The sequence below is a fragment of the Tiliqua scincoides genome, chromosome 5 (genome assembly GCF_035046505.1).
Source record: "Tiliqua scincoides isolate rTilSci1 chromosome 5, rTilSci1.hap2, whole genome shotgun sequence".
Classification (NCBI taxonomy): domain Eukaryota; kingdom Metazoa; phylum Chordata; class Lepidosauria; order Squamata; family Scincidae; genus Tiliqua; species Tiliqua scincoides.
In genome coordinates this window covers 93,429,407-93,573,585 of record NC_089825.1, presented here as the reverse complement: position 1 = coordinate 93,573,585, position 144,179 = coordinate 93,429,407, and the positions used below count along the sequence as shown (strand labels likewise).

Below are 144,179 nucleotides of genomic sequence, written 5' to 3'. Positions count from 1 at the left end.
CATAAAAGGAGCCCCGCTGGATTAGGCCAAAGACCCATCTAGTCCATCTTTCTTATACCTCACAGTGGCCTACCAGATGCCTCAGGGAGCACATAAGACAATCAGAGACCTGAATTCTGTTGCCACTCCCTTGTATCTGGCATTCCGAGGTAGCCTAAAACCAGGAGGTTGTCCTCACCCATCATGGCTTGTAACCTGTGATGGACTTCACTTCCAGGAGTCTGTCCAATCCCTTTCTAAAGGCATCCAGGCCAGATGCCATCACCACATCCTGTGGCAAGGTCTTCTACAGACTAATTACACGCTGGGTAATGAAATATTTACCAGAACATGCTCCTGAATCAGTTTTTTCACATAAAAAAGTGCAAAACCCTAACCTCCACCCCCAAACCCCTCCCGGAAATGTCCACCTCAGAGCAGCCATTACCAGAGTGGATGAACATGTGCTTGGTGTAGTTTTTGCGGGAGCTGAATGTTTTCTGGCAATGGCTGCACTGGTAGGAGGGCTCAGAGCAGCGGGAAGGACCAGGCTGTTGGCTCAGCTGCTCCCCGCCATGCAGGCTGCCTGTCACCAGGGCGTTGGGGCTCATTTGCACCATGCTGCTGGAGCCAGCTTCCTGTTGCTGTGGCTGCTGCTGCTGCTGCATGCTGTAAAAGCTCTGGGCCACACCGCCAGGCTGGGGCAGATGGAACTGAAAGATGCTCGTGGTGCTGGTGGCCGTGTTGGCACCGCTGACCTCGGCCTTGAGCTCCCGCTGGATGCCCAGTGAGGAGACAAAGTTTAGACCTCCGCTGCTGCTGGTGCTGCGTGGTGGGAAAGCTGAGGTGGGACCGCCCAAGTCCGGCTTGAACTCGCCAGCCAAGCTTCTCAAGTTGGAGGCCTCCAAACTGCAGTCCGAGTGGAATTTCTCCCGGTCTCGTGCAGCTGAAGCCACGGCTTCTTCACCACTTTCCTCCCCCTGCCAGGATGGGATGAAGGATTCTGAAAACATATCCTGGTTCCCAAAGAAATCTTGGCCCTCTGTGGCACCATAGTCCAGGTGAAGGCTCTCCTTCCTGCTGGCCCCACTGTTGCACCCAGAATCCTTTGCCTCTGCCTCATCGCTGAAGCCCGCAGGGAAGTTTCCACTTGTGCCACACTCTGCAAAACAGCTCAGCTTGGCCTCCCTTTCGGTCACCGTCCCCTCCCTGCCTTCCCCACCACCCTCTTCCTCATCCTTGATGATGACAGGCATTGTTTCTGACAGCTGAAGCCTCACTGGCTGGCGTTGCTTGCGGCTGTGGCAACTGGGTGTGGCCTCGGTGGGATGCAGGTATGGGGTCCCCGTTTCCCCATCACTTATGCCCCCCTCGCAGGTGGCTGCCCGGACTTCCCTGTGCTGGGAGGAAAGCAAATCACGTAGCTTGTAACGCACCTCCGAGGTGCAGAGCAGCTTGGGAGGTTCCAGGTGGGTCGAGTCAAGATCGCCAGGCCGGGAGACACCACTGATGATTTCTTTGGGTGGCTGCTCTTGGGACTTGCCAGGGAGCACCCTGGGAAGGGCGAGGGGCACTGGCGGGGGGGCAGTGGGAGGTTTTGGGCTGCGGCTCTGAGAGATGATCTGGGTACATTCATCAATCACGGTCTTGATCTGGAGGATAGAGGCAGCCGTGAGGATCTGCAGAGCCTCAGACTGGGCGACCACAAGAGAGCCACTGTACATGAACTCCACCAGCTGTCGCACTACCTGGCTGGGCACCACAGGGGGCACCTCGATCTCGGAATAGCCCAACAGCAACTTATCATGGAAGAAGGGGCTGCCGGCAGCCAGCACACACCGGTGGGCACGCAGGGTGGCCTCCTGGATATGCACCGTCACATCACAGAAATGTCCGCCCAGGCGCTGCCCGTTCAGAGTCTCCAGTAAGGACTTGCTAAAGTTTTGCAGGTGGATGTAATGGACAGCTTCCGCCATGCCCAGGGTAGGATGTTCAGCGTCCCAGACCCCTCTAAAGGGCAACGTGCATCACAGTCGAGCGAGAAACTCCCTTGCATGAATCCTGAAATGCAACCGTATATTTCTTTATTAAAATGATGTACTGTATACACACACACGTGATGCTCTATAAGACCAGGTGGCTAGTAATCAAGTGTAATCATAAAAAACAATGAATACCATAAAACAAGAATCATCAGGACTAATATGATTAAAACAGAAGGCAAGATACAAGCATAAGCCAACAAAATAAACCCAATCACACTACCAAATAAACAAGGCATGGAGGAATAGAAAGGTCTTTTCTTGCCAGAGAAATTTGAGCTGTAGCTAAGTTGGGCAGACCCCTGCTTCTCCCATGATGCACTGCAGGAGCAGCCACACTGGAGTTTTCTCAAAGAGCTCTTGCCAGATTGCCATTCTTTCTACAAGTGACTTACAAAGCTTTACCAAAGGGCAATTAAAAAAAAAAAAGTTAAGAAAACCACCCGACAATGTTACCCTAACAGAGCTCTCAAAATCTTCTTCTCTGAAAACACGATGCCACTTTGAATGTATGACGTACAATCCAGTATTATTTCAATGTATACCCTGCCCTATTACAAGGCTCAGAACTATGTATTCCTACCAACACTAGTAGTAGGGCAAACCATCAATAAGACAGGTGATTAGATGGCTTGACCAAGATGCCTGGATGGCAACCAAATTCCAGTTTCCTGCAGAAAACTACTACACAACTGTAAAATGCATAAGGCTAAATCTGAATCTCACCAAAAACATCCAATTGAGAACCAGCCACACTGAAGTCCTAATTTCTCTCGCATGGAAAATACTATAATTTGTTTCTGCAACTATTTACTTAGAAAAATGTAGAAACACAGGACTGTTTTGATCCTGCCAGGAAAAAGAGAGACATCTAACTATTGCACATCCTACTACCAACAGCGTGACAGCAAGGATGGTGAGGAAAATGGACCCAGCAGATTGTAGTCCAATTCAAAAGCCCAGACTTCTTTGTGCATAGAAGGCTCATATCTCTGGCAGATATCTCTGGGCTCTACCATCCTGTTTTACTAATTGCCACTCCTTACAGCAGTGATTTTCAACCACTGTGCCGTGGCACACTGGTGTGCCCCAAATTGTCTGCAAGTGTGCCACGGGAGTTTGGGGGTGGGTCATATATTAGTGGTGCCATGGGGGACGTGAGCCCCTGGCTGGCAGGGCAGTGTACCTTGTCAATGGTAAAAAAACTGATGGTGTGCCTTGACAATTCTAGCATCTCCTCAGTGTGCCATGAGATGAAAAAGGTTGAAAATGACTATCTTACAGCAATAAAATGTCTTTGAACCCAAATGGAACCGAACCTTGTAGTTCTAATACTCATGCAGCAATTAACTCCCAAAAAAGTGAGGTTCTCTCGAGACCAGTGTTTCTCAACCAGTGGTACGGGTGCCACTAGTGATACTAGAGGTGGTGCCTGGTGATACTCACAGGACCCCTGGACACCTGGCATCGAGACCAGGAACATGACTCAACGAAAAGTGGTTGGAGGCTCAGCTTAGTGCGCAGAGCTCCAAAGCATGCTTTTCCATGCTAGAAAAAATCCTCTCATCCACCCTGACAGTCGCATTGCATCTGGCCTCCCAAACCAGAAGTACGGTAATTGGTGATGGCATCATCACGAGCTCCATCCAGCAGTACGTCCGATAGGTGGACCATGCAAAGTGGTACAGCAGAGGACGAACCTTGAGAAACACTGATCCAGACCACACCTTGTGATCAGAAAGGCTTGCTCCCAGGCTGGTGACCACAAAATGTATTCTGCACATGCTCAGAGACAACCTTTTCCATCTGACTGCATCCATTCCAGGGCTGAGCTCTGCCACCCCATTCAAAAACCTCAGTGGTAAACATGGGTCTCTTGTGCACACCAGGAATTCCTCCCTCCCCACCCTCTACAATGTGTCATTTGGGAGTCAAGGGGCGTGGCAAGCACGGGATGGGCGTGGCTTCTGCCCCGGGCTGGGGGCGGGGCCCCGCTCACCTAGTTCCTCGGTCGCCCGTCGGGACTACCCACCATATCCCGCGCACCTCCCTGCGACCTCCTCCTTCCGCACACGTGTCCTCCCTGCTGTCATCTGAAGTCACTTCCGTGCATGGGTGCCAGGTCCCGCTAGACAGCAAAATACTAGAGTGGAGAGCATGCACCACGCCAAGCCTCTGAGCTTTGCCCTACTGTCTCTGCTTTGCACTGATGACTCCTGGTTTGGTCTGGCTCTTTCACAGGTCGCAGTACACGTGTCTGCGCGCAACTGCAATGCAGTGTTTGTTTTGAACGCTTCGGGGTGCTTTTGAGGGAGGTATGGAATCAACAAGTGAACCAAGGCTGCAATTTACCTGAGAGTCATCCCCATTGGCTGCAATGGGATTGACTCCTGAGTAGACATGCACAGGATTGGGATCTAAGAGTGCAATCCTATGCGCATCTAAAACCCTGTTGTATTCTGTGGAACTTACTTGCAGGAAAGTGTAGATGGGGTTGCAGCCTGACATGATTTGCACTGCAATCTGAGGTTAGGCTTATAGAGGGGAATTTAAAACTGGGTTTATTCATGCACGTATTGGAAGACTGCCTGCTAGAAATCCACAACAGCCCCTAGAAGAAAATGACCCGGGGGCTGCTTTCGAAAGCACTGATCTTATTTCCAAAGCACTATTTCACAGTTGTGCAAAAAGATGGGCAGCAGTGCAGTAGATGCTCCTAAGAACATAATAGCACTGGACTACAATGCAAGGTTGTTGTTGTAGACAGCTTTCCACCCAGCAATGTGGGAATAATGGGACTACACTGAAGAGCTACAGCACACGTAAGCACTATGTAACTGTTATGCACAAAGATGGGTGGCAGTGCATTAGATGTTCCTAAGAACATAATAGCACTGGACTACATTGTAAGGTTGTTATTGCAGACAGCTTATGACAGGGGTGCTCAAACTTTCAACTTTAGGGATGCTGGACCTTTAACAAGTGTACAGAAGAGAGAATTGCAGCAGGTGCAACTTGTCATCCCACAGAAGACAAGCTGCACCTGCTGAAATTCTCTCTTCTGTACACTTGTTAAAGGTCCAGCATCCCTAAAGTTGAAAGTTTGAGCACCCCTGGCTTATGACAACAACCCTGCAGTGCAGTCTGTTGTTATCCCAACAGTGCACATGGGATGGGGCTGATGAGAGAGAGAGAGCACTTATGACAGCTTTATAATTCACCCTGCTGCTAATGGTGGAGGTGGAGCTGATGCTGGCTTATGTCATTAGGGTGACATTGCCGGGTTGTTGTTGTAGACAGCTTCCCACCCCTGCAATATTGGAGTGACTACACTGAAGTGTTACAGCACATGTAAGCACTATGTAACTGTTGTGCAAAAAGATGGGTGGTGTTGCCCTTGCAACATAGGAGCAACAAGGGACTACACTACGGAGATGTCACAAGAGATGCTTAAGCCTTATGACATCTCTGCAGTGTAGTCCCTTGTTATACTGCAAGGGCAGGAAGCGGTGTCTACAACAACAACCCTGCAACATAGTCCAGTGCTATTATGTTCTTAGGAACACCTACTGCACCACCACCCATCTTTTGCACAACAGTCACATAGCGCTTACATGTGCTGTGGCTCTTCAGTGTAGTCACTCCTATATCGCAGGGGTGGGAAGCTGTCTACATACAACAACAACCCTGCAATGTAATCCTTATGACATATGCCACCATCAGCTCCATCTCCACTGTGAGCAGCGGGGTGTATTAGAAAGCTGTCACAAGCTCTCGCGCAACATCAGCCCCATTCCATATGCAACGTTGGGATAACAATGGACTACACTGCAGGGTATAGTCCTGGAACAACACAGTCCTGGAACATGCTGGAATCCCTAGCATGTATGCACTGCTGAAACAGAGACGCCTGCATTGGCTCGGTCGTGTCGTGAGAATGGATGATGGCCGGATCCCAAAGGATCTCCTCTATGGAGAACTTGTGCAAGGAAAGCGCCCTACAGGTAGACCACAGCTGCAATACAAGGACATCTGCAAGAGGGATCTGAAGGCCTTAGGAGTGGACCTCAACAAGTGGGAAACCCTGGCCTCTGAGCATCCCGCTTGGAGGCAGGCTGTGCAGCATGGCCTTTCCCAGTTTGAAGAGACACTTGGCCAACAGACTGAGGCAAAGAGGCAAAGAAGGAAGGCCCATAGCCAGGGAGACAGACCAGGGACAAACTGCACTTGCTCCCAGTGTGGAAGGGATTGTCACTCCCGAATTGGCCTTTTCAGCCACACTAGACGCTGTTCCAGAACCACCTTTCAGAGCATGATACCATAGTCATTCAAAACTGAAGGTTGCCAACCACACTGCAGGGTTGTTGTCAGAAGCCACTCTGAGCCCCAAGCCTGCAATGATGGAGAAGATGCACTCTAACTCCCTTGTTGGTGTCTCATCCCCTCTACAGTTCCCCCCACAACAGGACCTGAGTCAGGAATAATGTGAATTGTAGGGAAGAGGCAGTCCAGTCACAGCTGGGATAAAGCCCTGCCCCATCACAACCCCATCACTTGTTTCCAGTGAGCTGCTGAAACTTGAACCCGGCTAACTGTGGCTTCCAATGCCAACAGGTTCTTTCAATGGGAGCACAACCATCCCCTCTAGGAGTTTTCAACTCTATACCCTCGGCCCACGCAGCGGAGGGAGAAAAATAAAACACAGAGAGCAAAACAGAACAGAATGGCCTGTTGAGACTAACCCGGAAGAGGACCATAGAGACAAACCAATTGATTGCTAGATTGGCTGATAATTTCCAAGAGCTAGGAACATAGAGTTCCAATTGAATGGGAGGTTAAGGACTAAGACAAAAATATTCCTATCTACTTGTCATTTACAACACATAAATGTGCATTTAATGATAAATGCACATTTATCTTATGTTGTAAATGAAAGTAGATAGGAATATATGTATATGATCGTATATGTATACGACACATACTTTAATGATAATCATATACATGTACGATCATATACATACATTTGTATGTATGTATCAAAATATATCATATACATACATTTGTCATAAAAGTAACATGCATGAGTGCATCTCCTCATCTTGTCTAGTTTGGCTCAGAATCAGGTTTTAGTCTATTAATATTAATAATGTGAAACTATTAATAATTAGTCCATTAATTTCATATTATTAATTATAGCCAATTAGATAATTCATTAATTAATTCATTAGCTTTTCATATTATTAATTAGTAATATTAATATTCATTTTAAATATTAACAAGTATTAATAAGCTTAATAAATAAATAAGTAAACTATTAATAAATAAATGAATAAATACTCATGACACCAAAGTGAAAACCTTTGAGAGGCCTTACTGTAAACAACATCAGGAACCACATACACCACCTTGAGCTCCTTGGAGCAAGAATATAAATTATTCATTAATAATATGAAAAACAATAATGAAGTAATAATTATTAATATGCAAATATATTAATAATTAATAACATGAAAAAGTGATTTAAAAATTAGTTCTTAGTGTGGTGTCATGGGACTAGGTCCAGGAAGACCTGGGTTCAGCTGTCCATTGGGCCTTGGAACTCACAGGTTGATCTTGGGTTACGACCCAATCCTATTCAACTTTCCAGTGCTGATGCAGCCATGCAGATAGGGCATATACTATATCCTGAGGTGGGGCAGTACTCATGGAGCCCTCCTCAAGATAGGGGAAGATAGTTTGTTCCCTTACCTTGGGGCTGCACAGTGGTTGCACTGGTGCTGGAAAGTTGGATAGGATTGGGCCCTAATGGTCCAATGCAGGATATAGTACAGTGCAGTATATTCCCATACCTTGAGGAGGCCTCTGTGACTGCCTCCCCAACGCAGGAAGCAGTGCATACTCCATTGGCATAGCAGCACCGACACTGGAAAATTGGATAGGATTGGGCCCTTAGTCACTTCCTCTCAGCAGAGCCTACTTTACAGGAGTGTTATCATAGTAAATGGGAGTAGGGCACATATGCCATACATGCTACTCTGATCTCCTTAGGGGAAGGCAAGTTCTAAATGGGAATGAGCACAATACGGTCCTTTATGTCCATATTGTGATTGTGGCTGAGAGAGGGAAGGTTTCAGATAGGTCAGCATTGTAGTGCATGATTAATTCTGCAAATCGTGCAGCACTAACGTGAGGCTGGTTTGGATTAAATCCAAATATAAAACATTCCACAGGGTGTAGCAAAGGTTAATCAGCAGTTCAGTAGTCCCCTTTCAGTCCCAACCCAGTGCTATTGATCGGCATGAGACAGCATTATGTTTAGCCCCTCCTTCTGAATAGTCACTCCCTATAATTTCTTTTAATGGGAGCCAGAGACCATTCAGCAAATAGAAAAATGGCTTTTTTATGCATAAATTAGCACTCAAATGCAGGCTGAATCCATTTTTGTTTTGAAGTAGGAAATAGTGTGTGCATGTGTTTTAATTCTATGGACGGCTTGTTAATTGGAAATCTACAAATGATGAGGATGTCTAATGGGCAGCCCGATCCTAAGCTGTGCTGGAGCCACAAGGTTGCATAGCCTGCACTGCATCCAATGCAGTTTAAGAGGCAGCTGGAGGTCTTGTTGGGGTAAGGGGGTCTATTTCCCCTTAACTTGGGTAAATCACAAGCCATCTTGGATCAGAAGAAATTGGGAAGACTGGTTAACACTGGGTGGGTCAGGAGAGGGGTTAGGATATGGTGAAGGTCTGCTCTGCTGATCCCACCCCATCTGCTGATCTGCGCCCTTTCCACCCTTCCACCCTGTGCAAAGTTACCAGTGCTGCTGGCTCTCGAGTAGTCACAAGCATGCTTTATGGCATGTTTGCAGCACTTGGAGCTGGCACAGGTAGGGCTATACCAGCTCAAAGGAGCGTTAGGATTGTGCTACTAAAGACACAGAGGACAGAGAGGATACAGATTTCCTGTAATGGAAAATATAAGTAAGTTGTAGAACGGAGGTTTCTGAGGACCAGGAGCTGGAAACTGCTGCCCCATCTGCCAATATTCTGCCAAAATTACTCCCCTGCAAGGGAGACCTGCAAACTGGAACTTGCAAACTTACTAAATTAGCCATATCTGTGCTGCAAGATCAAATCAAACAAGTTCCCAGCTCCTATGGAAACGAATTAAGATAACAGTTAAACCTGAAATGCTAGATAGCTCAGATACAAGGTCCTGTGAACAGGTGTTGCTTTACCATCAGACCAAACAAGAGATGTTTAGATTACAGTCCCAAACTGAAGATTGTGAGCTCTTTGGGGGACAGGGAACCATATATTTGGGTATCAGCAAAGCAGTATAAAAATCTTTTAAACAACAAACATTTATTTATTTATTTTATTTTGCAGTGTTAAAAGCCTTCCAACCCAATCCAGCTTTCCAGCCCTGGTGCAGCTGTGCCAACAGGGTGTGTGCTGCATCCTGTGGTGAAGGGGCAGTCACAGATTTAAGTCTCCGCCTTCTGTTCCTTGTTTTTCACCTGTGATTAAACGCAACACATGCATGCATATCTTAGAGTTAATGTTAATATTTGCCTGAATTCAGATTGTATTCCTAATGTGCTAAAAATGTCTTACACTGTGACACTTTAAGAAGGAACTGGTGATTTCAAGCTTCTTTCCTTCCTTCAATGCAATCACAATGCAGCCCTGAGGTAAGGCAACAAACATTCCCTTACCTTGAGGCCTCCAGGAACCTGTGGGGAATTAATTATCTGATTTCCAAAGCACTATTGAACAGTTGTGCAAAAAGATGGGCAGCGGCCCAGTAGATATTCCTAAGAACACAACAGCACTGGACTACATTGCAGGGTTGTTGTTGTAGACACCTTCCTGCCTTTGCAATATAGGAGTAACAGGGGACTACACTAAAGAGCTACAGCACATGTAAGCACTATGTAACTGTTGTGCAAAAAGATGGGCGGCGGTGCAGTAGATGTTCCTAAGAACATAACAGCGCTGGACTACATTGCAGGGTTCAAACGAACCTGACTCAAATCAGGGCAGAGGGCCAATTATCTCAGATTTTAGTTATCAGCTATGGAAATGGGTTGTGATGGAGCTGGACAGGTCTCTGACATTCCTTCTTTAGAAGAAACAGAACAATGGGTGGGATCACCCTTAAAGCATGTCACACTTTTAGAGCCCATTTTTTAACCACACCCTCTCCCTTGTCACATTTTGCTCCACTTTAACCAATACTGAATCCCTCCTTTGTCCCAACTTTGCTGTCCTTCCGCCCCTTATCCAGTGTCATCTTTTATAGATGGTCCGGAGGTTTCATTCCAGGCCATGTCCTGTCTTGAACTCCCAAAGAGCATTCTTTTCTGTCCGGGCCTATTCACACCTCTTGCTCCCTGGGGCAGCTGCTTCCAAGCCCTGTCCATTCTCCAGTTTTGGACAAACAAAGGCCCTCTGAGAGCCTCATTTAACTTTGGCACACATTCCTTCCAGAGCCTTCCGGTCCCTTTGCTGCCAAACTCATTGAAACAAGAAACCTGGCATGTATGCTCTCCAAACACCAAACACCAAAGCATGCTGAAGATATTATGAGGTTGATGGGGGCTCAAGTTACTTATTTATTGGGACACCTTCCTGATCTTTCATTCGGTCTTCTTGCCATTTCCTTGTGGATACAATGCCCTTGCCACTAAGTTACATCTTTCAAAGGCAGAATTTCTTCCCCTTCTTTTAGATCAGGGGTGCTCAGACTTTCAACTTTAGGGATGCTGGACCTTTAACAAGTGTATAGAAGCGAGAATTGCAGCAGGTGCAACTTGTCATCCCACAGATGACAAGCTGCACCTGCTGAAATTCTCTCTTCTGTACACTTGTTAAAGGTCCAGCATCCCTAAAGTTGAAAGTTTGAGCACCCCTGTTTTAGATTCTTCCCCAGTGCTTTTATCCCCACCCTTTTTGGTCTATTTGTTTCCCACATGTGTGCACTGCTTTTCAGCCATAATGGTTGTCAAAGCAGTTCACAATAACAAATTCAGATTTATAAGCAGACAATGTATCCTCTCAGAAGGACAGATTCAGAATACCAGCTTCTTTAAGCAATATTATGCTTTATTAAATTATTAAAGCAATTATTAAAGCAATTATGCTTTAATTATTAAGCAATAACTTCATGTTGATGCTTGCCCTGCAGGGTGGTGGTGAACTGTCTTTAGCTTGTTAGTGAATTTTTTAATTGCAGGTTCTAATGTAAGTCTGTTGTAGGTTTTGATCTTTACCCAATATACTCCACAAGAGCCTTTGAAAGAGGATGCCCAGTCCCCAAAAGTGCAAGAATGTGAGCCAAGATGTAAGCATATACAATATGTATGCATGTATGTGAAGAATCATTTCCGCCTACTTCTCTGTATTCTTTGGAGCTAAATGGTAGCCTAAAAGTTGCACTTCGAAAATCCAGATTCACTTTAGATTTCCTTCACTCTACAGCAGGGTCGGCAAACTTTCAACTTTAGGGATCCTGGACCTTGAACAATTGTACAGAAGAGGAAATTTCAGCAGGTGCAGCTTGTCATCTCACAGCTGGTAAGCTGCACTTGCTGAAATTCTCTCTCATACACAATTGTTAAAGGTCCAGGATCCCTAAAGTTGAAAGTTTGCCCATCCTTGCTCCACAGTATGTGAGGGTGAATGCATGTCACAGTCCAGGGTCTCTCTGACCAATCTTACACACTGATTCATTGGCCAAACAACCCCAGCATTGGCGTACCTGTGAGGGTCAAATACGCTGGGGTGCCATGCCTGTGGGGTCATCTTCCTCACCCCCCAATGCTTTCCTGACCCCTGTCTAGAGGGCCTTTAAACCTCATTTCCTGTTTTCAGCTGAAAATAGGCCCTCAGAAGGCCTTAATGAAGGCCTTCTTCTAAAAACCAGAAGTGAGGTTAAAAGGCCCCCAGATGAAATGGGGGCGGGCACCTCTCCTATGTGGGGAGGACAGCATTCTGCAATCCTGGCCCCAGGTGGCACAGGGGCCAGGATCACCTGTGACCCCCAGTGAGTCAGAAATGCATGTTCTCAATTTGTTCTTGTGTATTCCATTATCTCAAGGGTCTTAACATTCCATGAGAGAGCAGGGTACAGTTCCTAGGCAAAAAAGTCAAACACTGAATATAAGGTCTTGCGCACTTTCACCTGACTGGTCACCAAATAGGTGGACATATGAGTCCTACAGGCTAACTTCTCAGCCCTTGCAAACTCTGGGCTCCCTCAAATTCCAGGGACTCAGGGCCCAATCCTATCCAACTTTCAGGTCCGGTATATACACAGTGTAGCCCCATGGTAAGGGAACACAGGTTCCGGTACCTTGAGAAGGCCCCGGTGGCTGCCCCTCCACCACAGGATGCACTGCACACCCCACTGGGCAAAACTGCACCAGCACCGGAAAATTGGACAGGATTGGGCTCTCAGGCCTCATGGCTCATACCTGCCCTTGTTGAAGCAGACCTTATGGAAATTGGCACTCTCCCGGCCATTTGAAGCTGTATGGTCTTCTGCAAAAACAGGCAGGTGCCAGTTATAAGTATGGTTGGGCAAGTGAGTAAGCTTTTCACCCAGTTTTTAATAAGAGTTAGAAATACTTAGGGTGCTTCTCTCAACCAAGTGACAGTTCCATTTCCCAAACGTGATGTATATCCCCCGGCTTCTTTGGATTGGAGATAGCAGTAGATCAAACAATAACTATTTTTTCCTTGTTAGTTAAGTTTTAATTGTGGGTCCTCACTGAACTCTTTTCTAGACTTTGATCCTAACCCAAGGAGGTACATAGAGGACATGCAAAGAGGACATGCCTTCCCCAAAAGCACAAGGACACAAGTCACGTCTATGTGTGTGCGTGTAAGTGAGGGGATTGCTTTGGCTAACTTATCTCTCTGTCTTTCTCTTCCTTGAAGTTGAATGATTCTCTAGCTCAGTGGTTGTCAAACGTTTTAGCACCAGGACCCACTTTTTAGAATGGCAATCTGTCAGGTCCCACTGGAAGTGATGTCATTAACTTGGAAGTGATGTCATGACCATCAAGCAGGAAAATTTTTAACACGCCGCATGTGACAAAATCAAATCAATCAAGTAAGTAAATTAAAAGTTTACAATAAGTTAAAAAATTTATTTAAAATAAAGACAAACCCTACCTAACCCTCCCAAGCAGTTGCTGATCTGTTTAAAAAAAAATTCCACAAATATCCAAAAGGCTACAATCCTATCCCCACTTACCCGGGGGTAAGTTCCATTGACTATCTTTGTTAAAAGCATATATATCGTAGCCTGTTCGAAGTACAGATCTGTAACATGTCCCCAAATGCAGTCACATCCCATCAAGTCTAAGGCTGCAATACTAACCACACTTTCCTGAGAGTAAGCCCCATTGAACAAAATAGGACTTACTTCTGAGTAGACCTGGTTAGGATTGTGCCCTATTAAAAATAAAATGCCCATTGAAATTCTGACCCACAGTTTGAGAAACGCTGCTCTAGCAGCAAGAAAAAGTACTATCCCCCTCCTTGGTTTTTCTGCTCTTCCTTTCCCCATCAGTTAAGTGCTACCTCTGACCTAGAATCTGTTTTCCCTGGAGAAGTTTCATCCAATAATGTTTATCCATTATTTTTCTGGCTCTTTCACTTACAGTAATTAACAGTGTTTCTCTCCTAGTTAATTGTTTGTAACCAACAGCAACATACTTACCAGCAATATTATAATCATATGCTGTTCCTTCTATTCAGCATATCAGTTTGGATATCTGATCACATTGTTTATAGACTGTACATTAATTTTTCTTAGTTGTTTGGAACAGAGGGGACCCCAGATTACTTTTCATTCTTATGGTGACCATTGGTGTGGCATGTGCATCATGACCAATGACTACAAGATCCCTGGATCGGCATGTTTGGGGTCACGTGTAAATGCACAATGCATGTATCACCAGAGCATGTGTGTTAACAAAGGGCTTTGCTGTGGGGTGGGGCAGATGTTTTTCAGAGCCCTTCTAGTCCAGGATGTGTTCTTACAGCTACCATTGTTGCTCCTCTGGAAATGTGACAGGGATAGGAACATGAGGAGGAAGTAAGTTTTTGCCTGCTAGACCTACTCCTGGCTGGCCATTTCAGTGCTCCATCTTCAGACAAGCACTGAATGCGTGGACACTCAGAAGAGAGAGGCACATTAATGCAGGGGGCATGGCCAACCAGTTTGGTTCTGTTTATCCCCTCCACATGTTAAATGAACATTGGAAGGGTAATTATGGGACACACTAGCTCTTGCAGAGCTCCAGTGTGGGGTAAAGCCGGGAAGGCAGCCATGAGAAGACCTCTGGATCTCAGACATTCTGATGCCCATGGCTCCATTCAAATCTGCATTTGGTGCCCTGGAGCATTTGATGTGTTTCCAAATCCTGACATGAACTTACCAGGGAGATGAGATGTTTATTGGCACACTGGATTTCGCCATTTCCATTTGCAAAACGGGATTGGCCAGGTGATCAACACTAGCTGTGCAGCTCATCCTTGTTTGATCTTACTTTGCTCCTGTAAATACAAGTAACTTAACAATCAATACAAGTGTTTGGAAAGTAATAAGCCAGTATGCGTGTGACAGCTGTGTTTTCTCAGTTGTGTATGAGAGTAGTGGTGTAGTAGTGAATGTTGAAGTGCAGGAGCTTGTAATGACACTCCCCATAGCCACACCCCACTAAGATGATACAACAATAAAATCAGCCTTAAGGTTCTTCATTCTTCATTAGAGAGTTTTTCTTCGCTTGCTTTGTGCTTTGGGCTAAGTGCTGGCACAGTTCCTGCTTTGAAATTAATTGTTCCAGTATTTTTTTCATCAAAGATCAAGTTCTTGAACTGTCTTTACCTTTGTTGAGGAAGAAATACAGACCCACCAAAAAACATGAAGAAAAAAGCTACACATAATTAAGCGTCCTGTGTCTTACAACAGAAAATACAAACACTGAACCTACTTACTTACTTACTTATGGTATTTTTACCCCGCCTTTCTCCCCAAAGAGACCCAAGGTAGCTGGTAACCAGGTAACCACTCTTGAGGCTGAATCTTATTCTCCCCCCCCCACCATTGCAGCCATGCCAAATAGACAAAGGTTGCATTCCATTTGTGGGGGGCGGGGGCTTCAGCAGGGAAAGGGGAATTTAAATTTCCTTACCCTCACGTAAGCCCCCCCAACCCGTAATGTGTCTCCTTGGATGTGCACCAGCAAGTTTGCCACCAACAAGTTTGGGTACCAACAAGTCCAAGGAGAGAAAGGGGTTAGGGAGGCTTCTGCCAGAGGGGTAAGATCTTTCGTGGGCCAACCAAAACAGATCCTCCCCCTCCTGCTGCCTCCCCACCCCTTTTACACCCCTCCCTTCCCGGTTTTGCCCCCTCCCTATCTCCTTTCTGCCCTCCCGCAACCTCCTCCCGCATCTCCTGATGTCTTACCTGCTCTGGTGAGCAGGGACCTCAGTGATGGCATGGGTGGGAAGGCGTAGGTCTTCCTGCCGGCACTCCCGGCAGCATGTGAACTTGCATGCAATCAGCGCTGTTGTAGGAGTCTTGCCGCCATTGGGCAGCAAGGGAAAGATTGAGCTGTTTGTCAGATAATCAAAGGACTTCCTTGGGAGCATATATGACATCCACAAGAACATGGCAGAGGCTGTAGTCTGTTCAGAAGACTACGATAATCTCTGATACAAGTGTTGGTAAAATACCTGGGGCAAAGGCAGCAACATGTTGGCAGTTTGGCATCACAGAGGGACAGCCTACTGACTTCTCTTACCACTCATTCCTATGCTGCCCTTAAACTGGCAGATTTTGTGAAGCCTGGACTGCTGGCACTGCAGCTGCTCTGTCATTCTGTGGCTTGCTACTGACAGCTCAGGAGCTGAGCAGTGGCAGCATCACCAGCAGTGGCAGGCCACAGAACCTCCACTGGTGCAGGTAGGTCAGCAGTGGGGTGGTTTGGGGAAGGACTGGGGCAGATTGGGGTGGGGAGGTCAGGAGGTTCAGGGGAAGAAAGCATGTCAATAGCTTTCTCCTGAGATGCTCCTTTTCTAGGTGCAGGGACATTTTTTTTGAAAGGGGAGTATTCAACCATGAACCCATCCCTGACTCCACAACCTGAAGTGGTCCAGTCCGGCAACATCCTTTGATTCTACTGATGGTATCCACCAGCCCTAATAATGAGAGGCTGAGCTACACACAGTACAAAGATTGGAGGCACTTGTGCCATCCATTCATTCACAGTGTGTACATTCTACTGGCTGCTTGCCTGTAGAAACACTGTTGGAACTCACAATCTCATGGGAAAGGAGTAGCAGTTTGTGCTGTAGGAGGATTATGTAATGATGGCTACTAATTTTCCTGCCCCATTGTTTGCCATATTTCTAATAATGGTTTAACCCAGGGCTGGCCTGCTAATGAGGTGTGGTAGATTGGCAGAGGGAAGCACCAACCACTCCCCTGGCCAATTCACCAGTTACGCCAACTACCATCACCCCTCCCTTACCCTGCAGCTACCTCTTGCTTCACACTCTTCATCACTGACACCCTTCAAATAGTGACCCGCACAAGCCTCTGCCAGCTGCAGCTTGCTCAGCAGAGCCGATCCTGGTTTCTAACCACGGTATCAGGTCATTCTGAGATAACATGGCTCCATTTTTTCAGCATGGCCATTTAACATTGGGACAAGAAGCAATGGATATCAACTGGCATTGAATCAAGGATTCAAGATTTTTCAAGACATTTTGGGTGCTGGGATAGAACTGCTAAGAATATATGAAGATGTGACCATTTCTGCTCAAATCTGTCCCCGTGTAATAACTGACCCAGAGATGGGGGGTGGACTTGATGACCTTGAGAGTACCCTTCAGCTATGTACTCCAAGTAGTCACCTTAGATGCAGCTCTAATTGTTTCAGAGGTGCATCTATTGGCATGGTTCATACCCTGCAAATAGCAGCCCCTTGAGGGATTTTTTTTTTTTAACCCAGAAAGAGTTCCTGCTCTGCATTCCAGTAAAAGGCAAAGATCCTTAATTAGTTCTAGCTGGAAGTACTGTTTGGAAAATCTGGCCTGTTTCCTGCAGTGCCCAGAAGGGAATGCAGTTCTTTTGTCGAAATCTAGGCTTGTGTGCACCTGACTGTGCAATCTCTTTGAAGGTGAAAAGGCCCCTCTCTGGGCTGAACAAGGAATCTAAGCAGCCCTTCCCCTGATAGGACAGACCTCCATTCCCAAACCTTCCAGAGCCAGCATGCAAAATAATTGTAGCCTTTCCAAGAGAAATGATAAACCGCACTCCTTTCCTTTTTTCATTTTGCCATGTGCCTGGCTCCTTCCCATTCAGGACAGACTGCCAGGGGGAGCCAATACAGAAGGTTCTTTGTCTCGTACAGCGTGCCTGACCTACATTTCTAAGGGACAGCTCTGGGTTTCTACAGCTTTATGGCGCTGCAAAATAAAATAGGCTAAGATTCCAGACAAAGAAAGAAAACCTCCAAAGGAATCGTCCAGAACACCGAGATCTCTGAATGGGATTGTGTGGGTGTGTGAAGATAAGCATTGCCGGCTCAGCAATTTCTTCCCAAACAAGTTACATCTTTTCCTTTAGCTCCTCTGGTGCTTCAAGGCACTCAAAACATGTATGTAAACTTCCTGATACCAAATCAGACTATTGGTATTACTCTGTTGCATGTAAGTGTACATAACTGTAACTGAACCCCAAGACAATGCAGCTTTGGAAGATGAATGGAAGACTCTTTCCTACTGGCTGCAACCCACTGCCCCCCCCCCCCTTCATTGCTTTTCCCCCTGTGTGGTTTGAAATGAGAGTTTGTGATAGGAAATTTGTGTTCTCAAACTCCTGGGAGTGGACCTGGCTGGGAAAAGTAGTTGAAGCAGATAAACGTTGGGTGGGGAAACAATTAAGTACCCTCTGTGGAGGGCACCAGGATGCAGGTCTCTTGTTATCTGGTGTGCTCCCTGGGGCATTTGGTGGGCTGCTGTGAGATACAGGAGGCTGGACTAGATGGGCCTATGGCCTGATCCAGTGGGGCTGTTCTTATGTTCTTATGCTGCACCACTCCACCCCTCCCAAAGCTTCATTTCCATAGAAGAAAAGATTTAGCTACATTTATAGCCCAATCCTATCTAACTCCCCCCATCCCCCGCTAATTTACCCAGACCAGCCGGGCACTTTTGGTTCCCAGATGTCTCCTCCAGGTAAGGGAACATTTGTTCTTTCGCCCCAGGGCAAGCCTCCACTGCCCTGATGGGTCTGTGTGAACCTGAGCCAGCTACTTTGCTTGTGCAAGTTCATGTGGACCCAGGTAGGTGGGTCAAGGCCAGGTGGGTCATGTGGACCCAGGTAGGTGGGTCAAGGTGGGTTAAGGTGGGTCAACTTTAGATATAGGCTGATGGGTTCTGAGCTGTCTGTGACAGATCAGGAGAGAGATCTTGGGGTGGTGGTGGACAGGTCAATGAAAGTGTCGACCCAATGTGCGGCGGCAGTGAAGAAGGCCACTGCTTGGGATCATTAGGAAGGGTATTGAGAACAAAGGGCACCAGGATGAAGTCTCTTGTTATCTGGTGTGCTCCCTGGGGCATTTGGTGGGACGCTGTGAGATACAGGAAGCTGGACTAGATGGGCCTACGGCCTGATCCAGTGGGGCTGTTCTTATGTTCTTATGTGGGTCTGTCTTTGTGATCTGAACCATGTGGAGTCAGTTGAACATATCCTTTTGTTCTGTCCCTTGCGTAAGACCCTGCGACAGAAACATCTTATGCCCATCCTAGTGCGCTTCCGGGGATGGGCAGAGGCAGATGTGCTACAAGCACTTTTGTCAGTAGAGAAGGGAGAAACTCTTATCAACATCTCTTGTTTTGTCACCACAGTCATAAGTACGCAGGAAATGAGACTGGAAGCTTATCCCTGTATGAGATCAGCTAATGGGGGCACTATTGACTATTGGATTTTTCCTGTGTGTGACATGCATTTATGGATTATGGAGCCATCTTCTGATCTTATATAAATTTTGAATTTTATTCGTATATTGTTTTGATGTATATATATATATATATATGCCAATAAAGGTTACAACAACAACTATTGGCAGTAGAAAAAGGACAGAGCTCCCTGCTGTACACAGTTGATTTTGGTCTATTACAATTGTGTATCTAAAGCAAGAAAATTGCTTTTGAGAGAGCCAAAGTAATGTCATAGATGTTTTGATGACCATAGTATATACAGTACAGTACACTAATTTATTTTGTTCTGCTGCTATCTCTGATCAAAACTTGTTATTTTTTTTTTTAAGACATTGCCATAGAGAGGAAGAAGAGCAGCTAGAGCTATTTTTAAGAACCATGACTTGGATGAGGAGACACCCCTCCCTGTGTGGCTGTTAACATCTACTGAAGCTGCTTGGCAACAACTTCAGGGGGCCGGGGGGCTAAGTCTGTTGGGAGTTTCAGTCATGTAATTAATGTAATGTAATTGACTGATCATATAATTTGGCACTTACTCTTGGATCTTGCAGGAATATCCCAGTCACATTATATTGCCCACACTTCCTTTAAAACAAAAAAAGAAATGAGCAATTCTCATTGTAGAACTCCCCCATTGCAGCGAAATTGCACGGAGAGAAGCCATGCTTTCACACTCATAATCTGGCTGGTTATTTTAATCTGAAGGCTGGTTTGAGGCTGTAGTAACTATGTTTGGGAAAACTTTGGACATGCTTCTTCTGCACATGCAGCTGAATAGGAAGAAAGACCTCTCTTGGCCTGCTCCTGTCTATCACTCCTTGGTGTCCAACCTTCAGTCTGGAAAGACTATGGTATAAGCCTACAGCACCCGGTATTCCCAGGTGGTCTCCCATCCAAGTACTAACCAGGCCTGACCCTGCTTAGCTTCCGAGATCAAATGGGATCGGGCATGTGCAGGGTAACAGTTGCTGCCTTGATATGCAGAAATCAATAGGAACCTTTTCAGGGCAGGGAGATGTCATTTTAACATCTGCTCAAGTCTGCAGATCAAGCTGCAATTCAATGAACTGGAGATTGCCCAGCAATGCTTCCCAATGTTTCATCTGACTTACCTCATCAGTGGATCAGACCACATGAGCAGGGGTGGCCCAACCATGAGGCAACCTGAGGCCGCTTGCATCAGCGGCGGATTGCAAGGGGAGCCAGAGGGCGGTAGATTCGGGGTGACTTTCTCTCTGCTACCACCTCCCTCCAACTGGCCACAGACTCACCCACCTCCTTACCATGATTCTCATGCAATTTCCTGGAAGTGCAAGATTACTGGTTTTATTTGCAGGGACCATATGAATAAAGGAGCTCCTTGGCATGGTCCCTTTAAATAAAACCAGAAGGCCCAGGTTTCAGAAAATTACATGAGGAGCACCGTAAGGGGTGTTTTTCTCCCTTACAACACACCACAGCAGAGGCATTGGTGGTGTAGGGCAGCATCTGAAGTTGCACCACCCCAGCACATGAGACGTGGGAGATCCATGCTTGGATCTCCCGATGCATTTTCTTCTGTTTATTTATATATTTTGCAGGGCCCACGAGTAGGGGGTGCAGGGTGTAGATTGTATTTGGTCCGGGATCAAAAGGGGGGCCCAGAAATGGAGGGAGGGCCAGAAATTTCCTGAGATTGTACATTTTCCAATCTCACCCCAACTTGCTGCCTGCACTGGATCCCTGTAGCCCTTGCTGCATGGCCTCTGCCATTACTGACACTGTGCCAGCGCAAACCTGGCCTCCTACAAGGCATGCTGGGCACAAAAGATGGAGGCTGGGCTGAGCTGGATGCCAGGTCTACTGGGTGGGTAAGACCTTGGCTCCAGAGACTTTTCCAGCAGATGCCATCCTCCCACTATCCTGTTTTGCCCCTTCCCTGTCCTGTTCCACCCACCCCCACTGCCATCCTCCCCTGTTTCGTCCCCTCCCCTCCCTCTTTGGGAAGAGGCCCCCAAAATACTTTGTACCCCCTGATAAAATTCCTCTAGGAGGCCCTGGTATTTTGTACTTCAAAGTGGCAGGGAGCAAGTGCCCTACCCTGATAGTTAGCTCACCCTCACCCACAACCCTGTTGTGGCATTATGACCTGGAGATTACAAAAAGTCTGCAATCCTGAGCTTGCGTGCTTGCTAGCTCTGTAAAAATCAAGAGGATTTCCTTCAGTGAAGATATGTTTCAGATAGAAACCTTAGTGAGAAATATACATATATTCTTCTTTCAGAAGTCTTAACATGTAGGGCAAAGCTTGCTCCCTGCCTGAGAAATGCATGTCACCCCTTCTGCACTTTCTCCCATTTTTTTTTTCTAGGTGCTACCACCATGCATCTTGTTGCTTATTAACACAAAGAAAGAAAGTATAAAGGGTGTTCGGTGGGCTAGAGTCAATATATAACCAGGAGAGAATTTGGACTTTGTCTGAAAGTCGCTTGTGAGAGCAGAAAGCAGCTTATGTAGGTTTCACCTTTGGCCTCTGCACGTGTAGGGGAAGAATATCTTCCTACCATTTCTTCAGTTACCTTCATTCACCTGCAAGCAAAAACAGGTCTTAGAGAAGAATGTCTGGAGGGCGATTTCAGGGTGTGTCTGCATTTCAATATTGCTTGTACAGTGTATTTCATTTCTGTGTGCCTTATCGCAGGCCAGGCTGGTGCCTATGAAACTCAAATTCCAGTGGTGGTCCTGGCAGTTTTCCCACCAGAAGCCATCCTCTTTAAAGAAAGGGGAGGAGAAGAGGGTGGCCCTCATACTGGTGCAGAACTGTACTGACAGTGGTTGTGTAGCCCAATGTGCAAAAAAACCAATGGCGGAGGGAGTGGGTTGCAGTGCCATACCCCCCCAGCCTGGTGCCTAGGGCATTTACCCTCATTGTCCCCCTCTGGGTACGCCTCCCTTTTTTGGACTTGCATTCTGCCCCATTGCTGCATCCTCCACTGCTGTGGTTTCTAAGTTCTTTAAATACAGGTTTGAGTACAGTATTTGAATCCAGTTAGATGGTAGCATCAGCTAAATGTGTGTTCGACTGTGCAAACCTTTGCAGGTCTATGCAGAATGAAGTCCAATTGAGTTCTGTGGGCAATCAGCCATCATCCAAAGACTCACAGGAACAAGATAGGGGTGTGTCTGGGGTCTAGCCAAAACTCTCACCCTCTGCACAGTTCTGCTCTTTACACAACATGCGATAAGAATGTGAAAGGAGCTGTGGCCAAGGAGGCACCATGGAACAAACATGCCCCAAAGCAATATGCTGTTGCAAACAGGGGCCTCCTGAATGCCAAAGGAAAGATTTGCTGGTGCAAGCAGAATTAGAAGCATTGAGGAAACAGATCAGGGTGCAATGTAATATGGAAGGCAAAGGGGAGTAGGAACAAAGCAAGCCAAGGGAATCCTAAGCAACCCTAACAGTGGTTCTCACACATTTAGCACTGGGACCCACTTTTTAGAATGAGAATGTCAGGACCCACCGGAAGTAATGTCATGACCGGAAGTGACATAATCAAGCAGGGAAATTTTTAACAATCCTAGGCTGCAATCACACCCACACTTACCCTGGACCAATTCCCATTTACTATCATTGTTCATATATACGTATATATATATAGTTAAATGTACAGATCTGTCACATTTCCCCATATGCAGTCATATACCATGGTATCGTCAAGTCTTAATAGATTAAAAACATAATATTGAAGTGAATGGGGACCCATCTGAAATTGGCTCATGACCCACAGTTTGAGAAACACATACAGAAATGTAACACATACAGAAACACATACAGAAAGTATGTTACACTTTCATGTTACATACAGAAAGTATGTTACATACATGTTACATACAGAAAGTATGTTACACAGAAAGTATGTAACACATACAGAAAGTATGTTAGGGTTCTTTTCTCCTTTGCATAGAACATTGTTCTTCAACCTTGGGGCCGGGACCCCAATGGGGTCATGAAACTTCAGTTGTAGGGTTGCGGCAACTTATGGGAATGATAAAGGTTAGACAGAACATCGCCAGGCAGAGGCATTGGGTGTAACCTTTTAGGCAGTGTCCCAGGGAGTGGGATGGGGATGGGAAGAGGGATGGGGAGTGGGTGGCAACAGGGTCAGGGGTGGGTCCCAGGAGGTGGGCAGATTGATGGTGGTTCTGTCTCATACTGTATTTATATATTTACTTATTGGGGTGGTGACATGAAAAAGATTGAAGACCACTGGCTAGGACAGGGGTCGGCAACCTTAACCATTCAAAGAGCCATTTGGACCCGTTTTCCGGAGAAAAGAAAACCTCGGGAGCCACAAAACCCTCTTGACATCTAAAATGAAGATAACACTGCATATATAGTTTTTTTTACCTTTATGCTATGTATAAAAAAACTATAGTGTGTTAAAATCAATGGGATTTCATTTGACTCCAAAGTGGAGTCAGGGGAGGGGGGAAAAAACCAACAGATGCTGCTTTGCGCTGAGTCGAAGCAATGGGAAGACTTATGCAGGCTTACTCAGAAGTAAGCGCCTCTCTGATTTCCATGGGGCTTCCTCCTTAGCCAGTGTGTGTAGTATTAGGATCGCATCCTCCACCCTCAGACTTCTTTTGGGAAGTCTGCCCTGTCGGTTTCAGAGGGACTGACTTCCATGCTCAGGCGCACTGACTAGGAGAGAAATTGCACGAAGGCCAGAGGGGCTGATTCTGAAGTTGGATCCCAATCCTAAGCATGCCTACTCAGAAGTAAGTCCCATTCAGTTCAATGGGGTTTACTCCCAGAAATCTGTGGCTAGGATTGCAGCCTCAGGCTGCTGGAAGGGTGCTTGGATTGCGCAGTGTGCCCAGCCAGGGTGCTTTGGCTGTCTCCACTCCTTGCAGGCGCACTCCAGGGAGCTCCAGGGTCGGTCACACCATCTCTTCTGCAGTGGGGGGGGCAACATTAAGGCAAGGAGGTGCACGCGCACCTCAGGCTGAGCACTCCAAGTTGCGGGGAGGGGTCAGAGGAGGCTTCAGAGCGCAGCTTATCTGCCTCGGAAATGCCTTTGTATTTTTACATAGCAATTAGTTTAGCAAAGGGGATGACAGAGAGGTGCTCTGTCACCCCCTTTGCCACTTTCACCCACTTTCACCCGCCCTTCCCCACTGAGCCCATGTGCCACCAGCTCTCCCTGCCCAGTCACAGGGGTCCCTGCAAAGCACCCCCTCGCCTGCCACCAGCAGCCCTGTCCTGCGGTTCAGCCCCCTGCCCGCTGCAGGGAGAAGGAAGGAAGAGCGCAGGGAAGAGGAGCCCGGCTGCTCCCCCCCGCGCCTGTTCGCAGTGGGGCGCCTGCGGGCGCCTGCTCGCAGTGGGGCGCGGAGAGCAGATGCAGGAAAGCGCCGCTGCCCCTTCCTTTGATGCCCTTCCCTGCTGAGCCCATGCGCCAGCGCTGCCAGCTCTCCCTGCCTGGCCACAGGGGTCCCTGCAAAGCGCCCCCCGAGCCCGCCACCAGCGGCCCTGTCCCACGGTGCCTGCTCGCAGTGGGGCGCGGAGAGCAGGTGCGGGAGAGTGCCGCTGCCCCTGTCTGCCTAAGGAGCTACTGTGGGCGAGGGTGGCACCCCGGCCCTGCACTCACCAGCAACCAGCGCCCGCAGCACATCATGCCGGAGAGAGGCACCCTTGGGGCTGGGAGGGCTGGGCAGCGGAAGGTGCCCCGCTTCCAGCCCCTACTTGGGAGCCACAGCAGATGGCTGAAAGAGCCACATGCGGCTCTAAAAACACAGGTTGCTGACCCCAGGGCTAGGAAAACAAATATGCTTGCCTACACATGTATTAAACAAGCTGCCAGGTTAACGATGGCCCCACTTCAGCAAATTAATTCTAAAGGGAGATTCTAACCTGAACTTGCTTAACTAGACGATGACTCAGTAGGTTTGATTTTATCTATTTAGGACTCAGTTGAGATCATAGTTCTCTCTCCCACTATAGATACGAGTATTTTCCCCTATGAATCTGCCCATCCCGTGAGGTTCTCTTGGATGGCCTTGTCACCATTACGTATTTGGTTTGCAGCAACTCATGACAGGCCGTTTTCAGCTGGGACACCACACCTGGCCTCTGGAACTCACTCCCCACTGAGATTTGCACGGCCTCCTCTCTGCTGGTGTTGTTTGTCATGCTTTTAGTTGATGCTTTTGTTTTGATTTCATGCTTGGATATCAGTGATTGGCTTCATAGCACCACAGGGCCCGTGTGTGTGTTTGATGCATCCATGAATCCAACTGAAGCAGTTGCCTCAGGCAGAAGGTTGTTGGGGAGCTCCCAGCTCTGTCTGGAAGCCCCCCAGCAGATCATTGGAGGGCTTCCTTGCCCCTGCTTCTCTTCCTTCTCTGTCCATTTCCTAGACTGGAAAAGGAAGAGGGGGGCAGAGAGGCGGAGGGAACAAGAATGCCAAGCTAGAACATTGGAAAGTGGGGGGGAGCAGAGACTGGTACATCTTTGCGCAAGCATTTGACACCCATCTGAGGCAGCAGCAGGTCTTGGGCTGGCCCTGTTTATATTATAACATGCATTATAGGGATGATGAGGCCCCATGGAGAGTGCAAAACCAACTGGAAAAGTTATTTACCGGTAATATATAAGACTACAGAGGGACTCTTGCAGCAACTCTCTGCAGGCAACACTGAACAGAACGAGAATTCTGGAGGGTCAATACACTATACCTACTCCCTCTAGATAAGGGGTGTCAAACATAAGGCCCGGGGGCCGGATGCAGCCCTCAAAAGCTTTTTATCTGGCCCCTGGGCTCTCAGCTGCTGAGCAATGCGGAGGTGACACTGCTGAAAGGGTGGTCCACATGATAATTGGGCTCTCCCATATCTTGAAATATGATTAAGTTGTGTATTTTCTCTCCTGTCATTAGCAGCTAATGAGTTCCTGCATGAGAACGGAGTGTTTATTTCTGGTTTTGACCTGTTTAATGACATCACTTCCTGTGTAATGACATCGCCTCTGGCCCTCAGCAGACATCATGAATGCTTTTCGGCCCTCTGTATAACATGAGTTTGACACCCCTGCTCTAGATTAAACTACTAGGAATGTTATGACCTCATATCACTCGCTGGGGAGAACAGCAGCCCCTTCTTCCTCCTCCCCTTTGTGCCACTCAACCTGAAGTCACCCGTATAAGGCTCAAATCCTAACCCACTTTCCAGTACTGGCATAGTGATGCGAGTGGGATTTGTGCTGCATTCTGCAGCTGGGTGGCACTCATGGAGGCCACCTTAAAGTAAGGGAATGTTTGTTCCTTTACCTCAGAGCTGCCTTGCCCTTACATCGGTGCTGGAAAGTGGATTAGGTTTGCACCCTAAGTATTTTTAGGATAAACAATCTCAGAACTACATGTTGACATGTAGGTCTGCTTTTGAACTCAATGCATAGCTTCATAAATCTGAATATAAATGTTCTAGTCTGTCTCAAAGCTGTATTGTCCGCTGTTTTGTTTTTTAAATGCTGGCCCTGATCCAGGGAGGTCATTTTGCACAGGGGGCCAAATAGCATTCATGGAGCCTGCTGAGGGCCAGAAGTGCCATCATTAAGCAGGAAGTGACTTCTTTAGGCAGTAGATGGCCAGAGATTAGCCCTTTGTCCTCACAAAAGAACTCTTTTGCTGCCAATGACAGAAGAGAAAATATGCAACTCTTGATCATATTTTGAAGATTTGAAATATTTTGAAATATTTTGATCATATTTTGATCATATTTTGAAAATTTAGGCTTTTAGGCAGGAAGCTGAAAGCCAGGACCTCAAAGGTAGCGTTCTCTGAAGTGCTACCTGTTCCACGCGCAGGGCCAGCTAGGCAGGCGGAGATCAGGGGTCTCAATGCGTGGATGAGACGGTGGTGTAGGGAGGAGGGGTTTAGATTCGTTAGGCACTGGGGAACGTTTTGGGACAAGCGGGGCCTGTACAAGAGGGATGGGCTCCATTTGAACCAGAATGGAACCAGACTGCTGGCGCATAACATTAAAAAGGTGGCAGAGCAGCTTTTAAACTGATCCCTGGGGGAAGGCCGACAGGAGCCGAGGGGCATCCGGTTCGGGACTCCTCATCCCTATGGGATGAGGATGGGGAGGTTAGAGAACAACAAGACAAAGGCAGGGTAGGAGAAGAAATTGGGAAAGGTAGGGTGATGGGATGTGATAGACGGTTTGGCACAATGAGAGGATGCGGGGACAAAGGAGCGAATAAGCAGCCCATCCTGGGGCATTCCGTGTATAAATGCTTTTATGCGAATGCCCGAAGTCTACGAGCAAAGGTGGGAGAACTGGAATGTCTGGTGACAAGGGAAAATATTGACATAGTGGGCATAACGGAAACCTGGTGGAATGCGGAGAATCAGTGGGATACCGCAATCCCGGGCTATAAACTCTACAGGAGGGACAGGCAGGGGCGTGTTGGAGGTGGGGTGGCCCTTTATGTTAAGGAAGGGATAGAATCCAGCAAAGTAGAGATTGAAGGTGGGTCCGACTCCACCGTAGAATCTCTGTGGGTTAAATTACCAGGCTTGTGCAGCGATGTAATACTGGGGGCGTGCTATCGTCCTCCAGACCAGAAATCTGATGGGGACCTTGAAATGAGGAAACAGATCAGGGAGGTGACAAGGAAGGACAGGGTTGTAATCATGGGGGACTTCAATTATCCTCATATTGACTGGGTCAATTTGTGTTCTGGTCACGATAAGGAAACCGGATTTCTTGACGTGCTAAATGACTGTGGCTTAGATCAGCTAGTCAAGGAGCCCACCAGAGGACAGGTGACTCTGGATTTAATATTGTGCGGTACGCAGGACCTGGTTAGAGATGTAAACGTTACTGAGCCATTGGGGAACAGTGATCATGCTGCGATCCGTTTTGACGTGCACATTGGGGGAAGAATACTAGGCAAATCTCTAACAAAAACCCTTGACTTCCGACGGGCGGACTTCCCTCAAATGAGGAGGCTGGTTAGAAGGAGGTTGAAAGGGAGGGTAAAAAGAGTCCAGTCTCTCCAGAGTGCATGGAGGCTGCTTAAAACAACAGTAATAGAGGCCCAGCAGAGGTGTATACCGCAAAGAAAGAAGGGTTCCACTAAATCCAGGAGAGTGCCTGCATGGCTAACCAGCCAAGTTAGAGAGGCTGTGAAGGGTAAGGAAGCTTCCTTCCGTAAATGGAAGTCTTGCCCTAATGAAGAGAATAAAAAGGAACATAAACTGTGGCAAAAGAAATGTAAGAAGGTGTTAGGGGAGGCCAAGCGAGACTATGAGGAACGCATGGCCAGCAACATTAAGGGGAATAATAAAAGCTTCTTCAAATATGTTAGAAGCAGGAAACCCACCAGAGAAGCGGTTGGCCCTCTGGATGGTGAGGGAGGGAAAGGGGAGATAAAAGGAGACTTAGAGATGGCAGAGAAATTAAATGAGTTCTTTGCATCTGTCTTCACGGCAGAAGACCTCGGGCAGATACCGCTGCCCGAACGGCCCCTCCTAACCGAGGAGTTAAGTCAGATAGAGGTTAAAAGAGAAGATGTTTCAGACCTCATTGATAAATTAAAGATCAATAAGTCACCGGGCCCTGATGGCATACACCCAAGGGTTATTAAGGAATTGAAGAATGAAGTTGCAGATCGCTTGACTAAGGTATGCAACTTGTCCCTCAAAACAGCCACGGTACCAGAAGATTGGAGGATAGCAAATGTCACGCCTATTTTTAAAAAGGGAAAGAGGGGGGACCCGGGAAACTATAGGCCAGTCAGCCTAACATCCATACCGGGTAAGATGGTGGAATGCCTCATCAAAGATAGGATCTCAAAACACATAGACGAACAGGCCTTGCTGAGGGAGAGTCAGCATGGCTTCTGTAAGGGTAAGTCTTGCCTCACAAACCTTATAGAATTCTTTGAAAAGGTCAACAGGCATGTGGATGCGGGAGAACCCATGGACATTATATATCTGGACTTTCAGAAGGCATTTGACACGGTCCCTCACCAAAGGCTACTGAAAAAACTCCACAGTCAGGGAATTAGAGGACAGGTCCTCTCGTGGATTGAGAACTGGTTGGAGGCCAGGAAGCAGAGAGTGGGTGTCAATGGGCAATTTTCACAATGGAGAGAGGTGAAAAGCGGTGTGCCCCAAGGATCTGTCCTGGGACCGGTGCTTTTCAACCTCTTCATAAATGACTTGGAGACAGGGTTGAGCAGTGAAGTGGCTAAGTTTGCAGACGACACCAAACTTTTCCGAGTGGTAAAGACCAGAAGTGATTGTGAGGATCTCCAGAAGGATCTCTCCAGACTGGCAGAATGGGCAGCAAAATGGCAGATGCGCTTCAATGACAGTAAGTGTAAAGTCATGCACATTGGGGCAAAAAATCAAAACTTTAGATATAGGCTGATGGGTTCTGAGCTGTCTGTGACAGATCAGGAGAGAGATCTTGGGGTGGTGGTGGACAGGTCGATGAAAGTGTCGACCCAATGTGCGGCGGCAGTGAAGAAGGCCAATTCTATGCTTGGGATCATTAGGAAGGGTATTGAGAACAAAACGGCTAATATTATAATGCCGTTGTACAAATCGATGGTAAGGCCACACCTGGAGTATTGTGTCCAGTTCTGGTCACCGCATCTCAAAAAAGACATAGTGGAAATGGAAAAGGTGCAAAAGAGAGCGACTAAGCTGATTACGGGGCTGGGGCACCTTCCTTATGAGGAAAGGCTACGGCGTTTGGGCCTCTTCAGCCTAGAAAAGAGACGCTTGAGGGGGGACATGATTGAGACATACAAAATTCTGCAGGGGATGGACAGAGTGGATAGGGAGATGCTCTTTACACTCTCACATAATACCAGAACCAGGGGACATCCACTAAAATTGAGTGTTGGGCGGGTTAGGACAGACAAAAGAAAATATTTCTTTACTCAGCGCGTGGTCAGTCTGTGGAGCTCCTTGCCACAGGATGTGGTGCTGGCGTCTAGCCTAGACGCCTTTAAAAGGGGATTGGACGAGTTTCTGGAGGAAAAATCCATTATGGGGTACAAGCCATGATGTGTATGCGCAACCTCCTGATTTTAGGAATGGGTTAAGTCAGAATGCCAGATGTAGGGGAGAGCACCAGGACGAGGTCTCTTGTTATCTGGTGTGCTCCCTGGGGCATTTGGTGGGCCGCTGTGAGATACAGGAAGTTGGACTAGATGGGCCTATGGCCTGATCCAGTGGGGCTGTTCTTATGTTCTTATGTTCTTATGAAGATACGGGAGAGCGGGCCGCCCTTTCAGCAGCCCCACTTTTGCCAAGGCATCGGCAGCTGAGCGATGGTCTGCGAAGTGATGTCTCAGCAGAAGTGGTGCTGCAGGAAAGGCAGCCCACATGCCATGTGCACTGGTGGTACTATATAAATCTCCCATATCTTCAAAATATGATCATGATTTACACCTCTTTTGTCAGTTGCAGCGAATGAGACACCATGAGCGCTACTCAGTCCACTGGATGAAACGGGTTTGACACCCCTGTTCTAAAACAATGGTTGCTCAGGGCCGGAGCATAGGAACACACAGCCCCTGTTTAGGCCTGGAAAGCAACATTGTGTCCCTGTTAGAACTGAGAGAAATTAAGGCCTTACGCTGGAGATAAGAAGAGCAGAGAGGGTGATGTGTCAGTTTCCCCAGTTGGCTGGTACTCTCCTGGCACAGAGCTTGGATCATGATCCCACACAAAATGCTTAGCCTGGAAGCATCTCTGCAGGATTGAAACCCCCTCCCGGGAAGGGCCTCCAAGGAGTTGCCTTTTCCTAAGCAAAGCTCATTTTTGAAACCCCAAAGGTCTGTTCCCCAAGACAAGCCATTTCCCTGCTTATATACAGTCTGAACGATGTTACCCTCAAGTCTGCCAAAGAAGTTCTTGCAGGATTTTGAGAGGCAAAGCTCAGCCTCTCTCTGGGCGGAATGCACAAGTGGAATGGGCTGTTCCATTAGCAAGACCAGCCTCTCGCTGCAGGCTAACGCCAGTGCCACAATGCGGGAGGGAGTGAAAGGGGAGAGCCTCGTACTTCCCAGAACGATTTCATGCTGATTAAGTTTACTGAAGCAGAGCCAAGGATTTCCTCAAAGCAGCTTGCAAGGACAGAGGGGAGGGAAGAGTGTGAATCTCATCCCATTCATTTTGCTCTTTGCAGTTCTCCTTCCATGTAACAGGAGGGTGCTTTTGGCAGAGCCTGAAAATAGCCTGAATCTCAGAGCTGTGGGTCTGAGACCAGATCCCCACTATGCCAGACCTATACACAGTGCTGCTAGGGTTGCTCGTCCTTCTGCCCCTCCTGGGCAATGTTTTCTTCCCCTATCTCTGGCAGGACCTGACTTTCTTACTCTTCTCCATCCGCTTGGGATTAAAATGCCAGCGATCATTCCAGCGAAGCCCACCCTTCGTCTTTCTGGATGTCTTTTTGGAGAAAGTCCAGAAGCACCCCGAGAAGCCCCTGGTTCTCTTTGGGGATGAGGTCTATTCCTACCGGGACATCGACAAGCTCAGCAGCCAGGTGGCTCGAGTCCTCAAGGGCCATGTGGGATTGAAAGAAGGAGAGACGGTGGCTGTCTTCTTGAAGAACATCCCTGCCTATGTCTGGATCTGGATGGGCCTGGAGAAGATCGGCAGTCCCATGGCATGTGTCAACTATAACATCCGCTCCAAGTCTCTGTTGCATGTCCTCAGCTCCTGTGAGGCCAAAGTGCTGCTGACAACTCCAGGTGAGCATACTGTTAAATGCAAAACTTGGCTATTAAATGTAGTGGGGTAACAGCCATGCTTATAATACAGGCTCAATCTTGTTTGTCCACCCACTGCAAGGAGTCTTGGGGGTCCCGACTGATTCTTCTCCCTCTTTTTCGTTGTTATTCCCATCCTGTCTTTCCATCAGGGAGGTGCGGTGCGGGGGTGGCAGGTGAGGCAGTACCGCCCCATCGTAGTTCGTTGAAAAGCACGGCAGCCACCCTACCCACTTACACCTGAGGAGGCTCTCCTTACACCCAAGAAAGTGGGTGTAAGGAGAGTTTCCTCAGGAGTTAGCAAGTACGGTGCTTTTCCACGGGAGGTTGTGCCTCACTTGCTGCTCTGGCACTGCACAAACACATTGCTGTTTGGAACTTTGAACTTTCTGTTGGAACTTTTCATTAATAGTTCAGGTTTCACACCATGTTGGCATCAGTCCCCACCGTATTCTTTACACAGGGTTATTTACAACTCTCTAGGAGGGCTTCTAATTAGGGCCTGTAGCAGGGTTTCTCCTACTGGGAAGGAAGAGGAGAAATTTTGGAGGCTGGATTTTACTTAAGGTGACAATACTCAGTTAATTCCCTGCATCTTCTGAACATTATAGCAAAGCTCAGTTTAGCAAACAGCATAAATGCTTGCAAGCTACAGCTGCAATCTTGGGCACACTGAACCAAGAGCAAGCCTCAATGATTGCAGGGGGACTGTACTTCTGAGGAAACATGCAACAGATTGCTCTGCTTAAAATTTCTTCTTCTGTAGTAGTGATCGTGTATGATTTTCATTGGCCACTTGTTTGCGCCAAGATTCCACAAAGACAGGTCTTAACACTTCAAAAATAAACAAGCCCAAAGAAGATACCCTAAATTAAGGGCATTTCCAGATTTAAGAAGCACACACTGGTATCTTATTCTAAGCGCCCCAGGCTGTTAGACTGAGAACTCCATTCTTGCTACCTTTCTATCATGGGGAGCAGTTGAAATTGCTGTATAAATGTGTGCAGGGTTACTGGATGGGAAGGAGAGATGCCTGAAGATTTTAAAAAGTTATTCAGATCAGGGAGTTGAACCAGATACCTCTTTTCTTATCCCTGCATGACAATCTTGCATTTGCCGACTTTTCCCCTCCTATACACCATTCATTTTTTTTCAGAAAACATATATCCTTCACTTCCAAGGTGCTTCAGGTGACACACAAAAAATGAAAATGTTCTGATATTGACAGCATCATAAACTCAAAAATAACAATCACAGTACACTAAAGGTCTAGTCCATGGCTCTCCTTGGGCCGGATCTGGCACCTTTTCAGAGCCCTCCCCCACATAAATGGTGCTTACTGTTCCGCAGGGGAGCCCAAACAAAGTGCCTCCGTTCGCCCCCATTCCTCCTTGCGTGCAACTACTTCCAACCTCCGACACCCCAGCAGGCTGTGCACTTGGATTTCTGGGCAGAAGCAGCTGGAGATGTGGAAGGGCAAATGAAGGTGCTTTGTTGTGGCTCCCTTGCAGAACAGTAAGTGCCTCTGCACCAGGGAAGCCTTTGTGGGAGTGCAGTGGTCTAAAAGAAAAAGCTAGATAGAACACAGGCAGCCCAATCCTATCCAGCAACTGCTGTATCCAGTGGGACCAGGGAGGCCACTAGAGGTCTCCTCAGGCCCCGCAATGGACAACTTGTGTCTGCGCCTGCTATTTTGCTGGTGCAGACAAGAAAAGCCCTGTGTCAGGCTTTGCAGACCAACGTAGGGCATAGGATCCAGCGCAGGAAGCTTCTGCTGGTCCCACCCCCCTCCTGGGCCAGCCCCACCCCTGTCTTGCCCTCATGCAGTTGGCACTAGAGAGCTTAGGATTGGGCTCTAAAGAAGCCTGAACAAGCCAGAAGCCTCAACCAACAATCCAGTCAGGCAGGCTTCAAGATCCAAAGTCCTGCAATGCAATGAGAATGCAACTGAGCTGATAAAGCAGGCCACCAATCCATAAATGAATCAGCAAACTTGCTCAGTCAGCATAAGGAAGGACCATGTTTGGAAACAGAGTGTTCAGTACAAGGTAGTGAGAGAGAAAGGCCCCAAGAATGCTGCTGAACATGACTGTAATTCAGCAGCTCTCGAGAACAGAAGAATCCTTATTTGACGCCTGGGGTGTGTCTTCCTCTGGGGATTAATACCATTTCAGCCCCACATGAGGTCACTTCAGTGCTTCAGTGTTTGCATGTCAAGACAGAGCAGAATGGTGGCACACCAGGTGTTGCTGAGGTTTGTTGAAAGCAGGAGGAAAAATGCATCAAGATCCCCATGGAACATGAGGCTACCTAAGTGTAACTGCCCAGAACAATCTCAAACGTAGTCTGCAATCCTATACACACTTACCTGGGAATAAGTCCTATTACTCAGTGAGGCTTAATTTTGAGGAGACATGCATAGGATTGCACTGCTAGAGGCATTTTACAGATCCAGCCTTGACTAGCAGTAGGTTTGTGAGATGCGTCACTATTGCCCCCATTTTACAGATGTGGCAATGGAGGCTGAGTAGTTTAGTAGTTTGAAAGCAGAGAGAGAGAGAGAGATTCGTCATCACTGCAGAGGAAGAAAGGTTCTGTTTACAAAGCATCATTGCAGTTGTCCCCGCTTCCATAGGATTGAAATTCACAAGATCAGAATGTCAGCAGCTTCTGAATTTGGCAGTTTCACACCTAAGGAAACAAGGGCTGCCACTGTAAAGGCCTAGTCCCATACTGCCCATTGGACTGTCTAATGGCAATGGGATGCAAAGTAAAGTAGTCAATGGTGAATGCTGAGTGCAAGTAGGTTGTTACAGAAGGAGATGAAGGATGGTCTTCCAAGTACTCTTCCAAGTGCAAGTCAAGGCGTTGGTTATTACTAGAGGTGTTTTTGTTGTTAAAAACACAAAACACCAAATTTTAGTGTTTAAGATGTTTTCCAGAAATTAAAATAGATTACTTTTCCATTTAGAAATAATAAAGTGGCTGCATCTGCTGACACTATATCGCCTACTTAGTACACGGTTAAAGTGTTTAAAATTAATATAAATAAGAACTTGGAATAAAAAACATCGCTATCTGCCTTTCAAATCACAAAATCTGTGAAAAAATAAAAGCATTTTCAAACACTCCTAGTTATTACCCATTAAGCATACATGGCTTGGGTCCAGGATATCTTGAACTCAAGCCATGTACTCTTGATAGGTCTTAACCAACACCTTGGCTTGAGGTGGGAAATGTACTGGAAGGCAATGCATATCACAAAGCACACGTGTTAGGTGCTCTGACTAATGCGGACCCACAAACCCCTGGGCTGCTGCATTTGGCACCAGCAGAAGTTTCTGAACTGTCTTCAAGGGCAGTCACAAGTAGAGCGGGGTGGCTTGTCTAAATGAGTATGGTATGGTCAAGGGCATGTCTGAATTATGTCTTGTTCACCTACAGGATTATCATAGCCAGATCTGCCTTTTTCAGAAAGAGCTAGACCTGGTTTGCTCCTGGCTACTGGCCACCTGATCCTCCAGGGGCAAAGCTAGGTCCAGGAGCATGTCCAAATTGCAAACCTGCTTCTTTTAGGAGAGTGTTACTGTGTCCAGAACAGGTGGTAAACCCCCTCCAGAATCAGACCTCCTACTAACTACTGACAAACAGCACCTCTGTCCTGCCTGGATAACCCACATTCAGTCGTTCACAGCTCCCAAACACCAGTTCAGAACATTCACAGCCTCCCTGGTCCCAGATGAGAGGTAGAGTGAGGTGTCCTCAGTGTTCTGCACTCCAAACACCCACTGAAGCTCTCCCAGCAGCTCCCAGTAGCTGTGAAAGAGCATGGAGGACAAGCTGGAACCCTGCAGGACTCCATAGGCCAAAGGCCAAGGGGTCTAGCAGCATTCTCCCAGCACTGAAACCAAACTGGAAGGGATAGCCAGGAAAGCCCAACGATGAAACACTACTACCCATTGAATCATCTTGCCCAAGAATGGTAAATGTGATGCTGGAAAATCATCATTGTGGTTGATGGGATCCAGAGAGGGCTATGCAATAGTAGTCTAATGTGAAATCTCCTTTATATCATATGGAAGAACAACCTCTCTCAATGATATGTTCATGATTTCTGCCACCCACACGGCTAAGGACTATAGAATACACTCCCTGATACAGGCGCTGTCCAATAGGTGCCTGCAACAGTCACACTAAATTGTGCACGTATTTGTAAGCAGTGGCAGTAATGCTTCTGGGGGCTTTTTTCTACATTTTCTCGGATACACCTTCAAGCACTCCTGAAATCTGCAAAACCAGTTTATGAGCCACCGCAGTGGGACATGCTAAAAGAAAATGCTCATTGCTATGTATCTACTGACAGTGACTTTTCTATAGAACTGCCTCCTAAGACCAAGCTAGATGGAATGAGGCCACCACCATCCATGTGTCTGTTCTGTTCACACATAAAATGTTCAGTATTTGTGCAGATCGGCTGACGCTCAGGAAAGTGTGTTTAGGATTTTGGCCTTGATGGGTACTGGGGAGAGTCAATTATGTACAGTATATGGAGTATAAATGGAGTATTTGGGTGTGTTGTTGCTTTAAGCAGTTTTCTCCCTGCCTGACTCACAGTATTGTATTTCCTCAGAGAATGGCGATAGGCCATGGGGGATAGCAGTTTGACAGATCTAATTACCTCTGGATATAGATCAAAAATAAATGTCTGTACAGTGTACACAGCCTCTGCCAACTGAACTGTATGGGCTGGTTGTTGACAATCAACTCACATCATTCTTGATCCTGGAGTTTGGGGGTGTACCTTGCGGAATCATGTGATTCGCAAAGTAAGGTTAGGAAGTAAGTTTCAGTCAATTACCTTACCTCTTGTCTTTCTTCCTCTCTGCCAGATTTCAAAACGACTATTGAGGATATCCTGCCAACCCTCAAGACTGAAGGAATACGAGTCTTCTACCTGAGCGATGACTCCCCCACTGAGGGTCTGGATGCTTTGATGGGCCATGTCAGGTCCAGCTCAGCTGAGCCTGTGCCAGTTTCCTTCAGAGCTCATGTTACTGCCAAATCCACATCTGTGTATATTTTCACCTCTGGGACGACAGGTGGGGATGAAGAATTTCAGGATGGTGGCTGAGAGGAACAGAACTCTGTTTTTGTTTGTCCTCTTTCTGAGGACACAAATATTCTGGGGGGGGGGGAACAGAATATTCTGGAAGGGTGCAGGATGCAGATCTCTTGTTGTCTTGTATGCTCCCTAAGGCATCTTGTGAGCCACTGTGAGATACAGGAAGCTGGACACGGTGGGCCTTTGGCCTGATCCAGCAGGGCTCTTCTTATGTTCTTATGTCATAGCTTAGGTCAGGGATGATGAGTACAGGTGGTAGAAACAAGCTGTCCAGTTCAATCCCCAACATTTTCAACTGAGAGAGAATTTGAGGTAGCAGGTCTGGAAAAGACACCTACAAGAAATCTTGAATAGCCACTGTGAATCAGAGTATACCATTCTAGGCTGGAGGGACCAACTGTCTGACCCAGTACGGGGAGGCATCAGATTAGGTTAATGAGGTTCAATCCTCATGGGCCATGTAGAATTGTGACATTAACCTGTGTTGTTTCCCAATGTATTTCCACCTAAATGCATAGAGATTGATCATCAGTTGCACAGCCTGCTAGCAAAAGTTTATTTATTGAATACAAGTCTAAATTTTACACAAAGCAGCGTACAAGGTAAAGCAAGAACTATGATAATTAAAAAGAAAACACAGCAAATAAACAGTAGTAGGAGTTAGGTAGAACTCCGGGAGCATCAATTAAAACCACAAACAGCAGGAATAGAACACTAAAATCAGTAAAAAAAGAAAAAAGAAAGCTGAGCAGAAAGATTTTCAAGGCATGCTTGAAAACAGTCAGTGTTGGGGCAGCAAGTAGATCTTTAGTAGCCCTGTCAACTAAACTTGTGTAGGAGGTTGGCCTGAGATGACAAACGTAAGATCTGGGAAGATATGCAAAAACAAAAGTGGTCCTCATAGTAACTGTATTCCAGGCTGTATAGGGCTTTAAGATGAGGACCATCCTCTTGAACTGGGCCTGGAAACAAACTAGTAGCCCATGTAGATGATGGAATATGAGACCTTATATGCTGAGAGTATCTCACACCCGCCAGCAACTTAATGACTGCATTTTGTAGCTGTTGACGTTTCCGAACTGTTTTCAAGGGTAGCCCCACTTTAGTATAAACTACTGTAGTCAAGCCAGGACAGAACCAGTGCATGGATAACTGAGGCTAGATATGTCTCCAGATAGGGCCTCAGCTGGTGAAGAGCTATATTTGTGCCCTGCAATTCAGTGTGCCAGCTTTGTCCTATTTGCCACATAAGCAAGATTCTGGGATGAACTGAGTTTCTAACTTTCTACTGACTATATAGGATAGGCTAAAGCAGGGGTGCTCAATAGGTGGATCGCGATCTACCGGTAGATTGCGAGGCAAAATGAGTAGATCGCGGAGTGCCAACCCCCCCTTCAGGTGCCTCTGGGAGGAAAAGCCAGGAGTAAGGCCCATTGTACTCAATGGGGCTTACTCCCAGGTAAGTGTGGCTAGGATTACAGCCTCACAGCCTAATCCTAGGCATGTCTACTCAGGAGTAAGTCCTGTTATACTCAGTGGGGCTCAAGGTACACCAACATACATTGTACACATAAATGTTATATGTTATGATGGCGCGAACATTGTAAAAAAAACTCTGGTAGATCTCCCGGCCTTGCTGGGTTTCAAAGTAGCTCTCGAGCCAAAAAAGTGTGAGCACCCCTGGGCTAAAGCAATGATTTTCAACCTTTTTCATCTCACGGCACACTGACAAGGCACTAAAATGGTCAAGGCACACCACCAGGTTTTTGACAAGGCACACCATGCTGCCAGTGGGGGCTCACATCTCCCATTGGCCCTACTAATAAATGACCTTCCCCCAAATTCCTGTGGCACACCTGTGGACCACTTGCGGCACACCAGTGGCCATGGCACAGTGGTTGAAAATGGCTGGGCTATAGGTTGATCTAAATATGATGATGGTGGTAAGTATTAGCATTTCTTAAGCACCTAAGAACAGGGCACAACGATTGCTTAAAATTAACATTAAAATATGATAGAAACAGAATTCTCGTTTCTGCTGTGTTTACCCATAGCAATTTAGTTATGGTCTTGTGGATATTGTTGTATGTGTGGGAAGGGGAAATGACACCTGCCAATTTCTGTTTTTCTTAAAAGAGTCTCTTGTGATTGTTAATTGAGCAACTTCTCTTTCTCTGCCTGCTTCAAGGGCTCCCAAAAGCAGCTGTCATCAACCAGAGGAAAGTCTTCGTTATTGCCAACATGTTCCGCCTGTGCGGGGTCCAGTCCAACGACATCAGTTACATCGCACTTCCTCTGTACCACTCAGCTGCTCTTCTCATTGGGCTTGGAGGTTGCTTGGAGGTTGGTATGTATAGATGCCCATGAGGGTCTAAACACACATCACAGGCAGGCAGACAGGCAGGCAGGCAGGCAGACAGGTGAATTGACATACTGATATATTTGATGGATAGTATTTTGGAAGTACAGTCACAGAGGCTGCAATCCTAGCCACATTTACCTGGGAGTAAGCCCCATTGACTATAATAGGACTTACTTCTGAGTAAATATGCATAGGATTGGGCTGAAACAGAGAGTTTTAAAAAAAAAGAACTGGTGTATATATGCATGCATAGTTGTGGGTGCTAGAATTTATGTTAAGTATTATTTATTCTAGAGATTTTTATCCCATCCAAGGCAGCTCACATCAACTTTAGTACAGGAATACAATGATAATGATAACATACATTGCTACATACATACATGCATACATACAATAATACAACAAAAAAATCATAATACTGTATCTTGCTTCCTCTTATTCCTCCTCCTTTTCCTCTCACAGGGCCATTGTGGGGTGTGGGAGGAGAGGCACCATCTAAGTTTAAAGGGGCCCCAGCTGTTGGAGGGGGTGATGGTGGTTCCTTGTAGGGTTGGGTCCTTTCTTCTCCTGATGAGACACTTGGTGTCTTACTGGCCAGTATGAGAGAGAAGGAATAGCAGGCTTTCAAAGAGGCACCAGCAGAAGGAGGTGATGATAGTGGACAAAAGAATTTCTACTGAAAACCTCAGACTATGAATTTGCATGCAGAACGTTGGGTGTCAGTAAGTGTAAAGTCATGCACACTGGGGCAAAAAATCAGAACTTTAGATACAGGCTGATGGGTTCTGAGCTGTCTGTGACAGATCAGGAGAGAGATCTTGGGGTGGTGGTGGACAGGTCGATGAAAGTGTCGACCCAATGTGCGGCGGCAGTGAAGAAGATCAATTCTATGCTTGGGATCATTAGGAAGGGTATTGAGAACAAAACGGCTAGTATTATAATGCCGTTGTACAAATCGATGGTAAGGCCACACCTGGAGTATTGTGTCCAGTTCTGGTCGCCGCATCTCAAAAAAGACATAGTGGAAATGGAAAAGGTGCAAAAGAGAGCGACTAAGATGATTATGGGGCTGGGGCACCTTCCTTATGAAGAAAGGCTGCGGTGTTTGGGCCTCTTCAGCCTAGAAAAGAGACGCCTGAGGGTGGACATGATTGAGACATACAAAATTATGCAGGGGATGGACAGAGTGGATAGGGAGATGCTCTTTACACTCTCACATAATACCAGAACCAGGGGACATCCACTAAAATTGAGTGTTGGGCGGGTTAGGACAGACAAAAGAAAATATTTCTTTACTCAGCGTGTGGTCGGTCTGTGGAACTCCTTACCACAGGATGTGGTGATGGCGTCTAGCCTAGACGCCTTTAAAAGGGGATTGGACAAGTTTCTGGAGGAAAAATCCATTATGGGGTACAAGCCATGATGTGTATGCGCAACCTCCTGATTTTAGAAATGGGTTATGTCAGAATGCCAGATGCAAGGAAGGGCACCAGGATGAGGTCTCTTGTTATCTGGTGTGCTCCCTGGGGCATTTGGTGGGCCGCTGTGAGATACAGGAAGCTGGACTAGATGGGCCTATGGCCTGATCCAGTGGGGCTGTTCTTATGTTCTTATGGGTTTTGGGAACTTGACATTTAAATCCCAGGGAGATTGTGATGAATTTTAGTTTATTGTGGGTGTGTGCACAAACACACGTGTGTGTCTGTTTTGTGTGCACATTCATTTCATAGCAAGCCTCAGTTCCTTCCATGACCCTCTTTCTTTTTTGAAACAAATACTGACCCAGCTAGCTGTGATGTCAAATATAGCTGTCTACAAGCAAACAAGAACTAGCAACAAGGAGGCCTCTGATCGAAACTAGGACCATGCCGTGGAGGGAAAGAGGAGGTTTAATCTTGTCGTCGTCCCCATACCATGGGACCCATGAAAATAATTGCCCATCTGCTATTTGCACCCATAGCAGCTTCAGCCCTGAAGGTAAATAACAGCTTCAGGGATGATTTTGGTTGAAGATGAGGAACAGAAGGATGGGTATCTCTGACCTCCATGCTCTGTAGTTCTGATTCAGATCCAGATGGATCTGAATCCAGATCCATGTCCAGCTGCTATTTAAAGAAAAAAAAAAGATGGAAAGGCAGACATATTTCATGTCACATCTAGTTCAACCCTACATTTTGGGATTCCACATCATCTACTGTTGGCTTTGGAAACACCTCCATTGCCACCACTGCTCAAGCTGAGTGCTGAAGAACACAGAATGCCAACAGTTGAATTGACCACCACCATCCCAAAATCACAACAAACAGCAGGGCAAATAAACATAGAGAGCAGCTTGGGTGTTGCAAGTAAATAAATAAAAAGAGCAGCTTGGGTGTTACCCAGGCAGTGTCCTCCAGCCATGTAGTTCCTAGTTTGAATCCTGCTACAATTTCTGCCCAGGGTGTGAGGGACCTTGTCCTTTCAAAAGTGTAGTGAGAGCTCAGTGAGCCACTGAGGTCAGTGGCTGGGGAGGTCAGTGGCTGGGGAGGCACTTGCTGTGGTGCTGCAAGGCATTCTGGGATATTACCTACAATGGGCCACGATCAAAGGGGACACTGAGCTCGTCACTGTCACACCTCTTGTTTCTCCCTGTATAGTAACAGGTGCTATATAGGGAGAGATGGGAGTTGTGGCAGCAATGAGCTCAGCCTTCTCTCTGATTGTGTAATCCCTCAGAAACTGAGTGGAACATGGACAATAAGCGTGTGCCTGAGGTTATTTTCATTGGCGTGTGACCGGTGAGGCTCTGCCTCCCCTGGCCATATGTCGCTAGTGAGAGTTCATGTGGCTAGTGATCTGATTTTTCAGTTGCAAAGTTAAGCTTGCCTCAACACTCAAGGACACACTATGAGCTTTATTTCTCTTGCATCTCTCCTCACCCAGCCAATGTAACACCACTCATCTTCTCTCTCTCTCTCTCTCTCTCTCTCTCTCTCTCTCTCTCTCTCTTTATATTCACAAGGGGCCACATGTGCCTTGAGGACTAAGTTCTCTGTTTCTCAGTTCTGGGATGACTGCAGGCGATACCACATCTCTGTGATCCAGTATGTGGGAGAAATGATGCGCTACCTGTGCAATGCGCCAAAGGTAATTATTGGTAGAGGGCAAATAAGTTGGAATAAAGTGTGGCATAGAATCAAAACCTGGCATCAGGGCTGATAAGAACATGAGAAAAGCCCTGTGGGATCAAGCCAAAGACCCATCTAGTCCAATGGCCTGTTCCTACCATGGCTCATCAGCTGCCTCTGGGGAAGCCCAATGAACAGTAAAGGCAGATTTTCTTTTCCAGCTCGCACACATTCCTTCGTCCTCTCCATTTCCCCCTTTTCCCAGTTGCTGTTCCCTTACTGATTTCAGCTTCCTGATTTCAGCTAAGCCTAGATTGCTTCCCCAAATCAGAATGGAGAACCACAGTTTGAATTTGGAGGCAAACTATAGTTCACAAGATTCATAGTTTGCTTCCTTTGAATGATATGGCATGAAATAAACTGTTACCGAGGAATGCTTTTAACATCCTGGCAAGATAGGTTTCCTTCTATCTGTACTGGTTAATATCATTGCAGCTGTCTTCTGAAGCAGTCATAGCTTCTGAACAGTCTTCATGGGCAGCCTCGTGTATAGCACATTGCAGTAATCCAACCTCAGTATTATCAGAGCACGAAAATGATTTGTAAAAGTTCTCTGCTTCTTTATGCTTTCTCACCACAGGCAACCAGGCTTGTGAGTGTTAATAATGCTTTGTTATTAGGGACCCCTTTGATATATTGTCTTTCAGAAGAACAATGACCGTGACCACAGCGTGCGGTTGGCAGTAGGCAATGGCATGCGGGCGGAAGTCTGGAAGCAGTTCCTCAAGCGATTTGGGCTCATCCAAATCTATGAATTCTATGGAGCCACAGAGGGCAATATTGGGTTTATTAACTACTCAGGCAAAGTTGGAGCGGTGGGAAGGACCAGCTTCCTCCATAAGGTAATGTATGTTAAACTGGACGATTCTCTAGTATGTGTTGACTATGAATCATTATATAGTGTCTTATGAAACAGTTGTTTAAACATGAAAGGGATTTTGCCTTAAAAACTCACCCCAGCTTCCAGCTCCAAATGTCTTGCCCTCATCACATGCTCAACCCAAATCCACTCATTCCTCTTCAGAACTTCCTGCTGGAAGTTTTTAACACAACCCTGTTGTCCTCATCCCCTACTGTAAATAAACCTAAGGGCACGTAACTGAAGTTACGTATTCTTCCTTGCTTCCATCTCCCTCCTCTCCCTGTTACCGCCTTTGTGATGTTCTGTCCGATTTTAGACTGTAAACTTCAGGTGGCAAGGATCCTTTTTCTTCTACTTTGTAAAATGCCATGCACGCTGATGGTCCCATCATCACCACCACCACCTCAGATATATACCTTTTCCATATAAATAAAGAGATATGAAATGTTTGAGCTGCACCATTTTGACACCCTTCAGAATTGCAGCAGGATTCAGTTTCTCCAGTTCCTTTGCACCTTCTGCTCCCCACCACGTTGACAAGCTGCACATATGTGCAACGATAAAACACTGCAAGAAAAGCAATTTGGATGTGATTATATGTATCATTGCATCAAGTTCTTGACTGCACAAATGTCCTCCAGCATATTAGTAAAACATTGCGCAAAAAGAATATTGACAGAACAAGGTGCACAGTCACATCAGGTTCATTTTCGGACATTCATCAACGCAAACACATGTACATACAGTTCAGTAAAACTGCACAAAAAGCATTTTGCATATAACCACATCAAACTTTCTTTTTTTCTCTCTCTCTTGCTGTGTGTTATCAATGAACATGTGCAAATCATGTAGGTAAGGGAATGATGCAGCTGAACAGGAGGAACTGAACACCTAGGCAAACTCCACAAGCATTGTGTGCTGTATAAATTTTGAAAATAAAAAACAGAACAATGGAGAGTTCCTAAAACATCTGTTCTGTTTCGGAACTGAGACCAGGTAATTAGGAGATGCAAAACCTGTGGAGATGTTCAAATAAGGAGAAGGTCAGAAGCCTCCCTCCTTTTGATCTACTGCAGCAATTTCAACCTTTTCCATCTAACTGCACACTGACGATGCACTAAAATTGTCAAGGCACTTCATAATTTTTTTGGACAATTGATAAGGCACACCACACTGCTGGTGGGGGGCTCACATCCCCTAACAGCCCTACTAATAAATGACTCTCCCTCAAACACCTGCGGCACACTTGTGGACCATTTTCGGCACACTAAAAAGCACTGATCTACTGTGTCTTTAACAGCTCTGTAATAAGCAGACCTTCTGTCTGTGAAGCTTCTTCCTAGCCATCAGGAGAAGCAAAGGGAAAAGCTTCATCTGTGTCATGAATATGTACAGTTTAGGCCTAGTAGCATTGCAAAGCCTGAACCACAGTAACCCAGAAGGGGCTTGCAAGGGGCTTGCAGTCCTAGCTGCCAGGATTTACAATTCAATGGATGGTGATAATATAGCACCTAGACAGCCAGAAAGATGCCCATCAAGGATGGGATGCAGCTGTAGATCTCCAGGGGGGGAGGGAAGAGCTGAGAGGTGGAGCTTCCAGCCCCACTTCCGGAGGACAGGTTTTTTGTTCCTTGTCTCTAGTGAGAGAGGTGGTGGGTGCACATCCTGCCCCACCAGGACCATGTGGCCTCTTAGGTAACTGAGGATCTACAAAAGAAGCTGACCCAGGTGAGAGTCAGAGATTAATAGAGTTAGCCAGTAGCTTTGTTGTTTTATGCTGATATGTTTCCTAGAAGTTTTAAGCCTCTAGCATTTGCTGCCTTTTGTAACTTTTTGTAACCCTATGTATTTAATAAAGTAGAAAATCTTTTTACCATGTTGGTTCATTGTCTGTTGGGGACAAAGGTTCAGAATCCTGCCTAGCCGTTCAGCAAGCTACCAAAAATTCTCATTGTGGACTAGAAACTTGAGGACTGAGACTTTAAGTAAAGAAAGTGCTCAGTGCCTACAAGTGATATAGTTAAGCCTAGAGGGTCTCGGTTTCCCTGGACTGAGGCACTGGCTCTTACAGGGTGGTGGCAGTACTACCGAACAGGGATCTTTGAGGGCTCTAGGGTTCAGAACCAACAACTCTGAGCACCTAAAACCCTGGGAGTGAGACCCAAGTGTACGACAATCTGCTGAAAGGTTTCAACCTAAATAGTTAGGCAAGGGAAGATCCAAGTGGGGGCCATGGGTATGTGCCCCCCCAAACTGTCTGCCAGAAGGGAAGGGCGCCTGTCAGGTTGGGGAGCAAAATCAGCTGCCCGGGGAATACCCACTGGGCAGGACACCAGCAAGATTGGCTAGAATGGGAGCCCAGGTCTACCCAGCTGGTAGATCTGGGCTCCAAGTTCAGGCTTGACCCCAGGTCTACCTGCACAGCAAACCTTGGCCACAGAGGCCATGAGTTGAATCAGGAACCCAGGTCTACCCACCTGGTTGACCTAGGCTCTGGAGCTGGTTGTGCTCATGCCCCCCCAACACAAACACAGGATCCGCCCCTGCAGTTAGGACAGGGATAAATGAAAGACTGTGTACAGCAGTGCTATAGAAGGTATGGATGTCTTGTTTTAATGTTGTTTTATGATGTTTATTGTGACCGGCTCTGAGAGCGCTGTTTGAGTGGCAGGTCAGGAACATGTCGCTTTGCAAACAGAGAAACAAAATGCCTGCTAATGTTGATATGGGCAGGTTAGATGATTGCAAGGCTACTGAAACCTTTTCTCTATTATTATTAATTATTAACAGTATTTATATACTGCTTTTCAACTAAAAGTTCACAAAGCGGTTTACAGAGAAAAATCAAATAACTAAATGGCTCCCTGTCCCAAAAGGGCTCACAATCTAAAAAGATGCAAATGAATACCAGCATGAGAGCCACTAGAACAGACACTGTTGGGGTGAGGTGGGCCAGTTACTCTCCCCCTGCTAAAAAAAGGAGCACCCACTTGAAAAAGTGCCTCTTACCCAATTAGCAGGGGTAAGGCTACTGAAACCTTTTCTCTACTGACATCAAAGCAAAACAGCAAATGCCCTGCAAATCTGCTGACATCCACAAGCCAGCCTGTGTCTTGAACTTTGAACTGCTTTCCAGTAAAAGTTGCACAATGATTCATCACCTCTGCCCATCAGTTACTTGTCAGTGGAGGAAGTCTCATTTCATGCCCTCTGTTGAGCATATCTGCATCATGTTAGAGAACCTGTAGCATTGTGGCTGGAGTGTTGCACTTTGATTGAAGGGAACTGGGTTCAAATTTCAGCTCAGCTGCAATGCCTCCTGGATCCACCCTACCTCACAGGATGCTGTGAAGATAACAAGCCTCCTTGAGCTCCTTGGCAGAAGGGCAGGGAAAAAAGGCAGTTGAGGCTGCAATTCTATCCATGCTGCATTTTCTTGGGAGTAGGTCACATTGAACACAATGGGATTTACTTCTGAGCAGATATGCATAGGATTAGGATGCAAAAATTGAAATGCAGCCCAATCCTATGGGTGTTTACTCAGAAATATACCTCTAATGCAGGGGTATATTTCAACTTTAGGGATTCTGGACCTTTAAGAAGTGTATAGAAGAGAGAATTTCAGCAGGTGCAGCTTGTCATTTGTGGGATGACAAGTTGCACCTGCTGCAATTCTCTCTTCTATACACTTGTTAAAGGTCCAGCATCCCTAAAGTTGAAAGTTTGAGCACCCCTGCTCTAATGTATTCAATGGAACTGACCTCCAAGTAAATGTGCATAAGCTCACACACTCAAACTTGTTTAAGAATCAGTCTTTGTCCAAGAGGGTCCTGGGAACTGTAGTTCCCTGAGGGAGCTTAAGGCTCTGTAATAGTGAATCCTCAGATCTGTATCAAACTGCAGTTCCCATGGTGGGAGGAAACGGTGAGACTTAAAATGGATTTTAAGGCTGCTTTTTCAATTACCAGTGCTAGAAGCGCTAGAGAGTTGTTTTGTCCTCCTCTTAGCATGCTAGTGTCGCATTCACTTTTCATGTTCTAGCATGCTCACCGTGCTAGCAATCTGCCCTTTAAGCTCAAGGCTAGAACACATGGTGGCCTCCTCACACTTGTGTTCTAATTGTAGGAACATGGCATCCTCCATGCATTTGAGTTTCTGTGACTCATCGTCATTTTGTGGTGTGTTCTCTAACCGAGCTGGAAACATGCTAGAGGCATGTTAGCTATGTAAATTCTTGCTATTTTCTAGTTAAAAAACAAACACAGTCCTAAGTTTGTCATGCAGAAGATGCTGAGACCCGGCCTCGGCTTTTAGTCGTACTTATGTTTCAAGGGAACAGAAGAAAGTGGTTCGCTTCCTCCTTGGAATCTTTCAACTTGCTGAGCAAATATGTCACTATGTTAATGCTGGAAAGGCTTTTGCTGCAGCTGCTTATCAAGCACCAGAAGCCTCCATGTACCATACAACTGCCTTGTACATTTCTCCCTGTGGGGCTCACGTAGACATTTCCCTCTGTTTCCCTGCAGAAATTGGCACGTTTTGAACTGATTCGATACAGTGTTGACCAGGATGAGCCTGTGAGGGACAAGAAAGGGCATTGCATCCCAGTGGCAGTGGGTAAGTTAACAGGCTGACCGTTCAGATGAAGACTGGATTTTGCATCACGAGGGATCTGCTGAGGGTTTTTATTATTATTATTATTAATTATTAACAGTATTTATATACCGCTTTTCAACTAAAAGTTCACAAAGCGGTTTACAGAGAAAAATCAAATAACTAAATGGCTCCCTGTCCCGAAAGGGCTCACAATCTAAAAAGATGCAAATGAATACCAGCAGACAGCCACTAGAACAGACAGTGCTGGGGTGAGGTGGGCCAGTTACTCTCCCCCTGCTAAAAAAAGGAGTACCCACTTGAAAAAGTACCTCTTACCCAATTAGCAGGGGTTATTTTATTTTAGTGAGCGCCTTGGATCCAATATCCCAATGCAGCATTGACTGTACATGAGCTCATTCTCAAGGCTCTTTAGTACATTAAAGGGAGTCTGTTTATTGAGTATAATATGCCTTGAACATCCAGGCTGCCTTTTGTCCATATGGGTCTAAAATTGATTTGGGGCGTGGGGAAGGACATCATATCACAGTGGCAGCCTGCATCCTGATTTGCGCATGTATGTATTGAAACTGGTCTAGTCTCACTTGAAGTATTGGAAGTGGCAGACCTACCCTTGGCTCTTTGCATGAGTTGGATGATTCCGCTTCATTTTCCTTTTGCCTCCCAGGTGAGACGGGTTTGCTGGTATGCAAGATCACTGAGCATACCCCGTTCAGTGGCTACGCTGGAAACCGCCAGAAGTCCGAGAAGAAGATTCTCCGAGATGTCTTACAAAAAGGCGACAGCTACTTCAACAGCGGTGACCTCCTGATGGTTGACCATGAAGGTTTTCTGTACTTCCAGGACCGCCTGGGAGATACATTCCGGTCAGTACCACCATATTGTTTCTGCTGCATCCCACGTTGAGATTGGAATGCTGGGGTGGAGGCCAGCGGGGCATCAACAGCTATTGTTTGTATTTTGATATTTGTCATACGTACAGTCATTAACCTGAATTCAATAAGACTGGGTAGAATTTACAAATGTAGGCTGCTGGTGGTCACCCAGTTAGTGTAGCCTAGTGGCTTAGGGAAAAGGCTATAGTAATGGTTCCCAAACTTTTTGTGCCAGGACCCACTTTTAAAAACAATACTCTATCAGGACCCACGTAGGTTTACCAAACTTTTAAAAAAGGAGATCTAGAAAGAAATAATATTGTATTTATTTATAAGTAATGATCACCAGAAAAAGGCCTTCAAACTTTATCTCTCTATATTTACACATGCTTGCAAGCTTTAGGAGCTCAGCTCCTTGCAGGGCAATTAGCAGCTATCTTGCAAACAGCAGGAGCCAAGCTCTTTGCAGGATAATTAGCAGCTACAGTAAAAGCCTCAGGTCTTGAGCCAATTAGTTATCTGATATTTCCAACAGCCTTTGGTGACCCACCAAAAATCAGGTTGTCACCCACCAGTGGGCCCCAATCCAGTTTGGGAACCTCTGGGCTATAGTGAGCTATAGATTAGGTTGTCCCTCTCTCAAAATTGCCTCTGCCCTTAACTTGCTAAGCAAGCCATAATGTCTATGCCTCAGCCCCTCCATCTGTGATATGGAACTATCTTACCGGCCTACCTAACAGGGCTGTTGTGAGAATTATTAATGTTTGGGAAATGCTTTGAACACTCAGAAGCCTTGCAGAAATGTTTAGCAGCATCATTTGGGGAGCAACCTTGAAGCAATTAATTAGACTAACAGAGTAAAAGAACATTTTATCAATGAAAGGGAGCCTTGATGAATCAGGGAACAATGTTTCTTTGAAAGGATATTATTTTTCATACTTTAAAAATACTGCAGAAGGGAAATAGCTACTTCAAAGAGGCATTCCCTCTACTCTCTCACACAGGCCTCTCCCCAGATGATGATAATAATAATAACTATTTATATACCGCTTTTTAACAAAAAGTTCCCAAAGCGGTTTACAGAAAAAAAAAATCAAATAACTGAAGGCTCCCTGTCCCAAAAGGGCTCACAATCTAAAAATATGCAAAAGAACATGATGCATGTTATGGCATTAAAACTGAAAAAGTAGGCAGACTTATGCCATTTTAATTAATTGGCATGTCAACTAAAAAAAATGATGATTAATAGGTCAACATTTTCTTTAATTGGGTGAGAGTCCAAATTATGGTGAACCAAATGATGAACAGTTCAGGATCAATCCAAAACCAAATCAGGAAAATGTCCAAGTGGTGGTAATAAATGCCTATCTCTTTACAGCTGGAAAGGAGAGAATGTGGCCACCACAGAGGTGGAGACCACCCTGACGACACTGGAGTTTATTCAGGAAGTCAACGTTTATGGGGTATTGGTGCCAGGTGGGTCAGAAACACCTTTCCTAACCCATCATTCTGGTGCCACACTTTCTGTGCAAAGATATATGATTATTGTTTGTAGTCATAGTCACTGTAAGATGTATAATTTTAACACTAATAATATATGATACTGGGATCTGCTCCATTGTTCCGTGCTAAATGATGAGCTGTTTACTATAATCTTTAGTACCCCATCTGTGGCATTCTGTTGCTGTTTTTGGGCCACGATTCAAAATACTTTTCTTGCTATATAAAGCCAGTTCATTCCATTCTGGTTGGTTTTAGGGCATGAAGGCAGGATCGGAATGGCAGCCATACGGCTGAAGGACGGGCAGTCCTTCGACGGAGGGAAACTGTATTCACATGCCAAGGATTACTTGCCAAGCTATGCCATGCCTCGCTTCATCCGCATCCGAGTGAGACATCTCTCCATCATTTTGATCTCTCTTCTGCTTTTGTGTCAGTGAGCTGAACACCCTGGAGGACCATATGTGGTCTCCATAGCGATTTCACCTCTACCTGCTGAACTGAAGAAGTGGTGTAGGTTGCTGATAGAGTGCCTGAGGCTGCTGGGGAGTGGCACAGTAAGGCCCTTGTGGCACAGAAAAGACTGCCACTTTCCCAGGTTATGCTCAAGGCAGCTATTTTCAATATTTTCCTTCTCATGGCATACTGACATCTATGGTCTCCACCTCTTGTGATGTCACTTCCAGCTTCTGGGAGACTCTCCTTGGTTCTGTGGCTCTGTTTCTAGGGCAACTGCCTGTAGTAATGAATTGTCTGTCCCTCCTCCTCCATTGGCTCTGCTGCAGAACCCAAAAGGGTTTTTCAGCCATTTTCAACCACTGTCCTTCAAACTCCTGTGGCACACCTGCGGACCTTTTGTGACACAGTAACGTGCCACAGCAAACCAGTTGTAAAGCCTGAGTTTTCCACCCAGGAATCATGAAATCATTGCTCACAACTGCTTAGAGAGGAGAAAGTCTTGCTCACAGATACATCCTGAACCAGTTAGATTCTCCTGTGATAAAGCAGGTCAGGATTAATGTTGCAAAACTTAAATTCCTGAAGGGGTAGACAGTCACACCCAGAAGGTGCCTCTTTGGCTCCATGAATTGACAGGGCTTTGCTGGTTTCACACTGGGAGTGGCCCCAGCTAGATACTGCTCCTGTGCTTTAAGGTCAACTGATGATGTTGAATCATGGTACCCTTTCAGACTCAGCTGTTTCCACAGTCCAAGATAGAGTTGGGTTTTCAACCTGAGAGACTTGGACCCATGTGCCTCATCAGTCACAGATTAGGAGGTCCTGACTCCAGACCAACAGTTGGGAGATCCAATCATGGATCCACTGCATCCCATATGTTTTAGCAACCAGGTGTAAATCCAGGCAATCATCCACAGGTGGAGATTCACTCTCATGTTGTTTCTCCTGCAGGAGAGCCTGGAGATCACGGAGACTTTCAAACAGTGCAAAAGTCAACTGGTGAAGGAAGGGTTCGATCCTGCTGTCATCAGCGACCCCCTTTTCTTCCTGGATGATTCAAAGGAATGCTACATCCCTATGACCCAAGAGATCTACAACTCCATTGCAGAGATGAGAGTGAAGCTCTGAGAGGGCTTCCAGGCACAAGGCACAATTGTCTTCTTAATGGGCCTGGAGAATCCAGGGACACGTATACCATTGAGGTTCTTGGCTTTTGTCAAGGATCATCTCAAATTCATTTCTAATCCATGGCCAGCCTTGGGCATATATTTGTGTTCCAGAAAATCCTGCAGAATGAGTCAATCTGGGAGACGTGATTTTAAAAATGGGTCTTTTGTTTTACATTTCCCCAGTAGATGGTATGCTTCAGTGTCCACACAAGGTCTCTGCTCTGGATTAACACATATCCATGAGGTAATAACAAGAATTCCTTCTTCCCAATCAATAGAAGGCCTTTGCTCCCTATCATGTATGCAGGGTGTGGCCAAGGACACAAAATGCATCAGGAGGCAATTGGGTGGGTACAAGCTGGAAGCTTTGCTTTCAAGAAAACACAGGGACCTGATCCTTTCCCAGCCACAGCATAGAAGTTGTGACTGAGGAAGGATCAGACTCCTGTTTTCTAAAAGTAACCATTTCAGAAAATTCAGGGTTTAGGGAGATCCAGTCATTTATTTTAGGGAGAACCAGGGACCATTGTGATATTCTTCACTGATAGCACCTCTTGTGCAAAGTTGCCATTTAAACTCAGGTGAATAAACTCCCAAGTTTATTCAGAAATCACAGCTGGAAAATCACAAGCGCATATTGAGACCCACTGCACCTCTACTAGCCCACCCCATATAGAAGAAAAGATCTTCCCCTAAGGTGATGTGGCCAGAGTATTTTCACAGCTTGAATAAGAGAGGAACCAGAATCAAGACTTTATTTCAGAATGGGTTTCCCATTCGTGGCCTCAGATTCTGGGTTCAGAAGTTCAGGCCTGGACATTGTTGGGTATCTCTGGGGTATCTCATGTCCTAGCTGGGGTCTGTGATCAATCAGAAATGCTGCAAAATGCCGCTGTTGGCTTGGGCCTTCCTGCTCGGTGACTGCAGAAAGTATTTCAGTCCCAAAGAATGACTTGCACATATCAAGAATTAGCAGGAGGAAAAGGAGGAATGGGAGTCAAAAGAAGTTGTTGCCTTGGGGATCACGCTCAGTTTCTTGAACAGCAACCAAAGCCCTGGCTGGCTCACCTGCTGTCATGCAAGTCATGCTATCTGAAGAAGCTTCCTCCAGACCTAATGAGCAGTAGTAGGTAGGAGAGTATAGCAGAATTGGCAAGGGGTGAATCAAGAATTAGCAGGGTGGATGAACGGCCCGGCCTTCAGCAGGCTGGATCACGATAGGATGGAGGGTGTTAAAGCAAATGGCAGAAAGGGTCACCTGCACTGAGTAGGGGTTGGACTAGATGGCCTCCGACTAGGATTCCATCTCTAGGAATTCCAACTCTAGGATTATATGATCCAATAAGATTATAGCAAAGTGTTTTAGGGCGCAATCCTAACCAATTTTCCAGCACCAAGGACAATGCAACTCCGAGGTAAAGGAACAAACATTGCCTTACCTTGAGGAGGCCTCGGTGACTGCCCCCCAACTGCAGGATGCAGCACGCGCCCCACTGGCACAACTACGCCAGTGCTGGAAAGTTGGTTAGGATTGCATCCTTAGTTGGGTATAACAAAGTAAGGCTGGCGGATGTCGCATGATGGGGAGGGGAGTGCAGCAAGGTATGGCAGGGAATCTATCAGGGGCCTTTCAGGGAAGAGGCAAGATTTGGGAGCATTGTGCAGCAAGGGATGGCCAGGTACTATATAACAAGATATGGGGCAAGATGTGGTGGAGTGAAACAGCATATTTCAAGGAGGACACAACCAGATCTTTCAGGGTAGGGATGATGTTGAGGGTCAACCAGGAAGGGCACTAGCACAGGGTCCATGCCCATCAAAGAGCCCATCTGGCCCCCGAACCCTCAGAATCAGTGGTAGCACCCAGTGCATCATAGGAGGGTGGATGGGGGGCACCAGTGGGACCCAGTGCAAGGCTTTGCCCCAGATCCTCTAGGAATGTGACACTTGGGGGGGTGTACAAAGGTTTTGGCAGATGAGTGGTATTGGGGCTGCATCAAGGTGGAATCAAGGAGCAAAAAAAAAAAATCAGGCTGCAGTTATCTCCTTCCATGTGTTGAGAGGGCACATGGTTGGCAACCTTCAGTCTCGAAAGACTATGGTATAAGCCTACAGCACCCACTATTCCCAGGCGGTCTCCCATCCAAGTACTAACCAGGCCTGACCCTGCTTAGCTTCCGAGATGTGTTAAGGCCTACAAGAACTTGGCACCAGTTCTAAAAAGTTCCAGGTATTACTGCCAGGAATTTTACCACCACCACCCTTTAAAAAAGTGATGTACAGTACATAAAATGATAGAAAGGGGGGTGGGAGAAACGAGGGTATCCTTGTGACTGTTACTTTTTTTTTTCCAAGGGGGCACATGGCTATTCCACCAGTTTAGTATAGCGCTGAGCTATTCAATTTCTAAAAGAATTAAACAGTAAAATGATCATTGTTTGGTGTGATGTAAATTTTTTAAAAAATTGAACTGAACAAAAATCCAAAAATGGTGTGGGGAGAAGAAGGTGGCCCCAACATCATTAATGTCACAGGTGCTATGCATTGAGTCTTTCCAGACATTTAAAAATCTCACTACGTTTTAGGACCCAGTCCTGTTTCGAGCCCAAGCCTATGCATGTCTACTCAGAATTAAGTACCATTGTAGCCAATGGGCCTTACTGCTAGGTAAGCGTGGATAGGATTGCAGCCATAGCCACTGAACATGTGATCCAGCAGCTCAGCAAAATGCAACCTGCCATTCTGCGCATCTGGGCTACTGCTGCAAGCGGATGCAGCCATGTGCCAGTGGGCTCCAAAGAAGCTCTGGCCGCAGGAAGTTGCTGTGGGCGTGGGTGGATGGTGGGTAGGCAGAAGGGGAGGAACAGGGTAGTGTCTGGATGCAGACTGGGATAGGAAGGGGGTGTTGAGACCAGGAAGGGAGCAGTATCAGGGACAGCAGCTCTGCCAATATCTTGTCCTTCTTCCCAACCTCAATGCACAGACCTGGGTCTACTTGGACTTGCTGGTGCAGGTCTAAGTAGACCCAGTGTAGCAGCAAAGTTTTACCCCTGGGCAAGGGAAAAAATATTGCTCTGAAGCTCAAAACTCCTCCATGGGATGCATCATGTGCTGTGTTGGTGAGGCACGGTGACCCTTGACCCTAGACCAGGGGTGCCCAAACCCTGGCCCTGGGGCCACTTGCGGCCCTCGAGGCCTCTCAATGTGGCCCTCAGGGAGCCCCCAGTCTCCAATGAGCCTCTGGCCCTCTAGAGATTTGTTGGAGCCCACACTGGCCCAACACAACTGCTCTCAGTGTGAGGGCAACTGTTTGACGTCTCACTTGAGCTGTGGATGAGGGTTCCCTCCACTGCTTGTTGTTTCATGTCTGTGATGCAGTAGCAGCAGTAAAGGAAAGGCCAGCCTTGCTTTGTGCAAGGCCTTTTATAGGCCTTGAGCTACTGTAAGGCCTTCATTCATTCATATAAGTTCCATCTTTAATATATTCATTTATGTAAACTTATGTAAATTTATTCTAATTTTAAATGTAAATTAGTTCTTTTTTTCCCCGGCCCCCCCGACACATTGTCAGAGAGACCATGTGGCCCTCCTGCCAAAACCTTTGGACACCCCTGCCCTAGACTGTAAAGTCACTGGATAGCCCAGTATAAGTATAAGCAAAGAAAGAATCATTTTAAAAGCAAAAGCCACACTGCAAAAGTATAGAGAAACACAGAATAGAAGAAGCTGCTTGACTTCATTTAGAGGCAAAATTGTATTCTCACAGAGCTGCTTAGGCTTAAACATCTTGGAATGCAAATAGATAAGACTGCTAGGTAAGGAGCAGATAGGCCCCAACTTGGCAGAAGTATACCCGTCTTAGCAAGGACAGCGTGCCTGTGTTCGTTTGTAGTTTTAAACTGTTATTCTTCCATGCTTTCAAAGGAAAAGACACATATAGGCACATACAGGTAAAATAGTCTTTGCCCTAAAGTGTAACCAACATATATGGGGACATAGTAGTCATTAGAAGTACCATAAGTCTTAAGCAACCTTTGCTGCTTGGTTTTAGAAAAGTCTTAAGAACAGACCAAAGCTTTAACATTGCAGGAAGGCTTCATCAGTGTTTCTATGTTGACATTAGCATAGGAGAAAGGTATGCAGAGAGAGAGAACCGTACCAGTCGAAGTACATTGTGTCATCTTTTTAATGAGGATGGTACAGAGACCTGTCAAGGAAGCCCCTAATTGGATTGATGGATGCAAGTAAGGGTCGGTACTGGATAAAATGATATTATAGCACTCCCTGTGGGTTCTTGAAAACTTTGTAATTCAATATGTTTAATTTTACCTTTTATGGGAACTGTAACCTGAAACAAGCCTATCAGGTGTCTCTAAAGTTATCTGTAGCCTATTAAGAGTTAGCCCCATCTATGCTGTCAAACTTCAGCCAATGGGAAGTTCAGATTTTCAAACAAAGGACCCAGAATGGTATAAAGGGTCCAGTTAACATTGGAAATTACTCTCATGCTTTGAGACAGTAGTCCCATGAGATGCCTGGTGCTTGCAACGAAATAAAGCCTGCAAACGATCACCCTTGAGTACTGAGTCTTGCTTTCTTGAACCCTGCAACATTGGTACATCAATGCTGGGGGAGTTGCACTGGATTGGGCTGCCCATCAATGATGTAAAATTTGAGTCACCTACAGTGCAATCCTATGCGTATCTGCTCAGAAGTAAGTCCCATTGCATTCAGTGGAGCTTACTCCCAGGAAAGTGAGGATAGGATTGCAGAGTCCAGCATCTAGCAGGGTGTCCTATCTACACATAACTGCATGAAGAAGAGCTTAGCTGTCATGGTGAGCTGGAAGTTAAGAATCTACCTTATACTGAGTCATATCCTTGTTCCATCTAGCTTAGCACATTTGCAGCCCTATCTGACAGTGTTGGGAATTCAGTGACTTGAACTCAAGTCGTGAAAAATGCATGATTTTAGGTGACTCGGCAACTTGTGAGTCGCATGTGTAGAAGACTGAAAAAAACTCAAGTCAGGGCCCCCCTGACCTGGCACTCATCCCCACGCATGCTGACTTGAATCTGCCTGTGTCTGGGGGTGCTTGCTTACTGTTTTCACCGCATGGAAAACCTCAAGGGGCTGTCATTCTGACCAGTGAGCAGCAGGGAGTTCCAGCTGGGAGGCAGGGAAGGGTTAATGAATCGGGCGGGAGGGGGGAGGCAGGATGAGTCCCCCCATCTCTGATAGGAAGGAAGGATCCAATGATCATTGGACAAACTATGGGCATTCTGATATTTTTATTGGCTGAGGGAGAGCAGGAGCCACAGCCCAAGGGGATTCTTGCCTTATGATTGGCTACAGAACCTGCTTTCCAACCTTGTGGTTTCTTTTGCTACTTGGGGGCATTCAAACCCCATTGAATGCCCTGCTGCAGGTCATTCTGAGTAGAGCTGCAAGGATCATAGCTGCTGCTTGTGACCCTCCTCCCTCTTGCCACTTCTGTCCCCTCTCTCAGGCAGTCCCTCCCACCCCTCCTGCCCTGTTTACAGATGGGGAGTCAATAAAGATAATTCACACACACACACACACCCCTTGACAGTAGCCCTATTTTTTTCCAGGGCTGGCTTTTTAAAGGGGGCCTGACTCGACTCAAGTCCATTAGAGTCACTAAGGGGACACTTGTAAAGTGCCCGTTATGACTCAAATCAAGTTGTGGGAAGCGGTGACTCAACCTGAGTCAAGCCCTGCTGAATTTTCCCATCACTGCTATCTGGAGATGCCAGGGATTGAACCTGGGACCTTTGGGATACAAGGCAGGTGCTCTGTCACCAAGCTATGCTATCAACAATGAAGCTGCAGCAGCATTATATGAAGTAAATGCTGGGAAAAGAAAAAAAGAAAGAAAATCCAGGGAAGAAGCTTCTCCTAAGCTTATTTTGTTCTTCTGTTACTGGCAGCAACATGGTGCAACACTTGCAACCACAACTGTTGGCCACCATCCTACCCTCATGTGTGGTACAGCACTGCCAACTGAGCAAGTAAAAACAGGTCTAGCCTGTACCTTTATCAGCAAGAAGTTAACCTTTGAAGTGAAGCTTTCCATGGCATGGGAATAGCATAATCACTGGCCAATGTCTATAGAACAAGCTGTTCTGGGTTACAGGTGTACAGCTGCTCCTGTGGCCTTTGAGTTTGCAAGAAACATTTTTTTAAAAAATGTCATTCTTCCATTCATTTTTCTTACTGTAAGTTTCACTGGTATTGTTAGCAATGAATTTGCTAGAATTACATTCATTTTGCTATGTGTTCCCGTTCTCGTGACCAGTCAATTCCAACCACTTTCGTTTGCTGTTTATTTCAATGAGAGACCCAGCCAATTTTTGCTGACTCTGACTTGGAAGTTTTCCATTCCATTGGCACGAAATGTTTCACCACTGGACTAATTCTCAAAAAGATCAGAACGGTCACATTCCAGACATAGGACCAAGGTCCCTATTTTACAGACATTTTAAAATGGCACAGAAACACTGCCTGATAGCTGTACTAAACAGTGGTCCGGTTTTGGAATTATGGCTACCAGAGGATCTCAATAATGAAATTTATGGGTTTCAGGGGCCCTGTAATCCTCTGGAGGTGAGGGGAGCTGCACTCCCATCACCTCTGGAGTATGTCCTGATGTCTGGGGAGGAAGAAAAAGGGATGAACATGCTGCTAGTCTCAGAACACTGTTTTTGTCTGTCTTCCTTCAGGATGGATACGAGTGGGGAAAAATATTTCAGAAGGATAATTGCTTAGCGCTTAAGCTCAGAGGAATTCCTGGTTCAGTTGAGGGCTGGAAAAGACCCCTGCCTGAGATCTTGAAAACTGCCAGAATAGTTATTATTACAGATATGAATAGATGAACGAATGATCGAGGCCAGGGGTGTCAAACATAAGGCTCACATGCTGGATTTGGCCCCTGGAAGCAATTTCTCTGGCCCCTATTATAATTGGGCTCTCCAATTATAACAGTTATTATAACTGATAACCAGGCTGTCTTACATCTTGGAATTTTGAACATGATTTGCACATTTTCTCTTCTATCATTTGCAGCCAATGACTTTCTATGTGAGAACTAAGTTCTTGTTTCTGGCCCATCATCTGCTTAATGACGTAACTTCTTGCATAGTGATGTCACTGCCAGCCCTCAGCAGGCGCCATGAATTCTATTCGGCCCCCTATATGAAACACGTTTGACACCCCTGATCTAAAGCTGATAGATTTTGAGATCTATACAGAGGTCTATACAGAGGTTCTCAAATGTGACTTCAACCTGCCCTCGTTCCTCATCTGTTTTCCACCCAAGTGCATTGGTACTAACTGTGAAACTACCAGTTGCACAGCCTGACAGAAAGACTTGTATTCACAACCTTCAATTCAATGTGCCTGGTCACCACATGGGATACTTCATGCTCCTAGCTCTCCATTGCCTATAAAACAGGCCAAAGAGTTCTCAGATCTGCTAGGTTTGCCCTTAAGAATTCAGTTATGGTATGTGGATATTTTTATATTTATATGTAAGGGAAGGGAAGGGAATTAACACCTGTCTCTTGCTCAAAGAACTCACAGTTGTTAAATAAGCCATCTCTCCTTCTCTGTATGCTTCAAGGGCTACCAAAAGTGGATGCCATCACTCAAAGGAAAATCTTACTTACATCCCTCATATTCCCCTTGCTTGGGGTCCATTCCAGGGACATTGTCTACATCTCTCTCCCTCTGTACCACATGACTGCAATTTTTGGTTTTGGAGGGAGTGTGTGCAGAGGTAGGTATATGATATCCATGAGGATCTAAGCACATATCTGCTATCAGTTCACGACGGAGTCAGCTTAGAATATGAGATGTGACAAAGAGGTGCTTTCCTTTAAATTGGTGCATGCATACAAATGCATAAGGTTTGAAAAATTCACATTCTAAGCTTCCAACAATAGACATAGCCCAGTTATTACGCTAAACCCCGTATGTCCTTCTGTCACAACCAAGAAAGGTACAGAAAAAGAGAAAGGCAGTAGGCTACTGGAATATGCAACCAGGGGGGGGGGGGGAATAAATAAGTCAAAGGCTGAGTAGAAAGAGAAACGGAAGAAAAGGAAAATGTGGTACAAGAGAGACATAAAGTTGAAATGCAGTAAGGAATTTCCCAATCTAGTAACCCTTTTTCTCTTTATATTTATAAGGAGCCACATGTGTCTTGACCAATTTCTCTGTTTCCCAGTTCTGGGACGACTGCAGGCGATATCGCGTCTCTGTGATCCAGTATGTGGGAGAAATGATGAGCTACCTGTGCAATGCGCCAGAGGTAACTGATGGCACAGGCCAACTCTGCTGGAACAAAGCATGACAAAAAATTAAAATGGATTGTCCTCTAACAGTCGCTGAGTATGAGCAATATCGAAGAGGCATCTAAAAAGAAACAGAACCAGGATCACACTCTAGGCCAGTGTGCTGCATTGGTGTGCCACGAATGGTCTGCTGGTGTGCCATAGGAGTTTGGGGGAGGGTCCTTTATTTGTAGGGCTACTGGGGGATGTGAGCGCCGCACCCACAGTGTGATGTGCCTTGACAATTGTGAAAAAACTGATAGTGTGCCTGACAATTTTAGTGCCTTGTCAGTGTGCCATGAGAAGAAAAAGATTGAAAATGGCCGCTATAGGCCATGAATGGGCTTTTTTGCCCACCTCTTCTTCCATCTTCCTCACACACCTTGATAGCCAGTTTCATTTCCTGGTTTGCAGTGCCTGCTGCCTATATTTTGCCCTGATGTCCACATCAAGGACACTATGGCAGCACTAACTGTCATTTGTTTCCGAGCAAGAATTGGAAACAGCAATTTGAAAAGCACTGATGACGAGACACATTCCTCCCTCCCTAGGCTGGTTAAACAACAACTTCACAGCTAATGTGTAAATTATCTTCATAGCCTCTTGAAGAGCACACTGAAATGATCTCATTTGGATGCTATCAGCGCAAAAATTGTTATAGAAAAGCTTCCCTAGTCCCTACCTTATCACCCGGTGGCTTACTCTCCAAAATGGTCAGTCAATAAAAACTTCCTAGTTATGACCTTGCTCCCCTTGCAATGATCCCCTTGACAAGTTGTCTTGAAGGAGGACCATGACTGTGACCACAGGGTACAGCTGGCAATAGGCAATGGCATGCAGGTGGAGGTCTGGAAGGAGTTCCTACTCCGCTTTGGACCCATAAAAATCCATGAGCATTTTGGAGCTACAGAGGCAAATAGTGGGTTCGTTAACTACACAATGAAAGTTGGAGCTGTGGGAAGAACCAACATTTTTCTCAGGGTAAGGGGTGCTAAACTGAAAATTCTGGGGAGGTGTGGTCTGTGAGTATCTAAGGCTGCATAGAGAGGTGCATAACTTCATCAGTGTGTTGCAAGGTCAGCAGCAAATTTCAAAAGCAAACTCAGTAGGCAAGAGTGGTGATCGTCTGCAAGCTTTATTTCGTTGCCAGCAACGGGTTTCTCAGGGACTCCTGTCCAAATGAAGAGAGCAATGAGAGCTATGTGGGAACTCTCAGTGCCTCCAGTGTGCAATGTTCCAGTGTGAGCCTTTTGCTTATATAGCCTTTTGCTATATAAGCCTTTATAAGCCTTTTGCTTATATAGCATTTTGGCTTCTTTGTCTGAGGAGTCGTACATTTCATTGGCTGATGTGTGACATCAGAGATGGAGGCTTTCTCAGGATTGGTCACAGATAAATTTACAAGCATTTGATTAGCCAGTTTCAAGTTACATGTTCCAAATATGGCAAAAAACATACATACAGTGGTACCTCGCATAACGAATGCCCCGCGCAGCGAAAAACCTGCAGAACGAAAGAGTTGTGCGAAGTTTGGTAACTTGCACAACGAATTTTTATGACATGCTTCGCATAACGAATTTTTTTTTTATTGTCCTGGTTTGTTTTAAATCGCACAACCGTTAATACCCAGGATGCATTGTGCCTGGAGGTTTAAAAAGCCTCCCCAATGCAGCCTGGGCTCACTTCTCCACGTGCAGTTCTAGGGTTGACTTCCAGGAGCAACTGTGGCCTGAATCATAAAAATTCGTTGTGCAAGTTACCAAACTTTGCACAACTCTTTCGTTGTACTTGTCACACATTCGTTGTACTTGTCAAGGCTGAGCCTGTGAGGGATGAGACCCCATGGCTGCAGGTAAGCAAACAATCTCACCATTCAGACACAGACTGGGCCTTGTGCCATTGCAGATCTGATTTCTCATTTTAGTGGAATTTGGAGATCCGGCTTCACATTTGAGCACTCTGTGGAAATCTAAAGGGTCCCTGGGCACTTTTCTACTGGTCAGGACTCTATATTTTATTTAGGTGCTCCTGACAGATTCATTCATTCATTCATTCATTCAGCTTGTTATCTGCCTTTCTCCCTGAAGTGCACCCAAGATAGCTAACAACAAGGAAATACAAAAAATGATAAGCTACAGACAAAACTAAAAAATTATAAAATAGGCATAAAAAATTTCCTGGGATCTTACATTTTCCACTCTCATCTGGACTCGCTGCCTGCTGTGGGACTACAGCTGCTGCAAAAGTAGGTTTTGATACCTGGAAGTGTCCTGGGATCTCAGCTGGCCACATGGAAAGTGAAAAATTGAGGCCAGGCTGACCGGGAGGCCAGATCTACTCTCCCTGCTGTAGTTTGCCCTCTCCCTGCCCCCTTTCCACCTGTCCCAGTCACTGCCCTCCACTTGCCTGTTTCACCTCCTCTCCTCCCCCTTTGGGAAGGGGCCCAAAAGAAACTTTGCACCCCCCTGATAAAATTTCTCTCAGAGGTCCTGCAAACTGCAGCTCCACACAGCTGCTACACATGATTAGACTTAAGCCTGCAATGATATACTAATGGCTCAATCCTATCCTTGGCCAGCCTGTGGGGTGGAGTGGTGCTGATGCAACCTCTGCTGTCTGGCTGGGAACAGGGCCAGCAGGGAGATGTAAACTACAAAAACTTGTACTTACAGTACCTCCTCCACTGCTGCCTGGGTCCCTCTGGGCCTACTCAGACCTATGCCAGCTATTTTTCTAGCATGAAGCTGCTAGGCCCAAGGGAGCATGCTGGGCTCAAGACAGGAGCATTGGATCTGGTGAACATCACTGCTACTGAGATCCACCCTGGTCCAGCCTTATCCCTATCATAAGAACATAAGAACAGCCCCACTGGATCAGGCCATAGGCCCATCTAGTCCAGCTTCCTGTATCTCACAGCGGCCCACCAAATGCCCCAGGGAGCACACCAGATAACAAGAGACCTCATGTGCTCTCGTCACCAACTTGCCTGGCTCAGTCAATGATCAGAGGACCACTGTCATTCACATGTGGACCTCTGGGCCATGTGCTGGAGGCAGCTCTCTGCAGATTGGCAGAATGACTGCTGTGCCAGCGGTCCATGGGATATGCTGGCAGATCACAAGACACACCAGTATGTCCCATGGATAGGATCAGGCCCTAAAGCTGCAATGCGATCCAGGCTTACCTAGGAGTAGGTCCCATTGAACTTTGTGGGACTTGCTTCTGAGTAGACACGTATTGGATTGAGCTGTAATGCGTGTCAGGTGTCACCTACAAATAGCTGCCTCTCTGGGATCAATCAGATTTCCTTCTATGGAAAACTTCCATATTGGCAACCCATTGTGATGTTCTTTTGCAGCCATTCCTTGATTCTATAATCTGTTCTCCTCTTGGCACTATGAATGAAAAAAAAAATCTATTTCTTAAATTTGGAGCTGCTGGTATCAGTTCCCCATCATTTTCCTTCTGACAAAGTTTTTCCTCCAGAGAATTTTGGACTTGGCAATGAATCACTGTCCCCCTCTGGTGGACATTACATGACAATACAGATTTTACAGTTGTAGAGGAACCTGTTGATTATTCTAGAGCTGCACAATAAAGAGTTGTTATAAACCAATAAGCTCTCATAACAGATCAATGATTGGTATCCTTTAAAATATTTATAAATCCCTTTTCCACATAGCCATTCTCAAAGTGGTGTACGCAGCAAGGACATGCAAAATGGTTTCCTGTCCTCAAAGTATTCACAAATCTGAAGAAAAAGGCACAAGTGACAACAGCAACAGCCACTGGAAAAGATGTAAAACATTATGCATGTGATGGATAGAGGGATGTTCATTTCCCTCTTGCAAATACACCAGAACCAGAGGATGTCCTCTAAAATTGAGTGTTGGGAGAGTTAGAATAGACAAAAGAAAACATTTCTTTACCCAATATGTAGTTAATCTGTGGAACTCCTTGCCACAGGATGTTGTGATGACACTGGGCTTAGATGCCTTTAAAAGGGAATTGGGCAGAATTATGGAGGAAAAAGGCCATAAGCCTCTACGCCAGTTATCTGAGTCCCACTGGACTGGTATTACTCCCTGGTATAGGGTGCTGGTTACCCAACAAGCTCAGATAATGAATCAGGAAACCTTTGTTCTGCAACTTGAAGCCTTGGAAAGCCATTATCTCTTTGCTTCAGCCCCGCCATGTGCAATATGGGAGTCATCATACTGGATGTGAAATTCTTTTAATACTCAAAAGAAGTATATGGCTAATTGGGCAAGAGGCACTTTTTCAAGTGGGTGCTCCTCTTTTTAGCAGGGGGAGAGTAACTGGCCCACCTCACCCCAGCAGTGTCTTTTCTAGTGGCTGTCTGCTGGTGTTCTTTTTGCATCTTTTTAGATTGTGAGCCCTTTTGGGACAGGGAGCCATTTAGTTATTTGATTTTTCTCTGTAAACCGCTTTGTGAACTCTTAGTTGAAAAATGGTATATAAATACTGTTAATAATAAGAAGCGATACTGCACATATAAGAGCCAAGATAGTGTAGTGGTTTGGGAGTTGGAGCTGGAAGATCCAGGTTCAAATCCCTGCTTGGCCATGAAGCTTTCAGGGTGACTGGGCCAGTCTCTCTCTCTCTCTCTCTCTCTCTCTCTCTCTCTGCCTCCCCTACCTTCCAGGGTTGTTGTGAGGACAAAAAGAGGGAAAGAACCACATACACCACCCTGAGCTTCTTGGAGGGAGGGCAATAAGAAAATGTGAAAAACTAACAAATAAATATTGGAGGCGGCAATTAAAGCAGGTTTCAAATCAGAATTTTTTGTGCTACAGCTCAGCCCTGGTATATGTCAAGCAAAACTGAATCCCATGTAGGGTGATCAGATGTCCTCTTTTGCCAGGACATGTCCTCTTTTGTAGCCTCGTGTCCTAGAAATGAACTTAAATGTCCTCCTTTTCCCTGTGAGCAAGCCCCTGCAGGCAATACATAGGCTTCTTGTAATTAATAAATTTTTATGTAATATAGTTTTAAATTTAATAATAAGTAATAGTGTTTAAATTAACCAGTTGAAATCAATATGAGTGGTTTTTACCTTTTATTTTCCCATGTCCTACATTTTACTTGGTTGTCCTACATTTTGGGATGCCTTGTCCTCTTTTGTGGCTATGACTTGGTCACCCTGATCCCATGCTTAAGAGGTACCTCCTTGGCTCCATAAGCTGAGAAAGCTTTGATGGTTTCTCCTAGGTGGAGCCATGTCCAAGACAGAGACTGCTCCAGACAAGTTAATAGAGCAACATGAGTCATATAGGAGCCTCTAGGAGCCTGTTGCACTCCAGGATAGAACCTGAGGTTCAGAATGGAATCTGACAGGCTTGGGCCAATGAGCCATAGGCTAGCTAGCAGGTCCTCCCCACCACCTCCCAATACTAATGTTGAGATCCCCATCATGTGTGTTTGGTACCATCCAGAAATCAATGCAGCTGATCAACCCCAGAATGAGGATCTCCTTTCTTAGAATGTTCAGGATACTGAGTTTTACACCATAAACAGGAACCATAAACAGGAACCATAAACAGAACATAAGAACATAAGAACATAAGAACATAAGAACAGCCCCACTGGATCAGGCCATAGGCCCATCTAGTCCAGCTTCCTGTATCTCACAGCGGCCCACCAAATGCCCCAGGGAGCACACCAGATAACAAGAGACCTCATCCTGGTGCTCTCCCCTACATCTGGCATTCTGACTTAACCCATTCCTAAAATCAGGAGGTTGCGCATACACATCATGGCTTGTACCCCATAATGGATTTTTCCTCCAGAAACTCGTCCAATCCCCTTTTAAAGGCGTCTAGGCTAGATGCCAGCACCACATCCTGTGGCAAGGAGTTCCACAGACCGACCACGCGCTGAGTAAAGAAATATTTTCTTTTGTCTGTCCTAACCCGCCCAACACTCAATTTTAGTGGATGTCCCCTGGTTCTGGTATTATGTGAGAGTGTAAAGAGCATCTCCCTATCCACTCTGTCCATCCCCTGCATAATTTTGTATGTCTCAATCATGTCCCCCCTCAAGCGTCTCTTTTCTAGGCTGAAGAGGCCCAAACGCCGTAGCCTTTCCTCATAAGGAAGGTGCCCCAGCCCCGTAATCATCTTAGTCGCTCTCTTTTGCACCTTTTCCATTTCCACTATGTCTTTTTTGAGATGCGGCGACCAGAACTGGACACAATACTCCAGGTGTGGCCTTACCATCGATTTGTACAACGGCATTATAATACTAACCGTTTTGTTCTCAATACCCTTCCTAATGATCCCAAGCATAGAATTGGCCTTCTTCACTGCCGCCGCACATTGGGTCGACACTTTCATCGACCTGTCCACCACCACCCCAAGATCTCTCTCCTGATCTGTCACAGACAGCTCAGAACCCATCAGCCTATATCTAAAGTTTTGATTTTTTGCCCCAATGTGCATGACTTTACACTTACTGACATTGAAGCGCATCTGCCATTTTGCTGCCCATTCTGCCAGTCTGGAGAGATCCTTCTGGAGCTCCTCACAATCACTTCTGGTCTTTACCACTCGGAAACGTTTGGTGTCGTCTGCAAACTTAGCCACTTCACTGCTCAACCCTGTCTCCAGGTCATTTATGAAGAGGTTGAAAAGCACCGGTCCCAGGACAGATCCTTGGGGCACACCGCTTTTCACCTCTCTCCATTGTGAAAATTGCCCATTGACACCCACTCTCTGCTTCCTGGCCTCCAACCAGTTCTCAATCCACGAGAGGACCTGTCCTCTAATTCCCTGACTGTGGAGTTTTTTCAGTAGCCTTTGGTGAGGGACCGTGTCAAACGCCTTCTGAAAGTCCAGATATATAATGTCCACGGGTTCTCCCGCATCCACATGCCTGTTGACCTTTTCAAACAGGAACCACCACATGCATGGTGGTAACTCTGCCAGTGCCCACAAAGCCTGATGCCCTTGGCCTGCCCTTGCCTATAGGTGGAAACAAATGATTGAAGTTCATTTTTGCTGCTGGACTCACTGCTATCCTGTTTCTCAATCAGGAGGTCCTGGAAATCACAGGAACTTCAAACACCTCAAACATTCACTGGTGAAGGAAGGATTCAATCCTGCTGCCATAACCGACCCCCTTTTCTTCCTGGATGACTCAGAGAAATGTTACATTCCTGTGACTCAGCGGATCTACAACTCCATTGCAGAGATGAGACTGAATCTTTGATGGGACATTGCATGATCATTGCCTTAGTGGTCCTGGTGGCACAGAGATCTTGCAGACATCTATAGTTGTGAGGTTATTGCAGATTTTTTTTGATCGAGGGTATCCTTAAATTCATTTCTAATTTTTCAGGGATTTTTGTTAAGTACTGGTCATGCTTTGTTATCCACTGTGGGTTCCATTTCGTAACCCCTGGTGGATTAAAAAAAGTTACTGGATACAAAATCAGTGGGAAAATCACTTAAAAAACCCACTTCCAGGTTTCTTGCTCTTCCATTCTCACCCCAGAATGCCTTGGTATAGATGCTATACCACATTCAGCCACTAGATGGGATGAATAATGGAATCTAATGGAGTGAAATTATAATTCTATAACAGCAGGAAGTTAGGAAATAGAATTTTGGTGCTTTCCCCCCCTTGTTACAAGGCATTTAAAGATGGACCTTGCTAGCAGTGGTGAGTCAAATCAGTGGATACCAAGGTCCCACCTGTATTTAATTTCCATTCGACTGAAGCTATCTGTGCCCACACAAGACACTCTGATGCAACACATTTAGGAGAAGTAGAAACAAAGGTTCCTTCTCCCCCACTCATTGCAACACTTTTTGCCGCCTATTTCAAATACATGCAGAATTATGCCAAAATGTAGTAGAGAACGCAGTGGAGCCTAGGAGGCAATGTGCGCATAGACCTGGACTTTCTTTTCAGGAAAAAGAGGAACCTGGTCCTTCCTGCTGACACTGTTCATGTTTATTACAGGGAGACCCAGCCCTTAATTTCAGAGCGCAATCTGAGTGTCAATCACAAGTAACAACCACACATCAGCTAGTGTGGTGAATTGTTGTCATTGGACCAGGAGTATATCCAGTGTTTACATTTGGGGGGTGGGGCCCTGAGCACTACCTGGAGCACTACTCCAGAGCCTAAGTCAACCAGGCAGACTGGTAGACTGGGCTCCCAGTTGAACTTTGGCCTCTGTGGCAAGGTTTGCTGGGAGGTTAGATCTGGGCTCCCACCCAGACTTAGAGCTCATCTGTTGGGAAGACCTGGACTCCCATTCTGTCTGTTTCAGACTGGTAGACCTGTGCTCCCAGCTGTACTTGGGCTGTTCCCCATCCCAAGGAGAGCCCTTCCCCACTGACACCACAGTTTGGTGGAGGTGGACACCACTTCCCCTTAAATCTGCCCCTGCCTTAGACAAGGAAGAGACAGGTTCAAATTCCACCTGAGTGACAAAGTTTACAGCATTTCTTTGACCCAGCCACCTCTGGCCAAACCTATCTTATAGAGTTGTTGTGAGAATAAACAGAGGGTTTGGAGCCATATATACCACCCCAAGCTCCTTAGAGAAAGAGCAGTGTATAAATGTGAAAAATGGAAAAAGTATAAATTTTCAAACTGTGATGCAGATTCTTACTTGCATGTATCACCTGCAGGCAAAAACATGTGATGCCTTCCAAGTGGCAGGGCAACCACCTTACCTGTAGCAGAGCTGTTGTTTATATCAAAATCCCACCCAAATTATTGGGGACAGAAAGTTAGTGGGACTAGACTAGAGTAAGATCACAGGGCAGGGATAGGGCATAAGAAAACCAGAAAGGAAGAGTGTTTCTACTTTAAAAAAAATAATTTATTTTTCACATTTTTATACAGACAAAAGAAAATATTTCTTTACTCAGCATGTGGTCGGTCTGTGGAACTCCTTGCCACAGGATGTGGTGATGGTGTCTGGCCTGGACGCCTTTAAAAGGGGATTGGACAAGTTTCTGGAGGAAAAATCCATTTTGGGTTACAAGCCATGATGTGTATGTGCAACCTCCTGATTTTAGAAATGGGCTATGTCAGAATGCCAGATGCAAGGGAGGACCAGAATGAGGTCTCTTGTTATCTGGTGTGCTCCCTGGGGCATTTGGTGAGCCACTGTGAGATACAGGGAGCTGGACTAGATGGGCCTATGGCCTGATCCAGTGGGGCTGCTCTTATGTTCTCATTTTCTTACCCTTCCTCCAAGGAGATCAGGGTGATATACATATTTCCTCCCCTCTTTGGTCCTCACAACAACCCTGTGGGGTAGGCAGATGAGTTTGTGAGAGAGTGACCCAGGTCACCCATCTGAGTGGGAATTTGAACCTGGATCTTCCAGGTCTAAGTCCAACTCCATGTGCATCCTGGCTTTTAACATCCCATATTCTCCCACTGTGCAAACCTTCTCACAGCAGCATATGCACTGCTGTCTGTGTTGATCTCTTAAATTTTACTTAGATATTCTCCATTTTGGGGTGCCTTGTCCTTTTTTGTGGTTATGACATCTGGTCACCCTGACCTGGGGGCTATATCAGTAAATAACATTTTTAAGGAATAACTTTTAAGGATCTTGGCATGCGCTTTCATAGGAGAGAGCTTATTTCATCAGATTCACCAGGGGACACAGTGAAGATGTTCTGGAGGTCTTTGAATGGAAAAATACCTTCTACAAGAGGACATGAAGAGCTGAAAATGCAAAGCAAAGTGAATGCAGTATTTACATAAACCAATCAAGGGAAGCTGACAATCTCTAGGCCACAATTACAACCTTAATTCAATGGTGGGCAATCACACCCAGAGATTGAGATAAGCCCAATTATGCCTTGCTTAACACCAGTGTGAAATACTTGCAGACATGAAGGACATGAAGAGCTGAAAATGCAAAGCAAAGTGAATTTACATAAGCCAGTCAAGGGAAGCTGACAATCACTAGGTCACAATTGCAACCTTAATTCAATGGTGGGCAATCACACCCAGAGATTGAGATAAACCCAACTCTGCCTTGCTCTTGCTTAACACCAGTGTGAAATACTTGCCTAGGGGCATAAACACTCACACACCCTTTACATTTAGATTGTAGATTCTTCAGTTTTCCATACCTTGTATGTCCTTCCTGAGGTCAGGATGATACAGAGGAGGGCCTTGTCAGTGACAGCCACACACCTGCAGAATAGACTCAGAAATTCTGTTGTGCTTCATCTCTTTGGTTTGGCAATCAAATATCAGGAAGACAGCAGATACAGCAGCAGTACAGCAACAAAATATCAGCCCTGCAAAGATGCCTATTTGTTGCCCCCATTGTGACATATGTTTGCTGTGTGAAGCATGGAGTTGCCCCACACTGCTCTCCCAATTGCCAGAGGAGAAGCAGGGAGGGTTCTTTGTACCCATGCTGAGTTTGATTGCCCACCATCCACATGACCTAAAGCCACAGCAAAGAGAGCTGAGAGAACCATTTAGCTACAGTCTAACTAAAGTATCAGATTGTACAAAAGGCCCTGAAAATCTGCTATCTTGTTGCAGGCATGGATGTTCTGGGAAACCTAAGAGCTTGCTTAATGACTTTTGGATATTTTCCTTGGTCCTAATAAAGCTATCATCATATTGTGGGGTTTGGATTTATTTTTTTAGGGACCAATATGATTACTGACCATTTCTGAGAGATGTGTGTCAGAGAAGGAAAGCTGGAATTTCCTTGGCTGGAATTAGAAAGCTGGAATTGGAAGCCAAGCTGGAAGCTCGGCTGGAATTAGAAAGCTGGTTGCTTACTTTGTTGGTTTGCTTACTTGTTGGTTGTTTCAGGACAGAATTCCCCAGTGGTTGGGAAGTCTGACAACTGCATGCACAGAATGCATTACTTTTTATAGCATCTCCTGGTGTGAAATCATATGGTCTCTTGTCCTATACAACATCATCATATAGAAAAGTTACTCACACCCAAATCTAATTAGGGTGGCTCTGCATCCAAGGGAAAACCTCTGAAATGGAAGACATAAATTTTGTTATGATATAATAAAACACATTGGAAACAGCAATGCAGACAGAAGCTCAGCCATCTGGATATATATGAATACCGGTGGCTAGATAAATGGACAGTAGTGAGAAGCACACAAAAGTGTTTAGCCAGAGGGATATAGGATGCATCCATTAAGGAACAACAGCTGCTCAATCACTGGCTAAGTACCCTAATCAGCAGGGTCCTTGGGAGGTCAGAAGCTTAGCCCATGGTTTTCATCCCTCAATGTGGCTACTGGACTTTGTGACACTCACAGACCTAAATCAAACTTTACATAAGAAATCAAACAATTTCTCCTACACATGAATGAAACTTTTAGGACAGCTCTAGTTGTGAAAGCTGCTGATTCTATTCTATAAGCAATTCTAGATATAGAACTGAGATAATGAGGGGGAGTGTTGTTTCTGGTTTGGGTAGTCAGTGTGTATCACTCCAGACCTATTAAGTTAAATATATTATTTTTGTTGGTAAACTTTAGCCTCCAGAGAATTCACAATGACTTTTGTTCCACACAGTTAAATGTTAGACTTACTGGAGAGAAAACATTCAAATTGGAAACACAAGTAGCTTCCTTCCCCTTTCTTCTTAACATAAGAACAGCCCCAGTGGATCTAGTCCAGCTTCCTGTATCTCACAGAGGCCCACCAAATGCCCCAGGGAGCACACCAGATAACAAGAGACCTCATCCTGGTGCCCTCCCTTGCATCTGGAATTCTGACATAGCCCATTTCTAAAATCAGGAGGTTGCACCCATAATGGATTTTTCCTCCAGAAACTTGTCCAATCCCCTTTTAAAGGCATCCAGGCCAGACGCCATCACCACATCCTGTGGCAAGGAGTTCCACAGACCAACCACACGCTGAGTAAAGAAATATTTTCTTTTGTCTGTCCTAACCCGCCCAACACTCAATTTTAGTGGATGTCCCCTGGTTCTGGTATTATGTGAGAGTGTAAAGAGCATCTCCCTATCCACTCTGTCCATCCCCTGCATAATTTTGTATGTCTCAATCATGTCCCCCCTCAGGCGCCTCTTTTCTAGGCTGAAGAGGCCCAAATGCCTAGCCTTTCCTCATAAGGAAGGTGCCCCAGCCCAGTCATCATCTTAGTCGCTCTCTTTTGCACCATTTCCACTTTTCCTAGCAAAAGTGAGACCTTGAAGTTAACGGGGTGTCTCATATAGCAAGCATTTATTTAATTTTCCACATTTTTATTCTGCCCTTCCTCCATGGAGCTCAAGGTGGTGTACATGGTTCCTTCCCCCCTTTTGCCCTCACAACAATCCTGTGAGGTAGGTGGGTATGAGAGATAGTGACCAGCCAAAGGTCACCCAGGAAACTTTGCAGCTGAGTTGGGATTTGAACCTGGGTCCAAGTCCAACTCCTGAACCACTATGCCATCCTGGCTTTCAGGGTAAGGAGGGTTACTTTCTGGAATGGTAAAGTACATACTTTGCATCAAGGAAGTCACAGCTTCAATCCCTTCCATTGCCAAGCAGGGCTAGAAAAGACCTGGGTCTGAAATGCTACTCAGCTACTGCCCATCAGTGAAGACGGTCTTCCTATAAGGCAGTTTCTTATCTCCAGATAATAGGATTAATATCCCTTCTGACAAACAAAACCAACCAATAATCTTGTTTATATTTACTCAGAAACAATTCATTACAGTTTTCAGCAGAGCTTAGTCTCTAGAACAGCCATTTTCAACCACTGTGCCCTGGCACACTGGTGTGCCGCAAATGGTCCCCATGTGTGCTGCAGGAATTTGGGAGAGGGTAATTTATCAATAGAACCATTGGGGGAATGTGAGCCCCCATTGACAGCACAGTGTGCCTAGTCAATTGACAAAAAGTTGATGGTGTACCTTGACCATTGTAATGCTTTGCCAGTGTGGCATGAGATGAAAAACATTTAAAATCACTTCTCTAGGAAGTGTGTTTCAGATCATAGCCCCAGTGAGGCTTTCCCAGCCCTGCTGTAGAACTTGTCTTTTAAGAATCCTGGCCATAGAAGTTAGGACAGGGGGTTGCCAACCTTTCGGCTTTAGGGCTCCTGGACTTTAGGAGGGAATTTCAGTAGCTGCAGCTTGTCATCTGTGAGATGAGAAGCTGCATCTGCTTAAATTCCCTAGTCTACATAATTGTTAAATGTCCAGGAACCCTAAAGGTGAAAGGTTGGCCACCCTTGAGATAGGTAATGCCCCTTGCAAAACACCCACCAGTGTCTCCATATACTGAAAAGATCCATTAGTTATTTGAGTTACAGGTGTGCCCCAGTATCTGCAGGGGTTCCAATCCAGAACCCCCTTGTAGTTAACTGAAACTGCAGATACCAGGGAATGCCCCCCACCCTCTGGAGGCAAGGGGAGCTCTTGGCTTCCCAGTGCCTTGTACTCAGTTGGCAACCTTCAGTCTCGGAAGACTCTGGTATCGCGCTCTGGATGGTGGTTCTGGCACAGCGTCTAGTGTGGCTGAAAAGGCCGATTCGGGAGTGACAATCCCTTCCACACTGGGAGCAAGTGCAGTCTGTCCCTGGTCTGTCTCCCTGGCTATGGGCCTTCCTTCTTTGCCTCTTAGCCTCAGACTGTTGGCCAAGTGTCTCTTCAAACTGGGAAAGGCCATGCTGCACAGCCTGCCTCCAAGCGGGACGCTCAGAGGCCAGGGTTTCCCACCTATTGAGGTCCACTCCTAAGGCCTTCAGATCCCTCTTGCAGATGTCCTTGTATCGAAGCATTACAAATGTCACTTCCAGCAACCAGTGAAATGCAAAATAAAGACAAAATTTAAGATGCTGTACTATAGTCATAAAAAAATTACACAGAGCCTGACTGGATTGCTCAAGGAGTGCTTTGATTGCATACAACATTGCAAAAATAACATAAAATAAAGGCAAAAAGGTATCAAGTATCCATTATACTGGAATGCCTGCTCTGAATGGTGATTTAATAATTTTCCTGATCTCTGCCTGAATGTCTTTGTTTCTCAAGCTATAGACAATGGGGTTGAAGAGGGGAGTGAGGACAGCATAGATTATGGCTATGATCCTTTCATAATCGACTGACCTGGCTTGACCCAAGCGGATATACATGAACCCCGTGGTTCCAAAAAATGCAAAGACCACAAGCAGGTGGGAGGCACAGGTGGAAAGAGCCTTCTGGCGGCTTTCCTGGCTCTGGATCTTGGCTACCACAGCAAATATCTTTCCATAAGAGAGGATTATAAGAAGGACAGGCCCAAGGATGACTGAGGAATGGACAATGAAGTCTGTCATGACAATGGTGGACACATCAGTGCTGGCAAGGCTGAACAGGGGAGGAGAATCACAGAAGATGTGCTCAATGCGAGTGCTCCCAGAAAATGGCAATCTGGACAACAACACAATTTCTGGCAAGGGGCATGCAAAACCACAAACACAGCATCCCACCACCAACTGTATACAGCGCTTGGTCGTCATGTTGACAGTATAATTGAGTGGCATGCAAATGGCCACATATCTATCATAGGCCATCACCGTGAGCAAGCAGGCTTCTGTGATTCCCAGGGCATGGAAGAAGTAGATTTGCAGAAGGCAACCAGTGAAGGAAATGCTGCTCTTCCTTTGCAGCAGGTCTGCCAGCATCTTGGGGATGGTGACGGTGGTGTAGCACATCTCTAAGGCAGCCAGCACAGAGATAAAATGATACATGGGGATGTGGAACCGGGGACTGGTCTGAATGAGGGTGAGGATAAGCGTGTTGCCACTGAGAATGAGCAAGTACGTAACTAAGAAGACCACAAAGAAGAGGGTGTGAAAGTTCTGCAGATCCAGGAACCCAACTAGTTCCAATTCCATCACCAAGGTCTCATTGGTGGCTTCCATCTCTTCTGGTGCAATGTGCTAGAAAAGGACACACACACAAAGAATGCATGAACAAGGGAAAACTGAAAAAATAAATATACAGTATAGTATCTCATGGTCACAAATTCTTTTAGTGGACAGGCAAAACACCTTCAGATTCAAACTCAAAACAACTAGTAAATTCAAGAAGAATGAATTTAATGAGCAGAATGCTACTGCTAGTCTAGGGTGACCAGACATTCTCTTTTTCCAGGACATGTCCTCTTTTTTAGCCTGGAAAAGAACTTAAATGTTCTCCTCTTCCCTGTGAGCAGGCCTCCACAGGCAGTGCATAGCCTTCTTGTGATTAATAAATTATATGCCATAAATTATGTGCAATATAGTTTTAAATTTAATAAGAAATATGGCATTTAAATTAACCACATGAAATCAATAGAGTTTTTGTCATATCCTACATTTTACTTGAATAGCCTACATTTTGGGGTGTCTTGTCCTCTTTTGCGGTTATGACATCTGGTCACCCTGGGCTAGTCACAATCAAACGCTGGCCTCCAGATCAAACTTTGCCAATAAGTTGCCCAGAAATCTTAGCTTTCATGCAGGGTTGGCCTTAGGAGCTGTGGGGCCTGATTGGAAACATTTTTTGCAGGGCTCCAGGACTTTAGAGATATAAATGAGATGTATGATAGACTTTATATCTCAATGGTAGAATGGAAATCAAAATGTGCATTTAAAAAGAGTACATGAGAATGATCAAAAGAATCTAAGCACATTTTCATATAAAATTGGATAGATGTAAGCCTACAGGTGAACAGACAAAATGTATAATTACCTTGGAAAAGTAAATAGTTACTTGTTTTAGTGAACTGTGAAATGATTTAGTAAATAATTTTATTAATTATTCATTTATTTTATTTTATTATTTATTTTATTTTATTATATTATTTATTTATTTAATTAATTTTATTTATGATTTTTACCCCAATTTGGGGGCCCCTTAGGCACAGGGTCTATTTTTAAAGCTGGCCCTGCTTTAATGACCCCTGCTGAGCCCCAGAGATCAATCTAGCATCTCATTCCAGCCACTACCCACAAAAGAGTTGCCTGAGAAGATTTGAAATAAATAAATAGAACCATGCTTTAGTGTAAATGAGAATATGATCAAATCACCACTTCATATGTTGGTTGAGAAATTGACTCTGAAAAGGGTTCAGAAAAACTGGCCTCTGGGTCATATGGAAACATCTCCACATGACTCCTCATGTGGAAACTTCTTTAGAATTAGATGAGAGAGATAAAGTTCAGAAATACTTTAGAATTAGATGTTGGAAAACAAGAAACTTCTTCATATCTCCCCTTTCAAATCTAATCCCCTCTTCCCTCCCTTGCTTTCATCCAAGGTAACATTAAGCTAACTGAACAATGTGTGTGAACTTTGTTCAGTTAGAATAGAACCACGCTTTAGTGTAAATGAGAATATGAACTTTGTTCAGTTAGAATAGAACCATGCTTTAGTGTAAATGAGAATATGATCAAATCACCACTTCATATGTTGGTTGAGAAATTGACTCTGAAAAGGGTTCAGAAAAACTGGCCTCTGGGTCATATGGAAACATCTCCACATGACTCCTCATCATCATTCTTTATTTAGGGTCACAGACCCAACAGACCCACTTGACTTCTCCATCATTGAGTCATTTTCTCTCTAGCAAAGAGGGCTTGGTTCAGGAATCTGCATAATGGATTGCTGGCCCAAGACCTTTTCACACCTCTTGATGAAGCAATGTGAACTGTCCAGCAATGTGAACTGAATGAAAGGGTGGGTGAAGAGCACACCCTTTTATCACCACCCTTTTATCTGGTGTGCTCCCTGGGGCATTTGGTGGGGCCCCTGTGAGATACAGGAAGCTGGACTAGATGGGCCTATGGCCTGATCCAGTGGGGCTGTTCTTATGTTCTTATGAAGATACTTATGTTCTTATGAAGATACTGGAATGATGTTGGTCTTAAGATGGCCACTTCATTCAAGAAAGTCAGGAGCATCTCATTAAATGCACAATGAACTGAGAGAGATAAAGTTCAGAAATACTTTAGAATTAGATGTTGGAAAACAAGAAACTTCTTCATATCTCCCCTTTCAAATCTAATCCCCTCTTCCCTCCCTTGCTTTCATCCAAGGTAACATTAAGCTAACTGAACAATGTGTGTGAACTTCTTCCGTTAACAACCAGCAAGCAAAACATACAGAAAACAACAGTTCATGTCCTGTCTTTGCTTGTCCAGACTGGATATAAGAACATAAGAACAGCCCATAGGCCCATCTAGTCCAGCTTCCTGTATCTCACAGGTGCCCCACCAAATGCCCCAGGGAGCACACCAGATAACAAGAGACCTCATCCTGGTGCCCTCCCTTGCAGCTGACATAGCCCATTTCTAAAATCAGGAGGTTGCACATACACATCATGGCTTGTAACCCATAATGGATTTTTCCTCCAGAAACTTGTCCAATCTCCTTTTAAAGGCATCCAGGTCAGATGCCTTCACCACATCCTGCAGCAAGGAGTTCCACAGACCAACCACACGCTGAGTAAAGAAATATTTTCTTTTGTCTGTTCCAACTCTCCCAACACTCAATTTTAGTGGATGTCCCCTGGTTCTGGAGTTATGTGAGAGTGTAAAGAGCATCTCTCTATCCACTTTATCCTTCCCATGCATAATTTTGTATGTCTCAATCATGTCCCTACTCAGGCACCTCTTTTCTAGGCTGAAGGCCATAGCTTTTCCTCATAAGGAAGGTGCCCCAACCCAGCAATCATCTTAGTTGCCCTGTTTCGAACCTTGTCCATTTCCACTATATCGTTTTTGAGATAAGGGTTGAGATTTCAACCCTTTTGGAATGTTTCTGTATACAGAATGACAACCTTAGGACATGTGTACTGTAAGATAGAGAATTGGGGGGTGCACGCTAATTGCTCAGTGTGTAATAGGAAATAACACAATACTGATACTGATACATCAGTATAGTGGCAAGAATATTTTATGCACAAAATTGGAAGCCTTTATATGACTGGATAGATAACTTTAGTTAAACAACATTGACTGTTTAGTTAAATCATTAATTAGTATAATGACAAATATGTTAATTTTTTTATTGATGAGTATTGATGGGCAGGAGGTCTGGTCTAAAGGGCAGAGCTTCCATTTGCCTGAAGATAACATCCACAAGGTCACCAGTTCCAGGCCACTGGCACTGTTCGATCTTGAAGCAGCTGACAAGCTGAAGCCCATTCCATCTGCTCTGAGCTTGGGAGGATGGAGGCCAGAATGTGATACCAGATCAGAATGAAACATCTGAATTGTTGTGGTTCTTGAAAGATAGAACCTTCTTTCAATTGTAAAAATCCCTATGGGGATTTAATAAGCCTGCCTATGTAAACCGCCTTGAATAAAATCTTGAATAAAGACCAAGAAAGGCGGTATATAAATACCTGTATTATTATTATTATTATTATTATTATTATTATTATTATTATTATCCCCAGTTTTTTTTGTTGATTTCTTTTTTTGGAATATTGCATGTTGTAATCTATGGCCAATACCCTTATGTGTAACCTGTGTAGTCCCAGCCCTGAGTCTAACCCATTTTCCTCACTTGTATCTGTAATAAATAAACAAACTTTGCACGATAAAAAAGGAAATAACACAAGAGTGTAGGTGGCCACTGAAAGGCCCAGAAGATCATTGCCCATTCTTTGAAGGACAACCACAAATGTGTCTGAAGAAGCTCCAGCAATGCCTGGTTTTTTGTGTGTCCCCAGAGAGACATACCTCTAGCTTGTTCTCAATGCCAGGACTCAGTTCTGGTACCTGATAAGGAGTTAGGGTACCTCTGAGCATATGCAGAGTCTCAGAGAAACCTCTTCTTTCATCTCCGAATGACCAAAAACCCACACACTCTGAGGAAGAGTTTGGAGGTCAGAGGGCATGCCTGTTCAAGCCCCATTTCTTCCCACGCTGCCATTCCAATCTGAATTCCCAGATCCGGATTCTGGATTCCTATTTAAGAAATAAAAAAACAAACTCACCAGGATCAAATTTTAATCTACCTAACTGATCACAGCTAGGACACTGATTCTCAACATTTGCAGTCTCTGGAACCCTTTACATTCCTAAATGGAGTCTCAGGAAGCCCCATCATCACATGTCTGGACAGGGCCTAGGAGAGGAGGGTAATTTGTACCCAGGCCCAGGGTCAGAAAGGGGGCCCAGGAGCCAAAGGAGGGGGCCCAGAAGGTTTCTGGGATCTGACAGTTTCCTATCTCACCTGAACTCGCTGCTTATGCATGATGCTGGGGCACAACCAAGTGCATGCAGTGTTAACTGCAGCTGCAAGCCATGCACACTAGGCCCAGGAATGCATCCATGACCATTCTTAACACTGTGTCAAATCTGGGAGAAAACTGGCCTGCCACAGCAGCTCTTTGGCTTGTGGATCCCATAACCATGAAGGAGTGTATAGAAGTTTAGGGACCCAGCTGTGGGGCTACAGCTGCTGCAGAAGTTCATTTTGGTCCATTCTAGTGTGAACCTAAATATGATGACGCTATTTTTCTGCAATGGATTTTCTATATTTCAAAGATTTTAGAGAGACTTAGAAGTGTGTTTGGTTTTCAATATTTATCTAGCTGCCAGTGCCACACTGTCAAGTAGACCTGGGCTCTGCATCAAGGCGTCTAGTAGACCTCAGCTCCAAAGACTACTGTGGCTGTCAGCACCCTCTCCCTACCCTATTTTGCCCACCCTGCCTGCCTGCCCACATTGCCCCTTCCCCCTTGGGGAAGGGGCCCAGAACAAACTTTGAACCTCCTGATAAAATTCCTCTCATAGACCCTGTGTCTGGAGTCCAGGAAATCCCCAGAGTGACAGTCCATGTGTGGAGTGGCACAGCACTGAGCAGATAGTGGCCACTTATGGTGTACTTGTGAAGCGCCTAAAAATGGTGTCAGGGAACCCCAGGACTCCTAGGAGCACACTTTGAGAAAAGCTGCTGTAGGGTGTTTGTATGGATCCCAAGCTCTATACCTTTAGAACAGGGGCAGCCAACCTACAGCACACCATGTCCCACTTTTTATGCAGAGGATCTGGAATGTGCCACTCCACCTTAGTACCACTTTTAGAGATTACCCTGATAGCTAAATAATACAATGCTCAGTTTAGGGCTATTCAAAGACACCTGGCTGACTGCAGATGAGACCAGAAAGGTGGAGTGCATGGACCTCTAGTCCAACCCAGCAGGTCAAGGTCCAAGGTTCAAATCATCTGTGTTAAGAACATAAGAACATAAGAACAGCCCCACTGGATCAGGCCATAGGCCCATCTAGTCCAGCTTCCTGTATCTCACAGCGGCCCACCAAATGCCCCAGGGAGCACACCAGATAACAAGAGACCTCATCCTGGTGCTCTCCCCTACATCTGGCATTCTGACTTAACTTAACCCATTCCTAAAATCAGGAGGTTGCGCATACACATCATGGCTTGTATCCCATAATGGATTTTTCCTCCAGAAACTCGTCCAATCCCCTTTTAAAGGCGTCTAGGCTAGACGCCAGCACCACATCCTGTGGCAAGGAGTTCCACAGACCGACCACGCGCTGAGTAAAGAAATATTTTCTTTTGTCTGTCCTAACCCGCCCAACACTCAATTTTAGTGGATGTCCCCTGGTTCTGGTATTATGTGAGAGTGTAAAGAGCATCTCCCTATCCACTCTGTCCATCCCCTGCATAATTTTGTATGTCTCAATCATGTCCCCCCTCAAGCGTCTCTTTTCTAGGCTGAAGAGGCCCAAACGCCATAGCCTTTCCTCATAAGGAAGGTGCCCCAGCCCCGTAATCATCTTAGTCGCTCTCTTTTGCACCTTTTCCATTTCCACTATGTCTTTTTTGAGATGCGGCGACCAGAACTGGACACAATACTCCAGGTGTGGCCTTACCATCGATTTGTACAACGGCATTATAATACTAACCGTTTTGTTCTCAATACCCTTCCTAATGATCCCAAGCATAGAATTGGCCTTCTTCACTGCCGCCGCACATTGGGTCGACACTTTCATCGACCTGTCCACCACCACCCCAAGATCTCTCTCCTGATCTGTCACAGACAGCTCAGAACCCATCAGCCTATATCTAAAGTTTTGATTTTTTGCCCCAATGTGCATGACTTTACACTTACTGACATTGAAGCGCATCTGCCATTTTGCTGCCCATTCTGCCAGTCTGGAGAGATCCTTCTGGAGCTCCTCACAATCACTTCTGGTCTTTACCACTCGGAAAAGTTTGGTGTCGTCTGCAAACTTAGCCACTTCACTGCTCAACCCTGTCTCCAGGTCATTTATGAAGAGGTTGAAAAGCACCGGTCCCAGGACAGATCCTTGGGGCACACCGCTTTTCACCTCCCTCCATTGTGAAAATTGCCCATTGACACCCACTCTCTGCTTCCTGGCCTCCAACCAGTTCTCAATCCAGGAGAGGACCTGTCCTCTAATTCCCTGACTGTGGAGTTTTTTCAGTAACCTTTGGTGAGGGACCGTGTCAAACGCCTTCTGAAAGTCCAGATATATAATGTCCACGGGTTCTCCCGCATCCACATGCCTGTTGACCTTTTCAAAGAATTCTATAAGGTTTGTGAGGCAAGACTTACCCTTACAGAAGCCATGCTGACTCTCCCTCAGCAAGGCCTGTTCGTCTATGTGTTTTGAGATCCTATCTTTGATGAGGCATTCCACCATCTTACCCGGTATGGATGTTAGGCTGACCAGCCTATAGTTTCCCGGGTCCCCCCTCTTTCCCTTTTTAAAAATAGGCGTGACATTTGCTATCCTCCAATCTTCTGGCACCGTGGCCGTTTTGAGGGACAAGTTGCATACCTTAGTCAAGAGATCTGCAACTTCATTCTTCAATTCCTTAATAACCCTTGGGTGTATGCCATCAGGGCCCGGTGACTTATTGATCTTTAATTTATCAATGAGGTCTGAAACATCTTCTCTTTTAACCTCTATCTGACTTAACTCCTCGGTTAGGAGGGGCCGTTCGGGCAGCGGTATCTGCCCGAGGTCTTCTGCCGTGAAGACAGATGCAAAGAACTCATTTAATTTCTCTGCCATCTCTAAGTCTCCTTTTATCTCCCCTTTCCCTCCCTCACCATCCAGAGGGCCAACCGCTTCTCTGGCGGGTTTCCTGCTTCTAACATATTTGAAGAAGCTTTTATTATTCCCCTTAATGTTGCTGGCCATGCGTTCCTCATAGTCTCGCTTGGCCTCCCCTATCACCTTCTTACATTTCTTTTGCCACAGTTTATGTTCCTTTTTATTCTCTTCATTAGGGCAAGACTTCCATTTACGGAAGGAAGCTTCCTTGCCCTTCACAGCCTCTCTAACTTGGCTGGTTAGCCATGCGGGCACTCTCCTGGATTTAGTGGAACCCTTCTTTCTTTGCGGTATACACCTCTGCTGGGCCTCTATTACTGTTGTTTTAAGCAGCCTCCATGCACTCTGGAGAGACTGGACTCTTTTTACCCTCCCTTTCAGCCTCCTTCTAACCAGCCTCCTCATTTGAGGGAAGTCCGCCCGTCGGAAGTCAAGGGTTTTTGTTAGAGAGTTTTTGTGTTCATTGCCCTTATGCACAGCCTCTGCCTGCTTTCCATCTCATCATCAAAGATGATCTTCACTGGAATCTCTTTGTTTGCTCCTCATTTCCCAATCAGCACAAGTCAAGCAGAGTAGCCATGGCTGCCCTGAGTGTGACCACTGCAGCATTAGAAACTGGGGAGGCATGCTGGGTAAGGAGTAGCAAAGAAATCAAGCAAACCATAAACTGCTGCAGTGCTTTCTTTGTTGTTATTTTTTTCCCCCTCCCAAAAAATACAAATCTGCCAAGAAACTGATGGGGTGTCTTTGGGTCAGCAATCTTTTATTTTAGTCTAACCTACCTCACAGGATTGTTGTAAGAATCAAGCATGTGTGTGTGTGTGTGTGGGGGGGGAATTAATATGCTGCCATGAACTCACTGGAGGAAAGGCAGGATAAAAAATATACTTAATATATGTTGATGAGCAGGGCCCCGAAGAGGAATTCTATCAAGGAGTACTAAGTTTCTTTTGGGCCCCTTTGCAAAGGGGGAGGGTGGTGATGAATGGGGGTAGGGAGTGGTGAAACAGGGTGGAGGGGAGTGTGGAGACAGCTGGAAAAGTCTTTGTAGTCTACCCACCCATGAGGCATCAGCAGTGGATACAGTAATATGGAAAACCAAACACACTCCTAAGCCTCTCTAAAATCTTCTGTATATAAAAAACCATGGAGAAAATTAGCATCATCATATATAGGCTCACACTAGAATGGAAATAGTGTTGTGTGTACCAAAACGTACTTCTGCAGCAGCTATAGTCTTGCAACTGTGTCCCTGACATTCCTTCATGGTTTGCAGATCCACAAGCCAAAGAGCTACTGCAGCAGACCAGTTTCCTCCCAGATTTGACACTGTGTTAAGGAGTGTATGCATTCCACAACCTAGTATATTTGGGTTGCCAGTAGCTGCAGCCACAGAGCTTGTGGTAATATCCCCAGCATCCCGTGCAGGCAACAAGTCTGAGTAGAAAGGAAACTGTAAGATCCCAGGAAACTTCTGGGCCCCCTCTTTTGGCCCCTGGGCCTCCTTTTTGACCCTGGGCCCTGGTACAAATTACCCCCTTTACCTCCCTCTCCTAGGCCCTGTTGATGAGCAGACCAGGTCATTTTCAGTACCATGGACTCACAGATCCCAATATTCTAGTCCTGCAAAACAAGATACATACATCATACAAGCTTTCAAGAGGCAGAAGACCAACCTGATTTATCTGCCATCACTACATACCTGGAATAAAAAGTCAGTCTTTTCTTAGTGTTCTCAGGAGATATATTGACACCCATATCCATGAGGAGAAAATATAATTCATTTCCAAGCCTCCAGTGTGGATATCCCTTGTTGCTTGTTTCTGAGATGGCTGCTCCTTGGGGCAAATTATTTCCCCAGGAAAAATGCCTACCCACCTTACTGAGTGTAAAATAGACCATTTAAAATCCAAGGGAGCTTTGTTTGGAAGAAATTGGACCCAAGTCAGTCAGCATTGCCCATATTAAGAAAAACTGCAGCAAAACAATCAAGAGTCTTGTAGCACCTTAAAGATGAATTCAGTTATTATTTCAGTGTAAGCTTGTCCTTCATGGCTGGACCAGGGTCTCTCATGTTATCATTGCATCTGATGAGGTGGAATCAGAAGTACTTATGCTGAAAAAAGCATTAGTCTTCATATGGCTACAAGATTTTTGGTTGTTGTTTCCATGTTAAAAATGTGAGAGATGCTGAGAAGAGATTTGTCCTCTAAGGAGTCTGAAAGACAGCCAGGAGCAGAAAGTCAACTCAGAATAATCCAAACATATCTCCAAATTGGAAAATCCCTGGCTTTCTTAAAGATCAACATCAACTTAATTCTGTTTATTAGAAGCTGTCATAAGAACACAAGAAGAGGCCCACTGGATCAGGTCAAAAGCCCATCTAGTCCAGCTTTCCTGTATGCCACAGTGACCCATCAGATGCCTCAGGGAGCACACAAGAAAACAAAATACCTGCATTCTGGTGCCCTCCCTTCCATCTGGCATTCTGAGGTAGCCTATTTCTTAAACCAGGAGGTTGCACAAACCCATCATAGCTTGTAACCTTGTTAGACTTTTTCTTCTAGAAGTCTGTCCAAACCTCTTTTAAAAGTATCTGGGCCAGCTGCCACCAACACATCCTGTGGCAAGGAGTTCCACAGACTAATTAAACTTTGGATAAAGAAATATTTTCTTACATCTGTTGTACCTCTGCCCTCCCCTTTCATAAGAACAGCCCCACTGGATCAGGCCATAGACCCATCTAGTCCAGCTTCCTGTATCTCACAGCAGCCTACCAGATGCCCCAAGGAGCACACCAGATAACAAGAGACCTCATCCTGGTGCCCTCCCTTGCAACTGGCATTCTGACATAGCCCATTTCTAAAATCAGGAGGTTGCACATACACATCATGGCTTGTAACCCATAATGGATTTTTCCTCCAGAAACTTGTCCAATCCCCTTTTAAAGGCATCCAGGCCAGATGCCGTCACCACATCCTGCAGCAAGGAGTTCCACAGACCGACCACACGCTGAGTAAAGAAATATTTTCTTTTGTCTGTTCCAACTCTCCCAACACTCAATTTTAGTGGATGTCCCCTGGTTCATCTTTATTATTATTTGTTTATTATTATTATTTATTTATTATTATTTATTTTATTTTTCACATTTTATACTACCATTCCTCCAAGGATTTCAGGGTGGTTTACATGGCTCCTTCCTTTTTCCTGTCTGCACAATAACCCTATGAGATAGGTGAAACTATAAAGATAGTGACCGGCCCAAGGTCACCCAGGTAGCTTCATGGCTGAACAGGGACTTGAACTTGGCTTTTTCTGGTCGAAGTCCAACTCCCAAACCACTACATCATCATGGAACAAAACAAAAAGAACCAGACTTCCAAAAACTGCTCAAGCTTATAGAAGAATATTCCATAATTGGAAAGCTTCAGGGCTGCTTATTTAGTTTACTGTGTTCAATGTCTGGTGGGTTATATTGTTAAGAATATGATTATCCCAAAAGGGTCAGGGTCCTGGTAAAAGGTGCCTCCCTCCATAATTCTAGGGCCCTGATATCTTTGTGATAAGCATATTCTGAACTACACAACCTTCCTAAAATTGAGCACAGTAAACCAAACAAACATCCCTGAAGGGGGATGGAAGAGATTTATTCTCCTTATCTTAGGGTCCAATCCTATTCGATTTTCCACCATTGATGGTGCAGCAGAAATGGGGCATGCAGTGCACCATATGCTGGGGACAGTCACATGGGTTTCATCAAAGTAAGTCCCACTGAATTCCATGAAATTTAGGGTGCAGTCCTAACCCACTTTCCAGCACTGACAAAAGGGAAATGCAGCTCTGAGGTGAGGGTACAAGCATTCCCTTATTTGAGGAGGCCTGAGTGCCACTCAACTGCAGGATGCAGCACAAATCCCATTGACACAGCTATGGCAGTGCTGGAAAATTGTTTAGGATTTGGGTCTTAGTCCCAGAAAATAATGTATGCAGCTACAGCTCAAGCTTTATGGGACTTACTTTTGAGTAAACATGCATAGGATTGTGCTGTAAGATACTTAACTCAAACAGTTGTCCCCTATGGCTTCCCTGTTATTTTATCCCAACATTATTATTATGGCTTCCCTGTTATTTTATCTGGGTAGATGGAACTCCTTAGCCTGGGAAGGCAGCTCATCTGAGAGAAGGAAAACTCTGATCCCAAACCTGCCTTGTGGCTATATCCAGTTATGGAAAAGGCTACAGGAGTCAATCTCCAGGCAAAATCCAGAGCCAGAGTCCCTGAGGCAGTTCATGGCTGAACATAGCCTCTGGAACCAACCTTATTGGCTTCTGCCTTTCCATTGGACCATTTCAGCGACATGGAGAGAGGGGATTTGCTGCATGGGTAACAGTCTATCCTCCATATCTACCTTACCCAGGCTAAAATATACCCAACAATATCTACCTTACCCAACAAAAATATAAAAAAAGTAGAAAATCTATCATTAAACATCACTACCCATGATTCCTACAAAATCCACAGATTTTAGGATGGTGTACCAGAGTGTGGATCAACAATCCATAGAATCCTGCCTGCCACAGTCTGAGATATTCCACCCCTGATAGGGATAAACTCAAGGCCATTGTGGAGATTGGAATTCTAATTTTCCAGTCTAAATGGCTCCTTCTCCTTCTCCTGGATAAGGAAGGAGGTTTCTGAAGACTCAATGGAAAAAGAAAAAGCTTTCTGCAATGGCCAAACCTGAACATTCTTTGCCTCAGGTCAGGGTGAGGAGTTCACTCTTTAGGCTTATCCTTTCTTCCCTAAAATCTACAAAGCTAATGTTTTTCCATAGAGTGGGTTGCTGTTTATTCCCCAATTCAGGGTTCAGGAATTTGAATACTGGGTACCTTGTTGATTAATTCAAGTTCACACCTCTTGATGAAATTGGCTTAACTAAGTACAGGCCATAATCTAATCAGATGAAAGAATAGGAAGGAATGATAAAGAACTGGACATGCCTCAGGGCAGTTAAGGTGTAAAAGGAACACTCTTGGCAAAGAATGAATCTCAGGAAGAAGGACAAGGAGAGATGCTTCTCAGAGAACATTCTCATCAAGGAAGAAGACCTGGGCTCTGCCTTTCAACTGGGAAACTTCATTTCTCCAGGTATGAGGACTTGTGGGGCTTCTTTTAATTTTAGCAGGAGGGAGGTGAGATTCTGGCTGTTCCCAAAGGGTGTGGAGATGATCCTAACAGATACATCCTAACTGCAGTTCTCCACATTTAAGGCAAAGATCTAACAAAAAATGACATATAAGAATTGTGTATCTGGTCACCCCCCTTAAGACCTCAGAGTGGCCTCTTGCTTTCACCATTAAGATATTTTCTCTGATGCAATCCTATGCACACTTTCCTGGGTGTAAGCCCCTTTGAACACAATAGGACATACTTCTGAGTAGACATGCCCAGGCTTTGAAGAGGAATTCCCATTGAAAATTAAATGGCGACCAGTCAGCCTCATCCTCCCTGCTTTCCCAAGCACCTCAGAGACCTCTGACCCCAACTGGGGCACATGCCATGTACTCACAAGTGGTAAGTGCTCCCCTGTTGAGGCAGAGGCCCTGAGCAAACCTCTCCATTAGAATTGTCTCATTCCACAAGGTGAGCATTTCTGTCCAGATGAGACCTTTGCATTCTGCACTCTGTAGAGCTTGTGCAATTTTAGAAGATGGGAGCTGAGACTCACTTTTCCCACTAGTGCTCAGAAGTTCCTGTGTGGTGCATCTCAGTCACAGCACTCTCTGGTATCTGTTGGGATAGTGCTGTCTGGATGGGATGCATCCCAGTGGGAGAACATCATCCTACATTCTCAGGAGAGACCTTGGTAAGGTCATGACTTTCTAGCCAAAAAGCATGCTTAAGTAAATGTGTTTAAGGTGCATACATATGTCATCCCCCCTTCCAGTAACTTAATAATCCAAAGGCCATGATTCTTAAAAGTGGTAAGAACTGCCATTGAAGTTAAGACTCTCTTGGAAAAATTCCCTCCTAAATGAAGTATTGTAGTTCTCCTGGCATGCCTAAGCCCTTCAGTGTCCTCTGACCCCAACTGGGGCACATGCCTTGTACTCTCAGTTGGTAAGTGCTCCCCTGTTGAGGCAGAGGTCCTGAGGAAACTTCTTCAGAGTTGCCTACTTCCCTAAATTCCCTAAATTCTTGTTCCTCACCATTAAGTTCGATTTTATTCTCCACAAGCATCTGAAAAAACCTCCCACATCCTGGGAGCATGAAGCTGAGGCAGTGGAGGAGATGGAGAAAGAATCCTCCAGAGAACCTCTTCTGACAATTTTCCAGCAGTTGGGCAAAATTGGACAAACAGGGATTTGCTCAGCAGATGCAACTTATCCTTTCACTGGGGCCCACCTTGGCAGGGGGAGCTCAGGGCAAGTCCATCCATGAACCTCACAACTCAAGGGACTTGGGCCCATCCACAGGTCAGGATTGTGCTCTTAGTGCCTCAAAGGGACTCTTTGCTGTAAATTCAATGGGTGAGAGCCTCCCTTGAGGTTTTGAGTCTTTGGAGCAGTTCCTTGTGAAATAGAGGTTTAAAGTTCTCTCTGTTTTCTTCAACACTTCACTAGCCTCTCACCCTCACTGGGGCACATGCAATGCTCTTGAAAATGTTGTGCACTTCCCAGTTGAGTCAGAAATGATGAGGAATCTTCTGTACTTTCTCAACTGCATTGTTTCTTTCAACTGGGTTCCATTTCTTTCTTCACCAGCACTCAAAAAGCTGACCAGGAAGCTAACACAGAGGAGAAAGAAACCTCAGTGAAAAGGACAACCATTTTAGCCAAGGTTATTCTTTTGGAGATGTGATCATCAATTGGAAAACCTTCTTCTCAATTAGTAGGTGCTATAGAGCTTGTGTAATTTGACTCTTACCTTTTCCCAAAAGAACTAAAGAGATTCCTAGGAGATGCAATTCGAATCCAAAGCATGATCTGGTATGTTGTGGGTAGGGGTTGGTATACCTCTCTTTATAAGAAAATGTCTTCTCCCATTCTCAGCAGGGAGGACCATGTGTTTTCAAAAAATAATGTTTCCATAAATGTGACTGAAGTGTCTTGCTCCCCTCCCCTCCAGTAACTTATATCTATAAGGGCTGTCATTGAAGTTTAGGCTGCTGGATAGATTTCATCTGAAGTGTAAGATTGATTGAATCCTTGGTGCATTTCACAGAAATAGTGTCAATCAAAAATCTTCCAAATGTACAGGTGTAATTCTCCCTTTCCTAAGCACTTCTGTGACCTCTGACCCCAACTGGGGCACATGCCATATACTCACAAGTGATAAGTGCTTCCCTGTTGAGGCAGAGGTCCTGAGGAAACTGCCTTCAGGATTCTCATGAGAGGAGCACTGTACACCTGCTCTCCAGGGTTGCCCCATTCACAGAATGCCTGGTCTGGGAAACTGCAGACGAGCTGGGAAATAGCTTGTTCCATCTTATTTTTCTCACAACAACCCTGTGAGGTAGGTGAGCCATAAATTTTTGACTAGAAAGCCATGGCCTCAAAGTCCCTCCTGAGGAAAAGCAATAGGAGAAACAGGAGATTGAGTGAATTCCTATCTCCTGTTTCTCCTAGTCCTTTTCCTCAGGAGGGACTTTGAGACCATGGCTTTCTAGTCAAAAATTTATGGTTGAATAATGTATCTGTGCTGCATATATCCTTCATTCTCCATCCAGTGACCTAATGGAAAAATTCCCTGTGAATCTAGGATTGTAGTTCTTCCAGTATCCCTGAGCAATTGGGACACCTCTCATGTACTCACAATTGGTAAGTGCTTCCCCATTGAGGCAGAGGTCCTGAGGAAACTTCTCCTTGAGGATTCTCCCTTTCCAGGAGGTGAATAGTTCTAGATTAGAGGCAAGAAGGTCTGGTCCAGAAATGTTCACAAGCAGAAAGCCTGACAGAAAGCTGGGAATTCAAATTCACACCTCCAAAAGTGATTTCTTTTTGTGATACTTCTTAATGCAGGCCACTTTCCCATGAGGTGAAACAGCTGTGGAATGAAGAGCACTGATGAACAACTCCAAGCATCCTGGGCATCAGAGAATGTGGGCCAGACACCATCACCACAACTCTTGCGGCGAGGAGTTCCACAAGATAACGTTGGGTAAAGAAATACTTAGAATTATTGAGTAATTCTAATTGGGTAATTGGGTAATTAGAACGTTGGGTAAAGAAATACTTAGAATGCTTAGAATGTTTAGAAATATTTAGAAATACTTAGAATTATCCAACTCTGCCCTTTCATTTCATCTTGTTTCATTTCATTCTTCCCTTGGATGTTTAGCAATTTTATCCATTGCTAAGCATCCAAGGGAGTATATGATTGTCCCAGTTGTCTGTCAAGGGCCCTGGAAATCTGTATGTCCCTCCATGCTTCCAGGGCCCTGATATTTTGTGATGAGCATATTCTGAACTACATAACCTACCTGCCACTGAGCACAGTAAACCAAACCAGCATCCCTGAAGGGGGATGGAAGGGATTTATTCTCCTTATTTTAGGGTCCAATCCCATTCAATTTTCCACCATTGATGGTGCAGCAGAAATGGGGCATGCAGTGCAGACTATGCTAGGGACAGTCGCATGGGTTTCCTCAAAGTAAGTCCCACTGAATTCCATGAAATTTAGGGTGCAGTCCTAACCCACTTTCCAGCACTGACAAAAGGGCAATGCAGCTCTGAGGTGAGGGTACAAGCATTCCCTTATTTGAGGAGGCCTGAGTGCCACTCAACTGCAGGATGCAGCACAAGTCCCATTGACACAGCTATGGCAGTGCTGGAAAATTGTTTAGGATTTGGGTCTTAGTCCCAGAAAATAATGTATGCAGCTACAGCTCAAGCTTTATGGGACTTACTTTTGAGTAAACATGCATAGGATTGTGCTGTAAGATTCTAAGGACTCAATGGAAAAAGAAAAAAGGTTTCTGCAATGGCCAAACCTGAACATTCTTTGCCTCAGGTCAGGGTGAGGAGTTCACTCTTTAGGCTTATCCTTTCTTCCCTAAAATCTACAAAGCTAATGTTTTTCTATAGAGTGGGTTGCTGTTTATTTCCCAATTCAGGGTTCAGGAATTTGCATACTGGGTATCTTGTTGTTGAATTCAAGTTCACACCTCTTGATGAAATTGGCTTAACTAAGTACAGGCCATAATCTAATCAGATGAAAGAATAGGAAGGAATGCTAAAGAACTGGACACTCCTCAGGGCAGTTAAGGTATAAGAGGAAGACTGCTGGTAAGGAATCCATCTCAGGAAGGAGGACAAGGAGAGATGCTTCTCAGAGAACATTCTCATCAAGGAAGAAGACCTGGGCTCTGCCTATCAACTGGGAAACTTCATTTCTCCAGGTATGAGGACTTGTGGGGCTTCTTTTAATTTTAGCAGGTGGGAGGTGAGATTCCAGCTGTTCCCAAAGGGTGTGGAGATGATCCTAGCAGAGACATCCTAACTGCAGTTCTCCACATTTAAGGCAAAGATGCCCAGAGCAGGCTCATCCTCTGAAAGTGTAGTTCTCCCTTCCTTCCTGAGCACCTCAGAGACCTCTGACCCCAACTGGGGCACATGCCATGTACTCAAATTGGTAAGTGCTCCCCTGTTGAGGCAGAGGTCCTGAGGAAACTTCTCCATAGGGATTTCCTACACCCACAAGATGAATATTTCTCTCTAGACTAGAGGGTTGCATTCTGCACTCTGCCATCATTCCAAGAGTGTCTAGTCCAGAAATTTGCTCCACTGAAAGCCTGATGTAGGGAACTGAAATTCAAACCTCCAAATAAATGTGATTTTTCTTAATGCAGGTCACTGTTCAGTGAGATGAGTGGAAAGAGGAGCACTGATGAACACATCCATGCAGCCTGGCTAAGAGAAAGTTTTGACTGGAAAGGTAGCACAGAAAAATAGAAGGATAGAATAAGAGAACAGTCTGAGAAGTTCCTTTGAGATGCATCTTAATCACAGCACTGTCTGGTTTTTGGTGGGATAGTGCTGTCTGGTTGAGATGGGTTCCAGTGGGGGAAATCCTCATACTGCATGCTCAGGAGAGACCTTGATGAGGCCATGGCTTTCCATCCAAAAAGTATGGTTGCATAAATGTAATTATGGTGCATTAATGTGTTGCCCCCCTCCAGTGATTTAATAATCCACAGGAGATGATTCTTGTAAAAAAAATTTCAGTGGTGTGGATGGTCATTGAAGCTTGACTCTCCTAGAAACATCCCCCCCCCAAATGTAGGATTGCAGTCCTCCCAGCATCCCTGAGCACTTTAGGGACCACTGACCGCAACTGGGGCACATGCCATGTAGAGAACCTCTGCTCTCTCCTGCTCTGCTCTCTCCTGTTGAGGCAGAGGTTCTGAGGAAACTTGATGTACAGCAATTGGGAAACCTCATTTTCCATATAATGGGATCTCTATAGAGCTTGTGCAGTTATTGTAAGGAAAAGGCGAGACTAGTTTATTCCACAAGTGTTCAGGAATTCTTGTGAGATAAATCTTAATTGCAGCACACACATTTAAGGAAATGGTGCCCAATCCAGGTTCATCCTCTGAAAATGGAGTTCTCCCTGCTTTTCCAAGTACCTCAAGGGAACTCTGACCCCAACTGGGGCACATGCCATGTATTCTCAACTGGTAAGTGCTCCCCTGTTGAGGCAGAGTTCCTAAGGAAACCTCTCCATCAAGGCTCTAGGTTTCCACAAGGTGAATGTCAGATTATAGGGTTGCATTTTGAACTCTGCCATCATTCCAAGAGTGTCTGGTTCAGAAATGTTCAAACAGAAAGCCTGAAGCTGGGAATTCAAATCCACACCTCCAAAAGTGACTCTTTTTGTGATTCTTCTTAATGCAGGCCACTTTTCAATGAGGTGAAAGAGTTGTGGAAGAGCACTGATGAACATGCAACCTGGGCCTCAGAGAATGTTGGCCAGACGCCTTCACCACAAACTGTGGCAAGGGGTTCCACAGGATAGAGAAACTTTTGGGTATGTGCTAAGAAATACCTATGTGATCTATCTCAATCACTGCATTCTGTGATATGTTGTTGGATAGTGCTTTCTGGTTGGGATGAATCCCAGTGGGAGAAAACACCCACTGGGTGGGTCAATACCCAGGTCATGAGACACCTTGGTGATACCATGGCTTTCTAGCCAAAAAAATTCTGGCTGCAGAAATGTATCTGTAGTGCATAAATGTGTCATTCTCCCATTGATCTTGCACCCTGAAGGGGATTCTTGTTGTGTAAAAAAAAAATTGTCAAGAACTGCCATTGGAGACTTGTAGAAAAAAATTTCCTCCTAAGTGTAGGACTGCTAGTTCTCACAGCAACTTGAGCACTTCAGTGATATCTGACCCCAACTGGGGTACTCACAATTGGTAAGTGCTCCCCTGTTGAGACAGAGGTCCTGAGGAAACTCCTCCATCAGGATTCTCTGCTTCCACAAGGTGAATATTTCTCTCTAGACTTGCATTCTGTATCCATCATCATTCCAAGAGTGCCTGGTCCAGAAATTTTGCACAGAGACCCTGATGTGGGGAATTCCAGTTCACATCTCTTAATGAATGTGTAGAAGGTGGGAGCTTAGACTTTTTTCCCACCAGTGATAAGAAACCATTCTTCTTCTCTGGTATCTGGTTGGATAGTGCCATCTGGTTGGGATGGGTCCCATAGGGAGAAAACCTCATCCTGTAGTTCTGCTGGCATCCCTAAGCACTTTAGAGTCCTCTGAACCCAACTGGGGCACTTACCTTGTACTCTCAATTGGTAAGTGCTCCCCTGTTGATGCAGAGGTTCTAAGGAAACCTCTCCATCAGGACTATCCATTTCCAAAAGTGGAATGTAAGGCTGAATCAGTTGCCTACTTAAGTGCCTGGTTCCTCTCCACTTGAGTTCCATTATATTCTCCTCCAGAATCCAAAAAGAAAACATCTGGCCAGGAAGTTAAAGCAGTGGAGGAGAAGGAAAAGGAGAAGGACTCCCCAGAGAACAAGTTCCACAACTGATTCTAGCAATTCATCCCTTTTGGAGAAAAACTGATTGGGAAACTTCAAGTTTCCAGGTAAGAGGGTCACTAGGGCTTTTGTAGTTTGTAGGTATAAGGTGAGACTGTAGCTTTTTCCTCCAGTGCTAAGAAACTCCTTTGAGATGCATCTCAATCACTACACTCTCTTTTATTTGGTGGGATAATGTGGTGGTTGCGATCAGTCTGTACAGGAGAGAAACATCAACTCATGCTTCTCAGCAAAAAGCTCAGTGTGGCTATGCCTTTCTAACAAAAAATGACATAAGAATTGTGTATCTGGTCACCCCCTTAAGACCTCAAAGTGGTTTCTTGCTTTCACCATTAAGATTTCTCCTCTGATGCAATCCTATGTACACTTTTCTGGGTGTAAGCCCCTTTGAACACAATAGGACATACTTCTGAGTAGACAAGCCTAGGCTTTGAACTACAAGGGGAATTTCCATTGAAAATTAAATGGTGACCAGCCAGCCTCATCCTCCCTGCTTTCCCAAGCACCTCAGAGACATCTGACCCCAACTGGGGCACATGCCATGTACTCACAAGTGGTAAGTGCTCCCCTGTTGAGGCAGAGGTCCTAAGGAAACTTCTCTATCAGAATTGTCTCCTTCCACAGGGTGAGCATTTCTGTCTAGCTGAGACCTTTGCATTCTGCACTCTGTAGAGCTTGTGCAATTTTAGAAGGTGGGAGCTGAGACTCGCTTTTCCCACTAGTGCTCAGAAATTCCTGCGTGGTGCATCTCAGTCACAGCACTCTCTGGAATCTGGTGGGATAGTGCTGTCTGGTTGGGATGTATCCCAGTGGGAGAACATCATCCTACATTCTCAGGAGAGACCTTGGTGAGGTCATGACTTTCTAGCCAAAAAGTATGCTTAAGAAAATATGTTTAAGGTGCATACATGTGTCAAACCCCCCTTCCAGTGACTCCAAAGGTGATGATTCTTAAAAGTGGTAAGAACTGCCATTGAAGTTTGACTCTCCTGGAAAAATTCCCTCCTAAATGAAGTATTGTAGTTCTCCTGGCATGCCTAAGCCCTTCAGTGTCCTCTGTCCCCAACTGGGGCACATGCCTTGTACTCTTAATTGGTAAGTGCTCCCCTGTTGAGGCAGAGGTCCTGAGGAAACTTCTTCAGAGTTGCCTACTTCCCTAAATTCCCTAAATTCTTGTTCTTCTCCATTGAGTTCCATTGTATTCTCCACAAGCATCTGAAAAAACCTCCCAGCATCCTGGGAGCATGAAGCTGAGGCAGTGGAGGAGATGGAGAAAGAATCCCCCAGAGAAACTCTTCTGGCAATATTCCAGCAGTTGGGGGCAAAATTCTACAAACAGGGATTTGCTCAGCAGATGCAACTTATCCTTTCACTGGGGCCCACCTTGGCAGGGGGAGCTCAGGGCAAGTCCATCCATGAACCTCACAGCTCAAGGGACTTGGGGCCCATCTGCAGGTCAGGATTGTGTTCTTAGTGCCTCAAATGGACTCTTTGCTGTAAATTCAATGGGTGAGAGCCTCCCTTGAGGTTTTGAGTCTTTGGAGCAGTTCCTTGTGAAATAGAGGTTTAAAGTTCTCTCTGTTTTCTTCAACACTTCACTAGCCTCACACCCTCACTGGGGCACATGATTGAAGATGTTGTGCGCTTCTCAGTTGAGTCTGAAATGCTGAGAAATCTTCTGTACTTTCTCAACTGCATTGTTTCTTTCAACTGGGTTCCATTTCTTTCTTCACCAGCACTCAAAAAGCTGACCAGGAAGCTAACACAGAGGAGAAAGAAGCCTCAGAGAAAAGGATAACCATTTTAGCCAAGGCTATTCTTGGGAGATGTGATCATCAATTGGAAAACCTCCTTCTCAATTAGTAGGTGCTATAGAGCTTGTGAAATTTGACTCTTACCTTTTCCCAAAAGAACTAAAGAGAATCCAAAGCATGATCTGATATGTTGTGGGTAGGGGTTGGGATATCTCTCTTTATAAGAAAATGTCTTCTCCCATTCTCAGCAGGGAGGACCATGTGTTTTCAAAAAATAATGTTTCCATAAATGACTGAGGTGTCTTGCTCACCTCCCTTCTCTATAAGGGCTGTCATTGAAGTTTAGGCTGCTGGATAGATTTCATCTGAAATGTAAGATTGATTGAATCCTTGGTGCATTTCACGGAAATAGTGTCAATCAAAAATCTTCCAAATGTACAGGTGTAATTCTCCCTTTCCTAAGCACTTCTGTGACCTCTGACCCCAACTGGGGCACATGCCTTGTACTCTCAATTGGCAAGTGCTCCCCTGTTGAGGCAGAGGTCCTGAGGAAACCTCACCATCAGGATTCCCACTTTCCAAAAGGGGAACGTTTCTCTTAATCAGGCTTGCCTACTTCCCCAAGTGCTTCTCCAAGTGTTTCTCTTAATCAGGCTTGCCTACTTCCCCAAGTGCTTGCTCCTCTCCACTAAGTTCCATTTTATTCTCCACCAGACCCCAAAAAGAAGACCTCTGGCATGGAGGCTAAGACAGTGAAGCAGAAGGTGAGACTGTAGTTTATTCCTTCAGTGTTCAGGAATTCCTGTGAGATAAATCTTAATTGTGCTAAGAAATACCTATGAGATCTATCTCAATGACAGCATTCTCTGGTGTCTGGTTGGATAGTGCTGTCTGGTTGAGATGGGTCCCATTGGGAGACAAACACCATCCTGTAGTTCCCTGGCATCTCTAAAAGCACTTCAGAGTCCTCTGACCACAACTGGGGCACATGCCTTGTACTCTCAATTGGTGAGTGCTCCCCTGTTGAGGCAGAGTTCCTAAGGAAACCTCTCCATCAGTGCTCTCAGTTTCCACAAGGTGAATGTCAGATTAGAGGGTTGCGTTTTGAACTCTGCCATCATTCCAAGAGTGTCTGATCCAGAAATTTGCACAAACAGACTGAATGTGGGAATAAGTTCACATCTCCTAATGAAAGTGTACTTAATACAGGCCATTTTGGAAGGTGGGAGCTGAGACTTAATTCCTGTGTGATGCATCTCAATCACAGCATTCTCTTGGTGTCTGGTTGGATAGTGCTGTCTGGTTGGGATGGGTCCCATTGGGAGAAAGCATCATCCTGTAGTTCTCCTGGCATCCCTAAGAGCTTTAGAGTCCTCTGACCCCAACTGGGGCACATTCCTTGTACTCTCAACTGGTAAGTGCTCCCCTGTTGAGGCAGAGGTCCTAAGGAAACCTCTCCATCAGGAATGTATGTCTGAATCAGTTGCCTACTTCCCCAAGTGCCTGGTTCCTTGACTCTTACCTTCTTCAACTAAAGAGATTCCTAGGAGATGTATCCTAATCCAAAGCATGATCTGGTATGTTGTGGGTAGGGGTTGGGATATCCCTCTTATCTTCTCCCATTCTAAGTAGGACCATGTGTTTTGTTTCTATATATGTGACTGAGGTGTCTTCCTCCCCTCCCCTCCAGTAACTTAACACTTCAAAGGTAGCTCTTGTAGTCTATAAGAGCTGTCATTGAAGTTTAGGCTGCTGGATAGATTTCATCTGAAATGTAAGATTGATTGAATCCTTGGTGCATTTCACGGAAATAGTGTCAATCAAAAATCTTCCAAATGTACAGGTGTAATTCTCCCTTTCCTAAGCACTTCTGTGACCTCTGACCCCAACTGGGGCACATGCCATATACTCACAAGTGGTAAGTGCTTCCCTGTTGAGGCAGAGGTCCTGAGGAAACTGCCTTCAGGATTCTCATGAGAGGAGCACTGTACACCTGCTCTCCAGGGTTTCCCCATTCACAGAATGCCTGGTCTGGGAAACTGCACAACAGCTTGCTGGTATGTCTGGTTCACATCTCTTTGTTTTCCTAAGCCACTTCAGTGACCTTCAAATTGGAGCACATGCTATGAGTGAGTTGAGACTTCAACCATGAGGAAATTCTTCAGTTTTCTCTACTTCCTCAAGTGGAAGGTTTCTCTTTGGATCTCCTCTTCCTCCCCCATTCAAATATGTTTGATTCAGGAACCTGCACAGCATGCAGCTTGCTGGTAGTAGTTTAAGTTCACAGCTCTCAATGACTGTGCAGCTGCTACAGAGGTTGTATAATTTTAGAAGATGGTAGGTTTGACTCTTACCTTTTCCCAAAATAACTAAGAAATTCCTAGGAGATGGACCCTAATAGTGCTGTCAAGTTGGGATATCTCTCTTAATCTTCCCATATTCTCACCAGGGCATTCAGTGGGGTTGTTTCCAAAAAATAATTCATGTGCATTTCACAGAAATGGTGCCAGATCAAATCTCAGCACCTCCAGTCTTCCAAATGTGCAAGTGTGATTCTTCCTTCTGTGTCCTCTGACCCCAACTGGGGCACAAGCCATTCCTCACAAGTGGTCCCCTGTTGAGGCAGAGGTCCTGAGGAAAGTTTTGCCATCAGGATTCTCACTTTCCAAAAAGGGACAGTTTCTTTCTAGGGTGAATCCTATTTGGTCCTCCTGCTTTGCCTCATTCACAAGTGTATGTTCTGGGAGTCTATACTCTATAGCTGGCTGATGTAAGTCTGGTTTACATCTCTTGGTGAAATACATTTTGTTCCTCATTTTGTTCCACCATTTGTTTGTTTCCACCTCTAAGGAGCTCAGGGTGGTGTCTCTTCCATCCTTCCATCCTTTTTACTCACAACAACCCTGTGAGGTAGGTGAGGCAGAGAGAAAGTGCAGAGAGGATTCTTCTTAACTTTTCCATGAGGTGAAAGAGTTGTGGAAGAGCACTGATGAACATGCGTCCTGGGCCTCAAAGAATGTTGGCCAGATGCCCTCATCACACAAACTGTGGCAAGGGGTTCCACAGGATAGAGAAACTGTTGGGTTGGGTATGTGCTAAGAAATACCTATGAGATCTATCTCAATGACTGCATTCTCTGGTATCTGGTTGGATAGTGCTGTCTGGTTGGGATGGGTCCCATTGGGAGACAACCTCATCCTGTAGTTCTCCTGGCATCCCTGAACTTTAGAGTCCTCTGACTCCAACTGGGGCACATGCCTTGTACTCTCAATTGGTAAGTGCTCCCCTGTTGAGGCAGAGGTCCTAAGGAAAACTCTCCATCAGGACTCTCAGTTTCCACATGGTGAATGTCAGATTAGAGGGTTGCATTTTGAACTCTGCCATCATTCCAAGAGTGTCTGATCCAGAAATTTGCACAAACAGACTGAATGTGGGAATAAGTTCACATCTCCTAATGAAAGTGTACTTAATACAGGCCATTTTGGAAGGTGGGAGCTGAGACTTAATTCCTGTGTGATGCATCTCAATCACAGCATTCTCTTGGTGTCTGGTTGGATAGTGCTGTCTGGTTGGGATGGGTCCCATTGGGAGAAAACCTCATCCTGTAGTTCTCCTGACATCCCTAAGAGCTTTAGAGTCCTCTGACCCCAACTGGGGCACATGCCTTGTACTCACAACTGGTAAGTGCTTCCCTGTTGAGGCAGAAGTCCTAAGGAAACCTCTCCATCAGGACTATCCATTTCCAAAAGTGGAATGTATGTCTGAATCAGTTGCTACCTGGTTCCTCTCCACTGAGTTCCATTTTATTCTCCTCCAGAATCCAAAAAGAAAACATCTGGCCAGGACGTTAAAGCAGTGGAGGAGAAGGAAAATGAGAAGGATTCCCTAGAGAACAAGTTCCACAAAGATTCTAGCAATTGACAAAGGCATCCCTTTTGGAGAAAAACTGATTGGGAAACTTCAAGTTTCCAGGTAAGAGGGTCACTAGGGCTTTTGTAATTTTGTAGGTATAAGGTGAGACTGTAGCTTTTTCCTCCAGTGCTAAGAAACTCCTTTGAGATGCATCTCAAGCACTACACTGTATTTTATTTGGTGGGATAGTGTGGTGGTTGCGGTCAGTCTGTACATGAGAAAAACATCAACTTATGTTCCTCAGCAAAAAGCTCAGTGTGGCTATGCCTTTCTAACAAAAAATGACATAAGAATTGTGTATCTGGTCACCTGCCTTAAGACCTCCAAGTGGTCTCTTGCTTTCACCATTAAGATTTCTCCTCTGATGCAATCCTATGTACACTTTTCTGGGTGTAAGCCCCTTTGAACACAATAGGACATACTTCTGAGTAGACAAGCCTAGGCTTTGAACTACAAGGGGAATTTCCATTGAAAATTAAATGGTGACCAGCCAGCCTCATCCTCCCTGCTTTCCCAAGCACCTCAGAGACATCTGACCCCAACTGGGGCACATGCCATGTACTCACAAGTGGTAAGTGCTCCCCTGTTGAGGCAGAGGTCCTAAGGAAACTTCTCCATCAGAATTGTCTCCTTCCACAGGGTGAGCATTTCTGTCTAGCTGAGACCTTTGCATTCTGCACTCTGTAGAGCTTGTGCAATTTTAGAAGGTGGGAGCTGAGACTCGCTTTTCCCACTAGTGCTCAGAAATTCCTGCGTGGTGCATCTCAGTCACAGCACTCTCTGGAATCTGGTGGGATAGTGCTGTCTGGTTGGGATGTATCCCAGTGGGAGAACATCATCCTACATTCTCAGGAGAGACCTTGGTGAGGTCATGACTTTCTAGCCAAAAAGTATGCTTAAGAAAATATGTTTAAGGTGCATACATGTGTCAAACCCCCCTTCCAGTGACTCCAAAGGTGATGATTCTTAAAAGTGGTAAGAACTGCCATTGAAGTTTGACTCTCCTGGAAAAATTCCCTCCTAAATGAAGTATTGTAGTTCTCCTGGCATGCCTAAGCCCTTCAGTGTCCTCTGTCCCCAACTGGGGCACATGCCTTGTACTCTCAATTGGTAAGTGCTCCCCTGTTGAGGCAGAGGTCCTGAGGAAACTTCTTCAGAGTTGCCTACTTCCCTAAATTCCCTAAATTCTTGTTCCTCTCCATTGTGTTCCATTTTATTCTCCACAAGCATCTGAAAAAACCTCCCAGCATCCTGGGAGCATGAAGCTGAGGCAGTGGAGGAGATGGAGAAAGAATCCCCCAGAGAACCTCTTCTGGCAATATTCCAGCAATTCTCCAGAAGGAGAAAGACTCCCTAGAGAACAAGTTCCACAAAGATTCTAGCAGTTGGCAAAGGCATTTCTTTTGGAGAAAAACTGAGATATGAAGATTGATTGGGAAACTTCAGGTCTCCAGGGATTGTACAGGTCACTAGGGCTTTTGTAATTTTGTAGGTATAAGGTGAGACTGTAGCCTTTTCCTCCAGTGCTGAGAAACTCCTTTGAGATGCATCTCAATCACTACACTGTCTTTTATTTGGTGGGATAATGTGGTGGTTGTGGTCAGTCTGTACAGGAGAGAAACATCAACTCATGCTTCTCAGCAAAAAGCTCAGTGTGGCTATGCCTTTCTAACAATGACATAAGAATTGTGTATCTGGTCACCCCCTTAAGACCTCAAAGTGGTTTCTTGCTTTCACCATTAAGATTTCTCCTCTGATGCAATCCTATGTACACTTTTCTGGGTGTAAGCCCCTTTGAACACAATAGGACATACTTCTGAGTAGACAAGCCTAGGCTTTGAACTACAAGGGGAATTTCCATTGAAAATTAAATGGTGACCAGCCAGCCTCATCCTCCCTGCTTTCCCAAGCACCTCAGAGACCTCTGACCCCAACTGGGGCACATGCCATGTACTCACAAGTGGTAAGTGCTCCCCTGTTGAGGCAGAGGTCCTAAGGAAACTTCTCCATCAGAATTGTCTCCTTCCACAGGGTGAGCATTTCTGTCTAGATGAGACCTTTGCATTCTGCACTCTGTAGAGCTTGTGCAATTTTGGAAGGTAGGAGCTGAGACTCGCTTTTCCCACTAGTGCTCAGAAATTCCTGTGTGGTGCATCTCTCTGGTATCTGGGATAGTGCTGTCTGGTTGGGATGCATCCCAGTGGGAGAAAAGCATTATCTTACATTCAGTGCTACATCCTACATTCATAATCCTATTATGTCAGTGCTGGTTCCGGCCTCTGGAACCAACCCTATGGGCTTCTGCCTTTCCATTGGGCCATTTCAGTGACATGGAGACGGGGGGGGGATTTGCTGCATGGGTAACAGTCTACCCACCATATCTACCTTACCCAGGCTAAAAATATACCCAACAATATCTACCTTACCCATCAAAAATATAGATAAGTAGAAAATCTGTCATTAAACATCCCTACCCATGATTCCTACATTCTCAGGAAAGACCTTGGTGAGGTCATGACTTACTAGCCAAAAAGTATGCTTAAGTAAATGTATTTAAGGTGCATCCATGTGTGATTCCCCCCTCCAAGTGACTTTATCCAATTTCCAAAGGAGATTCTTAAAGATTGGGAAACTTCAGGTCTCCAGGTCACTAGTACAGGTCACTAGGGCTTTTGTAATTTTGTAGCTATAAGGCGAGACTGTAGCTTTTTCCTCCAGTGCTAAGAAACTCCTTTGAGATGCATCTCAATCACTACACTCTCTTTTATTTGGTCGGATAGTGTGATGGTTGTGGTCAGTCTGTACAGGAGAGAAACATCAACTTATGTTCCTCAGCAAAAAGCTCAGTGTGGCTATGCCTTTCTAACAAAAAATGATGTATGAATTGTATATCTGGTCACCCCCATTTAAGACCTCAAAGTGGTCTCTTGCTTTCAAAATTGAATAGGCGAGGACCACCATTAAGATTTCTCCTCTGATGCAATCCTATGCACACTTTCCTGGGTGTAATCCCTCTTGAACTACATTTTAGGAAATGACTAGTCAGCCTCATCCTCTGGAAAGTGTAGTCCTCCCTGCTTTCCCAAGCACCTCTGAGACCTCTGACTCCAACTGGGGCACATGCCATGTACTCACAAGTGGTAAGTGCTCCCCTGTTGAGGCAGAGGTCCTGAGGAAACCTCTCCATTAGAATTGTCTCATTCCACAAGGGGAGTATTTCTGTCTAGATCTTTGCATTCTGCACTCTGTAGAGCTTGTGCAATTTTAGAAGGTGGGAGCAGAGACTCACACTTTTCCCACTAGTGCTCAGAAATTCCTGCATGGTGCATCTCAATCACAGCACTCTCTGGTATCTGGGATAGGGCTGTCTGGTTGGGATGCATCCCAGTGGGAGAACATCATCCTACATTCTCAGGAGAGACCTTGGTGAGGTCATGATTTTTCTAGCCAAAAAGCATGCTTAAGTAAATGTTTTTAAGGTGCATACATATGTCATCCCCCCTTCCAGTTACTTAATAATCCAAAGGCCATGATTCTTAAAAGTGGTAAGAACTGCCATTGAAGTTAAGACTCTCCTGGAAAAATTCCCTCCTAAATGAAGGATTGTAGTTCTCCTGGCATGCCTAAGCCCTTCAGTGTCCTCTGACCCCAACTGGGGCACATGCCTTGTACTCGCAGTTGGTAAGTGCTCCCCTGTTGAGGCAGAGGTCCTGAGGAAACTTCTTCAGAGTTGCTACTTCCCTAAATTCCCTAAATTCTTGTTCCTCTCCATTATTTTTGATTTTATTCTCCACCAGCATCTGAAAAAACCTTCCAGCATCCTGGGAGCATGAAGCTGAGGCAGTGGAGGAGATGGAGAAAGAATCCGCCAGAGAACCTCTTCTGACAATATTCCAGCAGTTGGGCAAAATTCTACAAACAGGGATTTGCTCAGCAGATGCAACTTTCACTGCAGCCCACCTTGGCAGGGGGAGCTCAGGGCAAGTCCATCCATGAACCTCACAGCTCAAGGGACTTGGGGCCCATCTGCAGGTCAGGATTGTGCTCTTAGTGCCTCAAAGGGACTCTTTGCTGTAAATTCAATGGGTGAGAGCCTCCCTTGAGGTTTTGAGTCTTTGGAGCAGTTCCTTGTGAAATAGAGGTTTAAAGTTCTCTCTGTTTTTCTTCAACACTTCACTAGCCTCACACCCTCACTGGGGCACATGCAATGCTCTTGAAAATGTTGTGCACTTCCCAGTTGAGTCTGAAATGATGAGAAATCTTCTGTACTTTCTCAACTGCATTGTTTCTTTCAACCGAGTTCCATTTCTTTTTTCACCAGCATTCAAAAAGCTGACACAGAGGAGAAAGAAGCCTCAGAGAAAAGGACAACCACTTTAGCCAAGGTTATTCTTTTGGAGATGTGATCATCAATTGGAAAACCTTCTTCTCAATTAGTAGGTGCTATAGAGCTTGTGCAATTTGACTCTTACCTTTTCCCAAAAGAACTAAAGAGATTCCTAGGAGATGCAATTCGAATCCAAAGCATGATCTGGTATGTTGTGGGTAGGGGTTGGTATACCTCTGTTTATAAGAAAATGTCTTCTCCCATTCTCAGCAGGGAGGACCATGTGTTTTCAAAAAATAATGTTTCCATAAATGTGACTGAAGTGTCTTGCTCCCCTCCCCTCCAGTAACTTATATCTATAAGGGCTGTCATTGAAGTTTAGGCTGCTGGATAGATTTCATCTGAAATGTAAGATTGATTGACTCCTTGGTGCATGTCACAGAAATAGTGTCAATCAAAAATCTTCCAAATGTACAGGTGTAATTCTCCCTTTCCTAAGCACTTCTGTGAACTCTGACCCCAACTGGGGCACATGCCATATACTCACAAGTGGTAAGTGCTTGCCTGTTGAGGCAGAGGTCCTGAGGAAACTGCCATCAGGTTTCTCACTTTCATAAGAGGAGCACTGTACACCTGCTCTCCAGGGTTTCCCCATTCACAGAATGCCTGGTCTGGGAAACTGCATGACAGCTTGTTGGTATGTCTGGTTCACATCTCTTTGTTTTCCTAAGCCACTTCAATGACCTTCAAATTGGAGCACATGCTATGAGTGAGTTGAGACTTCAATCATGAGGAAATTCTTCAGGATTCAGTACTTCCTCAAGTGGAAGGTTTCCCTTTGGATCTCCTCTTCCTCCCCCATTCAAATATGTTTGATTCAGGAACCTGCATAGCATGCAGCTTGCTGGTCATGTTCTGGCAGCTCCTGAGCTGCATTGCCCTTATGTCAGTGCTGGTTCCTGCCTCTGGAACCAACCCTATGGGCTTCTGCCTTTCCATTGGGCAATTTCAGTGACATGGAGACAGGGGGATTTGCTGCATGGGTAACAGTCTATCCACCATATCTACCTTATCCAGGCTAAAATATACCCAACAATATCTACCTTACCCATCAAAAATATAGATAAGTAGAAAATCTGTCATTAAACATTGCTACCCATGATTCCTACAAAATAGGATGGTGTACCTGAGTGTGGATTAACAACCCATAGAATCCTGCCTGCCACAATCTGAGATATTCTACCCCTGATAGGGATAAACTCAAGGCCATTGTGGAGATTGGAATTCTAATTTTCCAGTCTAAATGGCTCCTTCTCCTGGATAAGGAAGGAGGTTTCTGAAGACTCAATGGAAAAGCTATCTGCAGTGGCCAAACCTGAACATTCTTTGCCTCAGGTCAGGGTGAGGAGTTCACTCTTTAGGCTTATCCTTTCTTCCCTAAAATCTACAAAGCTAATGTAGCTATAGAATAGCTATTTCTATAGAGTGGGTTGCTGTTTATTCCCCAATTCAGGGTTCAGGAATTTGCATACTGGGTATCTTGTTGTTGAATTCATGTTCACACCTCTTGATGAAATTGGCTTAACTAAGTACAGGCCATAATCTAATCAGATGAAAGAATAGGAAGGAATGTTAAAGAACTGGACACTCCTCAGGGCAGTTAAGGTATAAGAGGAAGATTGCTGGCAAGGAATCCATCTCAGGAAGAAGGACAAGGAGAGATGCTTCTCAGAGAACATTCTCAGCAAGGAAGAAGACCTGGGCTCTGCCTATCAACTGGGAAACTTCATTTCTCCAGGTATGAGGACTTGTGGGGCTTCTTTTAATTTTAGCAGGTATGAGGTGAGATTCCAGCCATTCCCAAAGGGTGTGGAGATGATCCTAGCAGAGACATCCTAACTGCAGTTCTCCACATTTAAGGCAAAGATGCCCAGAGCAGGCTCATCCTCTGAAAGTGTAGTTCTCCCTTCCTTCCTGAGCACCTCAGAGACCTCTGACCCCAACAGGGGCACATGTCATGTACTCAAATTGGTAAGTGCTCCCCTGTTGAGGCAGAGGTCCTGAGGAGATTCTCCATTGGGATTCCCTACACCCACAAGATGAATATTTCTCTCTAGACTAGAGGGTTGCATTCTGCACTCTGCCCATCATTCCAAGAGTGTCTAGTCCAGAAATTTGCTTCACTGAAAGCCTTTTGTAGGGAACTGAAATTCAAACCTCCAAATAAATGTGATTTTTCTTAATGCAGGTCACTGTTCAGTGAGATGAGTGGAAAGAGGAGCACTGATGAACACATCCATGCAGCCTGGCTAAGAGAAAGCTTTTGACTGGAAAGGTAGCACAGAAAAATAGAAGAAGTCTGAGAAGTTCCTTCAGAATGCATCTTAATTACAGCACTGTCTGGTTTTTGGTGGGATAGTGCTGTCTGGTTGAGATGGGAGAAATCCTCATACTGCATGCTCAGGAGAGACCTTGGTGAGGCCATGGCTTTCCATCCAAAAAGTATGGTTGCATAAATGCAATTATTCTGCATTAATATGTTGTACCCCCCCTCCAGTGATTTAATAATCCACAGGAGATAATTCTTGTAAAAAAAATTAGTGGTATGGATGGTCATTGAAGTTTGATTCTCCTGGAAAAATCCCCCCCCCCCAAATGTAGGATTGCAGTCCTACACTTTAGGGACCACTGACAGCAACTGGGGCACATGCCATGTACTCTGAACTGGTAAGTGCTCTCCTGTTGAGGCAGAAGTCCTGAGGAAACTTTTCTTCAGCTGTACAGCAATTGGGAAACCTCATTCTCCATGTAATGGGATCTCTAGAGCTTGTGCAGTTATTGTAAGGAAAAAGCAAGACTGTAGTATATTCCATAATATTTCAGGAATTCTTGTGAGATAAATCTTAATTGCAGCACACACATTTAAGGAAATGGTGCCCAGTCCAGGTTCATCCTCTGAAAATGGAGTTCTCCCTGCTTTTTCAAGCACCTCAGAGACCTCTGACCCCAACTGGGGTACATGCCATGTACCCTCAACTGGTAAGTGCTTCCCTGTTGAGGCAGAGGTCCTGAGGAAACCTACCCATCAGTATTCCCACTTTCCAAAAGGGGAATGTTTCTCTTAATCAGGCTTGCCTACTTCCCCAAGTGCTTGCCTCTCCATTGAGTTCCATTTTATTCTCCACCAGACCCCAAAATGAACACCTCTGGCATGGAGGCTAAGACACTGTAGCAGAAGGTGAGACTGTAGTTTATTCCTTCAGTGTTCAGGAATTCCTGTGAGATAAATCTTAAATTGTGCTAAGAAATACCTATGCAATCTTATCTCAATGACTGCATTCTCTGGTATCTGGCTGGATAGTGCTGTCTCGTTGGGTTGGGTCACATTGGGAGACAACCTCATGCTGTAGTTCCCTGGCATCTCTAAAAGCACTTTAGAGTCCTCTGACCACAACTGGGGCACATGCCTTGTACTCTCAATTGGTGAGTGCTCCCCTGTTGAGGCAGAGGTCCTAAGTAAACCTCTCCATCAGGACTATCTGTTTCCACAAGGTGAATGTCAGATTAGAGGGTTGCGTTTTGAACTCTGCCATCATTCCAAGAGTGTCTGATCCAGAAGTTTGCACAAACAGACTGAATGTGGGAATAAGTTCACATCTCCAAATGAAAGTGTACTTAATACAGGCCATTTTGGAAGGTGGGAGCTGAGACTTAATTCCTGTGTGATGCATCTCAATCACAGCATTCTCTTGGTGTCTGGTTGGATAGTGCTGTCTGGTTGGGATGGGTCCCATTGGGAGAAAACCTCTTCCTGTAGTTCTCCTGGCATCCCTAAGCACTTTAGAGTCCTCTGACCCCGACTGGGGTACATTCCTTGTACTCTCAATTGGTAAGTGCTCCCCTGTTGAGGCAGAGGTCCTAAGGAAACCTCTCCATCAGAACTCTCAATTTCCAAAAGTGGAATGAATGTCTGAATCAGTTGCCTACTTCCCCAAGTGCCTGGTTCCTTTCCAGCTAGTTCCACTTTACTCCAAAATCCAAAAAGAAAATATCTGGCCAGGAAATTAAGGCAGTGGAGGAGAAGGATAAGGAGAAGGACTCCCTAGAGAACAAGTTCCACAAAGATTCTAGCAATTGGAAAGGCATCCTTTTTGGATAAAAACTGATTGGGAAACTTCAGGTCTCCAGGGAAGAGGGTCACTAGGGTTTTTGTAATTTTGTAGCTATAAAGCGAGACTATAGCTTTTTCCTCCAGTGCTAAGAAACTCCTTTGAGATGCATCTCAAGCACTACACTCTCTTTTATTTGGTGGGATAGTGTGGTGGTTGCGGTCAGTCTGTACAGGAGAGAAACATCAAGTTGTGCTCTCAGCAAAAAGCTCAGTGTGGCTATGCCTTTCTGGTCACCCTCCTTTAAGACCTCAAAGTGGTCTCCTGCTTTCACCATTAAGATTTCTCCTCTGATGCAATCCTATGCACACTTTCCTGGGTGTAAGCCCCTTTGAACACAATAGGACATATTTCTGAGTAGACATGCCTAGGCTTTGCACTAAAAGAGGAATTCCCTTTAAAATTAAATGACCAGCCAGCCTCATCCTCCCTGCTTTCCCAAGCACCTCAGAGACCTCTGACCCCAACTGGGGCACATGCCATGTACTCACAAGTGGTAAGTGCTGCCCTGTTGAGGCAGGGGTCCTGAGGAAACTTCTGCATCAGAATTATCTCCTTCCACAAGGTATTTCTGTCTAGATGCATTCTGCATTCTGAATGCCGTTTTGCACTCTGTAGAGCTTGTGCAATTTTACAAGGTGGGAGCTTTTCCTACTAGTGCTCAGAAATTCCTGCATGGTGCATCTCAGTCACAGCACTCTCTGGAATCTGGGATAGTGCTTTCTGGTTGGGATGCATCCCAGTGGGAGAACATCATCCTACATTCTCAGGAGAGACCTTGGTGAGGTCATGACTTTCTAGCCAAAAAGTATGCTTAAGAAAATGTATTTAAGGTGGATCCATGTGTCATCCCCCCCTTCCAGTGACTTAATAATCCAAAGGAGATAAAAAGTGGTAAGAACTGCCATTGAAGTTGACTCTCCTGGAAAAATTCCCTACTAAATGAAGGATTGAAGTTCTTCTGGCATGCCTAAGCCCTTCATTGTCCTCTGACCCCAACAGGGGCACATGCCTTGTACTCTCAGTTGGTAAGTGCTCCCCTGATGAGGCAGAGGTCCTGAGGAAACTTCTTCAGAGTTGCCTAATTCCCTAAATTCTTGTTCCTCTCCATTATTCTCCACCAGCATCTGAAAAAACCTCCCAGCATCCTGGGAGCATGAAGCTGAGGCAGTGGAGGAGATGGAGAAAGAATCCCCCAGAGAACCTCTTCTGGCAATATTCCAGCAGTTGGGGGCAAAATTCTACAAACAGGGATTTGCTCAGCAGATGCAACTTATCCTTTCACTAGTCCATTCATGAACCTCACAGCTCAAGGGACTTGGGCCCATCTGCAGGTCAGGATTGTGCTCTTAGTGCCTCAAAACCATTTTAGCCAAGGCTATTCTTTTGGAGATTTGATCATCAATTGGAAAACCTCCTTCTCAATTAGTAGGTGCTGTGGAGCTTGTGTAATTTGACTCTTACCTTTTTCCAAAAAATTAAAGAGATTCCTAGGAGATGCATCCTAATCCAAAGCATGATCTGGTATGTTGTGGGTAGGGGTTGGGATATCCCTCTTATCTTCTCCCATTCTAAGTAGGACCATGTGTTTTGTTTCTATATATGTGACTGAGGTGTCTTCCTCCCCTCCCGTCCAGTAACAACACTTCAAAGGTAGCTCTTGTAGTCTATAAGAGCTGTCATTGAAGTTTAGGCTGCTGGATAGATTTCATCTGAAATGTGAGATTGATTGAATCCTTGGTGCATTTCACAGAAATAGTGTCAATCAAAAATCTTCCAAAGGTACAGGTGTAATTCTCCCTTTCCTAAGCATTTCTGTGACCTCTGACCCCAACTGGGGCACATGCCATATACTCACAAGTGGTAAGTGCTTCCCTGTTGAGGCAGAGGTCCTGAGGAAACTGCCTTCAGGATTCTCTTGAGAGGAGCACTGTACACCTGCTCTCCAGGGTTTCCCCATTCACAGAATGCCTGGTCTGGGAAACTGCACAACAGCTTGTTGGTATGTCTGGTTCACATCTCTTTGTTTTCCTAAGCACTTCAGTGACCTTCAAATTGGAGCACATGCTATGAGTGAGTTGAATTTCCTCAATCATGAGGAAATTCTTCAGTTTTCTCTACTTCCTCAAGTGGAAGGTTTCTCTTTGGATCTCCTCTTCCTCCCCCATTCAAATATGTTTGGAATCTGCATAGCATGCAGCTTGCTGATAGTAGTTTAAGTTCACAGCTCTCAATGACTGTAGCTGCTATAGAGCTTGTATAATAAGATGGTAGGTTTGACTCTTACCTTTCCCAAAATAAGAAATTTATAGGAGATGTACCTTACTAGTGCTGTCAAGTTGGGATATCTCTCTTTTGGAAGAAAATAACTTCCTACATTCTCACCAGGGCATTCAGTAGAGTTGTTTCCAAAAAATAATGTTTTTTATAAATTAACTGTGGTGTTGCTCCCCTCCCCTCCAGTGACTTAACGCTTCAAAGGTGGCTCTTGTTTAAATGTTATTCAGTAAGGGCTGCAATTGAAGTTTAGGCTGCTGGAAAGATTTCATCTGAAATGTAAGATTTTGAATTCATGTGCATTTCACAGAAATGGTGCCAGATCAAATCTCAGCACCTCCTGTCTTCCAAATGTGCAAGTGTAATTCTTCCTTCTGTGTCCTCTGACCCCAACTGGGGCACAAGCCATTCCTCACAAGTGGTCCCCTGTTGAGGCAGAGGTCCTGAGGAAAGTTTTGCCATCAGGATTCTCACTTTCCAAAAAGGGACAGTTTCTTTCTAGGGTGTATCCTATTTGGTCCTCCTGCTTTGCCTCATTCACAAGTGTATGTTCTGGGAGTCTATACTCTATAGCTGGCTGATGTAAGTCTGGTTTATATCTCTTGGTGAAATACATTTTGTTCCTCATTTTGTTCCACCATTTGTTTGTTTTCACCTCTAAGGAGCTCAGGGTGATGTCTCTTCCATCCTTCCATCCTTTTTACTCACAACAACCCTGTGAGGTAGGTGAGGCAGAGAGAAAGTGACTGACCCAAGGAAGCTTTATGACTGAGTGGATTTGAACCTTGCTCTTCCAGGTCTTTCTCTCCTCTTTCACCCAGGAGGGCTGCAGGAGAAAGTAAAGAACAAGAAATCCTAAGAGAGTAAGAATTCAGTGGCTCCCAATGAGCCATTGAGAATCCCCAGAGAGCCTGTTCAGCAGAGTCCAGCAGTTGGCAAAAGCATTCCTTTGGGAGAACAACAGGGATCAATTGGCAACCTCATTTCACTTGGTAAGATGAATGCTAGAGCTTGTGTAATTATTACTGGTAGAAGGAGAGACTGTAGCTTTGGCACCAGTGAAAAGGAATTCCTGCAGAGATACATCTTAATCAGGCAGTACTTTCTTGAAGTTGATGTTTGGGATAGCGCTGTTTGGTTGGGTTGGGTCTCAGTGGGAGAAATAATCATCCTGCATTATTAGAAGAGACCTTGATGGGGCCATGTTTCTACTGAAAAATTATCCGCATCAATGTGTCTATGTTTCCCCCAGTGACTTACGCCCAGATGCTTGCTCTAAAAAAAATTGATGCCATTGAAGAAGTTGTACTCCTGGAAAAACTGAATACTACATTTCAGAGGGTAGTTCTCCTACCATGTCTCAACACTCAACCTCTTGACCCCAACAGGGGCATGAAGTTGGACAATTTATTTATTTATTTTCACATATTTATATCCCAATTTCTTCCTGAGTTGAGGATGGTGTACATAGCTCTTTCCATCCTATTTTCCTCACAACAACCCTGTGAGGTAGGCGAGCCATAAATTTTTGACTAGAAAGCCATGGCCTCAAAGTCCCTCCTGAGGAAAAGGAACAGGAGGAACAGGAGATAGGAATTCACTCAATCTCCTGTTCCTCCTAGTCCTTTTCCTCAGGAGGGACCTGAGACCATGGCTTTCTAGTCAAAAATTTATGGTTGAATAATGTATCTGTGCTGCATATATCCTTCATTCTCTATCCAGTGACCTAATGGAAAAATTCCCTGTGAAATCTAGGATTTTCTTTTTCCAGCATCCCTGAGCACTTGGGACACCTGTCATGTACTCACAATTGGTAAGTAGGTCCCCTGAGGAAACTTCCTCCTTGAGGATTCTCCCTTTCCAGAAGGTGAATATTTCTAGATTAGAGGCAAAAATGACTGGTCCAGAAATGTTCACACAAACAGAAAGCCTGACAGAAAGCTGGGAATTCAAATTCACACCTCCAAAAGTGATTCTTTTTGTGATTCTTCTTAATGCAGGCCACTTTTCCATGAGGTGAAGGAGGTATGGAATGAAGAGCACTGATGAACAACTCCATCATCCTGGGCATCAGAGAATGTGGGCCAGACACCATCACCACAACTCTTGCGGCAAGGAGTTTCACAGGATAACGTTGGGTAAAGAAATACTTTGCTTAGAATGTTTAGAAATATTTAGAAATACTTAGAATTATCTAACTCTGCCCTTTCATTTCATCTTGTTTCATTTCATTCTTCCCTTGGATGTTTAGCAATTTTATTGATTGCTAAAACATCCAAGGGAAGAATATTCCATAATTGGAAAGCTTCAGGGCTGCTGATTTAGTTTACTGTGCTCAATGTCAGGTTGGTTGTGAGTATATGATTATCCCAGTTGTCAAGGGCCCTGGAAATGTGTACCGCCCTCCATGCTTCCAGGGCCCTGGTATTTTTATGATAAGCATATTCTGAACTACACAACCTACCTGACACTGAGCACAGTAAACCAAACCAGCATCCCTGAAGGGGAATGGAAGGGATTTATTCTCCTTATCTTAAGGGTCCAATCCTATCCAATTTTCCACCACTGATGCTACAGCAGCAATGGGGCATGCATTACACCCTGTGCTGGGGACAGTCAAATGATTTCATCAAAGTAAGTCCCACTGAGCTCCATAAGGCTTTGTCCCAGGTTATCCTGTAAGAAGTTTTCAACTGTCTTCAGACATTTTCCAGCCTAAATGGCTCCTTCTCCTGGATAAGGAAGGAGGTTTCTGAAGACTCAATGGAAAAAGAAAAAGGCTTTCTGCAATGACCAAACCTGAATTTATTCTTTGCCTCTAGTCTAGTCTAGGGCATCTGAAATTTAGAGTGGGAGGTGAGATTCTAGCTATTCCCAACTGCAATTCTTCACATTTGAGGCAAAGATCCCCAGAATAGGCTCATCCTCTGAAAGTGTAGTTCCCCCTTCTTCCTTGAGCTCCTCAGAGAACTCTGACCCCAACTGGGGCACATACCATGTACTCAAATTGGTAAGTGCTCCCCTGTTGAGGCAGAGATCCTGAGGAAACTTCTCCATCAGGATTCCCTACACCCACAATTTCTCTCTAGACTAGAGGATTGCATTCTGCACTCTTGTGCCTTCATTCCAAGAGTGTCTAGTCCAGAAATTTCCTCCACTGAAAGCCTGATGTAGGAAATTGTGAAGTTCAAACCTTCAAATGAATGTGATTCTTCTTAATGCAGGTCACAGTTCAATGAAATGAAAGAGCTGTGGAAAGAGGAGTACAGATTGTACACATCCATGCAGCACAGAAAAATGGAAGGATAGAATAATAAGAGAACGGTTTTGAGAAGTTCCTGCGAGATGCATCTTAATCACAGCACTCTCTGGTTTTTGGTGGGATAGTGCTGTCTGGTTGAGATGGGTTCCAGTGGAAGAAATCCTCATACTGCATGCTCAGGAGAGACCTTGGTGAGGCCATGGCTTTCTATCCAAAAAGTATGGTTGCATAAGTGTAATTATGGTGCATTAATGTGTTGCCCCCCTCCAGTGATTTAATAATCCACAGGAGATGATTCTTGTAAAAAAAATTTCAGTGGTAAGGATGGCCATTGAAGTTTGACTCTCCTGGAAACATCCCCCCTCCAAATGTAGGATTGCAGTCCTCCCATCATCCCAGTCACTTTAGGGACCACTGACTGCAACTGGGGCACATGCCATGTACTCTGAACTGGTAAGTGCTCTCCTGTTGAGGCAGAGGTCCTGAGGAAACTTTTCTTGAGCTGTACAGCAATTGGGAAACCTCATTCTCCATGTAATGGGATCTCTAGAGCTTGTGCAGTTATTGTAAGGAAAAGGCAAGACTAGTTTATCCCATAAGTTCTCAGGAATTCCTGTGAGATAAATCTTAATTGCAGCACACACATTTAAGGAAATGTCTCATCCTCTGAAGGTGTAGTTCTCCCTGCTTTTCCAAGCACCTCAGAGACCTCTGACCCCAACTGGGGCACATGCCATGTACTCAAATTGGTAAGTGCTCCCCTGTTGAGGCAGAGGTCCTGAAGAAACTTCTCCATCAGAATTCTCTTTCCACAAGGTGACTTTCTCTCTAGACTAGGGGGTTGCGTTTTGAACTCTGCCATCATTCCAAGAGTGTCTGATCCAGAAATTTGCACAAACAGACTGAATGTGGGAATAAGTTCACATCTCCTAATGAAAGTGTACTTACAGGCCATTTTGGAAAGTGGGAGCTGGGACTTAATTCCTGTGTGATACATCTCAATCACAGCATTCTCTTGGTGTTTAGTTGGATAGTGCTGTCTGGTTGGGATGGGTCCCATTGGGAGAAAACCTCATCCTGTAGTTCTCCTGGCATCCCAAAGCACTTTAGAGTCCTCTGACCCCAACTGGGGCACATGCCTTGTACTCTCAATTGGTAAGTGCTCCCCTGTTGAGGCAGAGGTCCTAAGGAAACCTCTCCATCCTGGCTCCAGAGCTTCCACAAGGTGAATGTTAGATTAGAGGGTTGGATTTTGAACTCTGCCATCATTCCAAGAGTGTCGGGTTCAGAAATGTTCACAAACAGAAAGCCTGAAGCTGGGAATTCAACTCCACACCTCCAAAAGTTATTCTTTTTGTGATTCTTCTTAATGCAGGCCACTTTTCCATGAGGTGAAAGAGTTGTGGAAGAGCAATGATGAACATGCAACCTGGGTCTCAGAGAGAATGTTGGCCAGACAACATCACCACAAACTGTGGCAAGGGGCTCCACAGGAAAAAGAAACAGTTGGGTATGTGCTAAGAAATACCTATGCCATCTATCTCAATGACTGTATTCTCTGGTATCTGGTTGGATAGTGCTGTCTGGTTGAGATGGGTCCCATTGGGAGAAAACCTCATCCTGTATTTCTCCTGGCAACCCTAAGCACTTTATAGAGTCCTCTGACCCCAACCGGGGCACATGCCTTGTACTCTCAACTGTGGTAAGTGCTCCCCTGTTGAGGCAGAAGTCCTAAGGAAACCTCTCCATCAGAATTCTCAATTTCCAAAAGGGGAATGTATGTCTGAATCAGTTGCCTACTTCCCCAGGTGCCTGGTTCCTTTCCAACTAGTTCCACTTTATTCTCCTCCAGAATCCAAAAAGAAAACATCTGGCCAGGAAGTTAAGGCAGTGGAGGAGAAGGAAATGGAGAAGGACTCCCTAGAGAACAAGTTCCACAACCAATTCTAGCAATTGACAAAGGCATCCCTTTTGGAGAAGAACTGATGAGAAACAAGTCTCCAGGTAAGAGGGTCACTAGGGCTTTTGTAATTTTGTAGGTACAAGGTGAGACTGTAGCCTTTTCCTCCAGCACTAAGAAACTCCTTTGAGATGCATCTCAAGCACTACACTCTCTTTTATTTGGTGGGATAGTGTGGTGGTTGCGGTCAGTCTGTACAGGAGAAAAACATCAACTTGTGCTCTCAGCAAAAAGCTCAGTGTGGCTATGCCTTTTGGTCACCCTCAAAAGTGGTCTCTTGCTTTCAAAATGAATAGGCGAGAACCACCATTAAGATTTCTCCTCTGATGCAATCCTATGCACACTTTCCTGGGTGTAAGCACCCTGAACACAATAGGACATACTTCTGAGTAGACATGCCTAGGCTTTGAACTACAAGAGGAATTCCCATTGAAAATTAAATGGTGACCAGCCAGCCTCATCCTCCCTGCTTTCCCAAGCACCTCAGAGACCTCTGACCCCAACTGGGGCACATGCCATGTACCCACAAGTGGTAAGTGCTCCCCTGTTGAGGCAGAGGTCCTGAGGAAACTTCTGCATCAGAATTGTCTTATTCCACAAGGTGAGTATTTCTGTCTAGATGCATTCTGCAGTCTGAATGCATTTTTGCACTCTGCACTCTCTAGAGCTTGTGCAATTTTAGAAGGTGGGAGCCAAGACTCACTTTTCCCACTAGTGCTCAGAAATTCCTGTGTGGTGCATCTCAGTCACAGCACTCTCTGGTATCTGTTGGAATAGTGCTGTCTGGTTGGGATGCATCCCAGTGGAAGAACATCATCCTACATTCTCAGGAGAGACCTTGGTGAGGCCATGACTGTAGCCTTTTCCTCCAGTGCTGAGAAACTCCTTTGAGATGCATCTCAATCACTACACTCTCTTTTATTTGGTGGGATAATGTGGTGGTTGAGGTCAGTCTGTACAGGAGAGAAACATCAACTTATGCTCAGCAAAAAGCTCAGTGTGGTTATGCTTTAACAAAAAAATGATGTATGAATTGTGTATCTGGTCACCCCCATTTAAGACCTCAAAGTGGTCTTTTGCTTTCAAAATTGAATAGGCGAGGACCACCATTAAGATTTCTCCTCTGATGCAATCCTATGCACACTTTCCTGGGTGTAAGCCCCCTTGAACTACATTTTAGGAAATGACTAGTCAGCCTCATCCTCTGAAAAGTGTAGTCCTCCCTGCTTTCCCAAGCACCTCTGAGACCTCTGACCCCAACTGGGGAAGATGCCATGTACTCACAAGTGGTAAGTGCTCCCATGTTGAGGCAGAGGTCCTGAGGAAATCTCTCCATTAGAATTGTCTTATTCCACAAGGTGAGTATTTCTGTCTAGATGAGACCTTTGCATTCTGCACTCTGTAGAGCTTGTGCAATTTTAGAAGGTGGGAGCCAAGACTTACTTTTCCCACTAGTGCTCAGAAATTCCTGCATGGTGCATCTCAGTCACAGCACTCTCTGGTATCTGTTGGGATAGTGCTGTCTGGTTGGGATGCACCCAAGTGGGAGAACATCATCCTACATTCTCAGGAGAGACCTTGGTGAGGCTATGACATTCTAGCCAAAAAGTATGGTTGTGTAGATGTATTTAAGGTGCATAAATGTGTCATTCTCCCATCCAGTGACCTTGCACTCTGAAGCGGATTCTTGTTGTGTAAAAACTTGGTGAGAACTGCCATTGAAGTTTGACACTTGTGGAAAAATTCCCTCCTAAATGCAGGACTGCTATAGTTCTCCCAGCAACCCAAGCACTTTAGTGTCCTCTGATCATGGCATTCTCTGGTATCTGGTTGGAAAGTGCTGTCTGGTTGGGATGGGTCCCATTGAGAGAAAACCTCATCCTGTAGTTCTCCTGCCATGCCTAAGCCCTCTGACCCCAACTGGGGCACATGCCTTGTAATCTCAAATTGGTAAGTGCTCGCCTGTTGAGGCAGAGGTCCTAAGGAAACCTCTCCATCAGGACTCTCTGTTTCCAAAAGTGGAATGTATGCCTGAATTGGTTCGTTACGAAAAGCGGAATGTATGTCTGAATCGGTTTCCTACTTCCCCAAGTGCCTGGATCCTCTCCACTTTGACATTTTATAAAAGTGTTCTATTTTATTCTCCTCCAGAATCCAAAAAGAAAACATCTGGCCAGGAAGTTAAGGCAGTGGAGGAGAAGGAAATGGAGAAGGACTCCCTAGAGAACAAGCTCCACAACCAATTCTAGCAATTGACAAAGGCATCCCTTTTGGAGAAGAACTGATTGAGAAACTTCAAGTCTCCAGGGAAGAGGGTCACTAGGGCTTTTGTAATTTTGTAGGTATAAGGTGAGACTGTAGCCTTTTCCTCCAGCGCTAAGAAACTCCTTTGAGATGCATCTCAATCACTACACTCTCTTTTATTTGGTGGGATAGTGTGGTGGTTGCGGTCAGTCTGTACAGGAGAAAAACATCAAGTTGTGCTCTCAGCAAAAAGCTCAGTGTGGCTATGCCTTTCTGGTCATCCCCATTTAAGACCTCAAAGTGGTCTCTTGCTTTCAAAATTGAATAGGCGAGAACCACCATTAAGATTTCTCCTCTGATGCTATCCTATGCACACTTTCCTGGGTGTAAGCCCCTTTGAACACAATAGGACATACTTCTGAGTAGACATGCCTAGGCTTTAAACTACAAGAGGAATTCCCATTGAAAATTAAATGGTGACCGGTCAGCCTCATCCTCCCTGCTTTCCCAAGCACCTCAGAGACCTCTGACCCCAACTGGGGCACATGCCATGTACTCACAAGTGGTAAGTGCTCCCCTGTTGAGGCAGAGGTCTTGAGGAAACTTCTCCATCAGAATTGTCTTATTCCACAAGGTGAGCATTTCTGTCTAGATGAGACCTTTGCATTCTGCACTCTATAGAGCTTGTGCAATTTTAGAAGGTGGGAGCTGAGACTCGCTTTTCCCACTAGTGCTCAGAAATTCCTGCGTGGTGCATCTCAGTCACAGCACTCTCTGGTATCTGTTGGGATAGTGCTGTCTGGTTTGGATGCATCCTAGTGGGAGAACATCATCCTACATTCTCAGGAGAGACCTTGGTGAGGTCATGACTTTCTAGCCAAAAAGTATGCTTAAGAAAATTTATTTAAGGTGCATACATGTGTCAACTCCCCCTTCCAGTGACTCCAAAGGCGACGATTTTTAAAAGTGGTAAGAACTGCCATTGAAGTTTGACTCTCCTGGAAAAAATCCCTCCTAAATGAAGGATTGTAGTTCTCCTGTCATGAGTCCTTCAGTGTCCTCTGTCCCCAACTGGGGCACATGCCTTGTACTCTCAATTGGTAAGTGCTCCCCTGTTGAGGCAGAGGTCCTGAGGAAACTTCTTCAGAGTTGCCTACTTCCCTAAATTCCTTAAATTCTTGTTCCTCTCCATTGTGTTCCATTTTATTCTCCACAAGCATCTGAAAAAACCTCCCAGCATCCTGGGAGCATGAAGCTGAGGCAGTGGAGGAGATGGAGAAAGAATCCCCCAGAGAACCTCTTCTGGCAATATTCCAGCAATTCTCCAGAAGGAGAAAGACTCCCTAGAGAACAAGTTCCACAAAGATTCTAGCAGTTGGCAAAGGCATTTCTTTTGGAGAAAAACTGAGATATGAAGATTGATTGGGAAACTTCAGGTCTCCAGGGATTGTACAGGTCACTAGGGCTTTTGTAATTTTGTAGGTATAAGGTGAGACTGTAGCCTTTTCCTCCAGTGCTAAGAAACTCCTTTGAGATGCATCTCAAGCACTACACTCTCTTTTATTTGGTGGGATAGTGTGGTGGTTGCGGTCAGTCTGTACAGGAGAGAAACATCAACTTATGTTCCTCAGCAAAAAGCTCAGTGTGGCTATGCCTTTCTAACAAAAAATGATGTATGAATTGTGTATCTACCCCCATTTAAGACCTCAAAGTGGTCTTTTGCTTTCAAAATTGAATAGGCGAGGACCACCATTAGGATTTCTCCTCTGATGCAATCCTATGCACACTTTCCTGGGTGTAAGCCCCCTTGAACCACATTTTAGGAAATGACTGGTCAGCCTCATCCTCTGAAAAGTGTAGTCCTCCCTGCTTTCCCAAGCACCTCTGAGACCTCTGACCCCAACTGGGGCACATGCCATGTACTCACAAGTGGTAAGTGCTCCCCTGTTGAGGCAGAGGTCCTGAGGAAACTTCTTCAGAGTTGCCTACTTCCCTAAATTCCCTAAATTCTTGTTCCTCTCCATTATTTTTGATTTTATTCTCCACCAGCATCTGAAAAAACCTCCCAGCATTCTGGGAGCATGAAGCTGAGGCAGTGGAGGAGATGGAGAAAGAATCCCCCAGAGAACCTCTTCTGGCAATATTCCAGCAGTTGGGCAAAATTCGACAAACAGGGATTTGCTCAGCAGATGCAACTTATCCTTTCACTAGTCCATTCATGAACCTCACAGCTCAAGGGACTTGGGGCCCATCTGCAGGTCAGGATTGTGCTCTTAGTGCCTCAAATGGACTCTTTGCTGTAAATTCAATGGGTGAGAGCCTCCCTTGAGGTTTTGAGTCTTTGGAGCAGTTCCTTGTGAAATAGAGGTTTAAAGTTCTCTCTGTTTTCTTCAACACTTCACTAGCCTCTCACCCTCACTGGGGCACATGCAATGCTCTTGAAAATGTTGTGCACTTCCCAGTTGAGTCTGAAATGATGAGGAATCTTCTGTACTTCCTCAACTGCATTGTTTCTTTCAACCGAGTTCCATTTCTTTCTTCACCAGCACTCAAAAAAGCTGACCAGGAAGCTAACACTGAAAAGAAAGAAACCTCAGAGAAAAGGACAACCATTTTAGCCAAGGATATTCTTTTGGAGATGTGATCATCAATTGGAAAACCTTCTTCTCAATTAGTAGGTGCTATAGAGCTTGTGTAATTTGACTCTTACCTTTTTCCAAAAGAACTAAAGAGATTCCTAGGAGATGCATCCGAATCCAAAGCACAATCTGGTATGTTGTGGGTAGTGCTGCCGGTTGGGATATCAGAAAAAAATATCTTCTCCCATTCTCAAGCAGGGCGTTCGGTAGGATCATGTGTTTTCAAAAGTAATGTTTGCACAAATGTGATTGAGGTGTCCTGCTTCCCTCCCCTCCAGTAACTTTACTTCAAAGGTGGCTCTTGTTGTTAAAATTTTAGTCTATAAGGGCTGCCCTTGAAGTTTAGGCGCTGGATAGATTTCATCTGAAATGTAAGATTGATTGAATCCTTGGTGCATTTCACAGAAATAGTGTCAATCAAAAATCTTCCAAATGTACAGGTGTAATTCTCCCTTTCCTAAGCACCCCTGTGACCTCTGACCCCAACTGGGGCACATGCCATATACTCACAAGTGGCAGAGGTCCTGAGGAAACTGCCATCAGGATTCTCACTTTCATAAGAGGAACACCTGCTCTCCAGGGTTTCCCCATTCACAGAATGTCTGGTCTGGGAAACTGCATGACAGCTTGCTGGTACCTCTGGTTCACATCTCTTTGTTTTCCTAAGCTCTTCATGACCTTCTACTTCAAACTGGAGCACATGCTATGAGTGAGTTGAGACCCAATCTTGAGAAAATTCTTCAGGATTCTCTACTTCCTCAAGTGGAAGGTTTCTCCTTGGATCTCCTCTTCCTCCCCCATTCAAATATGTTTGATTCAGGAACCTGCATAGCATGCAGCTTGCTGGTAGTAGTTTAACTTCACAGCTCTCAATGACTGTACAGCTGCTATAGAGCTTGAATAATTTTAGAAGATTGTATGTTTGACTCTTACCTTTTTTCCAAAAATAACTTAAGAAATTCCTAGGAGATGCATCCTAATAGTGCTGTCAAGTTAGGATATCTCTCTTTGGAAGAAAATATCTTCCCACATTCTCACCAGGGCTTTCAGTAGGGTTGTTTCCAAAAAATGATGTTGTTTGTATAATGTATAAATTAAACTGTGGTGTTGCTCCCCTCCAGTGACTTAAGGCTTCAAAGGTGGCTCTTGTTTAAATGTTATTCAGTAAGGGCTGCCATTGAAGTTTAGGCTGCTGGAAAGATTTCATCTGAAATGTAAGATTTTGAATTCATGTGCATTTCACAAGAAATGGTGCCAGATCAAATCTCACCACTTTCAGTCTTCCAAATGTGCAAGTGTAATTCTCCTTTCTGTGTCCTTTGACCCCAACTGGGGCACATGCCATTCCTCACATGTGGTAAGTGCTCCCCTGTTGAGGCAGAGGTCCTGAGGAACTCTAAAATCAGGATTCTCTCTTCCCATAGGAAGAACACATATAAGGTGTTAGTCTGGTTCACACCTGTTGTTTTCCTAAGCACTTCAGTGACTTCTGATTTCAGTTATGGTAGATGCTTTGTGCTCACAAGTTGAGAGACCTAGGTCATGAGGAAACTCCAGGATTCTCTTCTTCCTCAAGGGGAATGTTTCTCTTGTGAATTCCAATCTACTCTTCCTCCCCCAAAGTATGTTTGGTTCAGAAATCTGCACAGCATACAGCTTGCTGGTAGTAATTTAATTTCACAGTTCCCAGTGAATGCAACTCTTCTTGATCCAGGCCATCAAGAGCTTTTAGAAGGCAATGGGAATTAAATAGGTGATATGCCCAGGCAGGCTGTCCATTGAAGGAGCTCTGTACCAGGAAGCCAATAGAGCAGGAGGAGACAAACATTTCCTCATTTCCCTCAGGTAGGAATATCTTTGAATTTGTGTAATTCTAGTAGGCAGGAGGTGAATTTTTTCTCAGGAGTGTTAAGGAATTCCTATAAGATGCATCTTAATCACAGCACTCATGTTGCATAATCTGTTGTGTGAATGTTTGTGGTACCCCCCCCCCCCATCCAGTGACTTGTAAAAAAAATTAAAAATATTCAGTGGTAAGAGTTGGCTGTGAGGTTGTTCTCAGAGAAATTCCTCAGCAAGCTGTCCAATAGTCATTTGGAAATCCTCATTTCTGCAGGTATGATGATCTCTAGAACTTGTTGTAGAACCCTGGGAGGCAAAACTTGCTTGGTGCAATTGTAGTTTGACTATCCTGGAAAAATTGCATCCTCTGCAATGTAGGATTGTGGTTCTCCCAGCTTCCCTCAACACATGCATGACCTCTGACCCCTAACTGGGGCACTTACCCTGTACTCACAACTGGTAGTAAATGCTCCTGTTGAGGCAGAGGTCCTGGGGAAACTTCTCCATCAGGATTGTCATCTTCTACAAGGAGAATACTTCTGTCTGCTTCATCCATTCAAAGAGTGTTTGGTCTATACATATCTATTTGCTGATGTAACTCTTCAGCAAGGTATCCAGCAGCTGGCAAAAGGGACACCTTTTGTTGGAGAAGAGGAAGTATGCTGTTGTGGAAGATCATGTCTCTCCAGGCATCTCTTGGGGCTTGTGAATTTCTATGTGCAAAAACATCATCTTGCATTCTCAAGAGAACTCAATGGTAAACATGCTTTTGAAAGGAATAATGGCTCCAGAAGTATGCCCCATCACTTCTTGTTCTTCAAAATATTATTTGATTCACGGCTACTATTGAGGCCTGGAAAAAAATCTGGAATACATTCCCACTGGAATATAGGGTCCACATTTCAAGGAAATAGTGTCCAAACAAAACACACTCTCTGTATTCCTCATGGGAAAGTGTGGCTTGTATGGGTACCATTTACCTTTGAGACACTGCGTGAATAAGCCTTTGAACAGAGGTAGGGACAGCTAGGGAGGTGTTTCCTAATCATTAAGCTCTTATTTGCTTAATGTGAAGATGAATTTTAGATGGGTTTGCTGTTGCAGAAAATTTTCTGTCCAGCAGGAAGAAGACTGTGGTGGGGATTTACTCCTGGATTGTGAGGGCTGGTTTTAAAGTTTATATGTTGTGGACCCTCTACCTGGCCTAGTAGCAGCATCCAAACAGGGATACCATCTGAGCATAGTACCAAGAAGGTATCCATCAAAAAAAGAAAATGAATGCCTGGAACTCTAGACCACAGAAGCTTCATTGGTTTGCTTCATTGTGGACAGTCTTGAGTTCTGAGTACTAAGCACTTCCCTGATCTCTACACTTGCTCTGTATTTGCAAATGGTCAATGCTCCTATGTTGTGGTCAAGGCTGATGGCTTTTCCAAGAGGGCTCAAAACATACCTGTTTCACCTGGCATTTGGTTGATAGGTAGATACTTGCCCTCTGCACCTCTGAAATAACTGCAGTGGCTTGACTGCTTCCCTGGACTGGATTTGTTTTCCCCAGTGGCTCAACAGTTTGTTTTTGCTTTGTATTAATGTTTAAAAATTAATGCTTTTGTTTCATGTTTTTTTTAACTTGTTGTGATAACATTGTACATTCATTATGAAAGTTTGTAAACCGCCTTGGGTATTTGCTTCGGCATGGGAAAGGCGGGACATATATTTTTCAAATAAATAAATAAAAGGTCACGCTGATATTTCCTTGTGATATTTCCACTGATATTCTGTAATGCAGTGTTCTCAAACTGTGGGTCGGGACCCACTAGGTGGGTCACAAACCAATTTCAGGTGGGTCCCCATTCATTTCTTGCTGCTACCATGGTATGTCACTGCATTTGGGGAAATGTTAACCCAACAGCAGGGTACTCTGTATATACTTTTAACTATGAGAATCAATGAGGCTTACTCCTGGGTATGCGTGTGTAGGATTACAACCTAGGATTGGAAATTTTTCTCCAGTCTCCACAAATTTTTCTCCAATAGTGGTTCTCAAACACTATTTTGTACCTATATTGCTACAAAGCATTAAAAACAAACACAAAACTCATATCTTTTATTGTGGGTTTGACTATAAACATGTCTGGTACCCTCAGGACTTGATTCACATGGGGAGATCTTCACTCTTTTTGCTATTCCCAATTTCATAGATAGGCTTTGTTGTTTTGTTTTAATGATGTTCCTTGATTGGACCCAGAAGGCTGTCAGTTTGTTGCAAGGTGTTGCAAGGTTCAAAAGCAAACTCAGTAAGCAAGAGCGGTGATAATCTGCAAGCTTTATTTCATTGCCAGTAAGGAGCATCTCAGGGACTCCAGTCCAAAGCGAAGAGAGCAATTTTTCCAGTCTGAACCTCTCCCTTATATTTCATTTTGGCTCCTTTGTTTGAGGAGTTTTGCACTTTTCATTGGCTGGAGTTTGACATCATAGATGGGGCTTTCTCTGGGTTGGCTAGAGATAGCTTTACAAATATTTGATTGGTTGGCTTCAAGTTACAGGTTTCAAATAAGGCAATACCATACATTTAAACATAGAAAACTTTGTTTGCAAGTACCAGTAGAGAGCACCGTAACCTCATTTTTATTCAGAACTGGCATTTTGACATGTCCTCTGTACTTATCTCTTGGCATCCTCAGCTTGGCTGGCCTTGGCAAGAGCCACCAGTTTTATCTCTAACATTCTTTTCTGTCTGTTCTCATCAGACACTGTGGGCTTTCTGCCATCATTTGTCTAAGCTGAGCCTTTTCTATTCCATGCTGTGATCCCATATGTGACCTGTTACTTTGATGTATAGTGGTGTAATTTATTTAATACAGGACAAGCCAACTTCTTATTGAAAATAAGGATTTTAAGAAATCTTTCTTATTTTATTTTACCAAACTACATCTCCCTCTGTCAGCTTTAGCCCAGACAGAGGCTCTCATGGATGTTTTAGCTTAATCAGGGGGCTTTTCCATAGAAAACATTGTTATCTGTTCCTGTCTAGCTGTGTTTGCATCTTTGTAGAAAATGCTATTTCCATCTGCCAACAGATAAGCTGTCCCCATAATGTTGTTTAGACTTCTCCACTACAATGTTGCAAGTCCGTGTATCTTCCCTCCTGCTTTTGCCCCTATGCTGCTTTCAAAAGCTACTCCCTTGCATTGCTTCTCCTTCATAATGTTGCAAGTCCCTCTCACAGTGTCTTTTGGTTTTCTCATTTCCTGGTGCCAAGAGTGCCTTATCTATCTTTGAGATGTAACTTTCCCTCTTGCTTTCCCCATTTGCTGTTGCCAAAAGTTTGAGATGCAACTTTCCAAAAGTATCAAGCAGGACTTTGAATCCTCAAGGTCTTACAGAGATGCAAGCTCCCATATTCCAGAATCTGTGAGACAGACTCATGTTTAGAGCTGGAACTGTTTAGAGCCCACTGTTTAGAGCCCACTGTTGTCAAGGTTGCATCTTTAATAATAGAATCTAATAGCTTTCACTATTCTGTGTATTTCCATGCTTTTACTAAACATTCTAATAACATCAGGCAATTAAACTTTACTCTAATAGCTAATATATAAGACAATAACTATTAAGTATTGAAGAGTATTTGGCAAGTATGCAAACATTGTGATCCTTTGGCATTTCTATGAACTTTGTGTATGTAAGACTTTTTTTTTTTTTAAAGAAGCCTGAAAGACAAGCAGGGAGCTCCAAGATGATTTGGATGCTTTCCAGCATGGCCTGTTTTCAAAGCCTTGTATTGTTCTCCTGCTATCTGTTTGCTAGGCATTCTGCCAGGAGATAAGCTGCTATTTTTAGCCAAAATTGCCAGCTTGCTGTTTGGGCCTCTTCTTCAGACAGACAGAGTGGATTTTAAGTCCTAAGCATGCATTTTCCCATTAAGCTGCTATACTGCTCTAATTGCTAATAATGTGTTCTATAGCATAAGTGGCTTTCACTACCTTGCATCAAGTTGACCCAGCCCTATTCATCCTAGTTTTTCAAGGATCATACTTGGGGGGGGGGGGGGAATCATATGGAACTGATTTTTTAATAGGAACCCCTGAGGCTCAGAGTCTCCTGGGAGCTCTCTCTCTCTCTCTCTCTCTCTCTCTCTCTCAGATTGATCCTCCTCCACCTGATCTCTATAGCCTGGGATGGTAGCACTGGATACAATCCACCAAGGTGTTTACCCATTCAGCTGCTTGTCCAATAAAGGGAATCAGGAAGGGGCTAACATATTAGGTGCTACTCCACCTGCCACCCTGCCTTCTCTTGAGAGTCCCCTGCCCAGACGGGCCCACTAAATGTAGTTTGCCTTGCTGGTTTGTGATGCCCTTGATAACAACATCAGGCACATCTGTCCCATGGAGTGGTGGTCAGCAAAGGATCAGATTGCAAGAGAGGAGTTGCAGTACAATTGACCATCTCAGCCCTGTTCAGAAAGCAGACTTCATGCATCCACTGAACATGTGAGGGGGAAAAATGGGGACACAGTGGCTAGCTATACCCACACCAAAATGCCCACTGTCATTGCACCCAAGGTTCCAAATTGCAAAGAAGTTGCCTTCCTAGCACTCAGTCTGCTGCCTATTTGCAGACAAGCACTGTAGGTGTTGATTAAAACCAACCTCTCCATGTAGCAACCTGAAATGCCCACACTGGGCTGTGAGTTGGAAGGGGAGTGAACTAATGAAGGGTGTTCCAGGATGGAAGGAGGCTGCAGCTGAGGATAAGGGAAAGGAAGTGGGCAGGATCAGCTCTCCTTATTCACCCAGGAGGTAGTCACACTAATATGTATGAACTATGTGTGGGGGAGGGGGGGCAGGACAGCCTGAACATCAGCCCAAGGGCGTGGTCAGTGGGTCCATGAGTATGGGAGGCACTGCTAACTGGCAACTTCCATTCCCCCCATGTGTCTAATGAACGCCTGCTTCCATGTAACCCAAGACAAGAGAGCCTCCTCTGTTCTTACATGCCTCCATGAAAAAGAAGGTTTGAAAGACTCAATTTCCTCCCCCCCCCCCCACAAAAGAGGAGGAGAGAAGGAGAGAAAGGGGAAGAGTCAGGGCCTCTGGCTATGAATGGGTGCCCCAGATGCACTGGGAGATAGGCAGAGGTTAAAGTCTTAACCACTTCCTCTTCATCCTCCTCACTGGGCAGTCTCCTGGGGCAGCAAGGCAGGTTCTGAGTTTTCCCAGAATCCTCATCTTCTGGCCCATTTTTCTCATCACTGCCTTGAAATGGACTTTGAAAGCCTTCAGAGCAGTTCCTGCTTCATATCCTAGCCTAGGCTTCTCTGCTGCTTGCGCAATAGAGGCAGTCCCATTTGAATGCTTTTGCCACGGCTTTTTAACCTTTTTAAGAATCCTATGGTGGGCTCCTATGTCAACTTTTTGGTGACCACAGTTTCTGGTGTGGCATCTTTTCCTCAGAAGCTTATTAGGGGACCCATTTCCAATCTACCACTATAATATGTCTGAGTGCTCCAGGGTGTATGTCTTTCATATGGTTCCTAGGGTGGTGACGCCCCAGCAACCATGCTAATTTACCTGAGTGTGTGTCCTGGAACACTTCCATGAATCCTTTGCAACACTATAATAGAGGCCCAGCAGAGGTGTATACCGCAAAGAAAGAAGGGTTCCACTAAATCCAGGAGGGTACCCGCATGGCTAACAAACCAAGTTAGAGAGGCTGTGAAGGGCAAGGAAGCTTCCTTCCATAAATGGAAGTCTTGCCCTAATGAGGAGAATAAAAAGGAACATAAACTGTGGCAAAAGAAATGTAAGAAGGTGATACTGGAGGCCAAGCGAGACTATGAGGAACACATGGCCAGCAACATTAAGGGGAATAATAAAAGCTTCTCAAATATGTTAGAAGCAGGAAACCCGCCAGAGAAGCGGTTGGCCCTCTAGATGGTGAGGGAGGGAAAGGGGAGATAAAAGGAGACTTAGAGATGGCAGAGAAATTAAATGAGTTCTTTGCATCTGTCTTCATGGCAGAAGACCTCGGGCAGATACCGCTGCCCAAATGGCCCCTCCTGACCGAGGAGTTAAGTCAGATAGAGGTTAAAAGAGAAGATGTTTCAGACCTCATTGATAAATTAAAGATCATTAAGTCACCGGGCCCTGATGGCATCCACCCAAGAGTTATTAAGGAATTGAAGAATGAAGTTGCTGATCTCTTGACTAAGATATGCAACTTGTCCCTCAAAATGGCCATGGTGCCAGAAGATTGGAGGATAGCAAATGTCATGCCTATCTTTAAAAAGGGAAAGAGGGGAGATCCGGGAAACTATAGGCCGGTCAGCCTAACATCTATACCAGGTAAGATGGTGGAATGCCTCATCAAAGATAGAATCTCAAAACACATAGATGAACAGGCCTTGCTGAGGGAGAGTCAGCATGGCTTCTGTAAGGGTAAGTCTTGCCTCACGAACCTTATAGAATTCTTTGAAAAGGTCAACAGGCATGTGGATGTGGGAGAACCCATGGACATTATATATCTGGACTTTCAGAAGGCGTTCGACATGGTCCCTCACCAAAGGCTACTGAAAAAACTCCATAGGGAATTAGAGGACAGGTCCTCTCCTGGATTGAGAACTGGTTGAAGACCAGGAAACAGAGAGTGGGTGTCAATGGGCAATTTTCACAATGGAGAGAAGTGAAAAGCGGAGTGCCCCAAGGATCTGTCCTGGGACCAGTGCTTTTCAACCTCTTCATAAATGACCTGGAGACAGGGTTGAGCAGTGAGGTTGCAAAGTTTGCGGATGACACCAAACTTTTCCCAGTGATGAAGACCAGAAGTGATTGTGAGGAGCTCCAGAAGGATCTCTCCAGACTGGCAGAATGGGCAGCAAAATGGCAGATGCGCTTCAATGTCAGTAAGTGTAAAGTCATGCACATTGGGGCAAAAAAATCAAAACTTTAGATATAGGCTGATGGGTTCTGAGCTGTCTGTGACAGATCAGGAGAGAGATCTTGGGGTGGTGGTGGACAGGTCGATGAAAGTGTCGACCCAATGTGCGGCGGCAGTGAAGAAGGCCAATTCTATGCTTGGGATCATTAGGAAGGGTATTGAGAACAAAACGGCTAGTATTATAATGCCATTGTACAAATCGATGGTAAGGCCACACCTGGAGTACTGTGTCCAGTTCTGGTCACCGCATCTCAAAAAAGACATAGTGGAAATGGAAAAGGTGCAAAAGAGAGCAACTAAGATGATTACGGGGCTGGGGCACCTTCCTTATGAGGAAAGGCTATGGTGTTTGGGCCTCTTCAGCCTAGAAAAGAGACACCTCAAGGGGGACATGATTGAGACACACAAAATTATGCAGGGGATGGACAGAGTGGATAGGGAGATGCTCTTTACACTCTCACATAACACCAGAACCAGGGGACATCCACTAAAATTGAGTGTTGGGAGAGTTAGAACAGACAAAAGAAAATATTTCTTTACTCAGCGTGTGGTTGGTCTGTGGAACTCCTTGCCACAGGATGTGGTGATGGCATCTGGCCTGGACGCCTTTAAAAGGGGATTGGACAAGTTTCTGGAGGAAAAATCCATTACGGGTTACAAGCCATGATGTGTATGCGCAACCTCCTGATTTTAGAAATGGGCTATGTCAGAATGCCAGATGCAAGGGTGGGCACCAGGATGAGGTCTCTTGTTATCTGGTGAGCTCCCTGGGGCATTTGATGGGCCGCTGTGAGATACAGGAAGCTGGACTAGATGGGCCTATGGCCTGATCCAGTGGGGCTGTTCTTATGTTCTTAACACACAAGGGTTCCATGGCATATATGAAGAGAGACTTTGACAGACATGTCCATGTTGATAGCATTTCTTGAAGCAAGAATGGCTACCAATGTGGCCCAATGAATGGTCAAGGAGCACCAGGAATGGTCTCTATAACATTGTTGAAGCTAAGCAGATGCAGGTTTGATCAGTGCCTGGATGCTGGACGGTTTGACATGGCTGGATCGGACAACACCTTTATCCAGATTTGATCCCCCAGTATGATGAGGAGTATGGCCACAACATCGCTCTCTATCCATCCACCTGTTTTGTCTCTGACACCACACAATATCCACAAATTGAATTGTAGAATAGAGTCCATTATTGACTGAATCCATTGATAGAATCAATTGCTGGATTATGCACCATCCAACACATAAGAACATAAGAACAGCCCCACTGGATCAGGCCATAGGCCCATCTAGTCCAGCTTCCTGTATCTCACAGCAGCCCACCAAATGCCCGAGGGAGCACACAAGACAGCAAGAGACCTACATCCTCGTGCCTCACTTGCATCTGGCCTTCTGACATAGCCCATTTCTAAAATCAGGAGGTTGCACATACACAGCATGTAACCCGTAATGGATTTTTCCTCCAGAAACTTGTCCAACCCCCTTTTAAAGGCATCCAGGCCAGATGCCGTCACCACATCCTGTGGCAAGGAGTTCCACAGACCAACCACACGCTGAGTAAAGAAATATTTTCTCTTGTTTGTTCTAACTCTCCCAACACTCAATTTGAGTGGATGTCCCCTGGTTCTGGTGTTATGTGAGAGTGTAAAGAACATCTTTATGCATCTTTATTATGCATCCATGCATAATTTTGTAGGCCCAGTTTGTATGGTTGATTTTTATGCATGTTAAATTTTATATGCATGCACCTTTAGGATCATTACACTCTTATGCAGACATGTGGTGGCACTGGAAGCAGGACAGGTGCACCAGCTGGACAAGAAGGGAAGGAACTCTTTCATTCCCTGCCTTCATAAAGATTCAGGTAAAGACAATTCTCCAATTTGGCCCAAAATCAAGGAGGGATGCAATGATACCAAAGAAAGACTAAGGGCGCAATCCTAACCCCTTATGTCAGTACTTTCCAGCACTGGCATAGTGGTGCCAATGGGATATGTGCTGCATCGAGCAGTTGGGTGTCAGTGCTGGAAAGCACTGACATAAGGGGTTAGGATTGCACCCTAAACTGGTTAATAGCTGCAGGAATGAAATGCATTCTAAGATACTCTAGAGAGTTTGTTTCTGGAATAATGAGGTCAGCTTCTGTAAATTGGCATGATCCCTTAGGAATTGCTGGCACCTTTACCTCTGAGGAGAAGATGGAAGATGATTGCAATGAGGCATTCTCCCAGTCTGAGCAGACACTCTCTGTTTGCCTTTATAACAACAGCAATGTTGACTTCTGCGTCTCATAGATACAGAAGATGACCTCTGTATCTCATAGGCACTCGATCAGGATTCTGGGCCTTCCATGCTGGTAGCGGTAGTTCCTCTTCCTTGGATACATAACCCATGATTCAGGGTAAAACGGCTATTTATTTATTTATTTATTTATTTATTTATTTATTTATTTATGCTAGACATTAGGAGAAAGAAAATTTTCCATACTTGTTTGTCGGATTTTCACGCCTGGCGTGTAGCATCCAACAGGAATGCAGGGCTTCATCCTGTAAAGTATGTTAAAGAATTATGGTGTCCAGAAATCAACAGGTACCATGGAAATCAATGCAGCATCATTAGGAAGTCTAAAAAACCTCCACTTTTCATTGGTTTAAAAATCTAAGCCGATTCATCATTTTTACCATTTGAGTGAAATCTGTGAGTTTAAGGGTCCCCTCGTGAGTATTTTTCAGCCTGTTTTGCTTGTCATATACTGATAGAGAATGTAAAAGAAAGTGTTGGGATGGCTTTCACCAATGAGCAGAAGTTTTTGTTTATTAAAATGCATATGACATCTCACTCTGTTCATGCTGGAAAATAGATATAATGCTGTCTGCAGGACACTAGGGGGCAGTGTATTGCCTGGGAGGCAGATGACTCAGACTTTTAGTTCTCTTCAATCTGTGGGGGCCTCTTTACTTTACAGCCTCTACCTGGCTCCCCTTCTCCTACTGGTCTCCCAAGGTACAAGACCTCTCTCCACGATCCCTGACCAGTTCTGACAATTCAATATCTCCAACGCACTATATTGACTTTTGGGTAATAACCACTTTTATTTCAACTGAATCAACTAATTAAAAAGTTAATCATTAAATCAGTTGGTATCCTGAGCATCCAATCTGTCTCCTTTTACCCACCCAAATCATGAAACTTGAGATGTACAACTACATTTATTCAGAATTTCTGCCTTGGTTTATCTGCCTCCCCTTGGTGTTTACGCCTGGTGTTTTAGAATTTGGATTGCATGCTGTAATTTGGGGAAAGTCACTGGACATTCCAATAACTTCTAGCCATGCAGTTCTGTGATTCTGTCATTAAAGCACTGTTAGCATCTTGTTAATATTCTACCAGGAACGTGCTGGGAAGTATATATCCAAATCTACATAACCGATGGATAAATATTCATTTATTCTAATCTACTTGATCAATGCCTAAGAAACTTGCCAGGATGTTGTGTTGCTGAGGGTTGATCTTTAAAGGGAGTAAGTACCATGAAGCATGTATGCGTGTAAGAGATCATGGCTTTGGTGATGCCTTGTTGTCTACAGTCAAGGCGGTAAATGCCTACTAAGCTGTTCCAAAAAGCAATGTTATTCTGTAACTCAGGGGTCTCCAAACTACATACCAGGGCCACATGCAGCCTGAAACCACATTTTATCTGGCCCGCAGCAACTTTTTTTTTTTGTCAGAGCATTTGCTAATATTTTACATTTTTACTCATTATTTATCATTTCTTAGTTTACACATGGCATTGTTTCTTTGTAATTGTCACATTTCTCTTTTGTTCTGAATCATACCATGTTGATTACAAATCCTTCCTTGTTGGCATCCTTCAGTCTCGGAAGACTATGGTGTCACGCTCTGAATGGTGGTTCTGGAACAGAGTGTCCTCTCCAGTGCGCGAAGCCTGGGTAAAGTAGGTATGGAGGTAGGTATGGAGGAGGTAGGAGTAGGTATGATTACAATAAAAGATCCAAATAAAACTTATTCATTCATTTTAAATTTCATTCATAAATAAAACTGATTTTTTTGGGGAGGGGGCGTGAAAATGCGTACAATGTAAAATGTGTCCCTCATACTGAAAAGTTTGGAGATTCCTGCTCTAGCTCCTCCGTCATGCCTTTAGGGTGAGGACTAATTTTATTATGTAGAACTGCAAATGAAGGGCACACAGTTCATCATTTGCCGCAATCTTATGGTAAAGTTACATTGTAAATTATCCTCTGGTTGAGGTGTAGGTAACCTGCACATGTATATTAGAACATTAATTAGTTGGCAGTCATAATGACCACACACGCATTTTCATCAGTTTGCGTGCTACATATCATTACTGTCATGTATGCATTCCTGCAGCTTCTCTCATTCTGTCTTTCCTGACAGCTCTATTGGCCGTCCATCTGGTGGTTCCTTGGTGTTTGCAGCTGCTCTTGCTTACAGTTATGTCTCAAAGATTACTTCCATGAGTTGATGCAGTTAATGTCAATGTTATCTGAGTATAGGTTGATCAACCAGACCCCCCCCCCCACTAATTTAAACCTGGTTCTAGCAGTTAACAAGACTAACTGTGCCAAGGCATGGAAATCTCAGTGGCAGAGTGTGTGCATTGCAAGTGCAAGGTCCTTGGTTCATCTGCAGTTGAATGGCTCTCTCTAGTAAGACCGGACAGGAAATCTGCCTGAAACCTTAGAGATCTGGTTCTAGCCAGCTGAGACAGTACAAAGCTCGATTGTCCATCTCTAGTTGTGCTGGAACTAATCATATGCATGGATTTGTTTATGACCTGCATAAGAGATTCCTACTGGTTGATGTTACATTCAGTGCAGGGCCATTAAAACACAAGTTCAGGAACATGTTTTGCTCATGGTGACATCCACTCCTGAGAGTATGGCTTAGATTTCCTTCTCTTCTTTCTCTTTTAAGAATGTTTGCTTACTGTGAGGAGGGGCTACCTCCATAGTTTACAGGTAGAGCATCTGCTCTCCATAACAGAAGGTTCACTCCCTGATACTTCCAGGTAAAGTTGAAGGGCAAAATCTGCTGCTCTCCAGTGACTCCTGTAATCCATTGCTGATGCGACTCTGCATCACCTAGCCCCAAGGATGGGCTGCCCCTCAGATGGACCAATGGTCTGACAATATGAGGCAGCACCATGTGTGTAAAACTTTGAGTTTCTTGTTTTAAATTCAAGGATGATCCCATGAGCAGGAACCAGCAGGAATCAAGAAACGGCTAGACTTGCATTTCTGTGTGGTTGATCAGTTCTGATGTAATGTTTGCCATATGTCTGTCTCCATGGAAATCATTCCAAGAGCACTTCCGTGGTTGCAGACACATTCCCTACCACATTCAAACACAAACAGGGAGGCAAGTGTGCTATTTGGGGAGCATGGAAATACCTGATCACCTTCTGTCAGTCTATTTCCCTGTGACCCTTTTATTCTCTCTACTGCTACAGCCAAAGTTCTGTATCAAGCAGCCAACCCCTGACTCACAGCACAATCCTATACATGCTTACTCAGAAGTAAGTCCCATTTTGTTCAGTGGAGAGTAATCCCAGGTAAGCATGTTTAAGATTGCAGCCTAGGGACTCTTATTCATTGAATGTAGGCAGCAGTATTGTGGCTAAAGAAGATGCAGATGAGGTAGTCAGTCTCTGTAATATCCTTTCTTGTTCTCAACAGCACCGGAGTCATGCCAGACATTGGAAATGGGTCCGCTGTGAAGGAATTTGTCCTACTGGGCTTCGCAAGTGTTCCCCATAGCAAGATTCTCCTCTTCACACTCTTTCTGGCTATCTATGTGGTCACCCTCACAGGGAACAGTATCATCATTAGCGTTACCACCATTGATTCCCGGCTAGCCACACCCATGTACTACTTCCTCCGCCATCTTGCCGTTGTTGATGTTTGCTATATTTCCAGCACGGTGCCACAGCTGCTGGTCCATTTCCTGAGCCGTACTCAGACAATCTCACTGCTGGCCTGCGCCACTCAGAACTACGCCTTCTTTGCCTTTGGCGTCACTGAATGCTTTCTACTGGCGGTCATGGCCTACGACCGCTATGTTGCCATCTGCAACCCCCTCAACTATATGCTGGTCATAGGACATCAGGTGTGTACTAAGATGGCTGCTGCCTCATGGATCTGTGGCTTCCTGCACTCCGTAGTGCTCACCGTGTATACCTTCCACGTGCCCTTCTGTGGGTCCAACCTCATCGATCACTTCTTCTGCGAGGCTCCTCAGGTGCTCAAGTTGTCCTGTGCCGACACTTACGTCAATGAACTGGTTATCTTTGCCGTTGCTGTTCTGGTCCTCATTATCCCCCTCTCCCTGGTCTTTGTCTCCTACTCTCGCATTGTGGCCACCATTTTGCGCATGAGTTCAGCAGCTGGACGCTGGAAGACATTCTCTACCTGTGGTTCACACCTCACGGTTGTCTCCCTTTTCTATGGGGCAGCCATTTTCATGTACATGAGACCTCGTTCCACCCACTCAGCCCAGCAGGATAAGATGATTTCCCTCTTCTACTCTGTGATTACTCCTATGCTGAACCCCATGATCTACAGCCTCCGGAACAAGGAAGTAAAGGGGGCAGTGATGAGAATTCTTGGAAAGAAAGTAGATACCTAAGCCATACCTCTGTCAGACTAGGGCGGCAATCCTATACACTCACTTACCTGAGACTCTGTCCCATTGAACGCAGTAGAATTTACTTCTGAGTAGATGTGCAATGGATTGTGCTGTAATTCTCTTCCATTAGCATTCGGAAGTTGCCTCTCTCCAGTGGCAGTTCTAGGTAGTTCTTACTGTGACCACTTTTTTCAAAGGCACGCATACAGACCTTAAGGGTTTGACCCAAGACAGATGTATAACTTTGGGAAGGGGGTGTGAGCTTGTTGCAGATTCAAAGTCACTCATTTTCAAAGTGAACTGAGCCCAGAAGCAACTACTTCTTCCAGTTTCAAGAAGATGCTGGTTATGCTGAATGTGTGGATTGGTTGGCTTTTGTGACACAAAGCCGATTCCTTCTCACCTCTCTGGACAGCTATGCAAAGTTCTGCTTATCTGACTACTTTGGCAGTTATTAAGTTCCTTCTCCCAACACACTCACACACATAGAGTTTTTTTTTTAAGTGAGTTTTTTTTAAAAAGCCAAATAAATTGACTGGGGGGAGCTAATAGATATTAGAAAGGGTAAACATGCCTGTTGCCTCTCCAACCCCCCCATCCCCAAGCTTGCTCAAAGTATGGGAACATGGCAAAAAAAATCACCCTGTGTGGCAGTAGAGAAGTGAGAGTGGAGGGAGATACATTCATCTTGGTCTCTTACAACACACATTTGTATTCAAACTATTTTGGGGGTGGTGGTGCAATCTTAATTTTTTTTTGTTGTTGTTCTAAGAATGCTCATAAATGGAAAGAATTCTTGATGATTCTAGGGTCAGTTTATGTGTTCAGAAAACTACTGTATATCCATTCTGGGACTGAACACCTATAAAATGCAGGCGATTGCATGATTTGACTGCTTCTCTACGTCAGAAACCTTCCCACTGAAAGCTAGCAAATCAAGTATAAGAGCTCTATATGGCTTTCACCTTTACAAGCTAATTTCTGCTTGCAGGAAGGGTTTTCGGAGGGAGATTAAAATATGAATTTTCCCATGTGCACGCCTGCATTTGAAGTGGTACAGTCTGCCCAAGAAGCCTAGAAACACTAGAAAAGTCATCTGCTTTTTCTAGTGTGCATTTTTGCTCATGGAAAAATGCCTTTGTTCAAGAAGGCTTTCCCTGCCTTGAGTTTTCAAGGCATGCTATACGTGGTCTTAGATGGGCATTTTAGAAATGGAGGCCTTGAATCTAGTGCATATGTATCTCCATAGTATCTCTATAGGGCAATGGAGTCATGGAAGACTCAAAGCAGAACTGTTTGGTCTGTCCTACATATAGGATGGTCTGATGTTCATTATTGCTCCACAAGTTCACTCCAATTTCTTAGTGCTTCATGATATAGAAAATGAAGTTCTTTCTTGATAGGAAGGAAATGAAGTTATATTTAAAATGGGTGAAATAATTGCTGAACTAAAAACTAAATGTATAAAAGCACCCCTCAGGTGTGCTATTTTAAAATCTTATAGTGTATGATTGAGACAATAAAAGATAATCTCATCTAAAATTCAAGCTGGTTCAGTAGTGTCTATCGGTAGCATAAGAATCACAGGATGGTGATGTGTTTATTCTCCACCTTTAATGCAAATTTGCTCACATATTGCTCCAGGATGTTCTCTGAAATCTTGTAGGACTAGGGCTGGCTGAAGCTACCAGGCTGCCTAACAGCCCTATCCTATCCACGGTGGTTCCGCCAGATGCAGTAGCTCCAAAATGACTACCACCAGCAGAGTCACAGGAGGTCTTCTTGGGAGAAGGGGACTTTCATCCTCTTCCTGTGGGGAGAGCCCCAGACCCTGCAATGGGGCTTCACAGGTCTGTACTGGCTATTTTGTCGGCACAGACTTGAGAATCTCCGTGTCCGGCTTTGCAGACTGGCATGGAGAGGATATGGTGGAACAGAGTTCCGCCAGTCCCACCCCCCTCCCAGGTCAGTTCCTCCCCCCACTCTGCACTCCCCTACCCCGTTCCGCCCATTCCCCCCTCCCCCCACCCTGACAATTCTCACTGCCGGCTGCCACTGCAGGAGTGCTGGCCAGCCCTCCATGTGGCGCTGGCCCAGAGCCAGTGGTCCCACTTTTCCGGGTGCCGCAGGCATGCTTTACAGCACATTTGCAACACCAGCGCTGATGCTGGAGCTGAGTGCCGGCGCTGAGGGTTAATAGGTTTGGGCTCAAACTCAGTAGAAGACAACAGCATAATAATAATAATAAAAAAGATATCTAAGTAGTGAAATAATGGGGAGACATTTGGTTGCATATATAAACATGAACTATTTTGATTTCATTTCATATGCTGATCCCCAGTTCAGAGTCAGGTTATGAAGCTCTTTAGGAAGTATGGAAGTCCACACAAGCCTTATTGATTCCTTATTTATTTCAATGTCAGAAAATGCACTGCAAGTACAGATAAGGTCTGCTGGCTCAAGGTCCTGTTTGGACTTCCTGTTACGCATGGTGCTGCTGAACTGTGGAGATGTTGTATAAACTGAGATCAGAAGATTCAGAAATACAAATGTTGGATATTTTCAGTGCTTGCATCTTAACTACTCCTCACCCCATCACACCGCTGAACTTTGGACAGCCAGATCCTAATTTTTTGGGGGTATATATGAGGAACACTATCTGTGCAGAAAGAAACTAGTAAGACACAGAAAATTACAAGAAGGTAACATGCACATTTTCATTGAATGACTGTTGTGACAGAAATAAATAACTCCAGAAATTTTTGCAGGCACCACAAAGCAAAGGTCATAGATCTTCTGAAACTGCAATATGCAGATTTTCTTTCCAGAATATAGTGTAGGATTTGATTTTCTTATCTCTTCAATTTATGCTTAAAAAAACAAGAAGGTTCTAGTCCTTGCCGTCATGCAAATATTGTTTAACAGTGCCAGAACAGCACACTTTAAGCTTGCATAGTTAACACCCTTCTTTTCCCCTTCTGAAATTTAGCCATGGTCTACCAGCTCTAGATATTGTGTACATGTGCCTCATCTTGTTCCTATATTAGTTCTTGGCACCATTTCACAATTCTACACTAGCTCAAGTAGGAGACTTGGAAAAAGGTATCCAGCATCAGAAATGTGTGCGCTGATTATCTAACTACCCATGGAGCTGTGCCACAAATTATTTCACGCTTCCCTACTTCTTGAGACTTAGTTCTGTTACCCTGTACATGCCCAATCTTGTCAGATCTCGGAAGCTAAGCAGGGTCAGGCCTGGTTAGTACTTGGATGGGAGACCACCTGGAAATACCAGGTGCTGCAGGCTTATACCATAGTCTTTCGAGACTGAAGGTTGCCAGCCAACCAACATACATATACTGGGTCACAAATGTCCAGGACACAAACCAAAACAGGGTGCATGTCCAGAGATGCCAATGGGTGGGATGTATTTGGCCAGGACGCAGTTGTCCAAGACCCAATGGTCCTGGCACTAAAAGAAAAAAATACATATAATGGCAAAATGGGCTGATAACATAGGATAGACTTTTGGCACTGCTAGAGGTACCTCTTCCTCCCAGTCACTTTCCAGAACGCCTGCTTCACATCCTTGTTCCTCAGGCTGTAGATCAGTGGATTAAGCATGGGAGTGATGGTGCCATAGAAAATAGCAATGAATTTGTCCTGATTGGAGGACGTCCTGCTCTTAGGTCGTAGGTACATGGACATGGCTGTTCCATAGAATAGGACCACGACCATGAGGTGGGAACTACAGGTCGAGAATGCTTTAGTCCTATTCTCAGCAGAATGCATTTTCAGCACAGTGGCAATAATGCGGGCATAGGTGACCAGAATGAAGCCAAAGGGCAGAAGCAAGGTGAGGATGCTTGTGGCAAACATGATGATTTGGTTGCCACGAGTGTCTGAGCACGCCAGCTTCAGCATGGCCTGGATTTCACATGCGAAGTGATTGACAACATTATGCCCGCATAGAGATGCTTGACCAGTGAGAGAAGGGACCAAGATCAGGAGGAAAGAACCGCCCCATGAAAAGGCTGCCATGGCGACACAGACTTTCTTGCTCATGATGAGGGTGTAGCGCAGAGGGTTGCAGACAGCCACCCAGCGGTCGTAGGACATCATAGCCAGCAAGACACACTCTGTCATCCCCAAGAAGAGGGAGATGTACATCTGGGCAAAACACCGGGCGTGGGAAATGGTGGGCTTGGCAGATAGGCAGTGGGACAACATCTGGGGAATGCTGCTGGTCGTGTAGCAGATGTCGAGGAAGGATAAGTTGCTGAGGAAAAAGTACATGGGGGTGTGGAGCCGGGGGTCTGCCACAGCAAGCAGTACAATCAGACCGTTGCCCACCACAGTGATGAGGTAAACCGTGAGAAAGAGGCCAAAGAGGGCAATCTTCACATGAGGGTTGCTAGAGAGGCCCAGCAGAATGAATTCTGTCACAGCAGTCTCATTCACTCTTCTTCCCATGCTGTCTCTTCTACGGGTTTATCTAGCAGTCAAACAAAAAGCAGGACAAATGGCAGGTTGTGTGGAAATTGTATCACTTGAGCAGGGAATGGCCTGTCCAAGGGGTAAACTGAGATGGCCACCTCAGGCAGTGGAGTGGTGGTGATGGGTGTTCAAAGGAGGAAGGAGAACGGAAGTGTGGAGGAGAGGAGAATGGTTCTTTGCTGCTGCTCTAGCCCACGTCTCCTTTTCCTCACACTTCTGCTTCAGCTCCATCTCCTTCTTCTGTTGTGGGAGGAGGAGGGGGAGAGCCAGCGGCTGAGCTGTGATACGAAGGTAAGAGAAAAAACAGCACCCCCATTGCCACCTTTTGCCACCACCTCCAATAGCAAGGGGGATGGCAGGCCCCAGGCTCATGCTCGAAGAGCCTTTTCTTGAAAACATATTCTTGGAGTGAATTGTTCTAACTGGTGGACCAGAGTGAGGGCCCAATCCTGTCCAAATTTCCAGCACTGAAGCATGTGTGCCAATGGGACACGCACTACATCCTGTGGTAGTGGGGGCAGTCATGGAGGCCTCCTCAAGGTAAGGAAGCATTTGTTCCATTATCTTGGGGCTGCACTGTGGCTGTATCAGTGCTGGAAAATTGGATAGGATTGGGTTCTCAGACATATTGGGCACCTTTGCCCCTGAGGCAGATCATGGGTAAAAAACATATTGACCAAACCTCATTGAACTGCTAAATGGCTGACCAAACCTAAATGGCTGCTTTCAAACATCACCATGAATCCTGTGTCCCGGCCTCCCCCGCCCCCCTTTTTTTTTGGACAAGACGCAAAGATGTTGACAAGCCAATCAGTGCTAACTAGTTATCAGCTATTTTTTAATCCTTTCTGAAGTGCACTTTGATATGGTCAAAGAGTCTGTTGTTGCCTTACAGGGCAACCCTCTGCATGTCTACTCAGATGTAAGCCACACTGAGCCTTACTCCCAGATACGTGTGTATAGGATTTCAGTCGTAAAGATTTGGGCTGCAATCCTATACAAACTTACATGGGAGTAATTCCCACTGAACTCAGTGGGGTTTACTTCTGAATATTTATTTATTTATTCATTCCACATTTTTATACCGCCCTTCCTCCAAGGAGCTCAGGGCGGTGTACACAGCCGCTCCCCTCCTTTTGCCCTCACAACAATCCTGTGAGGTAGGTGAGGCTGAGAGAAAGTGACTGGCCCAAGGTCACCCAGGAAGCTTCGTGGTTGAGGTGGGATTCAAACCTGGATCTTCCAGGTCTAAGTCCACCTCCCAAACCACTACACCACCCTGGCATGAATAGACACGCATTGCGCTGTAAACGTTTTCATAGCGGTATCAGCTTTTTGGGCTACAACCCAATATTCACCACATGTCTGGTCACGGTCATTGTAACATTGCTACCTTCCTGGTAATATCCAGTCATCTGACCCTCTGGGTCTAAGACACCAAAATATGTCTTGCTGCCCAGTGTTTAAAATACACTGTATATATTTTGGGTGATAAAAAAACTATGCTATAGAAAAGCTGGGAAGACTTAAGTTCTCATCAGTGTCATGCATTTTCCATACAAAGGAAGGCTTGTGGAGTTGGAGGTTTTAGTTTAGTTTTTAAAGATGATAAGGGGAGGAACGATAAAGATTGGTGTGAAAAGAGAGACTAGAAAATCCTCTCTATCTTTCCGCCCATCTCTCTCTCCAAGATTCCAGAACCTTAAAGTCATTCAAAGAAACTGAATACTTTCAGGACAAAGAAAAGGAAGCATTTTCCCCACCATATGCGAACACATTCTTAACTCTGTTGCCACAAGTTGTAGCAGTGACCACTACTTTTGACAACTTTTTCAAATAAAGTTTGACCATTTATTATTATATAAACTTTCGCAGTCCACCAGGTGTTAGGACTGGCGTTTTTTGGCCTCTCACTAATTCGAATTCTAGCCAAGAATTTAGCCTAAAAAATCATTGGATCTCAAACTCTCTCAGAGTTTGAACCACAAGGTAAGTCTTTTCTGAGGGTGGGGGAAATGGCAGTGACATGATCCTCAGAACCAGGGTTTTTAAAAATGCACCCTACCTACTACCAGGCTTCTGGGGCTGCGGGGAACCCTGTGGAGCCTTTTACTGTTTCCCCTTCCCCCTCCTTTTAAAGGAAAAGGGGCAGTGGTTCTCCAGCTGGTGGGTCGCAACCCACCAGTCTGAGAACCACTGTTCTAAATTATTTAGGAGCTAGTAAGATATTATCAAAATATGTGGTATGTGTCCATTTGTGTGGCTTTTTGCAGCTGCCAAATTGTTATTCTATCCCTGCCAGCATTGGCCAGATCTTTCTTTAGGGCCCTCATACTTGTGCCTAATGCCCCAATCATAACTACACAATTATTACAATAATAAGTGTTTTTTCCTATCATTATTCCCGATATTAATAATTATTCTTACAACACTCTTATTATTATTATTTTGTGGAAGATAGGCTCCCCAGTTTCTAATAGCAATTATAGCTAAAAATGGATATGAAAGGTAGCATACCCCAGCATTGCAGATGTTGCAGACAAATAGCACAGGGGAGACGTCTTCAGGCCCAGCGGCAAGGAACAGTGCTGGAAATGAGATGGACCATTGTCCTCATCTGGTCAAACAGTTATGATATTCCTACAGTAGGAAGCTGGCTACATAGTGAAGTGGGAATGTTCAGCAATCACCCATATAAATAAGAAGATATATTCTCACCATAGCAAAGCTTCTTTCGTTCAGATTAGAACAATCACTTCTTGCAGCTTCCCAATTAAAGCAAACTGAGAGACATCATAGTCAACTTGAAATATGAGGCAGCAACACAGCATGCTGCAGCTCAGATGCCTTTAAAAATGCAAACATTGCATAGGCCAACAAAATGAAAACTTAGGCCACAATCCTAACCAAATTTCCAGCCCTGGCATAAGGGGAATGCAACTCTAATTAAGGGAACAAACATTGCCCTACCTTGAGGAAGCCTCTATGACTGCCCCCCAACTGCAGGGTGCATCACATGCCCCACTGGCACAGCTATGCCAGTACTGGAAAGTCGGTTAGGACCGCACCCTTAATGTCTTATCTGCACCTGATCTTCAGTGTTTTTTCACTGCCAACAATATACTTATTCATTCAGGGTTTCTTTCTTTTAGCTCTTTAGTTCTTTTCTTTAGTGCCCTTTGACTTTAAACTTTTTTCCAAGTTTATTGTCTTAATCCCAGGGAGATTGTTG

General features: G+C 45.1%; 5 protein-coding genes and 1 pseudogene across 6 annotated transcripts in view; 2 read left to right on the top strand and 4 right to left on the bottom strand.

Annotated features, from left to right (window-relative positions):
* ZBTB45 (zinc finger and BTB domain containing 45) overlaps positions 1 to 4,083 on the bottom strand; it is a 7,532-nt gene extending 3,449 nt beyond the window's left edge. Inside the window, exons 1-2 of one of the 2 annotated variants that reach the window (XM_066628317.1) lie at positions 4,021 to 4,083; positions 428 to 2,040 (exon numbers count right to left, since the gene is read on the bottom strand). In XM_066628317.1, coding sequence (XP_066484414.1) covers positions 428 to 1,955 — 1,528 coding nt within the window. In that variant the 5' untranslated portion in view covers positions 1,956 to 2,040; positions 4,021 to 4,083. Of the gene's footprint in view, positions 1 to 427; positions 2,041 to 3,721; positions 3,873 to 4,020 lie in introns of those variants that run through there. The other variant, XM_066628318.1, reaches the window with a different exon arrangement.
* A 15,818-nt stretch (positions 4,084 to 19,901) lies between these two features.
* Positions 19,902 to 20,018, bottom strand: LOC136654912 (5S ribosomal RNA; annotated as a pseudogene).
* Positions 20,019 to 31,327: 11,309 nt separating this feature from the next.
* Positions 31,328 to 51,912, top strand: SLC27A5 (solute carrier family 27 member 5). Its single transcript, XM_066628104.1, has 10 exons — positions 31,328 to 31,805; positions 36,713 to 36,922; positions 39,134 to 39,292; positions 42,309 to 42,433; positions 43,122 to 43,316; positions 47,863 to 47,953; positions 48,618 to 48,816; positions 50,204 to 50,301; positions 50,584 to 50,714; positions 51,736 to 51,912. Exons 1-10 carry the CDS (start codon positions 31,328 to 31,330, stop codon positions 51,910 to 51,912), a joined length of 1,863 nt encoding a protein of 620 aa, XP_066484201.1.
* Positions 51,913 to 74,260: 22,348 nt separating this feature from the next.
* On the bottom strand, positions 74,261 to 75,208 carry LOC136652350 (olfactory receptor 6N1-like). The gene has a single exon (XM_066629288.1). It carries the CDS (start codon positions 75,206 to 75,208, stop codon positions 74,261 to 74,263), a length of 948 nt encoding a protein of 315 aa, XP_066485385.1.
* A 60,303-nt stretch (positions 75,209 to 135,511) lies between these two features.
* Positions 135,512 to 136,450, top strand: LOC136651152 (olfactory receptor 2D3-like). The gene has a single exon (XM_066627325.1). It carries the CDS (start codon positions 135,512 to 135,514, stop codon positions 136,448 to 136,450), a length of 939 nt encoding a protein of 312 aa, XP_066483422.1.
* A 3,537-nt stretch (positions 136,451 to 139,987) lies between these two features.
* Positions 139,988 to 140,923, bottom strand: LOC136651153 (olfactory receptor 13H1-like). Its single transcript, XM_066627326.1, has one exon. The coding sequence runs from the start codon at positions 140,921 to 140,923 to the stop codon at positions 139,988 to 139,990; it is 936 nt and encodes a 311-aa protein (XP_066483423.1).
* Between the last annotated feature and the right edge of the window lie 3,256 nt (positions 140,924 to 144,179).

Coding starts and splice junctions, on each gene's coding strand:
- SLC27A5 (XM_066628104.1), top strand. CDS start 31,328: ATGCCAGACCTATACACAGTGCTGCTAGGGTTGCTCGTCCTTCTGCCC. Junction 39,293..42,308: donor TGGAGGTTGCTTGGAGGTTG/GTATGTATAGAT, acceptor TATATTCACAAG/GGGCCACATGTGCCTTGAGG. Junction 42,434..43,121: donor ACCTGTGCAATGCGCCAAAG/GTAATTATTGGT, acceptor ATTGTCTTTCAG/AAGAACAATGACCGTGACCA.
- LOC136651152 (XM_066627325.1), top strand. CDS start 135,512: ATGCCAGACATTGGAAATGGGTCCGCTGTGAAGGAATTTGTCCTACTG.
- LOC136651153 (XM_066627326.1), bottom strand. CDS start 140,923: ATGGGAAGAAGAGTGAATGAGACTGCTGTGACAGAATTCATTCTGCTG.
- LOC136652350 (XM_066629288.1), bottom strand. CDS start 75,208: ATGGAAGCCACCAATGAGACCTTGGTGATGGAATTGGAACTAGTTGGG.